This window comes from Acanthopagrus latus, chromosome 4 (genome assembly GCF_904848185.1).
Source record: "Acanthopagrus latus isolate v.2019 chromosome 4, fAcaLat1.1, whole genome shotgun sequence".
Lineage (NCBI taxonomy): Eukaryota > Metazoa > Chordata > Actinopteri > Spariformes > Sparidae > Acanthopagrus > Acanthopagrus latus.
In genome coordinates this window covers 3,691,880-3,799,370 of record NC_051042.1, presented here as the reverse complement: position 1 = coordinate 3,799,370, position 107,491 = coordinate 3,691,880, and the positions used below count along the sequence as shown (strand labels likewise).

Genomic DNA, 107,491 nt, shown 5'->3' with positions numbered 1-107,491 from the left:
AGAATATAAAATATAACGTATCTGCCTTTCTTCGAGGAGGGCTGGTGGAAGAAAGTGACCTCTGACTTAATGAACCAACCAGAGGACCAGAGGACGAGGAAGATGTCAGCAGCTTCATGTCAGCTGGTGAGAGAGAGGCCTGCCTGCTGATGGCATCGCCGGGAGGTCTCATGTTTGATCCCCACTGCAGAACATCCTTGAGGAACGCTACAGAGAACTACCGGGTCATTCACTGTAACTGCCTGAAGGTGGTAAAAACAGTAAAGCTTATCAATATCTAGAGAAAGATGAAAGGAAGTTATAGATCAGGATGTGCACGTGTCAGACATGTTCAGTGGCATTTCACTCACAATGGAGTCTCATTAAACGAATCTGCATGGAGACAAAATTTAGGATGTTTTAGATTTTTGCTTGTTTCGTTCAGTTTTTTGTCCTCTCTCCCTTTTTATCTGATTTCATGCACCGTCTCCTTCCACTCTTTGTTCCCCACTGTGTCTGAAAGGAAAGCATTGACCTCTAGTGGTGAACGGACTCCTCACACACAGTAAGACGTCACTGATGCTCTTTGTGATTGCGGTCACAAAAACAGTGTAACTAATGAAAAATAAGTGGCTAATATGGTTTATCCAAATGATTCCTCAGTTGTGTTTTCCTCATTCAAACTGGAGGTTCAAATGAAACAAAGAAAACACATCAACCACAGCTCACAATGGCCCCGCGGCAACAGATAGCCATCTGAATGAAAGAATGGATCAATGTGTCCACACAAAGGGTCATCTGTCTCAAATAACCACAGGATTTCTTGGAAAATGCTGAACAAATAAAGTGTCCTCTGTATAGTGTTTGAAAAGGCTGTAAATAGATGAAATATCAAAAAGCCCCTCCCTCCCTCAATTTCCTCTGGAATGACTCCGTGAGGCAGCGCTCTCCGTCTTTGAAGTCATACAAACAGTTCACCCCAGGGTCCGATGTGAAAACAAAATTCATGTCCTTCCTTCTCTGCCGTGTTCTCTGGAGACAGACTCTGTTTAGACCTTCCAAACAGAAAGTCAGAGGGCATTTTCAAACAACAGAAACAGACAAATGAATACTGAGTCAACAGGCCGCCGCAACAATTCTTATTCCAGCCACACACAGCAACACACAGAGACAATTATTCTTGTGTACTTTTCTGTTTCAAGGTCTGTAAACAGACCTTGACAGCCTTGAGTATGACTGCATGCGTTCAAAAAGAAAAGATTAAGTGTTTTGATGCTCTGATGAAATGCCATGAGTAGTGTCAGTGTCGTTTAAGGCTCAAGACTCTGATGTGTCTAATGATTTTAGATCGTGATCACTACTTTTCAAGCAAATTGTAGAGATTCTTCTCTACTGCAAACTTTATTCACAATAAACTAATTACCTGTCTTAACTGGTAATTAATTGGAGAATCTTACCACAAAAAAGTCCAATACCTTGTCACTTAAGTTTTCTCTGATTAGTGATGTTCCCTATTCACAAATTATATAACTACGATGTAGTTTGTAATCACCACTGCACCAAAAATGTTCGCCTGTATGAAATATTTAGTTTTATTATCATTAAAAGCCTCATTTCAGCACAAACTGTATTTTATTCAGTAAACACATGATGGCAGTAGACTCACTATATATACACACCACAGACACAGATATGAGAATACTTCAGATTTATTCATTATTATAAATGAATGATGATATCATTTAAAGGTGCAATGTGTAAGAATTTTAGCTGAGAACATTTATAAAATGAACTAAATTACTAACAGAATGTGAAGAAATAACTAGAGTTACATTGTGATGTCTTTGTATTGTGTTGCAGAGATATCTAAAGTTAGCATGATAACCATCTGGCCTTGGCCCCAAGGACGCTACATTAAAACCTGTACGCAGTGTTGGAGACAGAGCCCCTTAAATCCTATGAAAGCTGCTCAGTGGCACATGAGGCCAAAATGACTTGACTTCCTGATAAAAATACCTGGAACATCAGTGATGTGTGGCCCATAGAGCGTGCACTTCAGAGGCTTCAGCCAACCGAGCCGGCTAACTTCTGGCTTAATGCCTGGCTACCTTGAATTACTTGGTTTTGCCACAATGAAAGGTGGCTTCAAAGCCTGGCAATCTTCCTGTGGACTTGCTGGTCCCCTCCCAGTCCAAAACTGCTGTGCTAGTGGTGTAAACATCAACAGTTCCCTGTTGGCCCAAGTCTGGACCATAGCTAACCAAGCTAACCAAGCTAAGAAGCTAATGGCAGTTAGCAGCGGTTAGCTATGTCTCAGTTACAGTTGGCCAATTCTTACATACAGCATCTTTAATTATTCAATATATATACATGTGTTTGTGTGTGTGTGTGTGTGTGTGTGTGTGTGTGTGTATGTGTGTGTGTGTGTGTGTGCGTGTGTGTGTGAAGACAGAGAGTGTAATATTTTTTTCTGTTCTCTTTAGACCCACAAACCCAAACATCTTAATGCGCGACCTGTATCTGTCAGTGAGCAACATATTAGTTACATCTTGTATTTGAGGTTTTGACAGAGATTCCATGGCTAAGATTAAAACACATTTGAGCCTCATGGTGATGCAGCCTATAATGTCTAAATGAGCCTTTACATGTGGCTTCTCTGCAGTGGGCCACTCATGATTACTACATGTTCATTACAATAATACTGTGTTTTGGTGCAGTTGTGAAACTGTAAAACTAGCCTGCAATAAAGAAAAATGTTTACAAATTACAAACCTGAACTTAACCACAATGATATTATTTCAGGCACGTTCAGTTCACTGACATAATCACAACTTGCTGGAGCAGACAGAACATCAGGAGAATGTAAGAATCACTCTAAGTCCTACAGCAACAACAATGTTTACCATAAGGCCTGTTCACTTCCATGTAATTTTAGTCAAAGCCACTTGGAGCCACTGCAAACTGACCCCTGATCCATGACAAAATACATTATAGCCAACTGGGACTGAGGCGCTCTTACAGTCCAGCCAAACCAGTTGTTTACAAGAGTTTTCAGGGGTCAGCAAGTTCTTGTGAATATCGTTTCTCATCTGGGGTGGAAGCTGATGGATAATCATGTTTCTCCAGGGAGTGAATAGTGGGTTTTTTGTTTACATGTTGGCATCTTATCAAACAGAAGAGTCTGTGTAATTACAGCTGCTACACACAAGATGTCAGTAGTGATGTACATTTTGCAGAAGAAGACATCCTGAACTAACACAGGTGCAGAAAAGATCAGCAAGAAAAATCAAATATGAGGGAACGATGGTAAATATTAGCAAATAAATCTATAAATGTCATTAAGGAAATGAGCACAGCTGCACATCCTGGGTATCTCTCCTTCCCCTCTTGATGATCATCACTGATCTGGATGATTACATGATATTCCTCAGAGGTGTCCTTTGGTGTTCTTAGCAGACTGAGTATCTGATAGGCCGGCTCTTGGCAGTGATCCTGTTCTTAGACTGCTGAGGCAGGCACAGGACAGGAAGTGCAGTCATCCTGCAGGAGGTGGCAAACATCCCATCCTGCGCTGTGCAGGGAGCACAGTGATGGGGCAGAAATCACTCTACAGTCTTAAAGAATCTTCACTGTGTTGGCAAAATTGCACATCGAGTGACTTTTTATATAATCACAAACCATCAGAATGGGAATTTTCAACTGATAATCATACATATACTTAACTGAAGAGTTTATTCTGCATCTGACACAACATTCATGTAAAACAATAACACAATTTTAAATCTTATGGTGGTTTTGAAGCTTCGATGTTGTAGAATTGGACTACATTGTTTCCGTTATTTTGTCCACCCCTATGTTATCTATATATTGCCATCCACTGCTGTTACTGTGTCTGTTAATGTGCTGTGTCCTTTGTGAACACATAATGAGTCTGACAGCTGCTGTTAGGCTGTCAAACTTGCCTACAATTAACTGTCATTGTGTACTGCTGAAGTGAATATATAGTGCTTACTGCTCGATAAATGTTGGGTATATTGAGGGCTCTGTTTCTCGGTCTTCGCTTACTGAGAGAGAACGAGACAAAAAGGAAAGCTTGAGCTGAGAGGGAGCACATTGAAATGAGAGGAGCCCGGAGGAAAGTGCAGCCAGTACTGCAAAATATACAAATATATTCAGGAGGAATAATCAGATCGGATCAAATCAATGTCATTTATACAGCACATTTAAAATCAAACAGGGTCGACCAATGTGCTGTAGAAATAAGCAGCAAAAAGGAACAAAAACAGCATTAAAGCAATGAAAAAAGTATGTGCAGAAATGTATAACAAAATAAAGACTATAAAAAAAGTCAATCAAAAATAATCTGCTATAAATACTAAAACCACCAAGAGGTCATTAAAAAACATGTACATCTTGAGTTATTTTCCTTAAAAGTGGGGGAACTTGAGGCACCATGAGCGTTTCAGGCCAGTCACCAGGCAGGATATCATTTTGGCAGTTAACATTTCTACAGTTCTATATGTGTGGACATTTCCTGACATTTTTGTGGTGACCAAAACTGCCTATTTTTAATGGGAGGTCGCACCATCTCCATCTGTGATCATGGAAACCAAAACAGGTGTTTTAAGCCAAACCATGATGTTTTCCTCACCGTAACCAAGAGGTTATTGTGTGTGAGACAAACCCAGGGATCAGAGCAGTGTTGTGACTAGACAGACATAGAAAATTCAACCTAAACAAATATAAAGTTGCAACACTGAAAAAAAGTGTGTGTGTGGAAATAACACCGAAAGTAAAGAGCTTTTGTCTCTCAGGTGGGAATGTCTCCAGTTGCTCAGAGCAACCAGAGCTTTGTGATGATCGACAGATATCCAGTCAGAGCTCCAGAGAAGCTCAGGTGCAAAGCAAACCATTCAAATGTTACTGAAACTAAACAGACTGTGGTTGGTTTTAACTATTTGGGATGTTTTTCAGGCAATGGTGTGTAGCAATAAAACTGAAATACGTGTTACTGGGTAGAAACAGTAAAAAGAAAACAGTTTCAACACGTGGTCTGGTCCCATCATCCCAGCTCGAACCCGCCCAGAGCTCCCCTGCAGAGATGTGTCCACTGATGTTGCTTGGTGAGAACTCCTCTCAGGACTGTGTGAACGTCTACAGACTGAGCTTAATTAACTTGGCCCTCACTCTTTTCTGGTAGCTTTGTTGCACCTCGCACAGCGTCAGCCTGACCTGATCAGCAGGAGTAATTGAAGCCTGTGTGTGAGACGGATCCTTTGATATATAATAAGGTTAACGATGGCGAAAGTCCATTTAGCTGATTTTGTGCCAGGGTGCTGGTATCAACAATTAGTCCAACAAAAGAAAATCGAACTATTTTGTCAATCAATTAATCGTACCTCTCATCGTTTGAGGAAAAAGTGTTAAATATTTGTTCCAGCTTCTTGTTTTGAGGATTTGCTGCTTTTCTTTGTCATTTCTGACAGTGGATGAAGAGTCTTTGAGTTTTGGGACTTTTGGTTTGACAAAAAAAGCAATATGATGACATCACGTTGGGCCCTGGGAAATAATAACAATCATGGTGTATTATAGACTCCTGAGATGACTGGTTTCATGAAAATAATTGTACGCTGCAGCCCTAAAGGTAACACTTGTGCTTCTCCAATTATAATTATCCAATATGTCTACTGTGAAAAATAACTTTTGTATCACATGGTATTATCTCATTATATTGTAATCTTTTGCATGTTGCCTGAAGGGAAGCTGAGTTGTATAAGACAGGAGACACTCACACAGAAACACTAATGGCTCACAGCCAGCAGCAACGATACTGAATTCTATCAGGGTGAGAGCTAACAGAACATCACTCCCACTTACTGTGTGGGGGAACAACTGACAGTAAATAACATTAAGACACAGCTACATTTACTCTGCTACCAAAGGCAAAGGTATTGACACAGTTTTCTTTTTGTCATAATGACAAATAAATGTGTGATGATAAGAACCGTCACATCACTGTCCGCCGGGAGGCACTTTAATCCCACACATAAGACTTTCATAAACCAGCAGATTAATAGCAACACGCCGCGTCATCCACATCATAAACCCTAACGCAGCAATGAAGTTGGCCCTGCTATGGAAGGATACAAGACGTGATGTTAAAGGAACACAAACTGACACTTCAGTAATTATCTTCTTACCCCCATGCTGAGTAGAAAGTCGGGTGAAGATTAGTAGTCCACATAACATTTCTGGAGCATCGCAGCAGAACAGCGTTGCACCTAAAACACAGAGGTTTGCACCAGCACTTCAATCTTAGCAGCTACAGTCATTAGTTCAGCTTCAAAAAGATTATAATTGTGTTCTTTTCAAATCAGTTTTGGATCTCAGGGTTTCTGAACGTCTGGATTATGCTGCACAAACTCATCAGTCCTCAGCCACATAAGTAGTGTAGACGAAAAACAACAGGAAACCAAGTGAAATCCTCTTCAAGCATAATCCAAGCATTACATGGAACTGCCAAGACCAAAACTGTTTTAAAAAGACTTTATTTACACCCCTGACCTGCAGTCAAGCTTCAGACGGGATACAGTGAAGATTTTGGCTTCAGAAGGTGTGTAAATAAAGTCTTTAGCACCCTCCAGTAACAAACATGAGTCCTAAAAAATGGGTTTTATTCCATGAGAACCATTAATAACATATTAAATATGTTGAAAGTTTTTTCCATTAGAAATGTGTTTGGAGGCCACAATAAAGTAAATAGAGTGAACAACAAGTTACTTGGATGAGCAATGAAATAACACCAGCCTGACAAAATCCAACCCAGACTGAGGCGAGTCAGATGACAAAGTGTAACAACATCAGCTGGTATCCAGGCGCTTTTTTTGCATTTTTAAAATTACACTTATGAGTAAATTAAATACAATTTCTCAGACCAGTATTTTGATTTGATTTTAATACATCTGATCAGGTACTTGATCAGTATTTAGTCATTTGTAACACCTGTATGAAGGTCCTGTGTTGACAGTTCATCCCCTTGTAGCCATTCAACATACCATGACATCACGTGCAGCTTGACTGTAAGTTATTAATTTACTTATGAAACATTCTGTGAACTTGAACACTAAATACACTCACACAGTTAACTGTGATATTAAATTTACATAATTGTTGCACTTGTTTACTGTATAAAATAAACACGAACCAAAACACACCTGTGGGCTTAATCTTGCTCAATGTTTTTACTTCTCCTTGTCTTCTTGCTTTAGTTTTTATCCCTTCATATGGTTGATGTTTAGTTTAGCCTGAGCTAATATTGGCACTTCCCCTTCAGGGTGTTTATTTAATTAATTACGTGCGGAACAGTGGAGCGGCAGGTGATTAGTTCCGCCTTGGAGAGCTGAAGTCACGCCACATCCGGTTTCCCTCACGGAACCAATATTAGAGAACGTTTGTGTGTTAGTGTCTGGAGACTGGTAAGTAATTGAACAAGTGAAGAGAGACGCAGTTTGGCATGAATCTAATTAAATATAAGACTGAACATACGTCATTATGAGACGAGAGAGAGAGACAACAGCCCTGTTAGTGACGTCACCTCTTTGAAAGGTCATCATAAACCTGTAACTGAAACAGTGCAGAGCTGCTCCTGTATGTCAGCAGCTCTCCCGCCACATAACTGCAGCTGTCAGTAGATTTACTGTGACGTTCACCTGTGTCCATACTTGTTCTGCGCTAAGCTAAGCTAACAGGTCCACGGTGCTAACTGGCGGCCATGCTGGTGTTGGTGCCATATGTCGAGCGAGTCCTGTGTCACTGAGCAGTTTAACACAAAACTTCATGGTATTTTACTTTATTCACGTCCACCAGCAACTCTCTTCAATTGGAAAATGATCTTTTAAATTGACAAACCGGATCAAAAAATGACACATTCATAGAAATACCGGACAATATATTTTATTTTTTGTTTTCTGAATATTTTTGTTCCCCAAAAAATAACAAGACTCATTTCATCTGATTTTAATAGCATATCCTTATGTATGCACCCTTATCCCCTAGTCATTTTAAGTAGTTGTATGTCACAGATATTTGATATCCAAGCTATCAAAGGTAGGAACTGAAAACAACAGGCTACACATCTAGAAACTACACTGGTAGTTACGTCTTTTCAAATCAGTTTGGGATCTGTGGGCTCCCTCCGCCAGACGAGCTGTACATGCACCCAGCTTTCTATCATCTTTGGGTGAACTTATCCTTTAATACACAGTGGATCACAAACTTTATCATCTTAACATTTGATTTTATATCCAAGTAGACACATTTTTTAAAATGACCTCAGAAATGAACGATGTTAAAAGCCATTTCTATGACTATTATAACATCTAAAGTACCTAAATTATAGGAGACGATCTTTTATAATACCAGTGATTCTTCTTCACTCTCTCCATCTGCAAGTCTAATAAAAGAACAGGGAAATTAAACCACTTCATGGTGCTCGCAGCCTCCCGTCTGGAACAGAACACAGGAAACTGGACCTCATCACACCTGAATCATCAGGTAGTCACGCAGGCCTCCATGTAATGAGTCCAACGCTTGGCATGTGAAAGCGAACTGGTCATAAAGCCGGCCTCATATATCTCCCTCCTTGTTTATGTGTCTAATTGTTGGCCGTTTTATTAACGGTTGCTATCGACCGGCCAGCAGAAGATCTACAACCGTGACGCAGGTTGTGTGACGCACGGACTGGGAGGGTTTTCTGCTCAAACGCTGCGAAAAGTGTCAAACTCAGCATTTAGTTCAGTCTCAGCGATCTTAAAGGGGCACTGTGTGTGTTTTCAAGGAACAAATCCAAACTACGAATTTTAATGTTTGCAATATTAAAGAGGCATAAACTCAGAGATATTCATCTTTCCCATAACAAGCTGTTCTCAGAGGAAAATAAGATCCCAGAGCAATGCGTGAAGCTAGACGGGTGGCAGGGTCCGCCACATGTAAACATTTACTAGTTTGTTTAGGAATGAAGAAATCTATCTGTGAAGATCTTTCTCCTCTGATTAAAATGACTTCCCCAAAGCTACATAATGCACCTTTAATAACGTGATTCCATATCTCACTGACTCTATGGACTCACATGACTCAAAGCTGAACAATAGTCATGAAAACAAATGGCTGCTGCAGGGCATCAAAACACATAAACCTCAACAAATCCTCTCATTCAATCCATCTGTGTTCTATCAGTGACGTCAACCAAACGCTCCCCGTGATATTATGAGATAAATATGAACATTTCTAATAACTGAAAGAGACAGTGGACTTTACCTCAGCATTTATTCATAGATCTTGAGGAAATAGGTCAAATGAAGTAAAGTAGTGATGGCATCATTTCATCATATTTATTTGGGAGTTCACGTTTTTTCTCTTTCTATTTCTTCACCTGAAATGGTAGAGAACATGGTTTTGAACTCATTGTCCTTCTATACATGACTGATTGAAAAACAAATATAGACAAACTGATGACCCGAGAGGCAGTGATTGTTCAAATGACATCTTTCTCTGCCATGAAATATGAAAAGAGAAATTAATCCTGACGTGCTTTCCATGTGCTGTTGTTCTGTGGAGGGACATAAAAATGGACGTTTTCAATTCATTTCTGGGGATTTATTTCTGCAATTGTTTTCAATTTATTTCAAGAACAATCTGAATTTATCTGACATCTTGTTGAGATGGACACTTTTTGCAGTGTCCTCCTCCTCCTCCTCCTCCTGGGTGAAGACACGAGGGGGCAGGTCTTGTTGTAGTGGGCTCTATTACTGCCTTGGCAGGTGACGCTGTAGCTCACACGGGGCTTGAAGAGCTCCCAGCTTATCTGCTTGTAATTATAGAGAGGTGACCTGGTTTCAGCACCGCGGCTCGTCAACAGCTCCAGTGCACAGCGGAGATTTGTCCGGCCCCTCCCCGCCCCGGTGAGTCTGACACAGCGGCTACCCAGGGCGCAGCCTCGGCGGCAGAATCAGCACCAGCGGGCGGCCGGAGCGCAGCGCAGCGCAGCGGAGCGGAGCTGTCCACGCATTCAGCACTTCTTCTTCTGGGGGAGGGAAGCGGACCGCAAAGAGCCGGGATATATCTTCCTCCGGGACGATCCGAGATTTCAGCATGGCGTCAAAATCCGTCGGCCTTATCGTCCTTTTCCACCTTCTTGTCCTGAACGTGGTGAGCCAGAGCTCTGCCTTCCCCACACCGACAGCCTCGGCGGATGGTGAGTGGGACGTCGCCTCTGCCGCGCAACTCACATTTACCGTAGCAGTGTTGAAGTGTTCCTGCAGGAAACTGTTTCTGTGATTTGCAAAGAAGATTTTTAAAGCGCAAAAGGTTCATAAAACTCTGTTTTCTGCTCACACGCTGCCTAAAATAAAAAAAAACAGAGAAAACTGCCAGATGAACTCATTGTTATTCATCTCTAGATATTAAAAAACAGGTTGTATACAAGTTGTACACTTTGTACAGTCCACACACCGGGTTTGTCGGGTTTTATAATGTTTCATTTTTTGTTTCAGTCACTCCAATTCAAACCTGTTGACTGACACAAAATATATAAAAGCAGTGTGTTTGGAGTTCCTCTCCAGCCCGGTTCGGCTCGGCTCGGCTCGGCTCGGCTCGGACCGGACCGGACCGGCTGGCTGCTCGCATGTTATGGCCGCTTGTGCTCTATTTTCGCCGCAGTTTAATCTTTTGTTTGATAATCCGGTTAAGCTCTGCCTCTGCTGCGGTGCTGAGTTGGGAGAGCAGGAGTGATCACATAAGTCTGAGAGCACAACATGTGACGAGATGACAAGAAAAACAAGAATTCAATAAACCAAAGTTGATAAATTATTATGTATTATATTATATAATAATTATAGATTTATTTCATCTTGTCACAGCCTGTTTGTCTGCGTGCAGTTTGCACCTCTAAAGAACAAAATCTAGCTCTGTTTTTAAATAATAATCTCTGCTTTATTTCTTGTGTTGCAGATAAGACGGTGTACAACAGACAGCTGACAGAAGAAAGGCCACTACAGGAGCAGGTTAGGCCCACACAGCTGATGCTCTCCTCCAATATCCGGCCAAATGTTCTTTATTGTCACTTGTCAAACAATCTGTTTATTAGCCTGGCAAACATTATTAATCAGAGCTTACATCCTGACTGGAAATTATGAGTTTATTGTTTGTCATTTCCCCAGATTGCTGAGGCGGACAGCGTGAAGGCTGCAGTTCAGTCGGCTGGTAAGAGGAAACCTCGTTGCTAATCAATTAAAGACTTTATATCCGCCGGCTGAGTGGATTCATGTTGCAGCACTTCCAGTAAAACAGGCTTCATCAGTGCAGAGAACCACAGTGATGTCCTCGCCGCATGCATTGCTCCAGGTTGCTCATATTGTCTGTGCTGCCTTTCAGAGAGCCAGCGTCCTGCTTCCTCCAAGGACGGCGAGTTACAGCAGGACCTTGATGACTTAACCGTGCTGAAGTCACTGGCTGATGGCCAGAAATCAAAGGAGGCCGCTGAGGAAGTGCTGCTGAAGAAGGAGGAGCAGTACGTCCCAGATGAATCGGACTCCACCAAGAGCCGACGTCTGGCCGAGGACTACGACTCCACCAAGAACGGGATGGACTACGGCAAGTACCCGGGTACGCACACACCTTTGTTCGTAAAGGTGCGGTGATTTAGCTGATCAGCCCCTCGGTGGGTCTGAGTCTTTCTGCCTATCTGAACCCCCAAAGGCAGGCGTCATGCCACATGCTTCCGTCTGTCACTGGCCAGACATTTTGAGAAAGAGTGGACAGAGGAAACACGTGCATGTGGTGGGGATAAGCAGAGACAGATAGAAAGAGTCAAAGACAGGACACGTGCTGGCAAGAGAGAAAGATTATCCTCTCGCCTCTCCTCAGAGACTGCAGTTGTGAAAGCTGAAATCTGTACTGCTCTTCACTGGAGACTTTTATATACTGTATGAGTCTCGAATTTTTCTCACAGACACCGACCAATCATATCTTCTCTGTGTCTTATATGATATTGAAGAAAGAAAAAAGATTCCTTACTGATGTGAGAAAAGAAACATTGAATTATACATTTGTCTCCATTTCCTCTCATCAGAAACGGCCCCTCAATTAGATTTCAATCCGTGTTCACTGCAACTCCAATCAATTTGCTGAACCCTACAGATTTCTCGTATCCACAGATTTCATCAGATCAGCACCCATTTCTCCATATACGCATGTAATTTGATATCCAGTCATCAGCGCAAGGCAGAGACTCTGAGCCGAGGTGACTCAGACTCAAAGCGCTGAGTGCTGCGCTTCATCAGCCCCCGGGGTCGGCCCCGGCAATGTCAGGCAGCTCTTCGGGTTACGCCACATCTAAATTTGGCGAATTGCGATATCATTTCTTAGTTCCTGGAGTGGGACAGAAATAAATGTTTGGAGGTGAAGTACATCGGCGATGATTCAACCCGCCAATACAGGCAGAAGTATTCTGGCACTGCTCATTTTGATTGTGTGTAGACCTTGGAAAGCAGCAGGGACTATTATGTAATAGTCAAGCTGTAACAATTGTACACTTCTTGCTAGGTCCTGCGGATACAGAGAGGAGTGGGGCGCTTATTTGTTACAAACTTTTTCCCTCTAATGAGAGAGACTTCTCATCTTGGCCCATCTTTAACATTTTATGGTGGAGAAGAAGTGGAAAAGATGGATAGAGAGCAAAGAAAACAGGCTAAAAATATACTGCTTTTATACTGTTTACTGGTAGAACTGGAGAAAGTTGGAATAAAAGTGGGACAGATGGGGAATTAAAGCAGAGACACCTGCACCCAGCTCAGAAGCACAGTCCGAAAGTAAATAAAAATTGACATTATCTGTTTTGTCTCGTCTCAGATGACACTGAGAGCTTCCGCCAGGTCGACGGCACTCCGCTGACGGCAGAGGACATCGTCCAAAAGATCGCTAACAAGATCTATGAGGAGGATGACAGAGGGGTGTTCGACCGCATCGTCTCCAAACTGCTCAAACTGGGGCTGGTAGGTTCTGAGCTTTTACTCGTATGGCATCCGACACAGCATGCCGCCTGACATTTTCTCAATAGGAAGTCTCTCTACAGCCCTGCCTCCTCACCGGGAGAGGAGGAGAGGTGTAAATTGTCTTCTGGTCCCTGATTCCGATTGCGAATCACATTCTTGACACTCATTAAGTAGTCTGGCAGTGGCCAAATGGCTCCCTGAGATGGATTTCTCACTGGAGGTGGATGGAGGTTTGCCGTCAGTGCGCGTTGTTCTGTTCTAGCACATTTGTGAAAGACACGGCTGTTCTGTTTTTCTTTGCCTCTCTGTAGATCACAGACAGCCAGGCGGACACCCTGGAGTACCAGGTGGCCGAGGCTCTCCAGGACCTCATCACCAAAAATGCCAAGAACAATGAGATTGAGGACATCGAGAGCAACGACCAAGAAACCAGGGGAGAGCAGGACGACCAGGGCTCGGACGCAAACACGGTAACTCCTGCAACAAAATGATAGTACGCCAACAATCACAAGAATTACAACGATGACAATGACAATCTGGTATTTCCAGGACACGTGGGACCAACCCAGACGCCGCTATGACGGCGACGAGGAAGAAGATGACGATGAGATTGAAGACGAGGTGGACAGGGATGCAGAAGACGAGGAAGGGGACGCAGATGCCAACACCTGGGACAAAGATGCTGAGGATGGCAATGAGGTGAGCCCTGAAGACGGCCTCCAGGACCTGCAGTACTTCCCCAACTTCTACCGCCTGCTCAGGAGCCTCGACTCAGGTGAGAACTCAAACGCACCGCGGGGGCTCTGTGACATTTTCAATTGTTGCGTCACAGCAGCCTTCAACCAAGAGATAGAATTTCCTCTGAAGTGCTTTCACACACATAATGAGTAATTATTTATAATCCCATAATTATGACCCCAACAGGCTATCACCATGTGGTAACATTCACAGCATGGAAGCCAATTAGCGTTACAGTAACATCGATGTTTGATCGTGGTTTTCAATTCATGCTCTGGTTTGCTGTTGCAGACCAAGACACTCAGGAGAGAGAGACACTGATCACCATCATGAAGACGCTGATTGACTTTGTTAAGATGATGGTGAAGTACGGCACCATCACACCAGAGGAGGGAGTGTCCTATCTGGGTAAGACATGACACAACACAAGCATCGTTTATTCGTAGTCCGGTACGTTCACTGACAGAAGGTGAAACAGAGAATCTGTCATAGGTGCTACAGTCCTTGCAGATGGGAATTCACAGGGCTTTTTCCTCGTCCCTCACACATTTCAAGACTGTTTAGTGCTGAAAGGTTTGGAAAAACCCCTTAAATCTTGCTTAGTTAGCTAGTTAAAGGGACAGATCACCTCTTACCTGTACTGTACTTTATCCATCCAGATTGTTTTGGTACGAGTCGCAGAGTTTTGGAGATATTGTCTGTGGAGATGCCTGTCTTCTTACCAATATAATGGAACCAGGAGGCACACTAGAAATCATGACCTGGTTACTGAAGATAATCCACAGACTTTGTCATGAGCAGTTTCATGTAGGAACTATTTTCTGTCTACCAAACTGCACCCACCAACTGCATCACCACGCTGAGGGAAATGTGCAGGATGTAAAAATTACTGGCATCCTCTGAGCTCTAATGATGGCTAGATTATATAGCTTAGTTAGTCTTGTCACAGTTCATCAACTAAGGACTTAAACACAGGCACAGAGACAGGCGAGCTGGTGTCGAGGTGTACACAGAAAAATGGTGTGAAAACAGACAGAGACAGGAAGTGGAAAATAAAACATGACACATTTTTCAACATAAAACAGGAAAACAACTGAATAGATACACGCTTCCTTCTGTGCAGTTAAAGAAAATAGTTCCTACATGAAACTCTGCACAAATCTGTGGATTTTTTTTTGTTAATCGGGTGCCACAAGCAGAGTGCCATCTCATTAACTGCACCAACTAAAATGATCAACAGGAAAACTGAGCATGCTAACCAGCTAGCCCCTGCTAAAGGTTCAGGTTTTAGTGGTGTGGAGAAGACCAATACTAGCTGCAACAGCAGCTACATTAAGCGGTCAGTCTGTTGGTATGGCGCGCCATTATTTGTTTGGAGTATAAATTGCCAGCTGGCATTTCTTACATATCGTACCTTTAACTAGCCGACTTCCCAAAACATTCAGTAGCACTCTACAGTCTTGATATGTGTGAAAGGTATATAAAAACAAGGGTTGTACACCCTTTATCAAATTATTGTATACCTACTTTTTGTGTAATTATGCTGGTGTTGTCAATCATATCAAGTTATTATTGGAAGGATAATATATATATATATAAAAATCTAGCGAGAAAGGTTTTTGAGTGTTGTTGTTCTACACTGTGCACAGCTCTGATGTAGTGCATTACAGTGGAACACAGTTCATTGCTTTGAAGCCCAGTTTTTATATTTATATCAGCGCTATATATTAATAATAGTGTCATATTGATTTGAACCATGTTGAAGAGAAAACCTCACACTGAAAGATCAAAGTTTCAATCGCTTAATTTGCCGACTAGCACACATGCATTTCTCCCTCTGTGTGGTTTATGTGCTCTTGCCCTGCGTTCTGTGTGTTCAGCGGAGCTAATGTTGCCTATCAGCATGTGCGGTGGAGTGTGAAGCCTGTACAGACAGATTAGTGTCAGGGGAACCCTGTATAACCAGCCCAGTTTTTTATGGCTGGCCATCACATCAGCAGTCAGTGGAAAGGTCAGTCACCTGTAAGGGACAGCTGTCATCTCTGTGTGTGAGAGAGCCTCAGGATGCCCCAGACCCAACGTCTTCGGCCTCAGACAGAAAAAAATAGAAAACATCTCCTCTTTCATACATGACTTTGTGTCTAGGGTGGCAAGATTATTGTTATCATTGATTAATGTATCGATTAATCCATGTTTTCCTGAATTTTACGTTCATTTAACATTACAGTTGTGAAAAAACTGACCATCACAAGTTTCTAGAGCCAAAGATTTTGTTCTAATGTTGCCTGTTTTTTAAATCTTAAAAAAGGGAGGAGGCTGGGAGGCTGCTGAAGAGGCATTCAGGAGCAGTGTTTCCTGTAGGAGAGGGGAGCTTCTGTTGGTGCGGACTTTGACCAAGGGGGAAAAAAAAGGCAAACGCATGATAGGTCTCCTTTAAACCAAAGACAGTATGGGTTTTTTTTTCATTATTTGACTTACATAATACATTTAAACCACTTAATTTTCCGATTATTGACCACTCATCTATTTGTTTCAGCCTTAACCTCAATCAGAAATAGAATTGTGCAACTAATCAGATTAGGTCTACGTCCTGCTAAAAAAGCAAGTGATCAAGTTGCCCATGCAGGCTGTAACGGGATAAATCAATACTCCTTCAGATGACCGCTGGCGGCAGCGGCTCAGGTCATTGTTGTCTCTTAGAGCGGAGCGAATGGCTGCTGCTGACGTTACACACCAGAATAAAACAGGCACATATGCTTACACAAGACATCAGTCTCCAAGGCAGCCTCTTATGTCGTATAGGTTGTCAGGAGATAAGTGGACAGTATTCACCATCGCCTAGCAACATGTTAATGCCCCCTCCACCTCCACCTCCACCCTTCCTCCCCCAGCTGGCCGCAATGCTCCGATGAGTCACCCAGGTATAAAACTGTATACACACAGCTGTCAATCAAGTCTAATCTGCCTAAGGGTGATACAGCCCCAAGACAGATAGAGAAAGTGTGTGTGTGTGTGTGTGTGTGTGCGTGTGCATGTGCGTGTGCGTGTGCGCGTGTGTGTGTGTGTGTGTGTGTGTGTGTGTGTGGGCAGATGGATGAAATAATAGGCCTCCTCTCTGCAACAGGTGGGAGGAGGCAGTCTGAATAGACAGAAAGTAAAAAAGGGAGAGTGAGATACTTAGATAATAAGAGAGGAAATGAAAGCAGGCTGGAGTAAATGCGGATGAAAGGGGAAATTGTGAGACTCCCTGATGCCTCTTCTGCTTCTCTTATCTCCTTGTTGTCCTCATGTCCTAATATCCAGATTTCTAATATCCAAGGAGGATTGCTTTCATACTCCAGAAGAGTTTTCTTGCTTCTGAATGTTTCTTCATGGATGTGCAGCCCACTCAATATCTGCAGTAGAGTTTCTCACCTGATGTTCGCCTTTTTTGAGAAGCCATATTGATTTCTAAGATGCAAAGGCAAAGATGGCACCTTTTAAATTAAATTGGTGTGTCGAGCCCGGTGCATACACTCAGAGCGTTTTCTAGCTCATGGGTTTTCTTTCTGCTAATGCGGCCCACTGAACTGCAGTCGGGTTATCGAGCGATAGTTCACAAGTATCAAACCTCCATGAGTGAAAAAATCATAATGGAAAGAGTCGTGGCCAACCTTGTCTGCTGTCCGAGGTGTCCTGTCAATAGTTTTATCGATGTGTCTTTTATACAGTGCTCTATGATGAAATGCTTTTCAGGCCGCAGGGGAGTTACGGTCACAATACTGTGAAAGGCCACTGGGCAAACTTAGAAGCGAAGCTGAGCAGCGCCACTGTAACCGGTTCTAAAAAATAACTTGACGAGTCTGCCATGTTGCACTGATATGTTTCTACAGAAGCCCAGAACAGAGATAAAACAAACATTTAATAAATGGTTTACATCACACATCATTGCAGTCAGAACCAGATTTAAGGCTTCATTAATGTACTTATTAACATCTTTAACTCCTCCTGCAAGGAGAGGTGATGGCTATATGAACAGATGATATGTTATAATGTAGTAAAAGTTTTAATTATTGAAAATATGTCGTCATTTTAGAAACTACTGACAAACACTCTTCAGTATAAACACTTGTTTTATGGCTGCTACAACTAGATTAGACTGAATTGTAATCGGTGTATAAACTGTTTAAATAGAGCTTCTAAATGCTTAAATGGGGGGATAATGTGTGTGCAGAACTTGATATAGAGGATGTGATTTCTGTGTAATTTCATCTGATCTCTGGGGTGTGTGTATCTCCAGAACATCTGCCTCCTCCATGATTTGAACATAATGTTTACCACTTTGTTAATCCACAGAGGATCAGTTGTCACTTAACTTGGGTCTGTTTGAACCATATGATCTGTTTGTGTCAATCCCCGGCTGTATGGGGTCTTTAAAATTCTCTAATCTCATTGTGAAAGTGCAGCCCGTGGTATTAATTGTGTAACGCAACCTGAGGTCAACACAAACAAAATACATTTGGTTGTTTCTTTAGACCTCTCTTTCACCGGTGGATCAATTATTCTTGTATTTCTTTTGCTGCATCATGGAAAAAAACAAGATTAATTTATTGCCCTCGTCATACTGTCGAGCCTCCTTTCCATTAATTAGACGGAACCCTTTTCTAATGCTAATCACCCTCTGAGTCACACAGGAACAGCACAGGCCTTTTTAAAGGTTAAGAGCTTTTCATTCATCGTCTGTACAGGGAGCTGACGACACAGTGCTGATCAGATCTAAAGTAAATGTTTGGCCTGTTTCCCCTGCAGAGAACCTGGATGCTATGATAGCCATGCAGACCAAGAACAAGCTGGGCAAGTCTCTCGGGCCTCCTGAATTCATCGGACCCAACGGTAAACAGCCTCAGAGTTATCCTCCAAACATTTCAAGCATCCATAAGATAATGCACTTTTGTTCAACACAGTCAGATGTATTTAGCATATTAAGCTATGCAGAGCAACATAGACTTAACTGTCCAAGTAAAGGCCAGATGTGTTCTTCTTAGTTCTTATGTTTGTGTTGAACATAATTTGGGTAAAGATCATTTGATTTCTGGCAGAATGTTTTTCTTTCTGCCACACAACAGCCCCTTTAAAGCTCATCTACATCCACATGATAATGTTTGTTTAATCCTGACGAACTGAATCCATATGAACGTAAAAAGAGATTCAGAGTTTTACTGGGGTCATGTGCTAGAATGTTTCTTGGGTGGGAGCAGCTGCTGGGAAACAGCGCCTCTGAGTCTCCCAGGAAGTCATTGCCCCCAGCCAGGAAGTAGTCTCCAACACAACCCTCCGTAAAACAGCAGAGCCCTGATTGGAAAAAAGAATGCTGGGAAGCTGTGGCTCTCAGTGAGGTTCAGTTTTACATGAAATATATTCAACATAGGTCACAAAGGATTTCCAGATCATTGGATTTTTCATTTAATTACATTTTATTTACACAGCGTCCCAACTTTTATGGGATCACAGTTTGTTTTCCCCTACAGTACCAGTGGCTGAGCAACAGTTTTCTAATGCTCCATGTTCTGTTTCTTTGCTTCAGGAAAAAACTTGGACGAGGACGACAACACGAAGGCGGAGGCCGCCAAGATGCAGAAGGAGTACGAGAACCTGAAAGACTCGACCAAAGAGGAGCAGCCGTCAGCTGAGAGCAGTCAGTCTACCACCCACTCCTGACAGCCTGAGGGAACATGATAGCTTTCTGTTTAGTGATAGTGATAGTTCATAAAATAATCTTAAATTATTTTACCATTTTGCCCCTCAAATATGATAAACAGTGTGCCTTGTAAGTTTCATGATCCATTTTCTTTTGGGTTTTGTATGTTTTGCTTCTTTTTTCTATTATTTTTTATTGTTTTGTTTTGTGTCAAATGTCTCAAATAAATTCAGAATCCTCAAACATAGCAAGTCCCAACCACATCCGTTGAATTCTTTGCTCTACCTCAGTGAACATCGGTTTGAATCTAACAGCCGTGACCCTTTTTCAGTCCTCTTGTTTGGCCTCAGCAGGGCTGACAGGAAATAAACACCGTGCAGCCAATCATAGTTAAGTCCCTGCTCGTCCCTGAACTAGGCCAGTCCAATAACACTCACAGGAAGGATGCTGTTAGTCTTTGTCACTGTACACGGCACTGCACCAGCTCATCAGTCTAATCCACACAAACACACACGCAGGAAAAAAGAAAAACAGAATGAAATGTAGAGCAGGATTACAAGCAGGGAATTCATTTCAACAGGACATTAATTAAATCCTGAGTAACGTCCGTTTAGCTTGCATATCATAAGATTTATGGAAATATCAGGGCCATGCATTATAATCCAAATGTAATCTGCGGTTAAGCAATAGTCTGATCTTGATCAGCGATGTCAATTTATATCTCAAACTGTAGATATCACATGCTGTAGCAAACATTCCTCCACAGTGAGAGAGTATTGTGCTTCAAGTCTGATATAAAAGTACAACCCTGGTGGCCAGCGTGTTCCCACTGCTGCTGAAGTTTGAAAGATAAAGCACAAGTCTAGCTTTAGGAAAATTAAGTTCTGTAAATAATTGATAGCGTCTTAGATAGCACTGACTTACTCTTCGGACTCAGAAGAAGTTAGAGGGAATTCAGTTATTCTCTTCTGTCTAAAAAGAGGAAGATTTTCATGTCCCCTTTTCTTCTTTCTCTGCGTCTGTTCCCAGATCGGCCCGGCAAGTCAGAGACTTATCTGGAGGCCATCAGGAAGAACATCGAGTGGCTGAAGAAACACAGCAAAGAAGAAGGCAAAGATGGTGAGAAACACTCCCTCAGCAGAGGATAGATGAGAGAAAGCAGACCTTTAATCTTGTGTTTCTGCCATCCTTGAGTTTTAAGAGCCTCGTCTCCTCACTTCACCGTGGTGGCTCGCAGACATGTCGGAGGCGCCGCACTGAGGAACACAAAATTTGAAGCCTCTTTTGTCAGGCCTGATTTGCAATTGAAATGAGTGTGGGATACACGGGACGGATGCTTCACTCCAGAGCTCATGAATATGGATCATTCTTGATGAGTCTGTCCTAATTAATCGAGATACAGCTTGCTTGTTCGGAGACAAAGGTCTATTCATTTGCTCCCTCCTACCTGTTCAATGACAGTTATTGTGTGTGTGTCCTGGTGCATAATTAGCACTTCTGTCACAACAAAAGACCTTCATGTCTGTGTGATGAAAGTCTCAAGATTTATAATATCACTGAGTGTGTACTGATATTTGCTGCTATTTGTCAATGGAAGAAGCAGCTAGTGACCCAGAACCTGCACCAGCCTGCAGAGCTGTGAAAACTAATGTAGCTTCACACACACACACACACCAGGAGAAGCCTGCCGCTGGACTCTCCACTGTGTACAATCAAAGAATCAATGCCCAGCGGTGCTCAATTAAGCAGCGGAGGACGAAATGTTAATGAGTTCTCACTATTCAGGCCATCAGTGCACCGGCGATCGTCTCAGCGGGACGTCTCAGACACAAAAAGACAAACGTTCTAGTTTTGTGAGATTTATATTTACTGCTGTTCAGCCGGATCTAATCTGAGCCGATCAATAGGTGAGTCACTGGTGAGCATATTTACTCAAGTACTGCACTCAGTGTAGTAAAAAGTACCCAAAAGTCATACTCGAGTAAAAGTGAGGACATCCTGTTGAAATGTTACTTTAAAATAAAATTATGAATAGTAAAAGTCTTTAGGGATCTGAGATTAAATGTACTCAAGTATCAAACACACCAGTAAAAGTATTTGTGTCCTCGATCAGTTATCGGATTCTGATGGCTGATCCAATAAATACATTTTAAAATATGCTACGTTGCCCCTGATGCATCAGCTCTGCAAAGTAACTAGTAACTAAAGTTTTTAAGTAGTAGTAAAGTATGAGAAAAGTTAAATATATGCTGCCAACAATGTAGTGGAGTGGAAGTATAAAGCAGCAGAAAGACAATCATTGACTTTACTTGACAAATTTAAGGTACATTCTACTCTTTTATATTTCTACTATTATTTCTTATTATGATGATTATACTCAGTATTGTACTCCATTACATTTATGACAACTTTAGTTACTAGTTCAGCTTCAGACTTAGTTGAATAATATAAAATATAAATTCATCATTTAAATTATAAGTAATTATTAACTTTTTCACAACAGATAAACTATGTGAAACTGAACTGAACGACCTTAAGCAGCTTTAACTTTAAAGGAAAAGTTCACCCAAAAATGCATATCGTCGTCTCCTCCCTCCAGGCAGATGGAAAGTCGGGTGAGGTTTCACAGTCTTTAAGACGTTTCTGGAGCTTCACAACAGTGCTGTAGCATTCTGCTCAGCAGCTGATGGGATGAAGCTTGTTTTAAAACGTAAAAAAAAGGAACAAATATAAAAAAATAAAACAGCCGAACATTGATTTGAAAAGACTTTTAGCTTCACCACTACAGTGGAGATGTTAGCTGGGGCCAGTTTATGTTTTCTTAAGTCAGGAGAAATAAAACAATTAAAAGGCGAGGTGGAGACACTAAAAGCAGATCTTTTCAAATCAGCTAAAGCTCAGAGACCTCTCAGTAAAAGCCAGTTCAAGTCATTGAACCGCATATGGAGCACTGCTGGGTCTGGTACCTTTAAGCAGATTTTGATGCTGATACTTTTATACTTGCACACGCGCACATTTTTCTTGTAAATCTGAGTCGGCTATTTTCGTCCACCTCTGCTGGAGCTGGAGAAAAACAACTCAAAGACAGAGACACTGCAGATAAAAACAGTTTGACCTAGATTGTGGAGCCCATCTTAAACACAGGAGAAGGAAGGAGACGCTGGGCTTACAGCGCAGCAGAGTCCAGAACAGAGGGGCCGAAACAGCAGGGAAGTTTTGTTCGGTGCTCATCTCCAGCCTTGCTCTATATAGGACGCCTCATTAGCATTCTGGTGTGTGCAGTGGTTGTCTGGGACAACAGGGGCCTCCCCGCCTGCCTGTCAATGATCCCGGCAGAGGAGACAGACAGATAATGGTGTCAGAAGAGATGAACACATGCAGAGAGTCAGAGTGTGCCTCCAAAACCACTCAGTTTTTCCTGCAGCGAGACTCTCGGCCGCTAAAATGATCCGCCATCAGGACCTAGTTATCTAGCAGTCATTGTGCCACATTGAAAATGTCAGCTCGTCATTATTCTCATAATTTTGCTTTCGGTTCGGAGAAAGTACAGCTGCAGGAGAACAAAAGCCCTTTCAACCAACGAGCAGTGTCATAGTAACAGAGTGGGCCATTTATTGTGTTTACTCTACCAGAAGCACCCATTAGGACATTCTCAGCAAGCTCAGTGTGTGTCTGTGTGTGTGTGTGTGTGTTCGCCCACACACTACACAGATTAGCCAGAGGAGCAGATGGACATAGAGGCGACATCCTGGTTTCGGCTCTTGGCGCCTCACGGCCAAGATTGAGAGAAGCGGTGCCGTCTCTAATCACATTTTGTTAATCCCTCCCGCACGTCCTGTTTGTCATCAGCAAAGCAACTGTATCTCGAAGCAGCGCAATAAAATGCCATCTCTTTAAATATTGTTAGGTAGGCGCAGAAGTTGCTCTCTGACTTCCGGGCTCTCCTCCTCTATCCTTCTGTTCCTCTGTTATTCAGAGGCAGGAGGAGCATGGAGGAGCGGGACAGCAGCTGTTTGCTCGCTCTCTGAAACTCATTTGTTACCATGATGGATAACACAGAGTTTGGTTGAGTTCATCTCTAAATATAGCCCCATCCTGCTGCGGCCTTCTGGTGTGCTGAATTATGTTGACTTGTCTAGAGCAAGGTGAATACACAGGGTGCCTCGAAGAAAAGGTAACTGTATTTTTTAAAGGTGTAGGGAGCTCTACAGGTCCACAAAGTCCTTATGTTACAGACTAACATTGATGTTAGCTTCTCTGACAGGATAATATTAACGTTAGCATATCTGATAGTCTAACATCTTTCTTAGCTTGAGACATGCCAGCTCTGACCTTAATCCTCCTTGATAATGCACTGCCATGTCAGATTATGGCCTGGTTGTTTGGGTGTTTGCGTCTTAAGAAGAGACAGCTCCTGGACTTTAATGTCTGATCTATCCAGCCAAACACCACAGCCTCATGATCGTCCTCTTTTGAACTCACCATAAAACGCATCATTGCTGTGTTTGTCTTCCCAGATTATGATCTTTCCAAGCTGAAGGACTTCATGGACCAGCAGGTCGACTCCTACATCGAGAAGGGCATCATCGCCAAGGATGAAGGCGACACCATCAAGAGGATCTACAGCAGCCTGTAACGCCGTCCCCCCTCCTCCTAAATCATAGGACTCAATCTGACAACAACAAAAGCCCATCCACTTCCGGTTATTTCCCATGGCATGGTAAAACATATACTGGGTATTCAAAACTACCTGCTTAGGGGGACTTGTTCACCCTCCCGGACGTTCCCAAAAATGTATCAATGTGGGATTTAATAACACTGTCAACAAACAGTGACATTACTCTTTACGGCTACCTAACAGATTACATTTGCACACCATGATCGCAGAGAAATAATCACTAGAATATTACTGAGAGAATACTGTAAGTAACCAACTCACACGTCCAACTAAACGCTGGCATTTACTCCAACCTGACTCCCGTGGGAAATGAATGTTATGACAGTACGATGCTGTGGCTTCGTCATCAATGACCGTGTCCAGCACATCTTTTTGCAACAACATACACTTATATCAAATTGTACTCATTCTGTGTAACCTGTCTTAGCCTATTATATTTCTTTTTTCTCCAGTGTATGTGTAAGATCTTAATGTATTCTTGCTTTTTATTCTACCAAAAATATATTTGTCGTGTATCATGTCAGTGCCCTCCGTACTCCTGTTCAGTTCTGCTGTTGTTCCTCTGGGGCCCACTAGGGGGCCATGTCTGTACCATCAACTCTCTCTGCATGTCTCTGTGAGTGCAACATTTCCATCTCTGTAGAGACATAAGATAAGTATTTTTAAATGTAAATATTTGTGATTTTTTCCTAAAGTTTAAAAGCAATTAAAGCATTGCCTTTTCTTTATCTGTGTACTCAACTGTGATAATGCAGCGGCGCTGACGAATGACCGACGTGCACGATCTCACAAGAACCTGCATCCACATGAAAGCACTTTGAGAACTTTACATCTGGTTTAAATACACATTTATTCTCATATTCCCAAATAAAACCAATAGAACTTTAAAGCACAGTAAAACAGCTGTAATAGACAGTTCTCCACACATATAAATAATGCATTCACACCTCGAAAATAGAGCAGTCCCTTTCTGTTCCAAAAGAAAAACAAAAAAGCTTCTATGAGGCAAATGTTCGAAGGCTTGAGTCCGTCCACTGCTTCTGATTGTGGAGTGCTCGTACGGGGTAAACACTGATGAGGAAGGCCTGGATATACTTTCCATGGATACTATTCTAGGAGGGGATTTAGAACATCAGAAGCTGTTAGCAAGTTGTACAAGCTAATCCTTCTGGAGTTGCTTAGCATCATGTGTGTGTGTTTGTGTGTTTGTGTGTGTGTGGACGTATGCAGCAAGTGGGTTCTGTACAACAGCTTCAGAGGCGTATGATGAGTGGATGTGTGCTCAGACATTATAAAGGGATAGTTCACCCTAAAATAAAACATACGTTTTTTTCAATCTGGATTGTTTTAGTGGGAGTCGCACAGTTCTGAATATATCGGCTGTAGAGATGACCACCTTCTCTGGAATACTATGGAGCTAGATGTCACTCAAAAGGCCCAAAAAACAAAACAGTCAACAAACTCACCAGCAGAAGGAAGCATGCATCTACTCATGGACGAGAGATTAGGTTGCTAAGCTAACGTCACAAAGAACTACCCAGTGAACGCAAAGATGGCGCCAATTCAGTCCAATCAGAATTGCTTGACTGGTGCATACGCCAAAAAAGTTAACTAGCTTCCAGGTTTACTTCCTGTTCTAATGGCCCTCAAAATATGTTTGTTTTTTTGATATATTTTCTTGACCCAAAGAACATTTTTCAAGTACAAAACCTCTGTGGAATAAAAACTCATTATGGAAGGGTTGTAACAGTCCTTGTTTGCGGATCGACGTGTCCTTTCAACGGTTTTACAGACGTCTCACTACAATACCGCAAGTGGCCACTGAAAAACATCGCAAGCAAGGCTGAGCTGAGCTTGTAACAATACATTTATTACATTCATGGTTACAGCTCAGCCGAGGAGACGGCCATTAATGTTTACATCGTGCTCCGTCACATTCCTACTGTAAACTGCTCACAACAGGATCTGTTGCATATCTCCAGTAACTGGGTCATGATTTCTGGAAAGAGGCTTTGCTGATGAGTTTTTAAAAATGTATTTTTTGGTGCTTCGAGCCCAACAAGCAAAGTGCCGTCCTGTTCCATTATATTAGAGAGAAGGAGGAAATCTCTGCTAGAGCTCGACCGGCATTTTTAGAACCGATGCCAATATTAGAGTCACAATTTCTGATATAGAATTAGAATTATCCCTGAAATGTGGTTGTGACAAAGATATGTTATAGAGGCAGTTTTAACAACAAACTAAATTATCTACAATGACATCAGTGTACTGAAACATTAAACCTGGCATTTTATCTCTTAAACAAACTCAAAAAGAATGGACGCAGCTACATCTGTGAGAGGCCAACTAACATGTCGGGCAGGCTCTAAAATTTACGGATGATATGTCCAGAGCGATAAGAGAAAAATTATACATTTTGTTTTTGGGGTGAACTGTCCCTTTAAGTCTCCCAGTAAAACTGTACAGGACAACAACAATCATGTACATCATCATAATTGCATATCAATAAATAAAAGGCAAACATGACACTTTTGTTCAACATGGTTTGGTAAAAGCAAAAAGGTAAAGAGGAGGGAAAAAACAGGGATGAGGCTGTGGTAGTGTGTGTGTGTGTGTGTGTGTCTGCGCATGTGTGTGTGTGCGTGTGTGGACGTATGCAGCGTGTGTGAGCATTTGTGTGTCTGAGGCAGGGCTTCAGGTAAACAGACTTTTCCTTTAAATCTCCTGATATGACGTCGCGGGGGCTGTGTAGTCCTCGTCGCTCCTGCAAATGAGAAGAAGATGGAACAGCTTTAACTTTTCGAAAAACATTTTCCACACAAACACACACTTTCTTTCATTCCTTTCCTCTATTTCCCTGTCTGCTTTAACTGGTCACCGCAGAGTCGAGGTGTGTGAATAATGGATGAGGCCAACCAAAGAGATGTGTTGTTCTCCGTCACAGCTGAGGGCTCATCTGGCCTCTGGGTACACAACACACCACTGTCTTGAGCTCGATAATAAAGTCTCTTTAGAACACCTACAGTACTTCAGACGTGCAGGCATTCTCATTTACAAGAAATGTTTCTTTCTTTTCGTTCTGCTCTACGAACATGTTCAAACTATTCACAAGGTTGAGAAAATAGTCCGGCTCCCAAGAGTCACAATTAATTAGGGAACGAAATACCAAAAGATCAAAATCAGTCGAGGATGGAGAGGAATGGTGGACACGATGACCGAGCAGAAAAAGTGCAGCGGGGAGAGGAAAGTAAAGGCAGGAGGCGGGAAGACTGTTGCCATTCAACTATTGATTTTCCACTTCTGAACCAGAAAACATCCTGAGGCGTGACAGGATCACACTGAGAAGAACTTGCTAACAAGAGCCGCGTGCTGCTTGGATTTTATAAGACCATTCATTGGAACCACAGACTCCAAACTAAGTGGAGAATCTAGTGGAGAAATCCAACGTTATTCCTCTAATACTTAAACAAATTAGGGATGAAAAATCACTGAGATAACTACAGTTGAGTTTGTCAACAGTGGTGATGATCTGTGGAGGGAAGAATCAGTGAACAAAAAATAGATGAATGGATTGTGTAGGATGTCTTCAAACTTGAATGTTGACTTATAAGTCTCATAAACTGCAGGACTGGACAGTACTGAGTTTGAACGACCAGGCCACACACAGGCTGAAAAAAACATACTTCCTAATTTAAATCCACACAGTGATCAAAATGAGTTCCAGAAGATTTAGGCTCTACTTAAGAAAAAAGTGTCAGTCAACTATTCCCTCCAGCTCGGCTTAACTGGTTTGTGGTTTGTGTCACCTGAGACAGGCGTGCGGTCCGTGTTTGCATTGGGACCGCGTGGACACAACGAAGTGAGCGTCTGTTTGTCTGAACACACAACAGCTTCACAGGCCGGCCGCCGCTGTGGCTGCAGTCACACGCGAGGCTCGGCTTTGCCTCAGCTGGCAGGTAAACATTTAAAGAGGAAAAACTTTGTCCTGAACAATCTGCAGCTTTGCAGAAGGAGACACGGTCTGCAGTGACTAACACGATGATAACAGAGAGTATTTACAGTATTTAGTTGGATTTCAAACATGGACCAGTATGAGTGAGTTAATAAACACAGTTGCCATTAAGATTCCTTAGAGTTTTTTCCTGTAAAAATAAAAAAGTGGTTGAAAATGAGATCATTACATCAAAACAACAACAACAAATTAAATTAACAGCAGAGTGCAAAATGACCTTTTTATGCACAGGACAAAACACTATCAAATGTTCAGATTTGTAATGAATGTGGGAAAACAGTGAACGCCCCACATTTTATTCCACTGTGGTTGAATTATAAAGATATAATATGGTGTGAAGCACTAGGCAGGCAGAAGGACTCAACGCTTGTGCTTCAGTAAAAGCAGCGAAACCACAGTGTAGAAAAACTCTTACAAACAAAAGGCACGTAATTAAATTTGTACTAATGTGAAAGTGCAAAAGATTGAGCAAAAATTTGTATTCAAAGTACCAAAAGTGAAAGTTCTCTTTAGGTGTTTAACTGATGTGTTTTTTTCAGGGCCTGTATCGATGCCAATTATTAGTAAGCAAGGAGATCACAGATATCTGGACTGAAAGAAAACTTGCTATTTTACAGAATGATGTGTTCATAACTTTAATGTTGAAGCTGGCCTCGTTGGTTTGACTACTTTATGTAGTTGAGCAGCTTGTAAGTAAATTATACGACCATGTTCCATCATCATTTTTTTTTTTTTACTATATTTTGTATTATTACTCAAACAAAAGTACCAAATCTGTAATGTAACTAGTAACCAAAGTTGTCACTAGCAGAAAATGGAATTATTTAAGTACAGTGAAGCAGAAGTACCTCAAAATTGTACTTGATAATAGCGAATGTACTCAGCTACTGTCCAGCACTGCTGTTAATGTTAAGACTCTTTGTATTCTATCAGGAGAAAGTGGACATAAGTTGTACATCATGTCTTCAGACCACCAGTGACAACAGAAAGCAGATAGATGGGACAGTTGATGCAGCTCAGCTGCCAAACCGGTTAGGTTGCGTTACTCATGGGAAGGAAACTAACGGCTGCTACAAGATGGCCTGTATCCTCTGAAACACAACCGTATGAGCAAAACAGAGAGTTCAGAGGGCCTGAAAAGAAACAGCAGAAACAGCTGATACTCTGTGCCTGTAGAAGAAACTGCTGCAGTGTGACTCAGTGGAGTGATAGTACCAACACAGCCTATTACTCTGTGAATGGGTGCATGCCAGCCAGGCGTCCATTACTACCTCACTACTGAGCAGACGTGAGAGCGCTCTCTGTCTCAGCTTGCAGTGTCAGGAGGACATGCCTGATTCAGCGAGCCAAACCTTCATTCTAAATACCTGACTGTTGCATAACATGGCATCTGACTAGTACAGCAGATTAGTAAAAGCCTGAATCTTATCTTCGATCCTGCCTCTGTCAGAACACTTTCATTCTCCGTATTTGGTTTCTGTTCCTGCTGATCGACACTTCTGATGCTCACCTACTGAGCTCGTGGCTCAGAGTCAGTCACCTTTTCCTGTACGCATTTCAAAGCTAGGTGAAGAATGGGGCCGTAAACGGCAACAAGGAAGTGACAAATCACACACTTTCTTTCAGGATGCACAACCACAGATGCTGGACTTTCTCAGAGAAAACATACTTGTCCTGTCTACTAAACGCCGTCCATGCCACACTTTGAAAGACAAAAAAAAAGACTCAGCATTTATGATTCCTTAGTGGCCAAACTGAGAGACTAATATCATAGTTTGCTGCTGACCAGTATCCATCACTTTAGTGGGGCACCAGTTGGCCATCATACCAAAGATTAACACCATCTGACTGGAGATAATCACTGGCAAGTGGTCAATTCCCTATATTAACTTTCTAAATGAAAGATAATTTCATGGGAATTAGATGCAATCTGTCAATAAAAACTAGCCAGTCATCAATTCACTGTATTCAGACAAAAAAAATGATGTGAGTTGATATGTTGCAATTAGAACTCATGACTGTGGATGTATCAGTACAGAAGGAAGAAGACCAAACACCTGCACACACACAGACACCCGCAGACGTTTGGTTTGTGGGTAGCTCAGCACCTCACCTCACTTCCTCTTCTTTCAGCCGGCGCGCTGCCTGCTTTGACTGTTTTATTTGCAAGTCCAGTCTGTGTAAGAAGTCTTTGGCTGACAGCTCCTCTGGCTGGGGGGGTTTGGAGTCTGCGGGGGGCGGGGAAGGAGGAGGTGTGGGTCCCTCGATGTCCTGCGTCACAACACTGGGTGAGTCCGCCTCCTGGCACGCTGCTTCGCCGTCCCCGTCAGGAGACTCCAGAGACAGTCCATTAAATATGTAGCGCTTCTCCGACACCACGGGGATGTTGAGGCTGTTCCTCAGGAAAATGCAGTCATTGCTGAACAGCTTGTTGGCTCTCTTGACTTGCTCCATCTGGTGCATCAGGATGACAGAGAACACGGGTTAAAACAGGCTCAGTTCCATGACTAAACCTTCCTTCTTTTGACTCGCTGCACTTAAACAGGAACTTGTCTCACTACATGTACAGGGGTAAACTTTTCTCTGTTTTGCCCACACCCAAAGGCTCCCACTCATTTACCAGCAAAAAGCCACCGGTGATGCTGAACAAATCATCCAGCAGATCCTCGTGCTGTCGCATCTACCGCAGATTGCACTTGTGCGTGAGTGTTAACTGTGCAGTGCATTCTGGTTGCTGTAGTTTCTCTGATTTTTAGCAATGTTTTCTCTGCTTGCTCTTTAAAGAAGAGCCCATCATGCCTGCAGTGAAAAGCTTCTTTAAGCTTTGACCCGAGTCTAATAAAAGTCACTGATGTAAACACAGGAAGTTGCTTTAATTTTGTCTACAAGACGGTCAGTCATTGAATCATACTGCGAGTGAACCAAATGTGCATGGACTGAAAACTCTTCACAGAAACTTTGCCCTTATGGTTTGAGATTCGGGTTGTAAGCAGCTGTCTGAGCATGCAAATGTCATTAATGGAGAAAATAATGCAATTTTTAATTTTCTTTAACTGGAGATTTAGCTTGATATAAACATTAAATTAAAGCCGCAATATGAAAGAATTTTTGGCAAAAACATTAAAATATTTACTAAAACTAAGTCCACAGCTCTTGGGCTGGAGGTCTAAATACTAACACTTCCCCAGTGCTCTGAGCTCCCAGTCCGGACCACTAGCTGCAAGGCTAACTGAGCTAACAAGCTAATGGCAGCTACATTTAGAAGTTACTTGAGCAGCGGAATAAACAAACTGACCTTAAAGGACAACACACTTTCATACTGTCTTACTTTGTTTATATGTGGCGGACCCTGCCACCTTTCTCGCTTCAAACATTGTTCTTGGCACCTTGTTTTCCTCTGAGAACAGCTTGTTTATGTAACTCACTCATATTGAACATATTCTGATATTCTGAGTAAAGGCTATATTAGTGGCTGTGTTCAGGGTGATAAGAAATACTAGAATCAAAGTAGAATGTAGAATATTGTCTAAAATAAATCAGTCCTTTCTCTTTCAGTCAGCGGTCTACACTGCTGTGACTTGTTGTTGCTTGCAGGAGCATGACTGAGCCCTTCAGATGACACTGTGCTTTACCTCCCCACCTCTTTATGATCTACATGATTTCAGTGTGCGCTCTCACGACTGTCAACATCACTGCTGTTGGCACAGGTGGGAAAACTGAAAGTTACATCACCAATTCCCACAAGATGCAAGTAAGTTGTAGTAGTAGTAGTAGTAGTATGAAATCCCCTTTACTAGGCCAATAAGATGCAACAACCTTTCTAAAGAGCTCTGGCTGCATCTACACCGCACGTTCAGAAGCTTTCATGGAATATTTCTGCACTCCTGCCCCATGAACTGACTCGAGGCGTGATGCTGGCTCCTCTCAGTCTCACTGAGGACTGATGAAATGAATGGAAACCGGCTTCATGTCCCATCAGATCGGAGCTGACGCTAACGCTGCAGCGGCTGTGTGGAAACCTTACCGTCACACCGTATTTGAGAGCGATCCCCTGCAGGGTGTCACTGTCTGTAACCCGATGCTCTATGTATTTCTCCCCCAGTGAGGCCGTGACGCTAGCTGTGCTTCCGTACGACCGGATCTTGGTCCGGGCCAGGCTCTGGGACAGTTCGCTCTCTGACTCGGAACCGGACCTGGACCGGGGGAAGATGGGCTGGCCGAATCGTCCTCCTCCATCCCGAATCGGCAGGACGGGCGAAAACTCCGCCATCTTCTCTTGAATAAATAAAGCGCCCTGTCGCCGCTGTGTGTCTTAACGCTCCGGTCGGGTCGCTGCAGTGACGCAGTTCGCTGGTTTAGGCGGCAGGCAGGTTCCCATCCCCGGTCATCTTCAGCATGTCAACCCGGGGGAGAAGAGACATGTTTCGGGGACCACTACCTCACGGCTCGCTTTTGTCATAGATCCGTTACGTTGACGTAAAGACGTAAAGAGCGTCCGAACGTCCAGGAGGAACAACAATTATACAGTTTCCGGTAACGCTTTCAAAATAATTTAGAATACCACCAACTAGTAAGATAATTACGACCAATTAAAATAAATAATTAATAGGACATAAACTAAAATACAGGACAGTATGTAATGATAATGATGACAGTCACTCGCAAAGCTTACTTGTAATTATGTGAGCTACGAGAGCTAGATTCAAACAGCTAATCTAGCTAGCTACTTTAGCCGTGGTTAGCATCAATCAATGAATAAATAAGTGTGTGTGTGTGTGTGTGTGAATATATATTTTACATCACTGTCAGTGGTGTAGACTGTACAGATATCAACATAGTTAAAATGATCAAAATTAATCAAAATCATAATTATTTTTCAAGACAGAAGGCACTTATAGCTTTGTCAGCTTTGTATGTAGTGATTTAATTGCTATATTTAGTAAAGTAATTAATTGCCAAATGTGTTTATAAATGTTGTATGCACCACCAAATCACAGTATAAAATGAAATGGGACCAAAGGAACACCTGCATTATAACACAGTTTTGAGATTTCGTCTTGTCGAAGGCCCCTCATTTAAAGGGCTTTCTTGGTTTCTAACTTCCTTTAAGTCCACATATGAAAAAGTTAAACATACAATGCAAAATAAGAAAGAAAGTGAAATAGAAAACTTTCCACTGCCTTGAAAATTTGCACTCTTCAGGCAGTGATTACAAGAAATAGAAACAGCTATATGTTTGCATTAAATTCACAGCACAGTAAAAGACAGAGACATTATTTGTCAATAATTCATCCCATAAACACCTATCAGTTAAAGTTAAGTATTGTGATTCAGACAACATCACAAAATAGGTTAATATTCACAAAAGAGAAAACAAACAATATTCATAAAAGGCCTTTAGACTTGAGGTTGAGAGAAGACGTACACAAGACCAAGTTTATGTTGGACCGAACCATATGGAAAGTATTGGCTGGATAGAAGAAGTGATATGTTTTATCTAGTGTATTTCCTAAATAAAATTGTGCATAATAAATCACAAGTGATTTCTAAATCACAAGTGATTTATTATTAACTAATTAAAAGCCGGCCCAGGAGTTTGGACCTCTACCAGATATTTACTTTCTGATCACTGCGCTGACCTCATAAATCAACGCTCCCTCATTATCAGGCTACAATCAAAGGTCCTTAGATTCAGTACTGAGCTGCTAGTTAACTCACTTTTCTTGTTTGTCACATAATGAAGTGAAATCTTTCCACGTGGGGTGGAAACATTTAGCAGGTCGCTGTGACCACTAACTGCTGCATGTGACATCTGGAGCCGCTGCTGCTGAATGCAGGATGACTTTAGTTTGCGTCTGCGTGAGAGGAACTTGGTTAACAGTCTCATGACCGACCATGCATAAAAATAACATGTTTATGATTATCACCGCATGGTAAGAGCTATAAAAGATATGAGGGATTTTCCTACGTTGGGATATCAGTGTCATAAAGTAAATGAGGACCTGACTGTTTGTACATGAAACAGAGTTTTTTCCATATACACATTTTAATCATCTTGAGACCAGTCGTGCAAACAGAGCATTCAGCTTTATTTTTAGAATGTAAAGGGAGAATGAAATCAAGGTGATGCAGTTATGGTAAAAAAAAAAAAAGACTTAGATATTGAAAAGAATATTTTAATCTTCTTACACTTTTGATATATTTGCTCTGAGGATTTCTTTTTCAAAGGTACGTTTTCACTTCAGAATCATGTTTTGACCCATATGATCAGATTTTGAATGCTAAAAGTAGATCCTGGCATGTTTGAGAATACAAAGCTGCTGTATGTTTTTCTACTGACTGCACTGTTTTATATCAAACTAATTCAGATTTTGTGTGTTTGGTTACAACAATGATTAAATCGGGAAAGCCTGTTTTGCAGTAAATGGGTGATTTCTTTATAGGACACTGGCGTCACCAAGCGTATATGTTTTCCTCTACCGGACGACATGCAATAAAAATCCATTGTATCTGATCTTTTTTTCTAAATGGTGTGATGGAAATCTGAGTATTGTGATGAGATATGAACAGCAGGTATGCAGCAGGTCAGTTAATCATTGTAGAATTGCAAATAAAAGACCATAAATGAACAAGATGGATCTGAGTTGCAGGTACACGATGATCAATATGTGAACTCTGAGAGTATTCTCCTTATTATGTATTCATTACTGGAGCTCTTGGCGTCTGTCCCTGTCGTCTGTTCATGTCTGTGTACGGTCTATGATTATTCAGAGGAACGCAGAATGAATTTCCTGAAGCTGTTTTCTCCTTTTTGATTTGCTCTGTCAGGACATTAAATCTATGTGATTACTTATAGACACAGTGCTGGCAGTGGAAAGCAATGATGGTACATGTATCATTAACCTAATATGTCATTTTAATGTAGTGCTGGTGAGAGATAGTAATATGTAATTTAATTAGGACACAAAGGCTGCAGGTGCTACTTTGGGATGCATCTCCATGAAATCTAACTCTGAGGAACAAATACTGGGGTGCAACAAGTGGATTCATGATCTCTGAATGATTCATTTATTCAGTTGGTCTCTTGGTTATAGACGACGCTGCAGTAATCTCACTGTCTCACATTTTCTAATGGAAATCAGGTCATTAAACCTAAGAGTACAAAGTGAGATCAGGAGGAGGGAGCTCAGCTCATTAATTAATCATGATGCTCTCCATGTGAGATGATACTCTATTAGATTGAACTGCAAATCAGCTCATTGTTTTGTACACATTGTTGGTCTTTACTTGTCTGACACACATGGGCAGACGTCTGCCATGTTAAGTTAAAACTGTGAAGACACTGAAAATCTAAAGTCTGCTCCAAAAGTTTGGGGATTTTTTTGAATCTATAGCTGCACCTCTTCCTGGGATCTTCTAAGGAGTCAGAGCTACAACAGGAGGCTGCATTAGCAGACTGACCTACATGAAGAGTCGGTTTAATCCACTCTCATCTCCACCCTTTCTCTACGAGGAAAAAAACAAACACAGGAAACTAAGTGGGAGGACGAGCAATAACACCGTAAATAAATAAATCACAACGTTACCATGACCATGATACTGCAATCAGTTTATTTCCCTTAAAGGGTAAGTTCACCCAAAACTGACAGTTCAGTCATTAAATTCTCCAGATGGAAAGTCGGGTGAAGTTTTGTAGTCGCCAGAACATTTCTAGAGCTTCACAGCAAAATTGTTTTGCAGCATTCACCTACACAAGTGAAGTAGATGGGGACACAAAAAAACAGAAGAAATTCATTTAAAATGGCTCCACACAGTTCATCTGGCCTCTTCAGAACCCCCAAGATCCCAAACTGATTTTAAGAGACATCATTTACACCCTCGATGTGCGATGGAGCTGGTGCACCCACTAAAGATGGCGTGTGTGCTAATGGTTTTAGCTTAGCAGCTACAGTGCAGAATTTTGGCTCTTAAAGGGCGTCAGTAATGTCTTTTTCAAATCACTTTAGGTTTATCCTGTGTGAACTGTGAACTGTGAACATTCAATATCATGTTGTTTTAGAATGTTTTCGTCTGTTTTAAAACTCCAGGAACCTAAAGGAAATATGTAATATGACTTAATCGCAATATCCCAATGAAATAAATAATTAATCACCCAAAAAACACTTCAGCCACATGCTGCTGCCGTGCAGTTCCACCAGACTACAGAGCAGCTTCATTCATGTGAACCTCCTCAGTCCATGCTCAGCACTCCAACATCAACATTGTTTTTTGTTTCCTCCTATGTAACATAAAGGGACTCCAGCACATTTTGTTCTAGAACCCTGCTGTTATAAAATGACTTTTTAAATGAACCTTTGTATCTCTGAACTTTTGAATTAAGCCACTGTATGCACATGTGTGTACCGTATTTGAATGTATCCAACACAATTAATCAATCAAGCAGGCAGTAGAACCACATGTGGTGAAGCCTGTAGGACTTGAGGTTTTATGGTCGTTGTAGGATAAGATAAGCTCGGTCAATCATTATATATGATGTTCCTGTACTTGTTAGGACTTGTTAGAAATGTATCACAACGTCTGGAGGAACCCAAGACGCATGGAAATAATAAAAAAGGATTCCATCACTAAATAAAAATAAGCATTAAGTAATACATTTGCAAATACATTTCATGATGCCGAATTGTATTGTGCAATTAGTTATAAATCAATCATATAGCTGACTCTTGTGGTCCTTCATGGAGGTGAACTATCTTTAAACTATGATCAACACGAGGCACACAGGAGTTTTTCCCCTCTCTTGCCTGGTATCAGTCAGCTGTTTCTGACCTCTGCTGGTTTCCTTTTTATTGCATGAGTGCCAAATCCCTGATAGTTTCAAACACCAGATGGCGCCTTTCACTCACCAGTCAATCCTCCTTCATCAACTCTTTAACACGCTGACATTCTTTCCTTGATGACTTGATGCTCCACAGATCTTGTAAATGTACTTTTCAGTTTCATAAATGATAATTATGATCATATTTGGAAGAATGGGAGCCTCTTTACTGAGGACAACCGGTTGGGTTGGTTTGATCTTGTTATCCAGTGCACAGCGTCTGTTTTTAATAGCTGTTTATCCATAAATATTTACTAACCAGATCCATTGTGAGAGACTAATTAACCAGCACATCTCCGATGATCACAGTGTGCTACTACAGACAGCATTTCAAAGCTCGCCATTGTTTTTGCAGCGCTGCTACTAATTATTTTTCCACTCCGAGTGGGGATTGCACTGGCAGTCTCACTTGGCAGAATGTGTTTGACATTATGAGGCTGAGACAACCTTCTATTTTTAACACTGAAGGAAGGGAAATTAATGCTGCGGTGCTGCTTTGGCTGCTCTGAAATAGAGGTGGCTGTCATTCCATTTAAAGCTGTTCAGGACATGATGTAAATTTGATAGATCAGGCCTGTTCATGTCTTCTTCCCTGAACTCAAATTTCAGAGAAGTAACAATTTGCCATCACTGCTGATCTGTCAGCTTCTGGTACTGTTTTGACAATAGGTTCCACCTGAGAAGGATTAGCTCCAGCAGGCTGCCACACACTGTTCTTACTTCTTCCCAAGGTTTGTTTTCTGTCCGGGTGGTTCCATGAGTCAGTCAGGTGTGAGACTGTGTTTGGAGGTGACTGTCATTACTCTTCTCCCGATAACATGTCTGCTGTCACCTTGAGAGGCTTGGGCAGCGTGAGGAGAGCAGGGCGTTGAGTTCAGCCGAACATTACTGAGGACCAAGGGCGTCACTTTGTGTCGGAGAGTGGTGGTGACATGAGGGCTCGGCCCTCAGCATACAGTATGTAATTTATGGTGAGAATGAAGTCAGAGTTTATTTTTACACTGGGAGAAAAAATACATAGTGGCACCTGAAAATTCATTTTATCTCTTAACATTTTGGCTCAGGCTATTTTTGAGTGCCTGTGTAAATGATTCCAATGCTGAGGACTTTTCTTCCTTTCTTACTTAAAGCTTCTACAGACACTTTCATTTTTGGCTGATTCTGGCAGACCCTTTACTAAGCGTAGTGGTGTCACAATATCTGCGATGTTCACAATGATCGTGATGTCAGAAAGATCAATATTGACATTAAATTTAGAATAAACGCACAATAATATTGTCTGAATAATCCAGCGGCGACGTCCAACCTTTTGTATCGTTTATTTCTCTGTTTGCCTTTTCACAAGTAGTTAATTGTTCTTTCTGTACAATTTTCTTTTTAAAGTTATGGTTTCAGACTCTCTCCACCTCCCTATACTCAGATTTTGACTGTTATTTATGTGCCAGAAAAGAGACAAAACACACAATAACTGAAAAGGTGTAGATAGATTTGATTGCTAGCAAAAATAATTCAAATTTCTATTGATATTATGATTGTGAATTTCTTTGGCGATGAAAATCATGAAAATATGATGATGTGGCATTAGACAAAAGATGGCAATGGTGAAAAACAGTTTGAACAAGTTTGAATCCGACCCGGTGCCATGTATGAAGGATAATTATTCTGAGAATAAGAATGAGAATAACAACACCTTCATCGACATTGCACACTTACAATGAGATTCAGTGAGATTCAGGGTGCCGTACCAAAGCTAGAAGAAGGAATGAATATAAAATTCAGGGAATAGAAAATATCAAATATGGACAGAAAATAAGTACAATTAAATGTACAACAATAGCTGATGTTCTCGCTGATGGTCTTATTTGTCATTTAGAGGCAACAGTGTTCAGCTGAGACTGTGTGATAACCAGTTTAAAGTTCCCTTTAGTGCATTTCTAATGAGGGTGTTAGCTCAGTTTGTCTCTTGTGTTCCCTCTAAAACAAACAGATGACCAGAGGCACAGTGTTGGATTCAGTGAATGATTTACTCACTCCCTGTGCTTGGCTGTTTGTGCGTACAGTACAAGGGCCCTTCTCTTTTTCTCCTCTCTCTTGTAATCTGTGAGCCTTTGTTTACCAGGCATGAGGTCATAACACAGAGAGACTGCTGGGAGCTGCTCAGAGCAGCACTGACTCACAGTGAGACTGAGGTGAGCGTACCTGTTTATAGAACAAAACCCCTGTGTAACAGCTGGCAGAGTGCAGAGGTGCTGTTTGGGAGAAACACCCTGACATGTAACCATGGTGACCTCACAGAAAAACGTGTCGGCGCAAACATTTTTTTCTGTCTTTCTTTTTTGTGGAGGAGGAGTTCATATCTGTGAGTGTTCAACATCTGCTGCCTGTTTTTGCATCACGTCCCGGTCATGTGGAGGCAAGTCGACTGTGCTGTTGGAGCCGGTCCAGAGATGTTTAATCCTCGTCTGCATCCCCGCAGGGACTCGACGACGGCTAATCCGACCTCCTGACCAGCAGCTGCTTCATATCACGGCTGATTGGACTGTCCACGCCAAAGTGCAGAGAGGAGAGTACCATCCATTTCTTATTCAGCTACATGTTTATTTTTATTATCATGTGTTGGTGATTTTGCTGTACCAGCCTGCTTGATGAGATAAACAACTATTCTCAGTGTTTGTAGTGTGTAAGATAGGTTTGAGATGCTCCAAGAATATCTCCTTTAAAGGAGCAGGACACCCAAAAGTGAAAAATCAGTCAGCATCTATCATGTGCTGGCTTAAGCACAGGGGTGGTGTGGACATAGCATCTTTCCAGATGAATGTGGGATCTCAGGGCTTCTGGAGACATGACGAGCTGCATTGGACCATTTTTATTGCTTTTTTACATTTTGAAACAAGTCCCCATCTACTTCAGTTGTTTAGGAGAATGCTGAAACGCTGTTTTGTTGGGAGATTGCGAAACTTCAAGTGAATTTCCCTCCACAGGTGTGAAAAGACAATGAACACATTTAGATTTTGGATGGACTGCTCCTTTAAGGCTTCATGGCTCACCAGAGACTCCCCTTGTTTCTTAAAGCTGAACATAACATCCTATTTATGACTCTGGACATCACCCGGTAATAAAGTCCTGGACTCAGAGCTGTTATAGTCCATTTTTTCTGCATGCGGAGGCGCAGAGTTTATTATTAGTCGCGGTCTGAGGGAGCAGTCGTACTGTACTTACACAAGCACATCGTTTACTGTCAGATCATGATTCAACGTTTGGATTCTCCTTTGAAATGAAATGACGCCTTTTAGTGATTAGCAGAGATGACAAAAACCTGCTGTTCTCGTCTCTCTGTTCTCGTAGAGTGGAAACACTTGAGTCATTCACACACACGCACACACGCACGCACACACACACACACACACACACACACACACACACACACACACACACACAAAACCCCCTCTGCCAGCAGTGCAGAGTTTCCTCTGACAGCAGCTCACCGCAGCGCTCTGGCACAGGAAGCCCAGAGAGGGATGGAGTCATATCGTTACATCATCTCTCAGGCATGTGCAAACAATCCGAAAAACTGGATCTGATTAAAGGGTGCATACGTACACCAACGAGAGCACCTCCCAAACCAAAGAGGCCTGTCTATCAGTCATTAAAATACTGTTTCAACTTAAGATGTAGCCAGAAACAGATTTAAATACAGTTTCTTAACTCATGCTAGAAGCAATGCTGCCAGTCGACCCCTTACGTCCAGACTTCACGGTCCATTCCTCTGCCTTGGTGTCAGGTTGACATTTTTGGTTCCTCTTGATGGACTGAGCTCATGCTCATATGGGGAAGAAGCCTGCTGACTTTTCCTCTTGCACCATCATCTTCAGGTCGCATTTTTAATTTGTTCTGTACTTTGGTGTATGACCAGATACTCACAAAACTAATGTATTCACATCTGCCTATTTTATTTCTTAATAACTATCTAGTGACCACTGTAAATACACTTTAAACTTCTAATGGAGTAAGAAAGTGATCTGACTAAACGGCCTAAAGCTCACCTGCTGAACATCAGCCTGATCTAAACATGAGCGTGGCTGCAGGCTCGAGTCTGGTCTTGTTTCAAACTCTCTCACCCTGTCAGACCCTCTGGGGGAACATCATGAGCTGTGAATGTTTGCTGTGCAGAGAAGAACAGTAGATCTGAACTGTTCTTATACTGTGAGAGACTTTTGGGCCTGTTCTTCAGGTGCACATGAAACATTCTGCTGTAGTTATCTAGTAGATGCACCAGGCTGAAGTTTGCTTCTCATCTCCCAGAGTGTCTGCAGGCAGGGGCGTGGGCTTCTCTCCACATCCATTTATTCTGCATCTTTGTTGGCCCTCTTCCCACGAACACCCAGTCCTCTATTTCCCCCAGAGTGACGGCCCTGCCCTCCAGATAAACTTCTCTTCTTATTTAAGGGAGGATAGTGATCGGATGTTGTAGTCACTGGTCCAAGTTGAGTTTTATGTGATTTATCAATAAACTACAGACTGCCAATAAGCTTTTCTCCATGTTGTCACATGGGCCAGCCTTCCATATATTTTAATTTATTTTATACTTCATGTCCTTTTTGCCTCCTATATAAATTAAGATACACTATTGTGCTCTTAGATCAGGTTCAGTCAGCTACAGTAAATATCTTATAATTTGATATTTCTCTCTGAGATTTGTGACCTCACAGAAATCCCACCTCAGAACTGATTTCTCCTTCAGTACCGGGGGCTGACTGCGTGATGCGTTGCTGTTTTAGTGAACCAGACACTAAAATACACACAGACTGCAACCACAGACTCAATGAAAAACCTCACATGTGCACAGCTCCATTTCCTGAGTAAGCATCAAGCAGAACGTCAGCTGGAATTATGAATACGCCAAACTAGCACGAGGTCCACTTCATTACATCTTTATGGAGCTTTCAGTCACATTTGTTGGAGCAAAGTTTGCTAATGTTAACTGAGGAGAGAGGAAACAGGTTCAATAGTCTGTATAAACATTAATGCATTAAGATAATTCATTTTACAAAAAAACCCAAAACGAAATCCAAAGAGTATGTAAAAACATTTATTGTTGAGGATGTTTTATATTCAGCAGTGCATTTTACCAGTTTATTGTGATTTTACATATTCCTTATGTCGAGTATATACCTGGGTTCAGATTTAAGGTACAAAAAAACATCTCAGCGACGACTTGTGCAGATTTATGTGGTGCACAAGTAAAAGTGTGTGTTCTGTGTGCACTTGAGATGGCATTTTACAGTTAATATACATACAGTATTATGAGTCACAGAATATTCTCAATAACAAGCCCGAGCAAAGAAGCAGTTTTCCACTTTAGCTGACCATCACAGGAATGTAAAAACAAAAAGGTTCAGAGAGGAATACTCGCAGATGGCAGAAGTACACAGATATAAAAACCCCAAAGTACTGAACTCAGCCGTACAGCTCTTGTCCGAGGAATGTGAGGCTGTTACGATGAAGGAGCATTTTTGGTCGACAGAAACATGATGCTCACAAGCGAAGACTTCATGCCAGTATATTGTTCCTATTACACATAAACAGTATTTACAAGTTTCAAGTAACTCCTGAAATAAGTCCTTTTACATGTTTGTTGCGCAGGTTAGTGTACCCATGGAAGTTCACTTTGAGGCACACAGCATGTTGTCACCTGTTACATAATGAATGACCTGCTACAGCTGAAAGCCTAGTGAAAGTGTTGGTGTGAGGGAGTGAAGGAAAGTAAAATCAACAATCTGTAAATGACTTTCTATCTGGGAGCTCTCGTTCATAGAAACATTTCACAAGTATTCGCAACCCGAGAAGATTCACACAAGCTGTTTGCCAACTCTTCCTCACATCTTAGAGAAGGACTTGGTGCTATAAATGGCCTACAATGATGAAGCAAAATTTAACGTCATGATGTAAAAAATGTCTATATCACTATCGTCCTTAACCAGATCTGTGTTGAGGAGGCTTAAACCAGAATCAAAAACCACAAAGTTCAATATTGATGCTTTAAGGTCTGCATTTGTTAGTCTTTGGCATGGTTAAGAATCAGAGAAAATCCCTTATGAGAGCAGATCACAGCCTCTTCAGTCCACACTGGGGTTAATATCCTGTTCCTTTCACAGCAACAATCCCGCTTTTACTTGAAACCGGATATAAGTAATCAGAATAACCAAAATCTGAATTTGAACCGTATGAAAAAAAGATATTTAAACAGTAAGTAAGTAATATAAAACATTGTGCATTGATACTTACAGCAATAAATTCAAATAAGGGCGTGAGTCAGAGTCTGTTCTTGCGCTGACTACGGCATGAGATCAGCACATATTTAACCGTTAGACACACCAGGCAGACAGTCAGCCTGGCTTTTACAAGGCAACTCCAATAAACAACACCTGCAAACCAACATGCAGATGGAATGTACAACAGCAATCAGGGGCCTCGTTATAAAAAACTTCTTAAGTCTGAAAATCTTATTGACATTAACATCAAGGATTAAGGACAGAACCGTCTGAAGTGAATAATCAGTTTGGATGGCACAGACCGAGTCCTAAATTTAATGTAAAAGACGGCCGTCAATTATGTTTCGCCTTCTAGTGAAGCTAAGACTGAGGTTTAGCCCGTTGTAGCTCTGATGTTGACGATCGTGTTGGACAAGCAAACAAAATCTTATTTTTTGCCTGCTGGAGAAATTAATGTTGACTGGGGCCTGTTGGAGAGGCTAAGACTGATGTTCCCCCATAAGAGAAGCTAACACTGATGTTAGCCTGTTAGCTTTCAATTTCCAGCCCTTAGGGTTCTTTCTGTAATGAGGCCCCTGATCAGCAACATTAGAAAAAAGAGTTAGCGAGCAGGTTATTAAACAGTGACTGATGTTACCTTTTGTTTACTTGTGTTATCTTATGGTCAGACATGTTTTACTGGCTAGTAGATGTGGCTGTATGGCTTCCCCTTTTTCCAAATGACATGTTCTGCTAGGTCAATACCAGAACTCCACTGGAGGCTTAAGCCTAAACAGCACACTATCACGGTTGAGGGTACAGGTGTTTATCCATGTTAATTATTCTTTTTCACAAAGCTGTTATTGTTGTTTTCTGTTACTTGGTAATGTTCGTGTTTACGTCAAAGGATTATAGCAAAGTACAAAAGGAAAAAGAGCAAGTAAAAAGTCTGGACAGATCAAATGAAGGCTCAAAAAAAGAAAAAAAAGGAGCAGCTGAAATGAAATGACTAAAAACTAATCAGATTTACACCTTCAATAAACAACAACATAATAATAATAAACATACGTATGGACATGTGTATGGGAGAGGGCTATTCCAGTTATTTCCCTTCTTCTCAGATGTATGTTCTGGTTGAGCGCGCCTTGCCCCATAGTTTGGCACAAGACTAAAGTTTCCACACAGTGAGATGAGACCAGGGCATTGGCTGAAATTATTCCACACGTTGAGATGAAACAACAGGATTGGCTGGGAGACGTGGCGGGCTCCGGCCCTACAGGTCGCCTTCCACTCGCCTCTTGCGGACTAGAAAAGAAACACAGGATTAAAGAGAGCCAAAAGCACAAATTCTGGTAGACTAGAGACTGTAAGAATGAACTGCAAACATGCTGCACAGCCTTCAACCTGCACAGGCGTGTTAGTTTAACATGAAAACACCACGTGAGTCATCATGAGCTGTGCGGTCAAAGTTTTGACCCATTTCAACAGCATGTGTCAGCGTGAACAGAAAACAAGAAGTGAGATGTCGTCACTCTCACACTGTGTCAGTCCTCATTCTGTTAATGCAGTGAATTCTTCATTCAAACCCTGACACACTCATAGTCACACCCATGCATCACACCTGTGCTACCGCAACTCTGACAGGACGAGGAGCTAAAAGAAAGGAGAGGTCGTCACTGTGGACTGACGTCTTAATGGAAAATGTCATGATTCACTCTCCCAAAGAGACAGATATCAGGTGGAGGGAAATTTGATGGCGTGTTTGTGTGTGTGTGTGTGTGTGTGTGTGTGTGTGTGTGTGTGTGTGTGTGTGTGTGTATGTCATACCCAGGTCGTTGTTCTTGGTGATAGCTGCAGCAGCTCTGGAGCGAGGTCCCTGCTGGGTGAAGTGGTAGCCAAACTTCACTATGCTGTTGTTCTCTTCCAACATTTTGGCTATCTCCATCTCTATGGTGGTGCCCAGCTGCTGCCTCTGAAACACACACAAACACACAGAGGTCAACATCTGAACATCAGAGTCACGGCTTCACTTTGATTTGTAGGAGAAAACTCGATGAGACTGACGCTTGGACCACAGATGGAAGGTTTCACTTCATTTCCACTACTGGAAACACTCAACTGCTCTTTTACGTTTTCACTCAGGCAGTGGTTTGTGTTGGTTGGCGTTGTCTTCAGCTGCACGTCGAACACTGTAGCACAAACATTTTCTGCTACTGTAGGCAGCGTGAAACTACTTTATTTAAAAGTGCAAAGACTTCCCCAACATAACTTCCCTGTAATCATCTACAGTGACCTTGGATGATGACATGACATCATGATGATACAAAATTAACACTCTTTTTCATCATAATCTTTATTTTACCAGGACTGTTTCTGAACTATGAAACCTCTGATCCAGGGCTCCAGAACCATCCCTATCAACTGGCCCAAAGTCAAAATATGTTTTTCCTTTACTTTACTCATCATCATCTATGCTTTAAAAGCACTATCATTCAGAGTACTTTAACCTCTAAACTGTAATCAGCTGAAGTACTTCAATACATTCATTTATGTTAACACTTTATAAATTCAGTCAGATAGACAGCTGTGATTATTTCAGATGGTGGTGTGTGTCACAAATCATCTGGTACCTGGTTGTCTATCTTGATCTCTGTGAGTGTGTCGTTGTCTCTCAACGCGTCGACCACAGCCTGAACCCCCGCCCCGGTGATGAAGTTGGACTCCAAGTTCAAACTTCGCAACGTCTTGTTGGCCCGCAGCATGTCACTGAACGCCTGGGAGGAGGAACGAGGAAATAAAGCAAAGATTTAAAAAAAAACATAGTGATGTAAGTTATGAACAAAGTCATTAGAAAGCACACAAGGCACTCCATCTCACCACAGCGACTGGGTCGTTACTCCGTGTTGCCGCCATGCTGAACTTCTTGACGTGTGTGTTGTTCTCCATGGCTTTGGCGATGTCCTTCAGTGTGGGAATTGGAATGTTCTGAAAAAACGACAGACACACTGTCATTGGTCTGGAGGTATACACCAGCCTTTAGTTACACTCTATACACGCTTGTGTTTCTGTGTACCTTAATGTTGTTGAGGTTGACCTCTGTTAAGGAGCTGTCGTTGCTTTTTATCCTCTGCAGAGTTTCTTCTACGTTGGTGGGATTTGGAGGCTCATCAAACACTGGGTTCATCTTCTCCCCTTTGATCACATCTAGAAAACACACACAGGCGGACATCAAGGTGTTGATCCTTTTGGGATATTGGAATGAACAGATCTATCTCTGTGATTGCACTTACTGTTGTAACCCTCTTTACTTCCACTTCCATCATATGTCTGAGTGCTGGTGACCAGTGTGTGAACACCCAGGATCGCTGCAAGAGAGCAAACCACAAACTGAGTAGCTGAATCATTGTTTAAAAGAAAAATGCAGTAAGTGAATAAAGAGTAATTAAATCTAGAGGTCAAGGAGACAACGGATGATATTTGTCTTCAACTTCATACACGGTAGAGGATGGAGCCTTGTGAAAGACAGGCGGGATCAGTGGTGCGTTTGTGGTTTACTAACTATATTCACATCCACAGTTGATTTCTGCTATTATTCAGAGTATGACAATATGCCAGATTTGATATGGGTCACGTCAACAGTATATCCCATTTGAATATTCCAAGAAGACATGTGGGATATGCAAATATCATTCAGCTTTATGCGCTGTGCTTGCACATGTGTATGTAAGTATTTAAAATATGCATCTCAGTTGGGGTTTTTGCCACACACAGCCTCTTCTGAAATATTGACTTTTGTCATACAAGTCAAAATTTGTACACATTCAGAAGTTTTCATGCTAATTATCTTGAGTGGTCTGTCCTCTTCCAGGTCACCATGGTAGAGAGGACATTGTGTGCACTGCTTGGTGATTCCTCAGCCTGCACAGTCATCCTCCTGGATTTACATTCTTCACTTATATTTGATATAATCTACTTGTATCAGGTATCCGATCAATGAAATCCATATACTCTGTGATCTTGCTGTTCTCTTCTGTATAAGTAACATTTACTGAATGTCTGTCAGTCCGAGGAGAGAGACACCTCCTCTGTGGCTCTTCCTGAGGTTTCCTCCATTGTATTTTTCCGGCTACAAGGTATTTTTTTTTTTTCTGTGGAGAGTTTTTTCTCACGTAAATCTATGGACAGCTGAGGGTCTGAGGACAGAGGATGTGATTCACTGTACAGATTGTAAAGCTCACTGAGGCAATGTGATGGTGATTCTTGGCTATATGAATAAAACTGACTAGACTTGCCCGTTTACAGCTAATGTACGGAAATCCGGACACAGCATCGGAAGTGAATTCCCATTCATTCCTTTAAAAGCCGCTAAGTGGTGCATAAAGCCAAAAAACATTCAACTTCCTGGGTGAGATTACCCAGATCTTCCACATTGTGCAGCCCATAGAGTGTGCACACTAGAGACATCCACTGACTAACTATCTTAACCCTCTGCATGTAGATATGCATCTAGAGATGCATGCCTTACAGAAGGGCCCATATTTCTGGTTGGAGGAAGAAACACACCTACTTTTAAACATTCAAAGACTTGAATATCAGCAGGGTTTGGGATGAGAAAAAATATTGCAACACAACATTTTCAAATAGGTGGTTGAAGAAATGAAAGAGGCTGTGTTCACACAATTCCACAACAAAGTTAGAAAAATCTTACTTTGAAGCAAATAAGCAAAATTACACAAGAGGCTCCATGGCTGCATGTACGCAGGAATATTAGTGGAGCATTTTTTTTTTTTCATTAGCCAAGTGAGCAGCTTAGTAAGAATATAATCTTTTTAGGAATAAGGACAAGCAACTGAATATTCTGTGCATGTCACACAGTCATCGTGTGTACAGCAGACACAGAAACCCTCATACGGAGTTGTGTTTTTTTAAGCCTTTTTACTTCCTCCAAGGTATTTCTTCATTCTTACCTGCTAGATCACACAGTTCTGTATCTGTGGCGCTGGATAGGGCTTCCTCCAACTCTGGATCGAGAGTTGTGACTTCGTCCTGGCGTGTTTCTATTGGTTTCTGCTTGGGAACAAATACTTTACCTGTGGAGACAGCAGGAAAAGACGATGAAGAATGGAGAGAAGGGGATGATTTAGCCCTCATGAAATGGAGAGGCAGTACTTTAACATCAGCAAAGCCAGAAGAAACAGGTACATGCAAGTCCAGTGAAGGTTTTATGAGATGTTCCACAAACCCCACCTTCTATAAAAAATGTCTATCTGTTGATTAATGTGACTCGTTATTCTCACATTACGGCCACTCCTATTCTATCCTCGTTCCACAGTCATAAGACTGCATGACTGCCAAGTGCTGTGTGACTGTGAGTGTGTGCCTTAAAGCCAATGGAGCCATTCCAAGACAAAGCAGCTGTATCATTAATATTCACATGTAGGTTTGGAATGAACACCAACAGTGATCAGCGCTGCAGTCACAACACATTTAAATGTATTATCTTTCTGACATCAGACGACTCACTCATCACTTTCTCATCCTTTACTCTAAAGCTAGTTTTCAGTGATCTCTACAGTTTGTGACTTGGCTTGTTTATTTAAATCATTAAATGACTGCAATGCACAGGGAAACAGGACATATCAAGTTGTAGAATGTATTTTCACTTTTCATATTCATTCTCGTTAGTAAGTGTTACATAGGGCTACATCTTATTATTTTAATCATCGATTAAACTGCTGATTAGTTTCATGCTTAATCATTCAGTCTAGAGCTCGGCCAAAACTACATTTTTTGGGCGAATGCCGATCCCGATATTAGGAAGTATGTATCGGGCGATATGCACAGATTTTTAGTACAGATCCCTCAAATGTGATTATCAAACACACTATAAAAATATCCTGCTGATACATTTTTTTGTTAGTTTACCAATAAAACGTATTGTTTAAAATGACATCATTGCAGTGAAACAGTAAACTTTGCTCTGAATTAAACAGTTACTAATTATCCCAAGCATCATTTTCTACATTATTGTCTCTACAAAAAAAGTTTTCATCTGTGTCAGGGGTCGACTGATATTATTTTTTTCAGGGCCAATACGAAACTGATTAGAAATATTCTACGGTGACCAATTACTGGAAGTGATAAACATTTACAGGAAATTTAAAAATCTTCTATAAAAAGTCTAAAAGTTGAGATTAACAAATTGTTGCAGCTTTGTGTGTGTCTATCCACTGTGAATGAGTTGAAATTGTTATATTAAAATGATGATGATTTTTCTAACAATGGGGTGACATCTGAACAGACACATGCTGTTTAAATACGTCTGGGCCTCCTGCTATTTTACACAACATTCCCCAGCCATCAGTGGCTCAGACTAGCTGATCTCAGTCCAGACGTGACTGTCTGACAACTCTGGTATTTCCATGGTAACCTATCTGAAGGAAGAAACGGAAAGAGCGAAGGAAGTCATGGAACAATGACTGTAGTCTAATCTAAACTGCACTGCTGGGGCAACAAACACTTGCACTGGACGGGTTGACGATCCAGTGGGTGCCATTCACTCACTAATGCTGCCTGTCTGCTTCAACAAAAACACCCCGAGAACTGGCCCTGCCTCCTTCCCTCCTTCTAACTCAGTGAAGCCAGGCAAATTGTTCAAACTGGTCCCTAGTGGGGGGCTCTGGCACTTCCTGAAAGCCAGTAAACAGTAAATACAGTCATCAGGCAGCATCCTGTGCCTGCCAGTCTCTCTGGAGCGACATTTAGCCCCTCAGAAGGAAAAAGAAGTCAGAACCAAAGTCTTGTCTGTATGATCCGAGAGGGGCATAAATCATGGACTAAAGGAGGAAAACATATTAGGAAATAACAATGTACAAACGCTGACGGAAAATGGGCACATCAATAGTGCAGTGCCTGCCTGTCACACGAGTACCAGATGCAGAAAACGCTGAGTGTGAAGCATTTTAACTTGACACTCAGGATTTCCCAGGAGAGGCCTGAGCATATTTCATGCAAGCAATGCCTTAAATGTATTTAATCCAACAAGACAAATCATTCATCATCTGCATTCGTCTGATGCAGCCTTAGATTACTTAATAAATGGTGTAATGGTGTAATGCATGCTGATAGTACTGTGAAGGACTTGGGAGTTTCTGTCTTCAGTGTTAAACGACCACTGCAGATGAAAATCGCTCTAAGTGACTGCCAGAAATGTTCATGTACAAGGTGTGTTTAAAGTTTTATGTTATGTTTAGTCATGTTCATTGACTTCCTTCCTCACTCTCAGATATTTTTTCATCTGGCGTTCACACGTAAGTTATAGCCGACCAAACATTTGCAATCAATTTAAGTACACAACTCAACAAAATATACAACCAATCGGGCCAATGCCCAACAGTCCCTCTTTGTACTTAGTCTTGTTCCTTTCACACTGGCCAAAAAAACAACTTATACCTGGTAACATCTGACTTTGGTGTGCAATGTGAATGTGTATTATCAGGATTTACTCCCGGGCTAATTAACTCAGCAGGATTCACAGCTATTTATCGCCTCCTGCTCGGCTGTGATGTGAACACGCTACTATAATCTCCTTTTTCCAGTTGTGATGCTATGATACGTTGAAATTAAGACTCAGAAATTTCAACACTAATCACTACGAGATCAGGGAGAAGCAAAATGTCTCAACTCTTCAGCAACATTCGTTATCAGCTCTGGGAAAACCATGTGTCTAAATTAGAATATCTTTGCTTATCAAGACCTTTTCAAAACAAGTTTACCACCCTCTCGATGTAGTTTTATGAAGTACATGATTAGCTGCTGTCTGTCTGGTGCGTACGTGACAACAAATACAACACAAGGGGAAAAAACAGAAAGGCAAACTCATCCACTGGCAATGGCAAAAAAGTTAATTGCCAATTATTGGCAGGTTTACCCATGTCTGAAAAAACTGCACAAACAAGGTCATTTCAGTGTAAAAGTGGCATTTAGATACCAGCCATCTGAATATATTTTTTATCATGATTCATGCAATCTGTTCAATAGTAGTTGTGTAATCCTGCTGACAAGCCAACCAAGAAATAGCCACGGGTGAAAACATAACCTCCTTGGTCATCTTTGGGCATGTCAATGCAAAAAGGTTACATGCTACATGTTTTATGGTATGTTCATATTGTTAAATTTCATAGATTCATTTCATAGAAAAAAAAAACTGAACACTGGCTTCTTGTTCAAATGTTTTCATTCAACAACAACAGCCAAGCCCTCCACTGTAACCTTAAGAAACATGTTCAGACTTCAATGGAAACACGGCCTTGAACGGTCCAGTGAGAGCAGTAAATTAAACTCTAATCTTTGTCCATTTCAAACCTCCTCTGAACCCCACTGAACATGCCAACAATACTGTACACCTCTGACAGTACAAAACATCTCCGCCATCTTCTTTCTAGACCTTCTTAATGGTGACAACCCCTGAAGGAACTGAAAGAATGAACAATACATACAAAGGATTATAGAAAAGTAATAAGACAGACCGGCCCAATATGAGAGCATTTAAAGTGGTTAAACGGCTGCACTGGTTGCCAGGGCAGCAGGTTGTTTTCCTCTGAGAGGAGACACACACACTCATGACCACATTATCTGTCAGCAGGGGGTGACTATAACAAGGGGAGAGTCAGCTACATTCCACAGAACCACCATAGTGAGTAGAGTTTTCCATGTTGTCACAGGGCACACACACACACACGCCAACACGCTCACACACACTCACAGAGGGGGAGTATAATTTCTAACAGGCCAGGGCTGGGTCAGAGGGAAGATGTCAGTTCCATATTTCCTCTGCAGTGAGGGAGCAGCGTTCAGTTCTCTGGAGATCACAACAAAAGGAATTCCTCTGGATGCAGCAGTGTTTCTATTCTGCTCACTTTTATTTTTTTGCTGTCCTCCCGTCACATAAAGCATCGTTTTTTTTGTTTCACATCCTTGCCACCAATATCAGCTGTGTTGTGACAAGAATCCTCTGACAATTTTGTTCCTCTTTGGTTTGACAACTCTGTGATATCACAGACTGCTGTAATGATCATCCATCCCACACTCCACTCTTTCAATGCTGATACTACAGGCACAGCTGCTGATAGCCTGATTATGTAACTGTGTGAGTATCGCATACAACCACATTTATTTTTATAGCATGAGGCCTTCTCTGTGTAGACAAAAGATCTACAGCTAGACTCAGGTGGATGCATCTTCAACATATGGACAGGATATTTATTGACTGACATTTCATTCAGTGAGAAAAGCCAAACAAAAAAACATCTATGCCAATTTGAGAATTCACTTCCATTCAAATAAGGCCCATGTGCACGAGTGCAGGCACAGATTTGCATAGTTCTGTATAAGAAAATCTTCAACCTTAGCTCAGTCGTCAGTCAGCCATTGTTCATTACTGTGTGTGTTGTTATAAGCAACATTTACATTACATAACTATGTTTTATTATACTTCTACCATTTCATCTTCATATTGTGAATATTTTGGCAGATATTTTAACTGTTCACAGTTAGTGGGAATCACAATTTTCACTTTCACTGAAAAAAATGAACAAAAAAAAATCAAAATCCTGATGATGTGACATTAAAATCATTTTGGTTTATTGTCAAATTAAATGCAAAGTTTATCATCAAACTGTATATATCCTGTGTCCATTATATACACATCTCTGTCATGTGTTTGTTAACAACATTTGAGCTCAACCCCCAATTAGCATTTCCGCATGTATTCTGTGTATAAGAATACAGGCCAATATATTAATATCTGGATTTTTTAATTCATTTTTTACTCGGTATTTCGGTATTCATTATCTCAAAAATGCAGTATAGGTCAGACTCTAAAAAATGCTGATACAGTATATCCAATGGACAAAACAGGCCTGGAGCACACTGACTGACTTGCAGCCTTTTGTTATGCAACGGTACTTGTTTAACTCCTTGTTTCAAATCCTAATAGTGAGCCAACCAAAGAAAACTAAAATCCGACTCAAAAGTGGCTAATGGCTAAATGTAAAGGTTCTGGCTGCTTGTAGAAGATGGATATCCATCACTGTCTGAAAGCACATTCAGAAAGTGCAATCTTTTTGTTTTGCTTTGTTTTTCTTTGTTTAACTCAAAATAAGCTCATTCTAATTTAAGTGGTCCCAGGTCTACAAACTGAACCAAAAAGAAACATAAATCCACCAAACATCAATACGCAAATAACGAACAAATAGATTCAAGACAGTAAATCTTGACTTTGCCTGCTGCTTTGACACTCCCTGCCTCCTCTCCCCTGGTACAAACACACCGCCCACTCACTACTGTATGTTGCATAAGAGCACACATGCATTAATAATACCTGTGGAGTGGTAATTACTGCTGTGTGTGTGCTGAGACACACACAAACGTACAGACACACCTTGGTTCTTCATCCCCTGAGAAATGCATTACTAACATGTGATAACAACACTTTAAACATTCTTATTGGAGTTTCCTTTCAAGCATTTTAATGGCAATATTTAACCTCACTAGGTTTTCTCAGTTGGAAAGCCCTTCGTGACATCGCCTGTGTTGATCTGTGTTTCACCTTGACGAATTGAGTTTAACTAAAGGTCAAAAAGCTTTTAAATAGAGTTCATATTCATGTTGGAATGACTCTCTGTTTTGTCTATCGTGGACAGCAGTAGACAAATACACTCACCTTTTTTCTCTCCAGTGAAGGGCACTACATCCTCTCTGTCCTTGTGCTCCATGGCTTCCTTCTCCAGATATTTGAGGAGGCTTTCCCTGTTGAATGATCCTGTTGCTTGCTTAGTTGTCTGATCCTTTTGACGTAAACCCGCTGGGAGGAGAGCGTTCTGAGGAGGCGAGATGAGGAGACATGTTACACCTGTCAGTATTAGTGCACTTGTACTTGTGTACTACAGTGTGAAAAAGCCGCCTGTATACTCCAAATGGCATCTCAAACTTTTCAGCGTTGCAAGCAAATGCCAGAATATTGCTCGAACAGGATGTAAACATACTAGGAACTAATCTAAGTGGAAACATATCAATCAATCAATCAAAGTCTGACTGTTTAAAAGACATGAAAAAAGAACAACCACCTGTGGACCATTTGTTACAGATGGGACGCAGTGAACGAGGATGTGGGAAAAATGTGTCTAGCCAGCCAGATATCTATACAGAAATATGAGTTTGTCTGATCAAAAACATTTCTGTTCAAGGATTGATTCCCATATTACAAGATCAGCACCTTAACTCTGTAATTTGGGGTGAATGTGTGTTTTTTTCACCAGGATGTAGTCTAAATGATACCCTGTTGATAGGAACTTCTTTTCCTTCCGCCTGAGAGAGTACGCCGCCACAGAGAGTTGGCATTGATGTTGGCTGACCGCAAACGCAGTCATGTGTGGAGCTTTTTCAGTTCTAAGAACAGCAGCGTCCCTGTATGTGATGTGTGGGAGGACTGTGAGGTACTGTGGCAACACCACAAACCTTGCTGAGAGGCTGAGATTCAATTACAATACAGAATGTGATGAGGTTATGCAGTGAAGGTCTAGAGAAGCACTGGCAGGCATTATGTAGGTATGGAGACAATGTAGGTACAACCAATAATTCTCCCCCACATTGTTAAAACTACAAAATGCTTTAATTCAAAGTATCAGTATGGTCTTGGTTTTGGTGATACAAGCCTTGGTTTTACTTGGTACCTGAAGGAAACTCTTGGCAGCACAAATCACTAGCGAACAACAGCTACTGATGCAATATGCTTCTTTTTTGTTTGTCTATTAAATGACATGGGATCCAGAAAAGCCTATTTCTTCCACTGTTGCTGCATGTTTCCTTTGGGTCACCATGTAGGGTTGTTTGTCTCGCTTGGTTTAGATGGAATTTAAATAAAACACCCAGGCGTCTTAAGGGGAGGTGGGGGCTCATTATTCTCTTCAGCTCTACTCACAAATAAACACACAAACACTTGGCAGCCTTCTGACAGAGTTACTGCAGCTCCGACTCCCCCCGTTTCCCCAATCACTGAGGCTGGGGACTGGGAGGTTTGGTTGAGGGGTACAAAGGAAAAATCCACCCTTGGATCTGAACTTGTTCCATTCAGTGCATTCCATGAAGTGCAGCTGATGTGATGACATGGTACAATATTATTTTTCATGGATTCATTTCCCCTAATCTGCATGTCCACTTTCTACAAATCACTGGACTTAATACAACCTCGCCAGAGAGCATGAGCAGGTTTCAGTATGCAGCTAAAACAAGGTCTACTTTTTGTGAAAACTGTCTAAGAATGTAGTTCTGTCCATTATTTAAAAGGCTCACTCCACCAATTTTACACTTTAAAGTGTGTTTACAGGTTTTATGAACTAGAATTACCACATCGAAGTCAAGTTACTGTCCCAGACCTCCAGTGCTGAATAATATTCTGAACATCTTTTCCAAAATATTACAATGTCACAGTGCATTTAAACTCTGACATTCTGGATATCAAATGGGTTAGACATTCATATGTCAAATTTGATTGTATTTATTTCATGAATTCTTGAGTTTTGTGAGGTCACTGTGAGCTTGACCTCTGACTGTTGACCACTACATTCTAATCAGTTCATCTTTGAGTCATAGTGGATATTTGCTCTGATTGTGGACCAAATCTTATTGGAACGGCTAAAATTATGACAGTCAACTCCACAACTCATTTCATGGGGGTTGTCATGATCAAACAAATACAACCACCATTTTCCAGACGCTTCTTTCACAATGTTAGTGTTATGAGAAAAAGTATTTTTGGGCTACAGTAAAACTGATACAGAAGACCAGAGATATCGCACTTCTTCTTATTCCCTCTCAAACCTGTCTTACATTACCCACAATGCAACTTTACATCTTACTCTGGAGCCACAAAAGGCTTTATAGTACTTTTTAAGACACGTGCAGTAGTACTCCCCAAGTTTTGTAAACACACTTTAATGTGCCAAATAGGTCAAGTTACTCTTTAAAAAATGTAAATACAAAGACCTAATGAGCTTCCACGAGTGCATTAGATGCATAAACTCTCTTATTTTTACATGTGAAATTGTCCAGTGAATCCTTTTTCCACAGGAACTCCCTCCCACTAAAGAGCCCAGCCCCCACTGAGTCCTGACCTCAGGGTCCATCTCCTCGAGGGCCGTCTCCAGCTGTTTGAGTTCCTCCGCCGACAGCTTGTTGAGGATTTCATCTTCGTCGAGATCCTTGTACTTGTCCAGGTCCTTCTTGTACGACAACGCCATGGTGCCGGCTATAGCTCGCTAAGCAACACTGGACAGCAGACCACAGCCACACTGTTTCTTCCGCACACTGCTCCAGACCAGGGAGAGGCTACCTGAAGGCACAGAAACATAAATAAACACTCATGATGATGGGGCATGAGATTCCTTTTTATGCAGTTGACTAAAACAGTCAGCTAATTACATCCTAACTCAGATTAGACATTGTTTATCTCATCTCTGAGAAACAACAGTCGATCACAGCTGGGCTGGATAATGGGGGCTTGCAATGATGCAACACTCACACACACGCGGCTGGAACAAAGAAAGAACTTTCTCAGGCTCAGACAATCATCTGACCGCTCCCTTGAGGATCACCAACAGTTCTTTTCGAACGTCAATTTCCTAATACATGACAAACTTTTAAAAAGAAACAGAAGAAGCATTTTTAAAGGCCTGAAACTAAAGCAAACTGTAACAGTGGCAGGAAATATCCCTGGAGTAAACTATAAAGTAGATGTATATGTGAGAAAACAACACCAGAGTTACGATTAAATAAAGCTCAGATAAGTGAATGAGTTAGAGAGTGAGTGCGTGTCCTGTCAAACGAAATGAAGAGCTTCAGGCTTCAGTTCCCGCTCCCACGCCACAGTCCGAACACAAAATGACCTCATGATTTCAAGATTCCCTGCAGGACTCCACAGATGGTCTCAGTCCCAATCACACACACACACACACACACACACACACACACACACACACACACACACACATACATACACACACACACACACACACACACACACACACTTAAAACTCTTCTTTCCTGACTGGCTTACTCACACTATTCTCAACAAAATTTGCAGGAAAGACAAAAAGCTGAATGTTTGAGAAATACAAAATAGTAACAAATATCTCATCATTCGAATCAGAGTCACGTCAGTAGTGTAATACAGCAGCATCTCCAAACTTGTTAACAGCAGTGTTTCATTTCTCCAGCCAAAGATTCTTTAAACAGTGAGTGCCCTCTCCCCGGTGCTGCCTGACTGACTTCTTCAGTACAGTGGAATTCCCTGAGAAGTCTGACAGTGTCTCTCACAATGTTTGGCTCTTTTGCTCAACAATCCAGGCTCAGTACTGGACTAATTCTTTCCTTCACCTCCTCTATTAGAAGAGTTTAACTACGCTCATTTATTTCTGAAATGATGATGAGAGTCATAGCAGGGACATTCACAAGCCTGAGTGCCTGCAATGAAGCCTGACTCAAATGTCAGCATGAATGACTTTAATAAAAGCCCATGAATATGATGATCTACAATAGTAATATCACTCGTAATATTCTACTGCACAGTAATTCAATCAGATACTGGAAACCAGAGGCAGTGCAGTAAAGTCTAGTGTAGTGACACTGCAGAGTATTATCACAGCTAACTTGGAGGAAAGTAGATCAGCCATTCCAGCTAAATCGATTAGTTGTGATCTATCAAATTAATTAACATTAGCATTAATTAATGCTACATCACTATGGATGTGTGAGCATTTTAGCTAGGTTTTACTGTATTTTGTCATCACAGCATTCTTTGCTGGCTTTTTATCTAAGTTGCAGCTGTTTGAAATAGAAATGATACAAAATCAAACTCAACAGAAAGTCAGTTCAAAATGCAGTTTTTTATAATTGAAAACATTCATTTATATGTAAATTTATATGCAAAACCGTGACATTTCAAACAGCTGTTAATGGTGAAATCAGGTAATCACTGCCATTTGGCCATTTCGATAGACCCAACAACTAATCCAATCATTGAGGAAAATGACGATTAATCAACATGTAATAAGCATTATTTGCGACTATTTAAATGACAGACAAGTGAAGTGGTGAAGCAATACAAATGGACATCAAAATCTGGCATTGATGAAAAATCTCCTGTGATAAAGGGTTCAAAATCCTGAAAATCAATGTAGTGAAATCAGTATTTGTAAGGAAGCGTGATCAGAGCTTTAAACTTGAGAACCAAAACAGTTTCATCATTAAGCTCCCCCTTTGTTGGTGGCTTGACACATTCAGAGTCATAAAAGTTGTTGCTGTTTTTTTTCTGTTGTCATTAATGGGAAGATAGCTTAGTGTGTCATCCAAAATATATAAATAATTAAATTAAATCTTAATCATGCGACATCTAGTCAACTGGCATGTTGACAGTCCTACAAAATAAATCCAAATATGTTTTGACTTAAAAAACATTATGTCTGAGACTGAAAACACCCCATGAATTTATATCACATGGAAGTCATTCTGTGTGTTGTGTCCACAACAGCATTCTGAAAGAGCACCAGAAGTAGTTTCTCATGATGTCATTTCAAGCCTCCAAAGCCTTCAAACCTGCATGTTTTTAGAAAAGAGAAATCTCATCAACAACCAAGATGTTCAGGAACATAAAAAACATCTGATGGCTCACTGTAATTATGAAAGTAACCAGGCTTTACAGCCTGCCAGGTTTCCACAACTTTGATGTATTCTGCCAAAAACTCACATGTCTACGCAGAAATTTACTGCAACACAAGTGAAATACTTGATAGCCAGTCAGAGCATATGGAATCATGAAGTTTGATGTATGACTTTCTTTGTCCTAATTAAGGTGAAATTAATATAATGCTCTTATGACAAGATAAACTCAAAATAACACCATTCATCACCATTATGAATGATCCTACTTTCTCAAAAACATTTTAAATTTGAGCACATCTTTAACAACAGCCACTGTTTAGAGTCAGTGAGGTTTTCTGTACTTGTGAGTGTGCAGACAGTGCAGAGTAATGGGGCATGCAGACAGGGATAATGATGGCGTTGGGTGGGCTCAGGCCAGAGCAGAGACACTGAGAGGATCCATTAGTCCAATCTGATTGATTCCTTTCTCCTTCTCTTCTCTGCTAATCCTTCAGGGCAACAACAGATGGCTCGGAGCCAATAATACTGCAAACCTGTCAGCACGCTACACTCACCTTACACTTTCCTGCACTGACCCCTACACTCAGGCTACTGTTGGGTACATAAACATATTATTGAGGACCGCGCAAGGACAGACATAAGATCACCTGACAGGCTACATGTTTAGCCCTTACTGTCCCGTCTGCTTTAGACAAGGCTGTAAGATGTTAACCACATTAACAAAGTAAAACCAAGCCTTCATAGAAAAACATCACCTACTTGCTGCTCTTATTGTCATCATCAATATTACCGATACTGTTTAAATTTGAGAATTTGGAAACAGTTGGCCACCTTTCTTATCTTAGATTTTACAGTAGTCTTTTTATGCTTATATTTACCACTAATGTAATTTTATTGGTGTTTTATTTTCTGTTTTTTTCCGCTTGGGGTTTATTACTGCTAAATCAATTGTATTCTTAAGAGTGTGCATAACCTCAAAGATTATCTTTAATGCAGACTACTGTGCTCATCTCTGACCAGATCATTTTAAACTAGATCACAAGATGTTTAACACAGTTACAGTGAGGATAAGTCCATGAACAGCTTTCTTTCTGTTACTTTTATGGACAAAAGGGGAAGAAAGACTACACAGTATTGGGGGTCATATTCAAGATTATTTTGACAGACATTGCAATTGTGACATGATCATTACAGAACTGCACAACATCTATCTTTTTCAAGTCACTCATGTGCGGATATTCATGATTATCCCAATTCCCAATTACCCCAACAATCTAAGTTCCCTTTGATCAACTTTGCCTGCGTGTTTTTCTTCTGATCTGTAATGAAATGTTGTACCCCTCCATCCCTAGATGTGAAATCTGTTGGGGTCATGTTTCCTAACATCTGGAGAACGAGACTTATAGGCCAGGACATCTCTGCAGCACTACAGTTCCTCATTATAACACTGTTTGTCACGTATACATCAAAACAACTGCACCTTCTGCAATTTGCCTATTACTATTATGATAGTATTATATTAATTGTGCCACCTTAAGGGGAAATGCAACATAAAATATCAGTTTCTATATTTGCCAGCACTACCTCTAATAAATCTTATCCCTGTTTTTAAATCAAATGTCTGGGGCTTTTATCTTCTCTCTCTCAAAAAAATTATGCTGTTATACAACATGCAAGACTTTCCCAGTAATTATGTATATGATACACCATCCTAGATATCTCTGACTGATATCATATAACTCTCAGCAGCTGAAAAAAAACATAGTAAGTTTATCTCCAGTTCGTATCCAGGTTGCCTGGTGCTATTTCAGATCTCAGAGGTAGAATGTGGATGAATAGTAACTTGCAGCTCAGACATGAACAGGAAGCCCTGATGGTTATTACATTATTATAGAGCACCACCCACAAAAAAGACTATAGTTAGACTGACCCAGCTGGGCTACCCATGGGACAAGAGTCTGCACTTCCTCCTCCCACCTACTCTGCTTCGCTTGTATTCAACTATTATGCCTCTCCACCCTGTTGTTGCTCAATTCTCCTACATCCTTTTAGAGTTTAGACTCCTAAGGTGCCTGTAGGTGTCGGAAATGATAGAAAACAGATGGAAGGAGACGGAGATAGCAACGGAGGCTCTGAACATTCTGACACTATGATATTTTCACTGTAGTATAAACAGGTTAAAGAGAGGAAAGAAGTGTCAGTGTGTTTAAGTAGTAAGTTATGGTGCGGATGCTTGACTCTGTATACATGCATTCAATTAGACTGAAAGTGAAAATAAACCGTCTGCAAAACACTTACTTTGTTCACTCACTCAAATATTTCTGTACCTCCCTCAGAGACCTGGCCAGAGTTGTACAGGAAGTGGGGTGTTCTCAAACAAACATGCATGATTTGTTTGCTCCCGTTTCAGCCACATATTCTATTATTGTGTAATGAGAAACACTGTCAAGGAGTGCCTTTAGCTCAGCAAGGGCTTTTTGTTAAAAGTACAGGTCCAAAAAAGGCTGCTACTTTCACCCCTGTAACAAAAAAAAGAAAGAAGTAATGACAAGTCACCATTCCCTGAGGGTGAAACCTGGCACTCACAGCCAGGTTTCACCCTCCAGTGAAAGGTATGCAGGTTAAACAAATCAAGAGCCTGTTTATCTGCAACACGGTACTGCAGTACTTGGTACAGTATGCCGTATCACCAAAAATGCCATGTCAGCCATCATCACACCACTGCTCTTGGTTGCAATACCTGCTTTACAGCTTCAGGAGGGCCACCTGAAAAAACACACTTCCCTGAGGAGAAGCAAACGTCTTCCTTAAGACTTGGACCACACCCTTCATTCAACCACCGAGCCCTTTGTGAACACACACACATAAACTCTAAGATTAGCTCTTGAACGAGGAGTGTGTCTGTAGATTTACTGACACAATGACCTTGCACCTATCTTACAATCTAGCACTGCTGCTCAAACCACTGCCTTTCCCTAAAACCTGCAACCACACTGGTGTGAGTCCTGCACTACAAGTACGTCCTTAAAAACAACGAACCCCTTGTGATAGAGCAAACAGACAACCAGTGACGGGATTGTTGGACTGTTTGTGAAATGGACTGTCAGATTGACAGGGATGGGCAGATGAGATTAAATCAGACCTGCATTGTAAATACAATTAGCAACACCCATACACAATAAAACAAGAACCACTGACCTGACAGGTAATCAAAAGGTATTTAGCACTGCCATAAAATAACACATCATGTTGCACTCATACTCTTATATGTATTAAGTTACTCTTCAGGTATTCAGCTGTACTGACTGAAGGAGTTTCATCCATCTCCTGTTTGGTCATAGCGGGCAACGGAACGGCGTTAGCTAACTCGCTCTTGACATGTTTATGATTACCACGCTGATAGTAAGCAACTCGATAATGATTATCGTCGCTCAGCGAAAGATACCACACCCTAGCTACGAAATGGTTAAAGCCAGACCAAGAGGTTCACGGGACCATACTTTGGCAACTTCATACATTTGTCGGATGCAGTAACACCATGCGAAAAAGCCCGATGACATGTAGCAGCTAATATGCTAACCTTTGCAGTTGACTCAAGTTGCTAGCCGTTTTAGCTAAACCAGCACATATGGAAGTGACAGTGTGTAAAACAATACGGCCAATGTCTCACTGACTTGACAAACTAGTTCCAAACCCCGCCAAAAAATAAGTTCCTTACCTGAGGCTAACGGGACCTAACTAAGGAGTCACCAAATATCGCCAGTCCTCCCAATGAATGCGATGTCTTCACTGCTTGATTTCTCTCACTCAGCCCAAGGGCGGTAACACAGGAAGAGCGAAGCTAGAGCGCTCACCGAGTGACGTCTGGTTAAGCCAATAGACGGAGAGTCTGCTAGGCGTGAGCCAATGGCGTAAATTGGTCCGCCTCTTACAACGAGAAAAGCCAATCAGATGATATAGGGAAGGGAAAATAAAATAAAATAAAATAAAATAAAATAAAATAAAATAAAATAAAATGAAAGAAGAATATATTGAATTTATTCAATATGTAGGTAGGTGAATATTTTATGATAAAATGTAATCATTATTCAAACAATATGTAGTAATTTTACTTTTGTTTTACTTATTTTTATTGTTTTTTTTAATTGATGCTTCCTTTTTTGCTATCCCCTTTGTTGCTGTAATAATGCAAATTTCTCCCAAAGAATGAAATGTATTTAATGGTCACTAGATAAAATAAAACAATATAAAATAAAGCAAAAAGACATCAGAATAATAATAAAAAAAAAGATCAGAATAATAAAAATAATACAATAATGATAATAATAAATTATAATTAAAATGATACATTATTTTTCAGAATTGGTACACATTTTATATTACAAAATAATGATTAGTATAATTATGATATTTTAATAAAAACACACTTTTTGAACCTATCTATTATTGTTGTTTTTTTATTGATTCTTCTCTTTTTTTTTTTTTTGCTAGCCCCTTTGCTGCAGTAATAATGCAAATTTCTGATGAAGGATTGCCTTATCTCTTACTTTAATACTATAGATTAAAATGCATCGACTGGTGACTAGTTTTGTCCAATATATTTTCTCTGTCAGACGAAGAGAGCCTTATCTGTACACTTGGCACATCTATTACCAACAACACTTCTTACTCAGGTCATTGATTTAGAGCTGAATTATTGCATCGCTCCAGCTAATCATGATAGATATGTAAGACAGAGCCATGAGCAAACTCCATCTGCTGCTGGAGGAAATGAGGGCCACTTGAAAGCCTCTGTCAAAGCCAGGCAGTGGACCTTGAGCTTAGATTATTTTTAGTCAAACTACTGCAGCAACACAACTTAATTCACATTAAAGCAAATCTCAAGAGCACACTATGGATAAGTCAAGCCTAGTGAGGTTAGTTTGGACTTTATAGCACTTATTGTCTCAGAGCAACATCACAGAGATGGACAGGAGGTGTCATGTTACATACAGATGAGAGAGAAATGGCAAAGGTAGAATTGTTTGAAATATGAGAAATAAACACATATAAGAAATAGAATGATAGTAATATTGTTATATAGATAAAAATGTTAAGTGCAATAAGTTAATGGCTTTGGGCAAAATGTAGAAGTGTTTGTAGAGAAGTCTTTAAAGAGAAATATATCATGCAGACCTGGGAAGACTCATAAAGACACACAGATTTGTCTGTCTTGTGTCTCTCGCACACAAAGCACATTCTGTACAGTAAAACCTGACCTCACCCTGGACTGTAAAGAGAAAGGAGTACGCTCATCCTCCTTTTACTACACTGTGTTACACAATAGTGGAGGTAGAATTTCATGTACTCTCTGGGTTCACACAATATGCGCACAGTAACAAGATGCCCTGCTGCAGAGAGGTGGCTGCTGAAACATACAACATGTCAGCAGCCTGTTGCTGAAATCACATGAATGATAGTAATCAGCTACAGTCTGAAAGGCTGAAACGTTTTCAGAGGATGACGACGCTTCTGCTGTTTTAACCAGCTTCACACCAAATATGTGTCCACACGTCAGTACATATTGGCTGAAGGTTAAGGTATTTACTGCAGGGTGAGAGCGCTTCTTAATCAGCATGGTTCATCTTCTGTGCTGTCTGGAGATAAACCAGGTCCTGCAATCCTCGATCATAAACAGGCGTAGCTAATGGATGTATGGCTGGTAGCTGGTTCAGGGGGCTGCTCAGAGACAAATGCCCTGGAATATGGCTGACATTTACAGCTCGGTCTTCCTTCCCTGTAGGAAAAATGAGACTCATTTTATTAGTAGCTGCCATGTGAAAACCCAGTAAACTGAGCTTACATCTGCAGTCATATGGCTTCCAGATCTGACATGAGTGGAAAGATTTAAGAATATACCAAAGAAAGAGACATTTACAACAACTCTACAGTGGCTATGATGTGCAATGAAATGCTCAAAAACGGCAATATTCCTGTAATATTCCTGTTGTAACAGATATACTTGCAAGTTAATACAACTTGTAATAAATAGGGAAGACATACTTAGTCTAATGATACCATAGTCTAAAAATACACAATTGTAATTGAAAGTCCAGAAATATAAATGTTACTTTTGTAAAAATACAGAAGTACTTATTGCATCAAAACTAAAATGCCCATAATGCAGAATTTTTACATGGAGCTTTCATTATAGAATATTATATTGTTCTATTTTTTATTTTATTTCTATCACTAAGAAAAATGTTTTATCTCGTCTGTCGAGTCAGTTTTATATGCCTTGGATGCTACTGGGCAGTTTAGTTATAAGGTAATACATAAGTAACTTTAAATGTAGGAAAAAGTGTTATATTTAACTAGTGAATACAGCAGAAGTGTCATAAAATGGAAATACTCTAGTCAAGTACAAGTATGGCAAAATTCTACTTAAGTGCAGTTCTTGGGTAAATGTACTTGGTTGCTTTTTATCACCGCTTGTTAAGTTTATCCTCCTTGCAAGCGTGTTTTCTAGATTATCTCTTTTAAATAATCTTCTATGGCACCAGATGTTTCTACAGAGTAAAAAAAATACATTTGATTTAAATATGTTATTAATTGATGTTTAGGTTGTTTTATTTCTGTGAGATAAACATGTAGGATCACTAGTTATTAATTCACACTTCTGCTACTGATACAAACTAAAACACATCACACAAACACATCATAGATTAGAAGCAATGGAAAACAAAATAAAATAGAAACCCAAGTTTTTATTCTAGACACGATATTAACACGTTGTTTCTCACATGGCACATATGTTTTATTTTTCTTCTCCTAATACACCTGAGGAGCTACAATTGGCTACTTACTTATTTTGCATTAAACTATCTAAACGAGATATAATGTATCAAACATAAATTAACTCATGAACAGTACTTTGTGTTGAGACAAGCAGAGCTCCAGACACCAGGCTCCCTGAGCTCACCGTGGTGTACACCGCCACCCTGCGGCTGACAGCGCTCACTGCAGCGGCGTGTCCGCCTCGACCTGAACCCGGAAACAAAACGTCTCCTTCCGGTCGTCACATTTTACTACAGAAAGGTAGAAATGGCGGACATGGATGAATTGTTCGGGAGTGATGGGGACAGCGACAATGAACAGCGAGGTAACGTTGTCGTTCTACCGCTGAAAGTCTGATTTGTGTAGGATGTAAGTTACGTTAGCTAGCCCATTAGTTAGCCTGCCCTGATGCGAAGGGCTAAACATTAGCTTAGCCCGACCGATGATCGGGCAGATGAACGCTGCACGTCATATTAGACTGATTTTTTTGTCTAAAAAGCATGAACAGGATGACCTCCAGCTTTGTTAGAAACTAGTCTAAGTGTGCTCTATTCTTCATTTAGTTCAAACTTGGTATTTGTGTTAACTAGCTAGAGTTACAAAGCTAATGTTAGCTAAAACTGCATGCCCATGGAAGCGACGAAACTCTTTGTTTATGAGCTGGAAGTCGGTCTGATCAATGACTGCAATAACTCGAGTGTTTCCAAGCACATGCTCTCATCAGACAGAACGTTAAAACAACGCTCAAAGTGATTAAGTTCTTTTATGAGATTTCATTCAGTTGTATGCCAACCCCTTCGTCATTGTCACAACATGAAGTTACTTTCATTTCACACAGATAAGCAGCAAAAAAGCATCTAATCTGTTTAAGAGGGTACACTGAAATTCTGTATCCCAACAGCACATATACCAACGTGATTAAGACATATATTCTCTGCAATATCAATCAAATTTACCAGTTTCAGCTTTATAATGTTAATTCAGTAGTTTCTTATCATGCATGTCACAATATCTAAGTTATTCACAGTGTGCACTGGGGTGGAACACATGGGCAAAATCATTTGTCACTGTATATTTAAGATTTAATAATGCTTATTAGATACATGTGTAAAATGTAAAGCAATGCAATCCTACAGCTTCTACAGGATGAAAATGTCCAGTATTGACTGACACCATCAGAGAGGTATTCATGAATGTGTGTCAGTGAGGATGGATTTTGCAGTGATGTTATTATGTCATTATGGTGCAGTCTAATAATGTGTAATGCCAGAACAGATCTAAAGCTCCTGTACTCACACTCACTGGACATCCAGATCAAAGTTGAGTGTGATATATTCTCTTGTGGTTTTACACTGGAGGGGATTTTTTTTTTTTAACTTCATCACGAGATCAGATCCTTTAAATTGATGAAAGAATTTAGTTTTAGGTTCTGATGGTTGACAGAAGTACAACAACAATGATTACACTCCTTGATTATTAACAACCTGTGCTTGTTTTGGCCCTTATAAAACATATTGTTTGATTTCTAGCTCTAAGTTGGTGTGATTGGTAATAAAGAACAACATGAGAGCAATTATGATAAAGTGTAACGTCCTCATAAGATTCACTGGGCAATGACAGCATCCATCTGCTGTGAACCGATGAACTTAACTTTGGGTCATAAGACAAACCGCCCACTTTGTTGTGTTTCAGACTCAGGCTCCGGCTCCGGATCAGACTCTGAGCAGGAGAGACCTCGATCCGCCAGCAACGCCTCAGGCAGCGGTAGCGGCAGCGGCAGTGAGAGGGAACGGGATGATGATGATGAAGACGAAGGCCAGGAAGGGGGAAAGCCCAGTATAAACAAGGTGTGTGCAAGTGTGCGGATGGAAGCTGGGACAACAGTCACGCATACTTGATGTTCTTAAAAATATTCACTTCGTCGTGTCATTTTTATAATGCTGAACAAACTCCCCTTTGCTTCCTTGTAATAAGGAGCTGTTTGGTGACGACAGTGAAGATGAGCAGCACAGTCAACACAGCGGCAGCGATAACCAGTCTGAACGCTCAGGGAACCAATCAGATGCCAGCTTGCACTCAGACCAGGGCGACAATGATCACTCTGATGCGGAGCAGCACAGTGGCTCAGAGCGCGGCCATCGAGACGAGGATGAAGACGAGGAGGACGGGGGCCACCGGTCAGACGCAGGAAGCCCGGCAGGCAGCGGGATGTCCGGAGGAGGGAGCCCTCACTCTGAGAGAGGCAGCGTCCGCTCAGACAGAAGGTACTGCGACACAGGAGAGATGTATTCAACTGTGTTTTTAAGGCGTGTGCTTTCTGCGCATGGAAATGCATAGTGACGTACATTTCTATATTTATAATGGTGGCTTCTGAGGCGAACTGTCTACTGTGGAGAGTTTGTTTTTAATACGAATTTCTTGCATAACTTAACATAATAAGGTACGTAATGATAGGCAAGTTTGAAAAACTGACTGAAACAGACGGGGAAGACCCTGTTAATGACATCATGTAAACAGCTGACAGCTGAGTCGGAATTATAAAATATTGTCCGTGTAAACAGAGCTGGTGTTTGTTCTGGTCTTTTCAAGGGATTTGCAATAAAGCAATAGAATGTAAAATAGCAAACAAATTATTGTTGCAATTAAACATTTAGATGGAAGAATAGTTGAAAATGGCAAATTCACAAGTTCTCGGAGCCTAAATGTACATCTTCAGTTTGCTTGTGTTGATGATCTATAAAGAAATCAAACGAAAATAGATGGTATACTACTGATATTCTCATCATTTTATTTACTCATTGTTTCAACAAATTAACCTGTTTCTTCATCTAGGAAGACAGAAAAATTAAACCACTTTATTGTTCCTTGTTTTGAACCTCAGTGCTGTGCACAGTGATCCTGGGACTCCTCAGTCGGGGCCCGGGACCCCTCACTCTGATGCTGAAGTTTCTGGCCGAGAGAACCAGTCAGATGATGAGAAGTGGGAAGGAGGGGTGAAGAGTGACCAGTCAGAGGATGAGGAGGAGAAACGCCATTACTCTGATGAAGAGAGGGAGAACTCTGATGACGAGGGGCCGAGAAACCGAAAGTCAGGTACTCCCAGTGGGAAATATTACTCACAAACTGCATCATGAACCAGCTGTGTTTGTGTTAATATTCACACATCCGATTTTGTGGAAGAGGATTTCAGGCCGTATGTGAAAATTTTACCCTGAGCTCTGAGGTTAATCTCAGAACTTTGAGATTAAATGAGATTAATTTTTCTCTTAGACGTTTCGCACGTGATAGTGAGCCTTTTTGGCTCACTGTAAAATGCGTTCATATCTGTTATACTGTTTATACCACGCAGAAGATTAAACTGTTTTTGTTGTGCGTCTTTTTTTCAGAGTCTGCTAAGGGCAGTGACAGTGAAGATGATTTCCTCCGACAGAAAAGCAAATCAAAAGCCGCCTCTGATTCAGATTCAGACAGCGACATCGGAAGAAAGAAACGTAAGAAACAGATGCTTTCACTGCAAGCTGAACCCTGTTGGTTCATGGTAGCATCTTTATTCACATCTAAGTTTAATTTGATTAGGTGCAGCTGAGTTTTGTGTACTTTAAACTTGTCTGTACTGTTCCACAGCGAAGGCGTCAGCAGCAGCAGCAGACGACCTGTTTGGTGAGGCTGACGACATCTCTTCAGACAGCGATGCGGAGAAGCCGCCGACCCCGGGACAGCCCCTGGTATCTGTCTGAACTCTCACTCTCTGTCTCTGTCCTCCTCTCATCATCCAGCCTCTTTAATTGCGCTGAGTCCTTTTTGCAAGAGTTCCCAAATCTCTTTTTCTCAGAGCCTCTCACTAAGCCTTTCTGAGCTGATCCCTATTATCATGGGTCATTGAATCATACAGCGTATTTAAACCAAAAACTGATCTTCCTCTCTTTGTGTGTGTGTGTGTGTGTGTGTGTGTGTGTGTGTGTGTGTGTGTGTGTGTGTGTGTGTGTGTGTGTGTGTGTGTGTGTGTGCACGTACAGGATACAGAGGATGGGATGGAGGGGGAGCAGGCTGAAGAGGAGCCCGCACCCGAAACTCGCATCGAAGTAGAGATTCCAAAAGTCAGCACAGACCTGGGATCTGACCTTTATTTTGTCAAGCTGCCAAACTTCCTGTCTGTGGAGCCCAGGTCAGAACCTTGGCACTGAAGAATGATAATCAGATATTGCACTTTAAGTATGATATCTGATCTTATTTGGAAAAGATAAAAAAAAAAATGCAAGAAAAAGATTAGGGAAGGTACTTTTTCAAATGCTGCAGTGATTTATGTTGAGATAATTATTCTCTGCTGCTAGTAAGGAGGAGAACTGTAAGAGCTTATACTTAAACATACAACACATAACTTCTAACTGGTTATGAAACAGTCTTAAATGAATGCTAATACCTCTTTATGACCTACATAAGTAAGTAAGTCCATCAGCAAGAAGATTTCTATTTCTACTGCATATAGCTTTAACAAGAATTCAGTCTGTCTCGGATTGTGACTTATCAGGGTTGGATAAGTCGTGAAATTAACTGTTTTTCGGGGTGGAGTGCTGAGTATGACTTGAGGAGTCTCACAACTGGAGGAAAGAAGCTGCTCTGTAGTATGTGCTTTACTTTTACCCCTTTCACAAAAAGAATTTGGATGTAGACATGCTGTGACGTGCACTGAAGTAAAGAACGCTGGCTTGTTAATACTTTTAATTCCGTCTCTGTCAGGCACCACTTGTAGAAGTAAAAGATGTGAAAAGGTAACCACCGTGATATTTAGGGATCAGCATTTAAAGCAAAAATGCAATTTGATTTTTACCGAGAACTATTTGACCATTATTTAAAGATTGATTGTGTTATTTCCAGGCGCCGGCAAAAAGAAAAAACAGTGCAAAAATACTATTCAAAGACAAAACCATAGATGAACTTTCACATTTTCTTATAATCTCATGAATATTTCAATATCTGAAAACCATGACCCGTCCCTTGTAACATTGTCAGTGGCTACCGTGTCGTTTGCCAGCGGCCTGATCGGTACTGTACATGTGCAACACTTAAGAGGGATGAAGAAGAAGTGAGATGTCCCACTCCAGAATCATCAGCTCCAGATAATCATTGTCTAATTCAGAAGCTCATTAAGACTTTGTCAAAATGAATTTAACGTCCTCTGGATGCAGTCTGATGAAGTATATAACATGCTGCTTTCTACTGTTTCCTGTTTTCCAGCACATTTATGACAAAGGTCGTGACACGTAAGGAAAACATGAAACAGAAAGACAAACTTATATTCTGGCAATAGGAAAGTAGTAAATCAAGCACATTTTAGTGTAAATAAGGTGTTGGAAGTAATAATTAATCTTATATAGCCACAAGTAGATACAATGCCTCATCATCCTGGAATCAACTTGGGTTAAAAAAAGAAAAATACATGAAAATGTGTTGACGGTGGCGCTCACACCACTTCTGTCCACAGGTGGCGCCAGAATCATCTACAGTGAAAGTTCACTAAAACAGCTTTAAATTTATTTGCAGTCTGAAATGTTTTTGGGTCTGAATAACAAAAAATCCTCTGTGTAACTCAAGTAGAATATTTAGTTGTATTTGCTCTGTACTCTCTTTATAGACCATTTGACCCGCAGTACTATGAAGATGAATTTGAGGATGAAGAAATGTTGGATGAAGAGGGGCGGACCAGGCTCAAACTGAAGGTATGCAGTGCAGCTTGTCTTGATATGAGAAGGTGTATGGAGTTGTCTGTGTAAAACATCTTGCATGTGATGTGATGCTTGTCAGTATGCTTGGAAGTGATTTTGTTTGTGTGATCTGAGCTTATTCTTCCTCTCCCACAGGTGGAAAATACAATTCGGTGGAGAGCCAAGAAAGACGAGGAGGGAAATGAAACACGAGAGAGCAACGCCCGCATTGTCAAATGGTCCGATGGGAGGTGTGTGCCATATCAAGCTGAATGTTGGGTTCATTACACGCTGAGCAGGACGTGCTCTGTACTTTCCGTGCTTTTAAACACCTTTTTTCCTGCTGCAGCATGTCCCTCCACTTGGGGAATGAAGTGTTCGATGTTTACAAAGCGCCTCTCCAGGGAGACCACAACCACCTGTTCATCCGACAGGGCACTGGACTGCAAGGACAGGCTGTGTTCAAAACCAAACTCACATTCAGGTAACATGCCATTGTTGTACTGGTGACAGGCTGCTATTAACACTCGAGTCTCACACAGGCTTGAGGCAAAAACTTGTGAGTTTCCAGGGAGACTCGTCCTCTGTCTGGCTCCCTGACAACCGTCCCTACGCTAAATAAGCCCCAGGCTGCCTCTGATTCCAAACAACAACAACAATAGCAGCTTTCATTCAAACTTCATTCAGAAATGTACTCTATGCTGTAAGTCCCTGGATCACCTTATGCAAGCTGCCCAGGTTTCTCCCAGTAAGAAATCTGTAAGCCTCTTAGGGCCCCCGAGTCCACCTGGATGTTCTGTCTTCTCACACCACATGGGTCTAGTAGGACACCGGCCAAAGCTGCTTTAATGCACAACAGCCCCCCACACTCCCAGACAGGACCTGTTCAGGCTGAGCGTTATCATCAGAGCAGAGTTTTGATAAGGATTAGGGCCGACGCTGCCCCGGGTTCAAATGGTTAGTGCTCAATTGTGGTTTTTTTTTCTTTTAAAGTGGAGCATTAGGTAACTTCACAGAATCATTCAAGCCAGACAGACAGAGAGTTCCGACTTTTCTGACAGTGCCAGATGGAGAAGAGATTTAAAAATGAGAGACATTGGTGCAACATACGCGTTCATGCACTGCAAGATTTTTATGCTTCTGTGAGAATAAAATAACAACTCAGAGGGAAGGGTGAAGGGTTTGCCTATTATATGCATATATAGAGCTTTTTAGGAAGCCAGTAAGGTTAGCTGACAGGCTGACCTCACAAGTAGTGCATGTGGAGAATGTTTGATGGAATCATTTAATACAAATAACTGGGGAAATATGTAGTCACCCAAAATCTAGTTTTGCATTTCAGACTTTCTGACACAGTGCTGGAGAAAGGTCTGTCTGCACCCATTCTCATTCTGCAATGGGGGTAAAATGCTGTAGCTTGTTTGTATTTCTTTAAAACCATCGCTATCATCTTGGGCGGCACTAATCCTAGGATGCACTGTCTGTGACCAGGTTAGGCTTACAGTAACTCGCCATCGACAGTGTGTAGGTCACTAGCTCTGAGGTTGTTGTTGTTGTTTTGTTGGAAAAAATGATTTTGGAACATTAGCACGCAGCCTGTCTAATCCTAACAGCCAGCCATTGGCGAGCTTATACCCACAGTCAACATGCAGTGAGTCAGGCTACCTTAAATGTGACATTGGTGGTCTTCTGTGTTTCCAGGCCCCACTCCACAGACAGCGCCACCCACAGGAAGATGACCCTGTCTCTGGCTGACCGTTGCTCCAAGACGCAGAAGATCAGAATCCTTCCCATGGCGGGACGAGATCCTGAGTCACATCGCAACGAAATGATCAAGGTAACACTGTCGCTCTCTGTCCATCTCTTGTGTTTTTCTGTCCTCAGTCTGGCCTGAGAATAATTTTGTTACCACAGCGATCATTAAAGGGTCACACTAGGTCAGTTGTTGACAAGCATCATGCCCAGTTACATAAAGACAGAACCTGACATGCTTACATAATGAGGTCACAAAGGGCCAGTGGAATGGAAATATGTCAGCAAGTGTGACGGTGGGTGGGTGTGTATCACCCCAAACAAGAAGTGCCATTGGCACAGTTTACAGTTTCACTGTGCTCAGCGAACACCTGAGCAGGTGTGACTGTACCTGAGCTGCGGTAGTGCAACTTAGAAACACAAATCTTTTCTACACCCACATGCTTTAAAATACATGCTTATAATTTTGGCTGGGAATCGAGGATACCAGTTCCATTATCGATTCTGCCGGTTTTGTTTATTTGTAGTCGAGCTGGATGCAGCCTGAGAGCTAGCTGTAGCAACAACACAGCATTAGCTTTCATTTACATTTTCATAGTCCAAGAAAAATATCTGCAAGCCTGCCAGTGTGGTGTTAGTGTTATTATAAGAGAGAATATCTCCCGTTGGTTTGGAGTGTCAAATGTCACACATGGCATTCCTGGAATTTAAACCCATGTTGTATAGAAAGATGTTTCATTGTGTCAGTGTTTCCAGTCACTTGACATTGTCATGTTACAGACAGTAATACTTGCAATGTTGTCCTTCCTTGTGAAATGAAGCCAGGCTGTACACTATTTCTTCCTTTTAGCTATAAAGCCTTGTTGCAAGTTTTCAGGGGTGCAGATGCATACGTTTGATAACAGTATGTATCAGTCCCATTGAGTAGTACTGGCCATCTTTTTTTTATTTTGGCTGTTTTTCAGTCCTTCTGCATTGATTCACCTGTGTGCAGACTGGCTCTTAATTAATGAGTGAGAGCAGTTTGGAGCGTTCCCCTCCCAGTTGGTCAGGGTTGACGCCCATTTTGTGAAGGCTTAGGAGAGGTGGGGAATGGAACCCAGGTCAGAGTCTGTCACTCACATTTTGCAGACACCAATCCCCATAAACTGTCAGACAGAACTCTGGTAGGTTTATAACCCACTGAGATTCTTTGTAGTTGAGGGAAATTTTGTGTGCGCTTTCAAAACCCCAGCTGAGCGACCGGCAATAGTCACTCTTCAACTAGGCTACCTGCATCAGGCCCAGACCGTCTCTGTACAGAGGAGGTGGCTTAAGACATTACTTATCACCCACCTATAATACAGTACTGCATAACAGCCATTCACACCTGGGCTCACCTAGCCTTAGCAACCCACCTGAAGGTCGGTTGGATCAGCGACCCACAAGTGACCCTAATGACTCTGAACCTCAGAGCTCACGCGTGCCCTTAAAAGGAAGTCCAATCATCACAGTCAGAGGCACATGAATCGGATGGATTGGACAATTTGGAACTTTAAATCATTGCTATAAGTATCATTGTAGTCCAACATCAGGATGACCTGTAGCCTAACCACGTGTAGGAGCTGATCGTGTGAAAAACAACAACAACCTTAACAAATACGACTACACGTGAGCTTCCTCACCATTTGCACTTCTCCTTGCCAGTTGCATTTGTTCTGGTATTAAAGAACAACAGAAGGTTAAGCAATTTGTTCTTTCTTGTTTGTTTTTCATTGGACTCAGTTATGATTTAGAAGCGCCAACAAAGCAGCTTTTTCTTCAAAAGTACGGCTTATTCAGCGGGGGGATGACTTGAAATGGTTTTGGCGAACTAGCACAAGCGAATTGGCAGCCAAAGTTGAGAGACGGAGGACGCCAGCTGTTGATACTGAAAAGAAAACGTGTACTCTTTGACAGAGGATTATAATGTTTATGGCCTCTGTTTACTCTGATGATATATGATTACCACATCTGTCAGACCAGCGCGACACTGCTTGGTTTGGCGCTCCCATTGTGGTTTGGTAAACAGATAAACATGGCAGCTGTTCCTTTCTGTCAAACTTACAGTGTATTTTCACAAGTAAATACATCTCGTGCTCTTTCGTCATGAGTTTGACCCAGCTCTCCCTTTTCTTTCCCTTCTTCCCTTGAGCTGTCCACACAAGACGCATAGAGTACTTTATTAATGCAAGTGGATAATTGCTTTGTTACAGCCATCATGTTCCATCAATCACAAAACAATAAGCAGGATAAGAGCACTCGAGGAGGCAGATAAGAAACAAAGAGCTTTTAGTGCATTTTTTGGGCTACAATTTTGGTAAAAATATGTTTTTTACTTACGATAAAACAACTGTGAAATCCAAACCTGTTCACTGATATGCAGATATGTAACATCATGATTAATGTTGCTCCAGGACCATTGCTGCTACTGATGTGTTTATAATGTCATAGATTTGCAGTTTGGGGGAAAAGACTACAAAAAATATTTTCACGGGAGAAGTTATCCTCTCCATGTTTGATGTTGTGAAGGATTCTTCTCCTAAACCGAACAAACAAATAAACCAAACCGCAGCAGCACTGAAAAACAGAAAATATCATGTATTTGTATTTTGAACATATTTGTGAACATCGGCAGACCACCTTACAGCTCATATTAACAGACATTAACCAAATCCACCATTCCCCCCTCTCCATATAGTGCAAATATTACAATGACCATTTCGTTGCCACAACAAACTGTCAAACTTTTAAACCACAAGCTCAGAATAATTCCTTCCCACGTGTGGTGTCTCTGCTGGCAGAAAGAGGAGGAGCGGCTGCGAGCTTCTATCCGCAGAGAGTCGCAGCAGAGGAGGATGAGGGAGAAACAGCACCAGAGAGGCCTGAGCAGCAGCTACCTGGAGCCCGACCGCTACGATGACGAGGAGGAAGGCGAGGAAGCTATCAGCCTGGCAGCCATCAAGAGCAAATACAAGGGAGGAGGAGGCCTGAGAGGTGCGCATGAGAGGAAATGTACCAGACACTTTTTATTCTCAGTCACACGTTATAAGAAGTCAGAAGTTTAATGAACATCTTCCTTTTCTCTCTCTCTCTATTCAACACAGAGGAGCGAGCAAGGATCTACTCATCAGACAGTGATGAAGGCTCCGACGACGATAAGGCCCAGAGGCTAATGAAGGCCAAGAAGCTAGACAGTGATGAGGTAGGTGTAGTATGCTGCTGCACAGACAGGGGGCAGCGTGATGCAGGACTCTTTGGAGGTTCAAGAAGCTACCACTACCCCATGTGAACTGAACAGGACAAGTCCTTTTACAGAACATACTTTTTGAGGACAGAAATAAATGTAATGTGGTGAGGCCAGAAATGAAAATGCAGCTGTGACATGACAAACTGAATGTACTGGGAGGCTGAACATGAAGTCTGCTGCAGTCAGCACTCGACCTCATGTATCAGTGTCATCTCTTTTTTTTATGTGCAGGAGGGCGAAGGATCAGGCAAGAGAAAGGCAGAGGACGAGGAGGAAACGTCCACCAAGAAGGCCAAGAAGTATGTCATCAGTGACGAAGAGGAGGAGGAGGAAGAGGAGGAGGAAGAGGAGGACGACGAATAATTCACTTTTTTTAATATCATTCCACTGTATTATCAGTGCTCGGCCCACATGGCATATAAACAGCCATATTTTGTTTTGTAGATTTTCTTATGACCTGTGTGTGTGTGCGTGTGTGTGCGTGCGCGTCGGTGTGGATGACTGTTTGTGTGTTTGCTTGTTTATGTTGTGTACAGCAGAGGTGAGAAATAAAGAGATGGTTGTCTTATGTAACCAAAGCTTCCCCTTTATCTTTTTTTTTTTTTTTTTTAAACCCACAATGATTCATGTGAATGAATCACTCTGTTGTTGTGAGATTATGAAACGTAGTGCTTAGTCTGGTATCACAAACGAGGTTAATGGGATAACTGCTGTAGGTTGATTTCAGATTAAACTGGCGATGCCTGCCACTCACTCTGTCGCTCACTCTCACAACAAAACGCAGCATGATTTATGATTTATTCGCGTGCCAGTTGAGTTTTAAAGTTCATGCAGTTCACGCGTTTAAAAAAGTGCCCTCGAGGAAAGAAGTGGAGAGGGTAGTCTGGGGACTGGCATTGACAGAACCAACTAAACCCACCTGACATGTCAAGAGATTAGGGGATTTGGGAATTGAGATGAAGGAGCTGTGGGAGGAGGTCCCTCCCAGCGGAGAGAGGAAGGAGTCGAGCATAGTTAGGAATAAAACATCCGCACCTGGAAGACAATGCTGTGTGGCAAACACATGTTTGAGATATTTACCCTATTATGTCACATTGATTTAATTCAAAGATTAAAGTTAAGGGTAGAATCAGAGGGATTTTGCGAGCTTTTCCTAAATGCACCGCAAAGATAGTTGATTGTTGAGTCTCATTCCCAGGACGTCAAAAAGACACATTTTGGTTTGTAAAGCACCAAAAAACTGAGGAAAAAGGAAAATCCAGGCAGGGTCTCTGCAGATATGATACACTAATACGCCTTGTTTCCCTGTTCCAGTATCCCTCTCTGTCTGATTCCATCTTTTTACGTCTTTTGCCTTGTTTCTTCTTGTTTCTCTATTTCTTCTTTCACTGATGGGTTAAAATGGGTCTTGTAATTTGAGAAGGCGGCTTGCAGTGACGCAAGATGAAGATAATCCATTATTCCCCTCAGATGCATTTAAACCAACGGGTTGACTGACATGACTTCTTTAGGGACAATATTGATGCTGATTATTAGAAATCAGGAAGGGGCGAAAATTCATTTGCTGCAAAAATTAAACTCTACATTTAGAACAAACAGTGATGGAATAAACAAAGTACACTTTACTGAAATACTGTTCTTTGTACTTTTAGTTGAGTACTTCCATATTCTGCGACTTCATACTTTCTCTCCACTACACCAATATGATAACTTAGGTGTTACTTTGGAGATTCAAATCATTTCGTGTATATAGGCAATTCATTGTGACATGTTACCAATCAGATGATGCATCAGAAATTAGCACAGTTTTAAATTAGTTAAAGTTTTTTGGCAATCTGACAGAAAAATCAGAGATATCGATAATTGGAAAAATGCTGAAAATCGACCGGATAACTGATCAAGTCCAATAATCAGTCCCTCCTTAATTGAAACTAAAGTACTGAGCCTGTTTTTGATTGAAATGAAAGGAGTAGAAAGTACCGATGTGTGTCGGGAGGAAGAGTCTAAAGTTGTCAGAAACACAAATGCCCAGGTCAGGTACACTCAGTACACAACGTACAAATGCTTTGTTACTTGCCACCTCTGCCAAGGTCAAATACTAAAACAAAAAACACAAACTGCATGATATGATTATGAAACATTTAATAATAGAAGGTGAAGCACACTGAGAAGCATTTCAGTCTCGTTTGTTGCGTCAGTGCTCCAGTTGTTACAAACTGAGGTTAGGTGAGTTATTGTGACTTGATCCCTTTTGTGAGAAGGGAATGTAGAGAACAACTGTCCCGGTTACTGATTCAAGTTCATCAGGCTGAATGACGCACGGTGTCACACACTCCCTCTCTCAAACACACACACACACACACACACACACACACACACACAGAAGCATTGAACCGGGTTCCCAGAGATAGATAACAACCCTCAAATCCGACCTCTCCCGCTGCCCTGTCCAGGCAGAACTGGCTGCAGCCACCCAGAATACAAAACTGGTAAAACACTAAGTGATTAAGTAAGAGTTACATAAATTGGCTGCATTCTCTCTCCAGGCAACGGACCCTCTGTGCCACACACACACACACACACACACATTCTCACACACACAGCTTTGACGTGGACACTGACTACTCAGTGCAGGGCGACTCATCAAAGACCTCCTGAGTGCTGTTCACAGGGGTCTGAGAGAGGTCCAGTCAGGACAGCAGTGTTTGGAATCAGACAGCCGTTCCCTGAAAATTCATGATGAAGCTGCTCGGTTGAAATGAGGCGATTGTGCAGCTGAACAACTCAATGCTGAGGGCGAATTGCACCCATAACGCTGTCTGTTATTGACTCAGAACAGGCCTGTGTGTGTGTTTGCAGATGTGTGTACATGTATGAGCAGAAACAGCCCTCCTCTGTAAGCTATATATAGTCTGCCCTCTACTATGAATGTTTAACGCTGCTCATGCAACCAGTTTGTGTCTTTGTTGCCTTGAAAGCGAAGGTGTCGTCAGTAGTGGTGTGCTGCGTTATCTCAGACTGCAGTGGGTTATGTAAACCCGATTCCACACAGTACGGAGTGGGAGAGGGAGGGGAGGGGGAGGCACTGCTACACACAGTCAGCGCTGACTGATGGGGGATGAGACAGAGGGGAGGGCTGCAGCATTTCCCCCTGTTTTTGTTCGTTCTCCCCTTTCATCTCCTCTTTCTCTCTGGATCACTTGATTCTCCCAGACATCCTGTCTTCCCAGCGTCACCGTCCAGCCTGGAGCTGGACTCTGTAATGTCATTTCTTCTGTAGAGAAAGAAAGTGCAGACAGTGACAGTGACAGAGCAGAGCGGAGTGGAGAGGGTGTGTTTTGTAATCCTACAGCCTCGCAGACACACACTGACAAACTCTTGAGTCATTTGGGGGTAACTTGGCCGCCTATTCTGCCCGAAGGGAGACAGCGGCTTGGTTAGTTTCAAGCCGGGAGCTTTTTGAAGTGTACAGAGATGGTTAACCTGAGTGTGTGTATCTCCATACCACACCGTGGTTTTTTTTTTTTTTTTGACTGAACGCTCAGACACTAAGTTTGATGCCGGGTTGTGAGATTCTTGCACATCATTTCAACACACTTGTGGGATCTGTTTTTTTATCCACCATCCAACTTGGAACACAAAATATTACTCTGCACGATATTTGTTTAGTCAATCTCTAAACTCTCCTCCTGTCAGTAAACGGTTCCGGATCAGAATAGTACCCGCTCGCTCCACCCGGCCCTCCACACAACTACTCACTAAAGCATCTTTTGTTGTGCTTTGATCGAGGGCCCCCTGCTGGCAGAAGTTACATATTGTGGTTTAAGTAAAATTTTGAACGCAGTATTTTTACATTGTAGTGTTGGGACATTTACTCAAGTGAAAAATCTGAAAACTGCTTCCACAGTTAACAGGGTTTATTCTCTTCAACATGTTTTTTTTTATTTTTTTTTTTTACTTTTCTCCTCTTGTAGTCTGTCGTCATGGGTGAAAACCTTCTCTATGTTGTGTGTAATTAATTGCCTGTCATGCATATTTGTTGTTATATTTTCATATTCTGTTTTGTCTCATTAACATATGGCAAAGTATTAAAATACAAGAAAAAATTACATTCAATTCAAAGCTTTGCTCCATGCATAGTCTCTTCAGACAGGAAGTGGAGTCGACTGAAACGGACACCGTGTTATGATTGGAGGGTTGTTGTTTGGCTCTGTTTATATTCTTCTCTGCCGGAATGACAGAAAATCAAAAACCTTTTGCACTAAACTTCAAGAAAATACAGATTTAAGAAAGAATCATTGCTGCTAAATACATTACAGAGTATTTTTTTCTTAATTTAATTCAGTTCATTCTACAAACTACCTCACCAACAGTGTAATAACTCAGTGTACCCAGACTGTATTTCAGAGCTCGGTGCCCTTTAGCCCTGTCTCAGTGTGTCCCTTCCCCCTGCTGGTGCTTATATAAGAGGCTAATAAATAAAATAGAAACACAATACTCTACTCTCACCACGGGATCCTCAAACATTCACACATGACACTGGCCAGAGACTGCAGCGAGGGTCTTAGCAGGAACATTTTCCCTTACGCACAAGCCGGTGTGCATTATCCACACACGCTTTTACACACAAACACAACTGTAACAATTCAGTTATTTTTCTTCTGACCTCAGCGATTTGGGTCAGCCTGTTCTGCCGAAGGACCGGCTCTTAATCTGCAAAACAACGGGTTACCTTCAACTGTGAGCGGCTCTGTGCACAGATTACACTTGAGCTTTTCCAAAAACAGACACAGAGAAAAAAAACACAAGCAAGGTGACACTGAGAGCCCGACTCACTCTTCTGCCTCATTAAACACAAAAACTGCTTTGTGTCCCCAGTGCACCTTTAATAACGGCATCATTATCTACTGCATCTGTGATCCATCTACCCTGTCTTATGTTTAATAGTTCATATTCTGATTTCATTCTAATCCAATGCATAAAGAAAAGTCCTGTTTGGTTTGTGACGCTGTGAGCTCACATGGTGGTTTGACATGTGTTCAGCGCTCCATGTGGACAACGATGTTTGAGTCGAGGTTCAGACAAACCCAAGCACATTAAATGTGTTTGCTCACAGTGCTGCAAAGTCATTAAGTACATTTAGGTCAGCACTTACACGCACTACAAGGAACTCGTTACGAAATTCTCTTAATTCTGATGCCAGGTTCCCTCATGAAATCTGCCTGTCCTGTTTGTGATCCACCGGTCCAAAGTTCACTTTTGACTCGTTCCTGGAGAACTACGCAGACTCTCCTGTTGGCTTCTCTTCAGATTATCTCCCCGTTTTATCCATCGTTGTTCCAGGGTTTTTGATCAAATGTATGATTGACCATTGTGGTTGTAACACTGGCACCCTTAGAAGTGTGAAGGTTCTTAATAAAATCCCCAGAGAGAGTGCAGAGAGTTATGGGGGAACCATTACACCTTCACAGGTGGTTCTAGGTATAACCCTTTATGTTGGATTCTCAGTAGAACCCTCTGAGAGGGTTCTAGGTCGAGCCTTTATAAAAGGGTCGAGTATAGGGTTCTCCTATGGAGACAAACCGGAGAGCTCTAAGAGTGTAGACCAGTGGCATCTACCTTACCCATAATGCAACTTAACCACTTAATTCACATCGCTGGAGGAAACATATGTAGAACTGGTGGAGTTTCCCTTTAAGTGAAGAAACAGGCCACTTCCTCCACGCTGGGCTGGCTGAGAAATGGTTAACAGAGGATGTGTGATTACACACAGAGCAGATGATGATGTGACACAGTTCCTGACCCCAGCATCATGCCTGCATCTTGTGTAAACAGCTTGATATGTGGGATATTACAGAACATCAGGTCTGGCATAAAAGGCTCCTAAATAGGTCAGCTCCATGTTAGCAGAACAGTCATGGGCTGTAAAATTGGCATGATTGTAAAACGTTTCCACTCCACAGTTATGTCAGTAAATTGCGTGGAAGATCTGCAACCTTTCTCCAGAGTTTAGGAGGTCAAAGGTGTCTTATTACCAAACACGATTAACCCTTTAACAGACGGGTTTCTCCACATCTTGCAGGCTGTTAAGATGATTTATATTTACACTGAAAAGCGTGAGGGGAGGGAGTCTGATAGCTTCAGTTGAATACTGCAGAAACACAAGGTTTATATACAAGTCTGCATTAATTTTTACTGGCAAGAGACAACTTTTGTTTTCACTTATCATTCTGAAAAAAAAAATACTGATTGCACAGTGTGAAGGCTGCCAAAAATTGACACTATTCGTGTATGGATTGGTTTCTGATAAACTTCACTTTCACTATGGCATTCAGTCTGCCACCAGGCCGGGTTTTACTCAGGAAACACCCCTGAAGACGGAAGACAAGAAGGTTGAGAAATGGCTCAAAAGAGAGCAGGGGATGGGAAAAAGGTGCTGAGGTCAGGTGTGGGCCGAGAGCTCACTCAGTTTCCCCTGGCTTGTGGTATTTCAGAGCCTGGTGCGACTCACAGCACATTACACCCCACTTCTGACCTTCAGTTATCTAACCAGCCTGCCTACAGCTACTCAAGCAAGCTGTCTCTCTCTCTCTCTCTGTTTTTTATCTCTCCTCACAATCGTGTTCGTCTGCCGCTGCCTCTCCACCCCAGTTAGATAAGCCTAAGCATTTAGAGCAGGATAATAGACGACTAATGTACCATCTTTGCATTTGTGTAGACTTTGGTTGAATAATCAAATTAGTTTGATTGATTCCTGATTGCCTGGAAACCACCTTCATGTTCTGTCTAATTTAGGAAGCATTATTTATTTTGTATTTTTTGTATAGATAGATGTTTAGTAACACTTTTTATGAAGATCAAATCTGTGGGTTGTTTTATGAGAACAATCATAGTGTGGTTCCTGCAACCCATGGCTCTGCTGAAACTTCACATTTTTTTTATTTTTTTGTAATTTTGAAGTTTTAACAACACACAAAAATCATTTGGCTGGGGTTAAGAAAAGATCATGTTTTGACTCAAAGTACCTGTTTTGGTCACCACAAACACTGATGTCTTCTTGTTGCAATAAAGACACGGCTGGAAGTTATCTTGCTGTCTCCTATAAAATATCCGGTTGTTCCTACTGTCTAAATGCTGTCTTGAACTGAGCTCACTAGCGAACTACAACATGCCAGTGATGCTACATACACTAATAAGAAAGCAAACACGGGCGTCTGCATTATCATTTCCCAAATCTCAGTGTCTGCCAGTCTAGACATCCACAACAGTGTTTCTGCTATAAGGAAAGGGAGTTTTTCTGTAGGTCAGTTTCAGTGACCTAAATGTGTGTGAAAGAGCGAAATGCAAAGAAAAAGCTTTGTTTTAAGAAATACAGACGCAAGATATACAGTCATTTATTCATCATTGTACAACACAATGAAATAATAGTTTGTAAACTCCTTCACGCTACACAAATTACAGAGCACATATACAGTTTTTTTATATACACATAAATGATGTGGTCAGCATCTTCAAATCAAAAGTTTGACACGTGGGAAACACTGTCCATTAGCTTTGGCTGTATATGAGCACCGAGCATCGATATTATAAACACAGAGTCCACCTCTCCTCGTCCAGCTGTAATCGTGTGCTCTGTTGTCTCAGAACACAGTCCAGCCATCGAGTTGATCTGTTGAGATGTCGGGGAGGAGACAGGTCTTTGTGGACATGGCTCTTACTCAAACTCTCTTCCTCCCTGGGGCTGTTGAGCTGGTCAGGTAGGATGGTCGAAAGACGCTGTGAGCTATAGGCCTGCAGCCAGTAGTCCAAAACACAGGCTTTCTTCTCCAGTGATGGTGACAGCATTTCTGCCATAAGAAGTACATATTTCTGGAACCAAACTGACGAAATGACAATTAAAGGAAAAAAAAAGTAACACAATGGTACAAATAGGAGATGGTCTGAGTATGCCCTCGTACACTACAGACGCGCTCCTCATAGAAAGATTTACAAGCATTTTATCTGTTGCAGCTGAACTGGTGTCCCAACAGTTTTTTGTACATGTGACATACACTGAAACACATCTGAAGAGATCTGAATCAGTTATGTGTGGCAAGCAAGGCAAGTTCGCATTTGATTTGATATATTGGTGCTCCTCTGAAATAAATTTCAAACTATAAAGTAGCAAATCTTCAGGTTTTTGTCCTTCCTGGCCACACAGTTGGGAAACTTTATACCCCTTTTGGGAAACTTTCCTTAAGATGGCTGCTTTGATTAGTTAATGCCTGATGACCTGGCCTGTGTTGTCTGACTCTTCTGGAGTCTGCAGTTATGAAATCAGGCTGCTGCAGAGCGAGAGAGAGAGAGACAGAGACAGAGAGAGAGAGAGAGAGAGAGAGACAGAGAGAGAGAGAGAGAGAGAGAGACAGAGAGAGAGAGAGAGAGAGACAGAGAGAGAGAGAGAGAGAGAGAGAGAGAGAGAGAGAGAGAGAGAGAGAGAGAGAGAGAGAGACAGAGAGAGAGAGAGAGAGAGAGAGAGAGAGAGAGAGACAGAGAGAGAGAGAGAGAGAGAGAGACAGAGAGAGAGAGAGAGACAGAGACAGAGAGAGAGAGACAGAGAGAGACAGAGAGAGAGAGAGAGAGAGGACAGAGAGAGAGAGAGAGAGACAGAGAGAGAGAGAGAGAGAGAGAGAGAGAGAGACACAGAGAGAGAGAGAGACAGAGGAGAGACAGAGAGAGAGAGAGGAGAGAGAGACAGAGAGACGGAGAGAGAGACAGAGAGAGAGAGAGAGAGAGAGAGAGAGACAGAGAGAGAGAGAGAGAGACAGAGAGAGACAGAGAGAGAGAGAGAGAGAGAGAGAGAGAGAGACAGAGAGAGAGAGAGAGAGAGAGAGAGAGACAGAGAGAGAGAGACAGAGAGAGAGAGAGAGAGAGACAGAGAGAGAGAGAGAGACAGAGAGACAGAGAGAGAGAGACAGAGAGAGAGAGAGAGAGAGAGAGAGAGAGAGAGACAGAGAGAGAGAGAGAGAGAGAGAGAGAGAGAGAGAGAGAGAGAGAGAGAGACAGAGAGAGAGAGAGAGATGAAGCTTACACCTTTTCCACACTCAAAGCAGAATTATAAAAAAAGGGGAAATATAAAATGTGGTTATGATGAAAAGTGTGTGTGTGTGTGTGTGTGTGTGTGTGTGTGTGTGTGTGTGTGTGTGTGTGTGTGTGTGTGTGTGTGTGTGTGTGTGTGTGTAAACTTCCACCCATTCCCATCTGTAGTCTCCAGGTAACGGTTGCTTTCAGCTCAGTACCTGTCTCCCCACCTTGACTCCCTGTATGTCTGCAGAGCACAATCAACACTGCAGTCAGCCATCTCTCCCCACATATAAACACATCCTCATGTTATGTTTCCCAACTTTGGGAGCCTCTGTGAATTTGTACATTGTGTTTCTGGTGATCAGGAACTGTAAATGTGAGGTACAGCATCGTTAATGCTGTAGGCTGCTGGTTATGTAATAGTCTATATTGTGGAAAAGCAAGGAAAGCAGAGCTCAGCAGCTTTAGTCATGTTGGGACTGAACAGCGACTTGTCTGTTCACAAATCCGAGTTACCCCCGAGGCCTGACTGGAGCAGTGTGTCAGCCCGCAGGTCCCCGAACTCTCTGTATTTCCAGCTCCCATTTTCCATCTTTCATTACCCTGCTCGTTCTCTAGAACTCATCACCATCCATACCCTTATCGCTCTTCACTCTGCTCCCCTCACTCTTGTTGGAGTCGGTAAGTAAAGTGGCAAGGAGATCAGAGATCTCACCCATGTGCAAAATAGACACATCCACTTGACCATCCGCTGACCAACTGTAAATCATTATCACCATGGATACTTCCACAAATATTGCATCAGTTGAATGAAAACGCCCAGTGCATTAGTGAGAAGTCACACACACTCTCTCTCGCTTATATCATACCTGGAGTGAGGGGGACAAGTGCCTGCTGGGTAGCCTCTTTTCATGGCCCCTCACATGCTCCGTCTGACCCACTTACAGTCTCTGTTACTGTGACACAGCAAATAAGTACATACACAAAATGGTTGGATGGTTGAAAAGTCCAAACTGGGTCAAGTCTGGAGTAGAATTTGGAGAACAAAGATAAAGTTGTTCGAAGTTCGAATTCCCTGTAAGCATTAGTGGAATATTAGGGTCCATGCATTTGCAATTTTAACCATGTAGACACCGATTTCGATCGCTTCTATTTGGTTGGGATTCATAAAGTCTTCTTGCGCATGCTCGCTCCAAAGTGGCACAAATTCATGGCGGGTAACAAATCTGTGGCTGACACAACCTATTGGTTGGAGGTCTTGAAGGTGCAATTTGCAAGAACCAGCTACCTGTCAAACTGATTATCTAAACTCCAAACACAGCCGCTTACTGCTGCTAACTGCCACAATATGCTGAACATCATATTACTGTCATCATCATTGGAGAAGAGAACGGGTGTTTTTGATTAAGACCAGCAGATTTTTAGACCATCACGGCCCACAGCACCTTTCAACCATCCAACCTGACTGTGTGAACCGACCCCAGGGAGGAAGAGAGTCAGAATCAGCTTGGTATAAAGCTGCTCATGGCTAGGAAAAGGAAACGAAATGTGACTCTGGCTGGCAACAACCTGAAATCAGAGACTGTCATGCCCACAGAGACCTGTTCGCACAACAACATCTCGGATCAAGCTGCCGCACTCAGCAGGTGAACCGTGTCCTGAGCCAACAGAGTGCAGAACTGCAGCTGGACCAGTTTAAGAGTTGTGGACTCTATGTTCATAACATCGATGCTTGGTGCTCATACACAGCACACAAAGTTTCCCAGGTAACAGCTGTGATTGTCCTAATAAACCAATTTGTTCCGTAACAGCTGACCTGTGGATGACTGCAGGGGGTGAAACCTCTGGTAAAGCTTTAATCAGTTAAGAGGATTGATCCATGAGGTAACATACGCCTATGGCGCAGGGATTTTCTCTTTCAACATCATATCAACAATCATATCTAAGCCCCGTGAGATGCACACACACACACACACACACACACACACACATATACACACAAAAGAAGAGACCTTAACGTTGAAGTACTTAAATCATCTTTATCTGCCCAAACCTGAGACAAGCAGGCAATGACATTGTGATGTACTCTGCTGAGTTTATTAAAATCCCTTGAAGCAAATTTAAGATCTCAATTCCATTCATGACAATCCATGACAGGGATAAAAACATGCACTCAAATCTAAAATGTATGGACAGATCAAGGGTGATTTAATTGTAAGACATCAATGAAAAGAGTAGCTCGTGCAAACTGACTCCAAAACCAAAAACTTATTGAAATGGACCACGTTTTGATCCCAGTTGGAACCATTCTTCATGGTTCTTCAAGGCACCTTTGGGGATTATTTAAAGAACCTTTCTTCTATGTCATCACTCCCAAGAACCATTTATGGTTCCAATTACCACTTTATTTTTCAGTAGTGTGTAATCCAACCAGTCTAAAAGCATGAATTCCCCCAAATTAGATACATTATTGTAGATTTAACTCCCAAATATTATCACAATGAAATCAAACATAATGATATCAGCATCATAATCATAAAATGTTTCTAATTTGTTTAAAAGTTTCATCAACATAAGTTTTTGTATTTGAATAAAGTTTATTGTGAAGACTCCTTTATCTTTGATTTTTTAAAATGCGGTGTTGATGCAAGACCTTTAATTTTAATGGAACACTTTTCCATCATGGTACTGTGCAGATGAATGAATGAGGGACTGACTGACTGACTGACTGACTAAATTAAGAAATGTCAGCAGGCTGTGTTGCATGCTGGGAGGTCTAGTCCCTGTCTTAGTGATGAATCCCCACAGCAAGCCTGAAGGGGACGAGCAGCACATTCTGTTGAGGCCTCAGATTCTCCACCAGAGCCAAAGACTTCCTCACACTCTCCAAACTTAAACCCTTAACCCTTCACCCTCCGCCTCACCCACTCCTCAATCATCTGTGTGAAAATCGCTCACCCAGGTGTTAATTCTTTCATTTACAGCTGTTATAATGGACACACAGGACCATCTATGGTTTGCTGTTTTCAATTGTCCTCAGATTTCTTACTTTTACCACTCTCATTTCCTCTTCAGTTATTGATCCCTTCATGATGATGCAGGTGCGATGACGCGCTGCAGGTCGCCGCCCCATTTAACCTCTCATCTCCGCTGGTTGCATGATGCAGACTGAGAGCTGGTAAAAATAGGCAGCTCCATATTCCCTGCTCTTAGAAAAGATGTTATGAAATTGAGAGCCCCACCAATCATCCCATTCATCTATCCTCTCTCCTCCTCTTTATGGTAAAGCATTTCCCCATTCAGTTCTATTATATTCATGCTTGTTTTCAGACAGCATCGTGCCACCTTGGGACTGCAGCTAACAAAACCCAGCATCTCTCTTCCTTGGCCCGTCACCAGATTAATCAGATAGACCACATTCTTGTTGGCCATGACATGTCTCCTTGGTTAAAACCCTCTTCCTCCCCCTCATGAAAACCTCTCATTAGTTTCCCCGGGCCTTTCTGTCTCTTCTGTTTCACTGCGTTACAGTGTGGATTTCTTTTGTTGTCAACCTGTCTGACAGGCGCTCGGTAATTCACTTTATTCCTCAGAATAACTCGCCTCTCCCAGTTCTTATGGTATGTAGGCTAAAGGTTCTCAAGCAGAGTTTAAGGGGCGCTGCAGTAGGAGCTGGGGGGGCACGAAGCCGTGGGAGAGAGAGGATTACACCCTCAGCTGTATCAGCACATGTGCAAACATATGTTCTCAGAGGGGAGAGGGGAACGAGTCTCACAGGTTTACTTGTCATTTCGCTGCCACTGTCACATGTACTGTATGTCTTGTTGTTTTATCATTGGGAAGATAAAGGTGAGCTCCAGTGACAATGTGTGGTTTAACACATTAGAAAAAGTCAGTGTTGGCTCAGCTGAATGTCACTACTGCATGTTTCTGAAATTTGTAAGTTTTATACTGTACATAATCATATCAACATTTCATGATGTTCGCACTCCCAACTCATCAAATACAAAAGCTTGGTCAGTGGCCTTAAACTTCAAACTGTCGTGTCAGTTTTGCAGATGATTGTCACATTCAGATTACCAATAAAACACATCATGCACAGTCCGTCTAGCTTTAAATAAAGCTTGCTGACAAACAGTTCACATATTATGACTTTTGGACTCTTGCTAACGTTTTCAAACGGTGCTTTGGTTAGGTGCAGGGAAACATCATACTTTGGATCTAAATAACTCGTAACTGGCATTCATTTTTGACGAGACATTGGACAATCACCAGCTGCATTTGTGTTAACAGAACCAGGTAAGCAAAATCACAATCTTTCCTAAACCTGTCCAAGTGGTTTTTGTGCCTAAACTTAACCAGATGCACAGTGCTGTCGCATCACATATAAAAGATGTAACCTAAAGAAGCAACTGTTGTTGCAGAGTGAACTGCCATCTTTTTCATTCTCATTCCCAGCTTGTCAGGATGTGGCGGTTTGGCAGTCCTACAACCCCAAAACATCACTATCAAGGCTGGAATGAGACGCAAAAATCAACTTTCCTTACAAATAGAACCTTCAAACACAGTTCTTTCCACTATGTACAGTGATGATGTAACATATCTGGTTGTGGCTATGTAAGATAAAGAACTGTGATATATGGTGGTGACACAACATAAACTCAAGTGCCTTATCACCAGACTACAGAACAGATTCTCTCCTCAGACTCGTCATGTCATCCTCAGCACTCAACCATAAAAAAAGTTTTGACTTTATGATTTATCCAATCTGGATTAGTCGTAATCCATCCTGGTGACAGATATTTAATAATGAATATAATATTTGTACAGAATTGCCAGTCTTCTCACTGATACTCTATGTGGGTCTTGATATTCTTTTAGTGTAATTCTTTGAAATTTCTAATTAAACAATAGTTCAGTTTTAAGTATTGATTGCAGTTACAACATTGTGATATAGTGTTAATGAAACTGTATTATTTAATTATATGATTATTTTTTCTATAAGGGAGAACTTTATTTTTTTTTAATTTATTTTTTTTTTTTTTTACAAAACTACAACAACAACTTCTTTAAACTTGAACGAGATCCAAACCACTGACAGCTGAATCTCTGTGGAACACTGTCTTGGCATGAAGAGTTTGTGCTGGGGGGAAAGAAATGGAGAGAGGACGAGGTGAAATCAGGGAACAAGTACAACACACATGGGCACAAAAACACTATGTGCTAAGGATCGAAGTTGTTCAGGTTATTTTCATGGGGGATTTGGGAATTAAGTTCCTTGCTCAAAGATGTGATGTTCATACCTACTTTTGCATTTTTGTTGCTCAATTTTCTTAGATTACATAAGACACCAAATACAGTGTTGCAGGAAAAAAACAAGAATGGCTCCACTGAAAGTGTTTAACCTCATGAGCAGAGGCAGGACAACTGACAAAGACCTGCTTGTGGAAATGAATCAAACTTTCTCAGAAATGACTTTTATTTTGGTAGTACAAAGACATTCCTGCAGAGATAACATTAAAGCTATTTACTTTCATACAAACCATATTTTCTTTGGATACGAGCTGTCACCGAGGTGGGACGAGTGTTACGTACTATCCAGAACCAGGCAAAATCAATCGTGAAATACATGAAATACTACATTGAGAGATCTATTATTTCAATTCTCAGGACATGCTCCAAAAATGGAAAACATTTGACGTCACATGGTTGATGCAGCAGGCCATGGGAAATGCAGCAGAGGGATGTTTGGGGCTGAACTTTGGATGAGGACTAATTTTAGAGGACATGACCAAACATGAGACATTCCAACAAGTCATCAAAGTACATGATGTCAAATGAAACAAAAAAAGCCATGTACATGACCATTTAAAGGCAGAGGTGGTACATTACAAGAACTGTTATTTGAATTTGATCATCTAACCACATTAATATTGTTAACAATAACATACTTAGATTAATCCAAATTTCTTCTCCACATCTACACAGAGCCCCTTCTAATAACAAACTCTTTAAAAACCCTCTCAGTTTAGCTGGAAAGTGCATCATTACGAAGCAGAAAACGGCTGTTTTATTACACTTTAAGAGCACAGCATGAATGTACACGTACCCGGACATCTTGCTTGAAGAAATTAGATGCTGTCTGATCTGATACTGTTGCATTATGTAACCGACCTCTGAAGGCTTTGGTGCATCTTCAGAACATCACTATGGGTTTGTCTGCATTGCGTTTACGGCAGAGTGCGTACATGAAAGTGTGTTTCTCATGTCTCACTGTGTTTGGTGACCTTTGAGGTACATCCTACTCTGTCATGAATGCAGCACGCTGCACTGTATGTGAGCAACATCTGGAAGATGTTCTGCTCGGTTGCACACACAAACCTGATGGGCAGAGAGGACAGCGGGAGCTCAGCAGCAGATGTTAGACGACTGCTGTACACTTTGTGGCTCTGCTCTCTTATCAGTAAGTGAGGCACAGCCTCTGACTCACTCCCAGAGCGTCTACCTGTAAAGCCCCAAGCCTCACAGCAGAAAGCAATTCAACACACGGGTCAGTCTGGAGGGAGGACTCTTGTTTGTCTGCATCAACACGAAAGATGCAAAACACACTCACCTCAGTCTCTGTTGTCTGTACAGTTTCCTGTGTTTGGCCCGCAGGTTCTCATTAGTTCTCCCATAACACACAAGACCCTGGTGTATCAACATGTTGATACGTGCTGATACATTACGTCTGCATTCGTACTATACAATCCCTCTTCTTCGTCAAGCGTTGCATTTATATTTGCAATACGTAATAAGTTTCATATAAACGTTCCTTAATTGACTAAAATTATCGATAAACATGTTAAAGACATATATGATGTGTACATGCTAATGTTAGCATGCTAACCAGCTAGCACAGGGTCTGAATACCTCTTTCTCCCAGTGGTCTGAAGCTTAACAATCCTCCAGCGCTGGGGTCCACTTCTTTCATATTGCACCTTTAAAAGCTAATCTTATTTTCCTGTTTCCTGTTTTCACGTCTGTCGTGTGGTGAATGTCAGTCCACTGCTCGGTCTCCTTTTAGCTCTGTTTTTGGTCTCCACCAACTTCTGAGGGAAATATCTGTTTCTTTCGCTGCCCCATTATGTTCATCACATAGTGTCACGCTGGAGCAGAGAAGGTGGAACCAAATGCAAATCCCAAAAGTCAAACAACAAAAGAAGCAACCCAAGTAAACACTAACTGACCACAGACGAGCAGGGAAAAAGGTAAGTGTTTTAATGGTGTTTTCTGTGAACTCGGAAAGAAACAACCTCCGACATGGAATAGTGCAATGGAACAGCAACCCAAGTCGGAATTTCAAGTCGGAAACTTCACCAACATTAACACAGATGACACCACAGAAGTGTGGCAGCACATGCAATAAACACTTCCCAAAAAAAACAGCATATGCATATGACCAGCATATGCTGTGTTTTGGTGCTGGTCTATGCTGTTTTTTTTTCCAGCAGGGCACTCACACGTTAAATCAGCTGCCGTAGATGTTTGTGACATTCACAGACTTACCATTCAAACATCCATTCGCAGCAAGTGTGCATGTTTTTTGTTTTTTTTAGCAGATGGGACTGTGGATGCTTGTAGATTGGAAGTCAGAAATACCAACTCTAAAAAATTCAACTTCCAACTTGCAATGGAGCGCAGCACAGATTCAGAGGAGGCTAATCAGGGACAGATGAAATCAATCAGGACAAAGGGCAGGAAGTAACACAATATGACACGTGAGGATGAACCTTACAAAATAAAACAGGAAACTATAACGAAACTAAGGTTACATGCAGAGGGTTCTTGGAGTTTTATTGTGGTTAGAAGACAGTGGACTGATTTAATCAAAAAGAAATATGACATATAAGTAATCCAAGACCGTAAAGTTGCAGGCTGGAAAACCAACACAAGGAGCTGAAAGAGGCTAAAAAGCTCTCTAGAGCTGACCAGCTATAGTTATGCACATTTATGCAACTCTATTGCATGATTTATCTCTTGGTTGGTTGGTTGGTGTCTTGGGGCGGCTATGGCTCAGGAGGTAGAGCAGGTCGTCCAGTAATCGGAAGGTGGTCGCTGGTTCAAATCTCAGCCCCTACCTGCATGTCGAAGCAAGATACTGAATCCAAACTTGCCCATGATGAGCAGCTGGCACCCTGCATGGCAGCCTCTGCCATCAGTGTATGAATGTTTGTGTGAATGGGTGAATCTGACAAGTGTTGTAAAGTGTTTTGAGCAGTAAAATGGAAAAGCACTATAGTCCATTTACTTGGTTTATCGCTACAAGTGACACATATACTCTTGCAATTCAGTAATGAAATGGTCTACTACCAGTGACTCATAATTTTACTTCATGATTATTGTTTTGCAGATTGTATCTCTGCTGTTGTCTAAATGTGACAGCATTCCCGTGTCCTTAACGAAACACAGAATGCAATCAAACTGTTCATTTCACACTTAATGTAATGTTGAATTGGTCACAAAATTGGAAATGCCATGATCTCAGTTGTTATTATTGTTATTTTCTCTCCTGTTTCCATCCCACCATCTCCTGTTACTCTGCTCTGTCTTAATGCAGCGTAGATTTGCATCTTGCTTTTCACACACTGCCACTTTGCCATTTCTTTTCTGAATAAAATGTACCCATTAAGCCTGTCTCCAGGCCACAGACGTTCCCCTCTCTCATAAAAGGGATTACTGCAAGGTAATATTTGTTCATGCACAGTCTGAGAGAACAGTGCACACACAGAGGCAGTAGGCTTGCGAATAAAAGCCTCGGGCCCAGCAAAAAGCTTAATAGTCTGTGCTTGTGTACCTTTCAAATCTGGTGGCACACCAACATAAGAAAGCTCATCACCGTCATTTCCTTCCGCAGAGTTTGACAACAGCATCAGCAGCTGACAATTTAGGCGAGGCATGTGGCTATTATCCTGAGATGTAAGCAATCTCAGAACAAAGAGGGAAACAGAAAACACAAAGACACAAATGATGGAATCTCAAAGCATCATCCTGTGTGATCTGCACATGTACCTGAATGTGCAGCGAGTACACATCACTGTGGACGTGGAGTTTCCCTGAAAGTTTGTGCTCTCTGTATTAAATTGACTCCACTTCAGACACTTGTGTTGCTCTGCTCTCCTCTGCAGTGTGAAAAGGAACACAGCCTACAGAGTTCAGCTGCTCATGCATGACTAAGACCAGTTATGCAATTAAACAAAAACAGCTATTGATTTCACTCTTATCCGCTCCGATGCACAAAAGTTAATACATTGGACTGTGATTACCTAATCGAGCTTGTTCTTTCTGTTGGAGTAATCAATGGTGCAACATTTTTTGTCCAATCCTAATTTGTTGAAATTAAGTTTATAAGATGCTAATTTTTAACTTTTTATGTGTAAAGTTTCTTTTTTGTGTGTCTGATTGCCGATAAAATCACTTTGTTGTTTGTTTTGCAGCACTTTGTATGTATGTATTTGTATCTGTAGCATCCTTTATCTGTTGGTGGTCACCGCTCTGTGCTCTCTGTGTCGACAGTACTCTCTGACGTGATAAGTAATTGCTGATCAGCACTGAATAATCTGAATTTGCAAAATAACAAGTAACTACATCTGTGGAGTGACAGTATGTGTGTAGCAGAAAACTGAAATGGAAAGTATCTCAAAATTGTACCGCACAATTTTTTGTAATTGTTTGAGTTTACTGTAGTCTCTGTTTACTGTTGTCTCCTGGATTACAGCTAATCAGGTATCAGCCCTGAAAAGACCAGGTTGTTCTGCCTTCTTAATGGGGTTGTGACCATCAGTTGTGTTGTGCAGAAGTCAGGTTGGTACACAGCTGACAGCCCTATTTGACAACTGTTAGAATTCATATTATTGCAAGAACCAATCAGCAAAACGACAGTCCATCATTACTTTAAGAACTGAAGGTCAGTCAGTCTGGAAAATTGTAAAAACTTTCAATGTGTCCCCAAGTGCAGTCGCAAACAACATCAAGCGCTACGACGAAACTGGTTCACATGAGGACCGCCCCAGGAAAGACAGACCAAGAGTCACCTCTGCTGCTGAGGAGAAGTTCATCAGAGTCACCAGCCATAGAAATCTCAAGTTAACAGCACCTCAGATTAGAACCCAGATGAATGCCACACATCTCTACATCAACTGTTCAGAGGAGACATTATTTGACCTATAGTTAGAAAAGAATAGGAGATGCTTATACACCATTACAAACTGTTTTACAAGGTTATGCAATAAGAAATGAAATGCAATGCAATATCCGATCCAAAATATATCAGACATTCTACAATTGAAAATAAAGACCATATTATTTATAGAGTTGGTCTTATTTGACGATAAGTTTGGCTTATTACATCTTGTAAGTGTTCTCTAAAATAAGGTGCAACCAAAAACCATATCAATCTGGCCCCTGATGGAGACACACTGTAGAAGCAGATAGAAATGATGCCAGGCTGCCAGCCTGACTGGATCACCAGCCAGCCTTCATCTTCCCGGGAGATTTTGTACTCAGTGGCATAGAAAACAGCAGAGTGAATGCAGCTGGATTGGGAGCAGATCTAAACACTGATGTTGTCAATATTCTGCAGACACATCAACATTTATTTCATAATAAGTTAGAGCAAAAAAGCAACTGTCCATTGCCAGTTTCACTATATCTAATATCATCAAGACTCTTCAGGATTAGTAATGTTTTAACATGATATCTTTACTTTTACACAAGTGTGACTTGTGAGGACTTCATGTGCTCACTGCATGTTAATAGGTGAGTTTTTAAGAGGTGTCACATTTTTTTTTACCTTTGGACAGAACCTGGCTGTTTGCTGTCTCCAGTCTTAATACTAAACTAAGCTGCTGGCTGTAGCCCTATAATGAATGAACAGACATGTGAGACACATTTTTTATCTGTCAGACGAGATAAAGAGTTGATAAAGAGAAATTTTTGAGGCAAAATATTGAAGACATTCCTGAGTGTCTGGGTGAAGAGTCAACAGAGGTGTAAAAAATCTGTCCTGACTCGTCGCCTCGGCCTGTCTGTGGCACTGGATGGATCTGAGAGCACACGGTCACCCAGTCATTACCAGCTATTATTAGAACACATCTGTGCAAGCATGGCTGCACACATTCACCACACACACTCAGCGTATTGATCCGTCTGAACATTACTAGAGCGTTTACGTTCAACATCACATTGACATCAAGAGAGATGTGCTCATTGTAGATGGAAAGAAAGGGGGGGCGGAGGTCGGGGCCCCTCTGTCATCTGCCCTTACGTAACCATAATGATACAGTATGACACAATCTCTTGAGGGGATTTTTCAGGTGAACTCTGCACTGCCCAATGTCCCAATTTAATCCGTCCTGATAGGAACTATGTAGTGTCCAACAGATGTGAAGAGGAACCTCAATCTCATTTCTTTTTTTCTTTTTTTTTTTAATTATGCAACATATTCCTGCAAGTGCAGAGGAGCAGAGATGAACTGAACTGGAGTGACCCATCCACCAAAGAACGCCAAGCTATCATCCCACACGAGGGTGTACTGTGGAGCGCGCAGTGCAGCTGGGAAAACACGCACACGTCTCCAGTTTACCCAATGAACACACACCTCAGTGAGCCTGAGCTGCAGCACTCCTAGGTACAGGGTTACACGTTACAAACAAACCCGAGCTCACTGTCCCCTGATACAGGGAGGATGCAGCGGACCTGCAACACTATCAATGTGTTTTTCCACTTCCCGCACTTTCACACATAACACAAGGAACATGTTAATGATTGATGCTTCACACAGGCCAATCAGTCGACTGTCACAGACCTGATAGTCGTGTTACTGGAAAATCCCGTTTTCAAAGCTGTGTTATATGGTTACCGGAGAGGAAGGAATCGTCTCAGATAAGGACGGGTGTCCAGATGTCACCTCACAGCAACCCAATCACTAAAATAAATGTTGGCTATAAATGTTCTCTGTGATGCAACTTTCTGTGACAGCACTGTGTTAATGCTCTGGTTAGGTTTAGGCTGAAAAGACACTTGCTTATGGTTAGAACAACATCATGTTTAAGATTAAAACACTTGTTTTGTTTGCCACAAACACGGCTGGAGATCGTTTCGAAGCCTCGCTAAAAATATCTGGTTTTGTCAGCACAAACACAGTTGGGGATCGTCCCAAGTTCTAGTTAAAAATATCCGCTCTGTCACCAATACACAGCAAGAGATTGTTTTCCAAGGTCTTGTTAAACAATCAGAATAAGGCAGCAGGGTTATGCAGGGGTGTTGAGAGACTCATTCCACGACTCGTTTGTGCGTGATAATATTATTCGCATTTTACATTTTTGAGGCACCTCAATGCATTAAACAACAAAGGAGAAGCTCCTTCCTTTGTTGCTCTGCTACTTGTATGCTGGTGCTACTCCTGATTCTTTGTCCACATCGACAGATCAAAATATGGACGGGATACAAATCAACATGGTTTGTTTTAAACAGGTGTACAAGACCAAACTGAGTGATGACAAGTGAAACATAATGTAAGATGGAGTGAAACAGCCATTGTGTTCCCCCTTTAGCATTTAGCTATCTCTGTATGTGTTAACAGGTGAAAGGTGCAAAATGCCTAACACTGCAAAGCAGGACAATAACTGATTAACAACGCGTGAAGAAAAGAGGGAGGCAAAGAGAGCTCAAAAATAGAAACAAGTCTTGCATGTGAGGATGGACAGAAAATTTGCTAAAACGACGGCAGTGCTAACAGAAACCAGCGAAGCATTTTCTTACTATTCATTCATTGTGTTTTTGGTCAGTCATGCTGGGAGTCTGATCTTCAGCTGTGTGATTAGCCACCACCGGTTACATTATTTATGGGCATCTCCTACGGTCCACACTGCCACAGCCTAAACAGACTACCCACGCTCAAATTCGCGGGATGACCAGCATCATCCAGCACGCTGGACTCTGTCTAAATGCTGCCTTAAAAATGCTGACAGCACCGAGATCCAACGTCAGAAATATCATAATAATATAGTGGTTTCACATTTACAAATGCTGAAAGACAAACTGCAAAGAAAATATCAAACTGCAGTCAGTGATTTGCTAGACTTTTAACGTGTAACACATGAAGTTCACATTACAACATATCTGTGGTTTGCAGCGCCAACATTTTATCCTGGTGACCATGCTGCTCAGAGATCTGTAGATAGTCAGTCCAGGCAGAGCATCATGAAACCTTTTCTCCAATAATTTGTATGCAGGTCCGGGGAGCTCACAGTGACAGCTTGGCTAGGTCAGGCCAAGACCGGCCAGACAGGCTCCCCATTAGACCTGCCACTCTGCTGATAGAGCTGAACACTGTGTGCTTTTCTCCTGTTGTAGTGCTGCATCGATCTGCAGTGACAGACACACAGAGCCGATGCAGTGAGGCTAAGGAGGCAGGGCAGGGAGAGCAGCCGCAGCGCTATTCACCGACTGCTGCCACATTTAACCAACAGGCCAGATACCTGGCTGGTAGTCTTAATACTGTCGGCTGGCTGTGTTCTGCACAAGCCCATCATTGCTGCACATCAATGCACCATCCACTTTGTAGTCCCACCGAGTTCATCTGATGGGAGACTGAAAAGGGATGGAGGCCAACACACAGAGCAATTTGTGTGGGTTTCAGGTTGAGCTGCAATCAGTTGGTGATTAATGGAGAGTGCTGCCGTTAAACGCCTGTGACACACGCTCAGAGAGGAGAGGGCAATCAATCCTATACCTACCACCGGTGTGACCCGATGCTGCGGATGGAGAGAGGGGCTAAAAATCAGCAAATGGAAATGCGTCTCTGTGAGGGAACGCCTGAGAGGAGAGATAAGAGGGGTGTTATGTAATCAGTGGAAACTAAGTCACAGGTCTTCTCGGTGGGAACAGCATCGTGACCTCCACTCGCATAAATACACACAAAGTGCAGACAGATATACACACCCGAAAAAACCCACCGGTGTTTACATGCAAACACGCAATAAGTCATTCACTGACACAGCACACATGTAGATAATTTAGTGTTAAGGAGTTATGAAATACGTCCAGACAGCAGAGTGCTGACAATGACACAGGACGTCCTTGATCTTATTTGAAACCCAAATATTGTGAGAAACGAGACCTTGTAGACAGTAAAAAGAGAGCGAGAGGACAGAGGTGCTGCGGTGAGATTAGCGCACATCCAGATAGCAGATATCACACCCAGCAGTTTAACGGTGCACTATGTCGTTTTGGGAAAGACGCTTTTCAACACTCTTTGTTTTCATGACTGAATAAACTGCACAACACAGTTTCATACTGTTTTATTTTGTTCACATGTGGCGGACCCTGCCACCTTTCTAGCTGCATATAGTGTTCTGGGGACCTTGTTTTCCTCTGAGGCCAGTGTGTGTATTCACTCATGGATAAATAAAGAATACTTATTTCTGAGTTTGTATTATTACCTCATTGATTTTGTAAATGTTAAAATTCTGAGCTTGAATTTCTTCTCCAAAACTACGTAGTGCCCCTTTAAGTTGCAGCTCTCTCATATCAATCAAGCTGTCTCTCTCTCCTTTGTAAGGCCCTGGACGGTTTGTTCTTTGTGTAATGACTGTAGTTATTACATTATAGTTTTATGGTCTGTTTCAGACATTGAACACTGAGCTCCTCCAGAATGTCACTACTGTGGAAGAAAACAGAGGCAGCCACTAGCATTGACCTTGTTTCCTAATCTTTATGGTTTTATTGCCATAAATAGGAAAAAAGCTTCCATTGAAGTTTGACATCACACTTTTTGGAGTTGACTTACCCAGAAATGTTGTTGTCTACATAGAATTATAGCTCATTTACAGGGTTTATTTGAAGCCTTTACAAGAGGGCAATTTCTTGCATGAGACAATGAAGTTGTTTTTTTTAATGTGGAAATGTCTGTAGGTGATACCGTGCATGGATACCTGGACTTTTCCTTTTAGAAATGATTTTAAAATATTGAGGATGACTTTTGAGGCACATTTGGAGTTTGCCACTCGCATGGATGCAGTTCACAGCGGTGACTCTGGGGAAACTCTTTGAAATGGACAGATTTGCTAAAAATGTTCTCGGAAATGTCAAGAATGATTTGCTCTCCATCGTCTTCACCTGCAGTTAAAACTGGCTGAAGCTGACTCTGGTGCAAAATTACTACACATGTTTAAACCAGCATCAAATATTTATAGCACACCATAAACTAAAGCCAAGCAAAAGCCTTCAGCATGTGCAGTAAAACTGTGATTGTTCATTAGATATTAGATGTGATCACACAGTAAAATCAGAAAGGAATACATTAGATGGGCTGGTTAGCTAGTAGTTAGAAACCTAGCTCAAATAAAGTTTGCACACACATCAAGATCATTGCATATTATGGATCTTACAGACTGGATTTTACAGTAGATAAGTTGACTCAGAGAGTAACTTTGAATTTCTAATGTCTCCTTTATTTCTCTTGGAAACTGGGCATTTTAAGGGGCTAACTGTTACTTTTGCAGGCAAGATTTGTGTCAACTCTGTGGTAGCCTTTTTTGGATTTGATATGTTAGAGTTCTGCAATATAATGTCTAAAAATGTGCAAAACTTAATCATATATTTTGTTGAGTTGTATACTTACATTATCCCACATGTTTCCGACAGCGTTCCGCCCAGAGAAATTCCTTCATTTTGCCCATGGATTGATTCGTGTAGGGGAAGGAAGTCAGTGGACTTTGTCTGAAAAAATACCAGAGTCACGTCAGAGTTTCATCCACAGTGGTGGTTATTTAATAGTGTGTCATCACCAGCGAGGCCTTACTTGCTAGAATTTTACCGAGGGTTAATTTGTGTTTGTGTGCATAACCTCACGTTTGTGACAAAAAGGGAGCTGAGCCGGAAGGCAAGGCTCTCGATCTACCCGTCAATCTTTGTCCCTACCCTCACCTATGGTCATGAGCGATGGGTCATGACTCTCCACAGAGTTTGGGTCTCCCTCAGAGACAGGGTGAGAAGCTCAGCCACCCGGGAGGGACTCGGAGTAGAACTGCTAGTCCTCTGTGTGGAAAGGAACCAGTTGAGGTGGTTCAGCCATCTGACGAGGATGCCACCAGGGCGCCTTCCTAGGGAGATGTTCCTGGCACGTCCAACTGGGAGGAGACCTAGGGGTAGACCCAGGACCAGGTGGAGGGATTAGATCTCTTCTCTGGCCTGGGAGCACCTGGGGATTCCCCAGGCAGAGTTAGCCGATGTGGCTGGGGAAAGGGAAGTCTGGGGCTCGCTGCTGAAGCTGCTGCCCCCGCGACCCGATTTTGGATAAGCAGTTGACGAAGGGTGGATGGACTCTGTAATGTTCATGAAGTAAAGCAAATTTCCCCTGCAGCAGTCAACATTACAGAACATAGACACACAACAATGGAGGTCACCTCTGTGGATCACAGCTGTAGTCAGGTTGATAAATAACATTGAAGTTGAATCCACTTTTTAATCCCAGAAGTTAAAGGTAATCTCTGTCCCCTCCTCCCATCAGTAAACGGCTTCCGATCAGAACAGAATCTGATGAGACTCCAGGTGTTTACTCCTCCAGAATGGCTTTCTCCTGAATCGTCATCTGTCGTTTCATTTGTGTTATTCTTGCTGTGCTCATTTTTATTTGGATATCTCTAATTTCCCTTGTTTCTATCTCTTTGTAAAGCACTTCATAACTTGTTTTTGCCATATAGATAGTTATTATTATTGTTCTGACCATTCCTACGTTTGCCAAAATTATGAGACTGCATAAAGAAGCGCAACATACTGTAAGATAATTAACCCACTTGTCTAAATGTGTACTGGCAAGCTTCTCCAGACTAATTAAGGCTACAGCTAAACTTACATCGGATTACTTTACGGTTATGCCATCCAAAAACACTCTGCCAAGATCGGCCGGCACAGAGACTTTGATAACATGTTCGTTATCTGAACCTGTCGAGTGGTTTTAAACATACCTTGAGCCTACAGATTTGGAAGGTTTTCATATTCCTCCTGTTAAGAAACCTCCAGATTCCAAAGCTTCTGATCCTCTTACATCACCAGCAAACACACAGTTTTATCCCCCATTCAAACAAATTCAATCACATCAACAAACAATACACACAATAGCCCTGCCAGATCACTTAATCATTTCTCTGTAGAACATCCAGACAATCGTCTTTTTTTATCCTTTGTCTGAGGGCGAGGAGCAGGCAAAACAAGTTACATCACAGCACAGAAACACACATTCAGAGATACACAAATAGAGCCCTTTAGGTCTTGGGATGCTCCACTCGCAGATGGTAAGAGGACACCAAAGCAAAGGCAGATGGTCCTCTCTTCGTCTGTCCTCTCTTCTCTCTTTTCCTGCTTCCAAAAGTACTATTTTGCATTCTGAGCACTGGTAAATCAGGTCAAAGATTCAAGATCAGCAGCCATGCTGATAATTAGTTTCTGGCTGTTCCTCAAAATCTGCCTTTAATGCAGAAACATTTCATTCTGACCCACTCTTTGGTCATAGGAGCCGGTTTTATTAGCCTGTTAATTAAGGAGCACTACCCAGCAATTCCTGCTAATGATTTGTAAGAGTGATTCATGCATGCACGAGAACTGGAACAGTTGAACTGTTCCTTTAACATCTGTTCTTTGCATTAATATGTTCATACATCAACTGTACGTCATCATGTGAAGTGAAGCTGTGGCACTTGTATGCATAGCAATGATGAAATAATACCATGTCCCGCTAACACAAATTCACATCATTCAAACAGCTGAACTAGATCCCATCTGTCCTGTGCTGGAATGTATGCGTGTAGGTTTCTTCATACAGTAATCTTGCTGCAACTTTGAGCAGCGGTGTGTGGACAGACAGACATCTCCAGTGCTGACGCAGGAGGACAGAAACATCCCGGAACAGACCACAGTTAGCTGAGACAGTCTGTTCACTCTCAGTTAATGGATACAAGGAGGAGGTGGCCTTCTGTAACATTTCAGGTGGTTTAGAGATGAATCACTCACATATGTGTAGGTAAACACAAAAAGGTCATCTGATCAAAGTACCAATGGATTTTATCATGTAAACACATTTCCCCCGCTCTCCTGAGACAGTGATGGAAATATACCAGCACTTTCTGTGTGGGGGCCTCTTTCACAATGCTGTGAAATACCTGGGTTGTATGGTATCAGACTTGAGCAGGGTGCACATGGATAACACAGCTCATGTGACTGTCAAATGGCCACAGATATTAACAAGAGTATAAGAATTCACTCCATGTCATGATTCCTTCTGCACCTTGGCTTCAGGTCCGGGGAGACGGAGCGTTAGATAACAGCAGTCACTGTATGGAAAACAGCCGAAGCATCAGAGATCAGTGCTGGTCATTCTGACGTATTGCTGCTGTGAGTTGTGTTATGTAATTGTCCCTCACTGTGCTAATTCAGGGTAATCAGTGATTAATTAATCAGCATTGCTCTATACAGGCTGTACTGAGAGAGTTGCAGTTGATTCATGTAAGCCCACACAAACACAAAGACTCATGCTGCAGATCATCAATAGTCATGTGAGGTATATGGGATCAGGTTTAGCTCGTATCACCATGTTGGTGCTTCAACATTACAGCTAAAGGAACTATTCACCCAAAGATGAAATTCAGACATTACTCAAACTCATGTGGGTGAAGTTTTAGTCCTCCACAAAACATTTGTGGAGCTTCAGAGTTGCAGCATTCTCCTAAACAACTGGTGCAGATGGAGACTTCAGACATTACATTGTAATCTCAGTTAGTTTTCCAGGTAGTTGTCCAGTGTGGGAGCATGTTAACTTAATATGTTTAACCAGAAGATATCTCTGCAACACAATACACGCATGTCTTGAAATGATGTTAAACTGCTTAAGTAAAACTTCTTACATGAAATGTATAAATCAAATGTGAAAAAAATAATAATATAAAAAATGAAATTGTGCCATGCAGCTCCTCTGATGTACTCCAAGTCTGTGGAGATCCTAAACTGATTAGAAAATATATCATTTTAACCCTTTTAAAAGCTGAATGGGTCTTCACTGTAGCTGCAGAGGTGGGGAGCAACAATGTGCAAAATACTTAATACATAATTTTTCAGGTATCTCTATCTTATTTGAGTATTTACTTTTCTGGCAACAGCAGACGTGATGGAACAAAACAAAGTAAAAGATGTAACAGGAGGGAATCAGACAGAGAGGGAACTGCAAGAGAAGGAGTGTTAGTGTCTCGTATCTGCAGAGACCCTGCAGCCCTCTGCCTGGATTTTCTTATTTTCTCACTTTGTTGCTGCTCAGGACACTTTACCAACCCAATGCGTGTCTAAGTAATGTCCTGGGAATGAGACTCAACAATCGACTATCTTCGAGTTGCATTCAGGAACAGTTTGGACAAATCCTGCTGATTCTAACTTTAAGTTTAACCGCCTCTGAATTACATTAATGTGTCGTGAGCCTCTGTTAGCTGTGCACAGAAATGGCTGGTAGAAATGTCCTTCAGAGGGAAACTTTTTACTTTTAAACAGTTGTGCCACTTCTGATCACCTGTTTCAAAAGAGACTATAATTCACTTCAGCCCCTGTAATAAGCATTTTGATGTCTTAAGAGTGGCATCACCCTCTCCAACAACCTCTATTGCTGTTCCAGTGTGCTTCGAGAGAAGATTACAAAACTAGACCTTTCCAGTTTGCAGCTCACGATGAAAATGAACACCTCTCTTGTGTCGTCTTCATAATAACCAGTCCTTTTTCCAGATTGTTCTATGATAATTCCCATATTTCAAGACATCTTGCCACTTTAAAAACACAACAGCACAAAGATTGTCTCTAAATTATGACAGATAATCTTTCCACTCTATATCTGACAACTGCCAACATAATGATCCCTGTTTGTTGAGAATGTTTAATTGGTGTTCCCTGGGCTTGAAGCAAACAATAAAAAGCAAATGTGTGATATGTCGGTTGCAATGATTGTCCGCGAGTAACATTAATTATGTTGTTGTAGGACAAAATTGGATGTGAAATCAGGTCTTGCGAAGTGATAATCAGAGAGCAGTCAGAGGAAAAGCAAAATATAGGCAAACAACACAAAACCCTCAGCTTTGCCCTCATTTCCTCACACGTCCATTCTTGTATTTTGATAACACACACAGGGTCCAGACCCTGCAGCAGTCTGGTTTGAATATCAAACAAATACGCACGCACACATTTCCTTACAGTCCAAACACGACAGTCTGTCCAGATGCCAGCAGACGGAGATCACCATGTGATATTGTGAGTATGGAGCAAAAGGATTTGTGGGACAGAAGGAAAACAGCCATCGTTCTCCAGAGGGAATCTTCTCTGGCATTTGTAGAATCACAACTTCATAAACCCCCTGCTGACACTGACCATTACAGAGAGCAATAAACACACAGACTCTCCTTCAGAGGATGAACTGCTGACACATAGAAGTGCCTCATTGTCCTGACATATACTGACCAGTGATGGGATGTAACTAAGTACATTTACTCATGGGTGTTGTACCCAAAAGTCAACAGTACTTGAGTTGAAGCCTCATAGCAAATGATATTTAATGTACTTAAGCAACAAAAGTAGAAGTAAAAGTAAATTATGTATGTATTGACATGAACTGCAGGATTGAATGAGATGCTGTTATGCTCACAGTCAGTGTTATTTGTAATCTAAATGCAGATTTAAAAACAAAATATTCAATTTAGTTCTACTCTCGGAATTTGCAAAGCAACTAGTAACTAAAGTTATCAGATAAATGTGGTGGAGTACAAAGTGTGGAGCAACAGAAAGTTAAAATTCTCAAGGAAAGTATAAGGAATTCAAAAGTTTTACTTGAGTGAATGCAGTGATGGAATGTAACTAAATACATTTACTTTATACATATACTCCACTTCATTTTGGAGGTAAATATTGTACTTTTTACTCAACTACATTCATGTTAATGTAATCAGTTTTCTCCTTTGACTCTGGTGCAGCATGTACTCTGTGAAGTAGCAAGTAACTAAAGCTAATAAATGAATGTTGTGGATTAAAAAGCGCTTAAAATATTTGCCTCCAAAATGTAGCGAAGTTGAAGAATGAAGTGGCAGAAAAATAGAAATACTTAAGTAAAGTACACATCAAAACTGTCCTTAAGTGCAGTGCTTGAGTAAATGTACTTAGTTACATTATATCACTGAACATAATGATGCAACAATAACAGGGCCTATTCTGCATAAATGTTTACTGTTGATACTCCAAAATGTGGTGGAGGAGAAGTATTAATCGTAAAAAAAAAGCAAATACTCAAGTACAAATACCTTAAAATTGTGACTTTTACTGCATTTACATAATTTACGGACTTTTTGAAGTATGTATATACCTCATACTTTTACTCCACCACATTTTTTGGATAACTTAAGGTACTAGTTACTTTGCAGATTACATACTGCCTCAGAGCCAAAGCATTTTTAAATGCATTTGTTTTATCAGCTATTGAAATAAGACTGATACTGATAATCATAACGATATTGAGGATCCAATCTGATAATTGGTCGACCTGTAGTTCATGTAAATATAAGTTTAATTTACTTCTATTGCCAGAAGATTAATGATAAGTCTATTTAATATCAGATATTTTAAGACTTTAAGAGTACTATTAGTGTGGCTGACTTTCACTTCAACCAAAGTGAAATCATAACAAGAGTTCAATACTTTAACTTTAACTTATTACCTTTGTGTGCTTTATACAACACTGATGATGAGTGCTGATGATGACATTTGTGGAAATGTATGATCCTCAATATGTTATATGCATGTGCTGCTGATGTGGGAAGTAATTAAGATATTGAAAAATACTTCTATTATTTTTA

At 41.5% G+C, this 107,491-nt stretch overlaps 4 protein-coding genes and 1 long non-coding RNA gene across 8 annotated transcripts; 2 read left to right on the top strand and 3 right to left on the bottom strand.

The window, feature by feature from the left end:
- Window positions 1-2,339: 2,339 nt before the first annotated feature.
- LOC119017993 lies at window positions 2,340-7,341 on the bottom strand. Its single transcript, XR_005074631.1, has 3 exons — window positions 7,194-7,341; window positions 6,180-6,260; window positions 2,340-3,550 (listed from the first exon to the last, which is right to left on the bottom strand). It is a non-coding gene; the product is annotated as an uncharacterized LOC119017993 (long non-coding RNA).
- Window positions 7,342-7,344: 3 nt separating this feature from the next.
- Window positions 7,345-24,849, top strand: scg3 (secretogranin III). 4 transcript variants are annotated; one of them, XM_037095258.1, is made up of 13 exons: window positions 7,345-7,454; window positions 9,858-10,231; window positions 10,987-11,039; window positions 11,196-11,238; window positions 11,410-11,640; window positions 12,886-13,028; window positions 13,340-13,498; window positions 13,578-13,803; window positions 14,058-14,174; window positions 18,555-18,638; window positions 19,330-19,440; window positions 20,473-20,562; window positions 23,961-24,849. In XM_037095258.1, exons 2-13 carry the CDS (start codon window positions 10,129-10,131, stop codon window positions 24,077-24,079), a joined length of 1,479 nt encoding a protein of 492 aa, XP_036951153.1. In that variant the 5' UTR covers window positions 7,345-7,454; window positions 9,858-10,128; the 3' UTR covers window positions 24,080-24,849. The 4 variants fall into 4 exon arrangements, with proteins under 4 accessions (XP_036951153.1, XP_036951154.1, XP_036951155.1 ...); XM_037095259.1 differs by having other exon boundaries at window positions 7,355-7,454; window positions 9,877-10,231; XM_037095260.1 differs by lacking the exon at window positions 7,345-7,454 and having other exon boundaries at window positions 9,579-10,231; window positions 11,410-11,628.
- A 103-nt stretch (window positions 24,850-24,952) lies between these two features.
- lysmd2 (LysM, putative peptidoglycan-binding, domain containing 2) lies at window positions 24,953-32,635 on the bottom strand. Its single transcript, XM_037095262.1, has 3 exons — window positions 32,158-32,635; window positions 30,247-30,587; window positions 24,953-26,885 (listed from the first exon to the last, which is right to left on the bottom strand). The coding sequence occupies exons 1-3, from the start codon at window positions 32,401-32,403 to the stop codon at window positions 26,837-26,839; spliced, it is 636 nt and encodes a 211-aa protein (XP_036951157.1). The 5' UTR covers window positions 32,404-32,635; the 3' UTR covers window positions 24,953-26,836.
- Window positions 32,636-42,077: 9,442 nt separating this feature from the next.
- On the bottom strand, window positions 42,078-62,822 carry tmod2 (tropomodulin 2). The gene is made up of 10 exons (XM_037095738.1): window positions 62,695-62,822; window positions 56,432-56,649; window positions 53,983-54,139; window positions 48,227-48,349; window positions 46,550-46,624; window positions 46,333-46,463; window positions 46,137-46,244; window positions 45,890-46,033; window positions 45,087-45,231; window positions 42,078-44,564 (listed from the first exon to the last, which is right to left on the bottom strand). The coding sequence occupies exons 2-10, from the start codon at window positions 56,555-56,557 to the stop codon at window positions 44,533-44,535; spliced, it is 1,041 nt and encodes a 346-aa protein (XP_036951633.1). The 5' UTR covers window positions 56,558-56,649; window positions 62,695-62,822; the 3' UTR covers window positions 42,078-44,532.
- A 3,141-nt stretch (window positions 62,823-65,963) lies between these two features.
- leo1 (LEO1 homolog, Paf1/RNA polymerase II complex component) lies at window positions 65,964-77,092 on the top strand. The gene is made up of 14 exons (XM_037096471.1): window positions 65,964-66,117; window positions 67,485-67,639; window positions 67,767-68,056; window positions 68,674-68,885; window positions 69,179-69,283; window positions 69,417-69,517; window positions 69,809-69,957; window positions 71,425-71,509; window positions 71,651-71,745; window positions 71,844-71,978; window positions 73,196-73,331; window positions 76,069-76,261; window positions 76,372-76,469; window positions 76,746-77,092. Exons 1-14 carry the CDS (start codon window positions 66,060-66,062, stop codon window positions 76,875-76,877), a joined length of 1,944 nt encoding a protein of 647 aa, XP_036952366.1. The 5' UTR covers window positions 65,964-66,059; the 3' UTR covers window positions 76,878-77,092.
- The last annotated feature ends 30,399 nt before the right edge of the window (window positions 77,093-107,491 follow it).

Excerpts from the sequence above, each read along its gene's own strand:
- scg3 (XM_037095258.1), top strand. The coding sequence starts at position 10,129 with ATGGCGTCAAAATCCGTCGGCCTTATCGTCCTTTTCCACCTTCTTGTC. Across the intron at positions 10,232-10,986 it reads ACCGACAGCCTCGGCGGATG|ATAAGACGGTGTACAACAGA; the intron begins GTGAGTGGGACG and ends CTTGTGTTGCAG. Across the intron at positions 11,641-12,885 it reads GGACTACGGCAAGTACCCGG|ATGACACTGAGAGCTTCCGC; the intron begins GTACGCACACAC and ends GTCTCGTCTCAG.
- lysmd2 (XM_037095262.1), bottom strand. The coding sequence starts at position 32,403 with ATGGCGGAGTTTTCGCCCGTCCTGCCGATTCGGGATGGAGGAGGACGA. Across the intron at positions 30,588-32,157 it reads CTCTCAAATACGGTGTGACG|ATGGAGCAAGTCAAGAGAGC; the intron begins GTAAGGTTTCCA and ends CTGATGCACCAG. Across the intron at positions 26,886-30,246 it reads CTGAAAGAAGAGGAAGTGAG|GAGCGACGAGGACTACACAG; the intron begins GTGAGGTGCTGA and ends TCTCATTTGCAG.
- tmod2 (XM_037095738.1), bottom strand. The coding sequence starts at position 56,557 with ATGGCGTTGTCGTACAAGAAGGACCTGGACAAGTACAAGGATCTCGAC. Across the intron at positions 48,350-53,982 it reads CTTCACTGGAGAGAAAAAAG|GTAAAGTATTTGTTCCCAAG; the intron begins GTGAGTGTATTT and ends CTGTCTCCACAG. Across the intron at positions 46,245-46,332 it reads TCAACCTCAACAACATTAAG|AACATTCCAATTCCCACACT; the intron begins GTACACAGAAAC and ends TCGTTTTTTCAG.
- leo1 (XM_037096471.1), top strand. The coding sequence starts at position 66,060 with ATGGCGGACATGGATGAATTGTTCGGGAGTGATGGGGACAGCGACAAT. Across the intron at positions 68,886-69,178 it reads GCCGAGAAACCGAAAGTCAG|AGTCTGCTAAGGGCAGTGAC; the intron begins GTACTCCCAGTG and ends TCTTTTTTTCAG. Across the intron at positions 71,510-71,650 it reads GGACCAGGCTCAAACTGAAG|GTGGAAAATACAATTCGGTG; the intron begins GTATGCAGTGCA and ends CCTCTCCCACAG.